This window comes from Tripterygium wilfordii, chromosome 16 (genome assembly GCF_013401445.1).
Source record: "Tripterygium wilfordii isolate XIE 37 chromosome 16, ASM1340144v1, whole genome shotgun sequence".
NCBI lineage: Eukaryota > Viridiplantae > Streptophyta > Magnoliopsida > Celastrales > Celastraceae > Tripterygium > Tripterygium wilfordii.
Window position 1 is genome coordinate 9,541,163 of NC_052247.1, and position 140,571 is coordinate 9,681,733.

General features: G+C 37.1%; 15 protein-coding genes, 1 non-coding gene and 1 pseudogene across 37 annotated transcripts; 10 read left to right on the top strand and 7 right to left on the bottom strand.

Moving 5' to 3' along the window:
• The first annotated feature begins 745 nt into the window (after positions 1-745).
• On the top strand, positions 746-9,295 carry LOC119981020 (peroxisomal acyl-coenzyme A oxidase 1). The gene is made up of 14 exons (XM_038823964.1): positions 746-1,078; positions 1,644-1,752; positions 1,875-1,936; positions 2,158-2,367; positions 2,607-2,694; positions 2,773-2,935; positions 3,559-3,757; positions 4,562-4,759; positions 5,326-5,457; positions 6,706-6,826; positions 7,244-7,354; positions 7,922-7,991; positions 8,482-8,665; positions 8,759-9,295. The coding sequence occupies exons 1-14, from the start codon at positions 938-940 to the stop codon at positions 8,966-8,968; spliced, it is 1,998 nt and encodes a 665-aa protein (XP_038679892.1). The 5' UTR covers positions 746-937; the 3' UTR covers positions 8,969-9,295.
• Positions 9,296-9,430: 135 nt separating this feature from the next.
• Positions 9,431-10,972, top strand: LOC119981021. Its single transcript, XM_038823965.1, has 2 exons — positions 9,431-10,541; positions 10,637-10,972. The coding sequence occupies exons 1-2, from the start codon at positions 9,856-9,858 to the stop codon at positions 10,842-10,844; spliced, it is 894 nt and encodes a 297-aa protein (XP_038679893.1). The 5' UTR covers positions 9,431-9,855; the 3' UTR covers positions 10,845-10,972.
• A 6,526-nt stretch (positions 10,973-17,498) lies between these two features.
• Positions 17,499-18,631, top strand: LOC119981178 (ethylene-responsive transcription factor ERF039). Its single transcript, XM_038824229.1, has one exon. It carries the CDS (start codon positions 17,627-17,629, stop codon positions 18,248-18,250), a length of 624 nt encoding a protein of 207 aa, XP_038680157.1. The 5' UTR covers positions 17,499-17,626; the 3' UTR covers positions 18,251-18,631.
• A 9,935-nt stretch (positions 18,632-28,566) lies between these two features.
• LOC119980313 lies at positions 28,567-30,044 on the bottom strand (annotated as a pseudogene).
• A 986-nt stretch (positions 30,045-31,030) lies between these two features.
• Positions 31,031-44,367, bottom strand: LOC119980312 (DNA mismatch repair protein MSH4). 5 transcript variants are annotated; one of them, XM_038822968.1, is made up of 25 exons: positions 44,174-44,367; positions 43,078-43,281; positions 42,943-42,978; positions 42,729-42,841; positions 40,068-40,113; positions 39,321-39,367; positions 39,024-39,131; positions 38,689-38,764; positions 38,105-38,177; positions 37,841-37,986; positions 37,668-37,753; positions 36,938-37,077; positions 36,685-36,824; positions 36,535-36,585; positions 35,967-36,030; positions 35,183-35,326; positions 35,028-35,095; positions 34,856-34,914; positions 34,642-34,646; positions 34,490-34,572; positions 33,752-33,804; positions 33,577-33,675; positions 32,903-33,017; positions 32,705-32,827; positions 31,031-31,400 (listed from the first exon to the last, which is right to left on the bottom strand). In XM_038822968.1, exons 1-25 carry the CDS (start codon positions 44,237-44,239, stop codon positions 31,236-31,238), a joined length of 2,310 nt encoding a protein of 769 aa, XP_038678896.1. In that variant the 5' UTR covers positions 44,240-44,367; the 3' UTR covers positions 31,031-31,235. The 5 variants fall into 5 exon arrangements, with proteins under 5 accessions (XP_038678896.1, XP_038678895.1, XP_038678894.1 ...); XM_038822967.1 differs by having other exon boundaries at positions 34,490-34,646; positions 38,105-38,132; XM_038822966.1 differs by having other exon boundaries at positions 34,490-34,646; positions 37,668-37,744.
• TRNAP-AGG lies at positions 31,032-31,103 on the top strand. Its single transcript has one exon. It is a non-coding gene; the product is annotated as a tRNA-Pro (tRNA).
• A 4,331-nt stretch (positions 44,368-48,698) lies between the features above and the next one.
• LOC119980519 (phosphatidylserine decarboxylase proenzyme 1, mitochondrial) lies at positions 48,699-57,637 on the top strand. The gene is made up of 12 exons (XM_038823246.1): positions 48,699-48,927; positions 48,999-49,087; positions 50,441-50,494; positions 50,597-50,662; positions 52,436-52,496; positions 52,660-52,769; positions 52,885-53,138; positions 54,318-54,424; positions 55,501-55,568; positions 56,378-56,455; positions 56,783-56,905; positions 57,287-57,637. The coding sequence occupies exons 1-12, from the start codon at positions 48,714-48,716 to the stop codon at positions 57,443-57,445; spliced, it is 1,383 nt and encodes a 460-aa protein (XP_038679174.1). The 5' UTR covers positions 48,699-48,713; the 3' UTR covers positions 57,446-57,637.
• Positions 57,638-59,334: 1,697 nt separating this feature from the next.
• On the top strand, positions 59,335-75,308 carry LOC119980319. 12 transcript variants are annotated; one of them, XR_005463851.1, is made up of 17 exons: positions 59,339-59,709; positions 60,515-62,240; positions 62,329-62,862; positions 63,398-63,547; positions 64,729-65,123; positions 65,711-66,177; positions 66,335-66,387; positions 66,465-66,569; positions 66,648-68,386; positions 68,703-68,811; positions 69,710-69,890; positions 72,234-72,301; positions 72,391-72,506; positions 72,619-73,509; positions 74,276-74,353; positions 74,686-74,773; positions 74,853-74,905. XR_005463851.1 is itself a non-coding variant. In XM_038822983.1 (17 exons), exons 2-17 carry the CDS (start codon positions 60,524-60,526, stop codon positions 74,867-74,869), a joined length of 6,534 nt encoding a protein of 2,177 aa, XP_038678911.1. In that variant the 5' UTR covers positions 59,341-59,709; positions 60,515-60,523; the 3' UTR covers positions 74,870-75,308. The 12 variants fall into 12 exon arrangements, 10 of the variants coding, with proteins under 10 accessions (XP_038678912.1, XP_038678911.1, XP_038678907.1 ...); XM_038822983.1 differs by lacking the exon at positions 74,276-74,353 and having other exon boundaries at positions 59,341-59,709; positions 66,648-67,304; positions 67,401-68,386; positions 74,853-75,308; XM_038822979.1 differs by lacking the exon at positions 74,276-74,353 and having other exon boundaries at positions 59,341-59,535; positions 59,620-59,709; positions 60,509-62,240; positions 74,853-75,308.
• Positions 75,309-76,375: 1,067 nt separating this feature from the next.
• Positions 76,376-78,419, bottom strand: LOC119980831 (putative pentatricopeptide repeat-containing protein At5g47460). The gene has a single exon (XM_038823627.1). The coding sequence runs from the start codon at positions 78,372-78,374 to the stop codon at positions 76,560-76,562; it is 1,815 nt and encodes a 604-aa protein (XP_038679555.1). The 5' UTR covers positions 78,375-78,419; the 3' UTR covers positions 76,376-76,559.
• Positions 78,420-80,778: 2,359 nt separating this feature from the next.
• On the top strand, positions 80,779-84,640 carry LOC119981395 (phosphatidylinositol/phosphatidylcholine transfer protein SFH11). Its single transcript, XM_038824485.1, has 11 exons — positions 80,779-81,660; positions 81,825-81,924; positions 82,455-82,727; positions 82,805-82,882; positions 82,998-83,099; positions 83,219-83,268; positions 83,428-83,536; positions 83,667-83,732; positions 84,095-84,202; positions 84,293-84,334; positions 84,431-84,640. The coding sequence occupies exons 1-11, from the start codon at positions 81,278-81,280 to the stop codon at positions 84,476-84,478; spliced, it is 1,359 nt and encodes a 452-aa protein (XP_038680413.1). The 5' UTR covers positions 80,779-81,277; the 3' UTR covers positions 84,479-84,640.
• Positions 84,641-87,663: 3,023 nt separating this feature from the next.
• LOC119980345 (50S ribosomal protein L25) lies at positions 87,664-91,092 on the bottom strand. Of its 2 annotated transcripts, none has more exons than XM_038823010.1 (4): positions 90,935-91,092; positions 89,779-90,773; positions 88,946-89,075; positions 87,664-88,141 (listed from the first exon to the last, which is right to left on the bottom strand). In XM_038823010.1, exons 2-4 carry the CDS (start codon positions 90,259-90,261, stop codon positions 87,918-87,920), a joined length of 837 nt encoding a protein of 278 aa, XP_038678938.1. In that variant the 5' UTR covers positions 90,262-90,773; positions 90,935-91,092; the 3' UTR covers positions 87,664-87,917. The 2 variants fall into 2 exon arrangements, with proteins under 2 accessions (XP_038678938.1, XP_038678939.1); XM_038823011.1 differs by having other exon boundaries at positions 89,779-90,251; positions 90,935-91,087.
• A 1,625-nt stretch (positions 91,093-92,717) lies between these two features.
• Positions 92,718-99,412, bottom strand: LOC119980394. 2 transcript variants are annotated; one of them, XM_038823076.1, is made up of 16 exons: positions 99,253-99,412; positions 98,928-99,099; positions 98,756-98,807; positions 98,619-98,658; positions 98,106-98,159; positions 97,496-97,608; positions 97,307-97,372; positions 97,066-97,208; positions 96,772-96,832; positions 96,596-96,657; positions 95,815-95,919; positions 95,076-95,151; positions 93,778-93,890; positions 93,231-93,290; positions 93,030-93,138; positions 92,718-92,963 (listed from the first exon to the last, which is right to left on the bottom strand). In XM_038823076.1, exons 1-15 carry the CDS (start codon positions 99,338-99,340, stop codon positions 93,033-93,035), a joined length of 1,311 nt encoding a protein of 436 aa, XP_038679004.1. In that variant the 5' UTR covers positions 99,341-99,412; the 3' UTR covers positions 92,718-92,963; positions 93,030-93,032. The 2 variants fall into 2 exon arrangements, with proteins under 2 accessions (XP_038679004.1, XP_038679003.1); XM_038823075.1 differs by having other exon boundaries at positions 92,718-92,951; positions 99,253-99,411.
• A 3,653-nt stretch (positions 99,413-103,065) lies between these two features.
• LOC119980605 (L-lactate dehydrogenase B-like) lies at positions 103,066-104,521 on the top strand. Its single transcript, XM_038823373.1, has 2 exons — positions 103,066-103,748; positions 103,847-104,521. Exons 1-2 carry the CDS (start codon positions 103,140-103,142, stop codon positions 104,288-104,290), a joined length of 1,053 nt encoding a protein of 350 aa, XP_038679301.1. The 5' UTR covers positions 103,066-103,139; the 3' UTR covers positions 104,291-104,521.
• A 2,139-nt stretch (positions 104,522-106,660) lies between these two features.
• On the top strand, positions 106,661-108,106 carry LOC119980522 (L-lactate dehydrogenase B-like). The gene is made up of 2 exons (XM_038823250.1): positions 106,661-107,336; positions 107,435-108,106. The coding sequence occupies exons 1-2, from the start codon at positions 106,728-106,730 to the stop codon at positions 107,876-107,878; spliced, it is 1,053 nt and encodes a 350-aa protein (XP_038679178.1). The 5' UTR covers positions 106,661-106,727; the 3' UTR covers positions 107,879-108,106.
• Positions 108,107-108,330: 224 nt separating this feature from the next.
• On the bottom strand, positions 108,331-116,428 carry LOC119980523 (NADH dehydrogenase [ubiquinone] 1 beta subcomplex subunit 8, mitochondrial-like). The gene is made up of 4 exons (XM_038823251.1): positions 116,262-116,428; positions 116,061-116,150; positions 115,841-115,936; positions 108,331-108,644 (listed from the first exon to the last, which is right to left on the bottom strand). Exons 1-4 carry the CDS (start codon positions 116,397-116,399, stop codon positions 108,588-108,590), a joined length of 381 nt encoding a protein of 126 aa, XP_038679179.1. The 5' UTR covers positions 116,400-116,428; the 3' UTR covers positions 108,331-108,587.
• Positions 116,429-116,618: 190 nt separating this feature from the next.
• Positions 116,619-118,677, top strand: LOC119980773 (putative lipid-binding protein AIR1). The gene is made up of 4 exons (XM_038823568.1): positions 116,619-116,679; positions 116,801-116,866; positions 117,877-117,950; positions 118,324-118,677. Exons 1-4 carry the CDS (start codon positions 116,619-116,621, stop codon positions 118,675-118,677), a joined length of 555 nt encoding a protein of 184 aa, XP_038679496.1.
• Positions 118,678-119,932: 1,255 nt separating this feature from the next.
• On the bottom strand, positions 119,933-129,779 carry LOC119981468 (oxysterol-binding protein-related protein 2A-like). Of its 5 annotated transcripts, none has more exons than XM_038824595.1 (12): positions 129,629-129,779; positions 128,905-129,397; positions 127,028-127,384; positions 125,734-125,830; positions 124,876-125,297; positions 123,351-123,506; positions 122,289-122,456; positions 122,052-122,192; positions 121,668-121,898; positions 121,450-121,569; positions 120,656-120,847; positions 119,933-120,226 (listed from the first exon to the last, which is right to left on the bottom strand). In XM_038824595.1, exons 2-11 carry the CDS (start codon positions 129,319-129,321, stop codon positions 120,668-120,670), a joined length of 2,289 nt encoding a protein of 762 aa, XP_038680523.1. In that variant the 5' UTR covers positions 129,322-129,397; positions 129,629-129,779; the 3' UTR covers positions 119,933-120,226; positions 120,656-120,667. The 5 variants fall into 5 exon arrangements, with proteins under 5 accessions (XP_038680523.1, XP_038680522.1, XP_038680524.1 ...); XM_038824594.1 differs by having other exon boundaries at positions 129,554-129,673; XM_038824596.1 differs by lacking the exon at positions 129,629-129,779 and having other exon boundaries at positions 121,450-121,563; positions 128,905-129,321.
• Between the last annotated feature and the right edge of the window lie 10,792 nt (positions 129,780-140,571).

Consider the following 140,571-nt stretch of genomic DNA (forward strand, 5'->3'; position numbering starts at 1 on the left):
CTGCAGTACGTAACTTTCTTGCCATTGTGACGATTTTTGTGATGTTTGAAAGAAGACTCTAAGACCCAAAGAATTGTGAAGGTATCGAAGAAGACGAACAATATCCAGGGACGAATAAAAGTCTAGTTCCACCAGGTATGACTTGTTCTTAATTGAGAAGATATGGAAGATGAAAGACCGTTGCCAGAGAGATTCAAGTACTCAAGCTTCGAAAGGGTTCCAATGCCCGAAGGAATCAACCCAAGTAAGAGACCCAAATGACGTGAAAAATCAAGAACTCGAAAGGCCCAAATCCTCGTCCTTCGAAATTTGATATTCCCAAATGATGCATAGGATTATGTAATTTCTTTAAATGAAAATGAGTACATATCTAACTCGACAACCTCTATCCTCATTAATAATTTTTTTCCAATTGTCCTTAACTTCTTATTGGAATAAGCCAACCCAGCTATAGAAAAACGGCAAATTGGTTGGCATGTAACAGGATCCACACCCAAAGAGTGTGGGTTCGATTCCTAACCCCTCTCCCGACCCTAGATATCAAAAAAAACTCCTTATTGGAATAATTTTTTTTTACCTATTCTGGTCTTATTTGTAATTGCTTTAAATTATTTTTGAGTGTGAAAAAGGAAAATACCCAAATACATATATCAAAAACTAAAGGGGAAAGTCAATCACTAGGGCGTTACATAATTGGCAGCTACAAGTGGCGAGCTTATCTCTATCTATCATCAATAAATTATAGGACCATTTTTTAGTTTTTACTTCCTTTTCTGTTTGTCCTCGAAGAGACTCAAGAGAGCGAGCGGCGATAAAACTAACGTGGGCACCCCTCACAAAGATCAGCACGCAGACAAGCAAACACAACTACCACACTTGTTTCTCTCGATCTATATTTGAAGCGGATATCGAGTTCGATTCGGTCGATTCTTCGACAATGGATGGCGTTGTGGATCACCTGGCAGATGAGAGGAATAAGGCGCAATTTGATGTGGAGGAGATGAAGATCGTATGGGCTGGCTCACGCCACGTCTTCGAACTCTCCGATCGTATAGCTCGTCTTGTTGCCAGCGATCCGGTGATTGTCTCTCCCTCTGTTGTGTCAATTGTTTATGTTTGGTTGTGTGGTTGAGAAAATGAAATTCGAAGATTCCTGTAATTCAGATAGTTTGATTTTGATTTATTACCAATACAGCTGATTATAGCACTTTGGTTCCCGGGGATAACCTAGAAATTGGACTAAATTATGAATCAACTAGTTAGTTTTATCAATCAATTAATTTGCTTTAAATTGAATATACAAATTTTGGGGCTGCTTCGCTGTGATTCAACTAAGTAGTTATATGAATACCTTTTCCGTGTATTGCAGCAAGGAGTAGATGTGATTAATCAAAATATCAATTAGTGAATTAGTGATATTTTCTTGGTGACAACGTTACAAATTCTTCAGGTCTAGTCTGTAGTAATATAATGGTAAGGTCTTATAAATAATCATGTTTGTGCATACTGGTTTTAGGAATATTTTTGAATAGAGCACTTGAAAGCCACATTCTTTCCTGCTTTTTTTTTTTTTTTTTTTTTTGTTGAGATTTTTAGTTTTCTGGGTGGTTTTTTCACTTGTTTCTATTATGTTTTGTCTTCAGGTATTTAGAAAAGATAACAGAGCTACTCTAAGCAGGAAGGACTTGTTTAAAAACACTCTTAGAAAAGCAGCTCATGCTTGGAAAAGGATCATTGAGCTTCGTCTTTCTGGTCAGCATTAAACTGGATTCTAATGTCACATTTCTACCTTTAGTGCTTTGCAATGGTTTTATTTGTATGATTGAATTAACTAATATATCTTTTTGACGTGACTGAAATTTCTGTTATTACAGAAGAGGAGGCTTCTAAATTAAGATTTTATGTTGATGAAGCTGCTTTTACGGATCTTCATTGGGTAAGCTTGTTTACATGCTTTTCATTTTGGGTGTAGCTTGTTCATTTCAACCAAAGACTGCTGAAACATGTATGGGAAAATTATTATATCTTTTGAACTTATTTATTACTGTAGATGTAAAAATTTGTCAAAAGACTTTCTTGTAGGTGTGTGATGTGAAATAATTTATGGCGAGGCTTCTCACTTTTGATGTTCTTACAAAATTTGTAATTTCATGATAGGGAATGTTTGTGCCAGCTATCAAGGGGCAAGCTACTGAGGAGCAGCAGCAGAAGTGGCTGCCATTGGCATATAAGATGCAAATAATTGGTTGCTATGCACAAACTGAGCTTGGTCATGGCTCCAATGTTCAAGGGCTTGAAACCACTGCAACGTTTGATCCCCAGACTGATGAATTTGACATTCATAGTCCTACCTTGACTTCTTCTAAAGTAAGCAAATGAATCAACCGGCATTTACGTGATAACAGCAATTGTTAACCTCAGCTTTATATATAAATTCTTGGCAAAGGCCTTTGCTCATGTTATACCATATGCTACATGCTACATCCAGAATCTCGGACAGGGGATCTCATATTTGTGGTTATCTGCATTCACTTATATCTTGTCATTCTCTTGTGCTTCCTTGATGTACTCTCATAAGTGTCATTTTTTCTTTTACTTGTCCATAGTGGTGGCCTGGTGGTCTGGGTAAAGTTTCCACACATGCTGTTGTTTATGCACGCCTTATAACTGATGGTCAAGAACATGGAGTCCATGGTAATTGCAAATTTATTTTTTAAACTCCTTGATGGATAATGGTTAATCTAGTTTTGATTACTAAAAACACCATTTCAGGTTTCATTGTCCAGCTACGGAGCTTGGATGATCACTTACCTCTTCCGGGCATAACAATTGGCGATATTGGTATGAAATTTGGAAATGGGGCTTATAACACTATGGATAATGGCGTTTTAAGATTTGATCATGTTCGTATCCCAAGGGATCAAATGTTGATGCGGTTTGTTCCTCCCTCTCTATCTCTATATATATATATATAAATATAATATATATATCAATGTGACTATATCTTAGCATCTAGTCCCCTGTCTTAAAAGTTTTTCCCAATATTGTAACTATAAATTTTTAGTGCCATGATTATTGCATTATATGCAGTATCTACAAAATTACCAGCATAGGTAATTGTGCCACCAATCATTGGTTATGGAAGGTGGTAATTATGTTTTTTTTTTTTGGGGGGGGGGGGAAGGATCTCAATATCGACGGGTAGCAAAACAAAGAGGGCTGAGGGAGTGCTAATTTTGAAATTACCCTAACCTGAGTAACTGCTTTTGGCAAAGTTGCTGAGTAGATAACTAGATACTCTAGTGACTGCTTCTTTTGGATTAGACTTGATTGATAGTTAACAGGGTCTTGCGACTATTGATTACTTTCAATTTTATTGTAGATTTTAAAGCTCCTTGATTCTTTACTTTGTGATCAGAACCTCCATCTTGACTAACCCTAGTGCAAGCAGAGGAAAAAAAATGTGGAGTGCATTCTTATATTTCATTGCTAAATCTTACTCCAATTGTCATCCAATGCGTCAGCTAAATCTTATGTCTATTTTCAATATTTTCCCAGGGTTTTGCAGGTGACAAGGAATGGAAAATGTGTACGATCCAATGTCCCACGTCAGTTGATCTATGGTACCATGGTGTTTGTGCGTCAAACAATTGTGTCTGATGCTTCCTGTGCTTTGTCTCGTGCTGTTTGCATTGCTACGAGATACAGTGCTGTTCGTAGACAATTTGGTTCACAGAATGGTGGTGTTGAGACCCAGGTATGGCAAAACCAGTTCTTGAAACAGTTGGCGTAAAATTCATCTACATGATATTTTTCTGCATAATATCCAAAAGTTCCTTGTCAATTAAACATTGTTGGCAACCCAACATGTAGTCTTTCATCGAAAATGTTTACTCTAGTTTGGATGCTCTAAGCCGGATGATGGTGTTTGGAAAAGTTTTAGTGAATCTTAAGATCATATTGCAATTTGGAGATCATACAGCTGTCATTTCAGATTGTATGGTTCGTATATCTTATGTTAAATAGAGCTATATAGGCAGTGTCTTTGTCGGTTACAATTGGACATGTAGTATGATGGGATTTACATCTTTGTGAATGAGTTAATAGATTTGTGTGGCATGAGCCGGAGAGGTATGCTGAGTTAGGACACTGAGAGAATCGAATCTTCTGAGTTATTGAAGGGTTGGACTACTTAAATGAGTCATGAAAAACCCTTTTTTAGTGGTGTTGTAATTCCTCATGTCTCGTTAATTAGGCTCTTTTTTGTGCATATGGAATACCTCACATTTAGGAAGAAGGTTTGTGAGCTTTCACTGGCATTTTGTTTTCTCAACAAAATTTTTATTAATGTTTCTGGGCTATTTCCAACAAAATTGGTAACTAACAAAGATGTAAATTACAAACTAAAAAAAAAAAGTAGTTTTGAGAAGTATGTCAAAAATTTTTGCTCTTGTTGCTGGTTAATTTTCAGAGTACTTGGTTTATTTTTCTCCTCTAGATGTTTTTTCCTTAGGAAAGCCGAAAGCATATCTAATTTTTTGTTCAATCTATTTTGTAATAGGTGATTGACTACAAAACTCAGCAGAATAGACTATTCCCTTTGCTCGCTGCTGCCTACGCTTTCAGGTTTGTTGGTGAGTGGTTGAAATGGCTATATACGGATGTGACTCAAAGACTGCAAGCCAATGACTTCTCAACATTGCCCGAAGCTCATGCATGTACAGCGGGTTTGAAATCCTTGACCACTACTTTCACTGCTGTATGTGTCTCTGTCTTAACTTTACACCTTAGAATAAATAAATAACTTCCTATTTCCGATTTGAATCTTTCTCTTGCCCTCTGGAAAATGTAATTATCACCAAGCTGAGTTTGATTGGAATAGCGATAAAATGGTTCTGATCACAAATTGGGTTCAAACACTGCACATGCTGGGTTAACCAAATCTGTTGGTCCACTATTTGAACTTCATCTCATATAGAATGCTACCCTAAGAATGGTTACTAACAGTAATCAACAGCATCATGAAAGGATGCATTTCTTTTGAAGTAATCATTGAAATTGGGTTATAATTATGAATTTAGGGATGTTCGGTTACAGAAATGTTTTGACAATTGTATTTTGTTAGCAATAGCACTCTTGTGAACATGAACATGATTGTTTAAGCTTCATGCAAAGCTGTATGGTTTATGCCAATGCGATGCATTTTCTTGTAGATTTGTTTACATTTAGTTTAGTGTCTTTTTAAAAGAAAAATTCTTTGAGAACTTAATTCATCATCCCTTTCTTTTAGGATGCTTTCTTGACTGCAGTTCAATTGCGCTGCAGGATGCAATTGAAGAATGTCGAAAATTATGTGGTGGCCATGGTTACCTGTGTAGTAGTGGGCTTCCTGAGTTGTTTGCAGTTTATGTGCCAGCCTGTACGTATGAAGGAGACAATGTTGTGCTGCTTTTACAGGTTTGTGATCATGTAGAGTCATCATTCCTTTTGTTGTAGGTAAATTCATCGTTCATAAATGTAATAGCTTTCATTTTGTTAGTTCATTTTATATGATAAACATTCTCACTTATAGCTTTCTCCTAGGTGTAATTATGGACCATTTGATAGAATCAATGTGCTCTACAGATGATGCTCTTTGTTCCTAAGCGAGATCTTCCTTTGTGTTAGTGCAGGATGCCAATGGTGTATGTGCCTGATTGGGATAATAGATGATTATTCTTTACATGCTATTGGAAACTTTTCAACTCTTCCTTGCAATTCCTTAAATGATATTTGAAACCAAGTCTGGGCTAATATAATATTTGCACTGTGCTCCTTAAACGTGCAAATTTGCATCTTGGCCTATTTTGATGTCATCTAGATGTCCTAATTCAATGATGGATTCTGTTGGTCTTATGGGTTCTGATATGAAAAATTGAGTCATTTGAGGTCAGTTTGCTTTTGGCTGAGTTTTCACTCCCGTATAACACTGGCTTGGTCATATTATAATGCCTGAGACCTTTACTGATGTTGAGTCATCTTAGTGGAAAGTCTCCAGGACCTGATGTAATTAGATAGAATCATAAAATTGACTATGGATGACTAAAAACTAAAAAGTGCTCCAGCTCTTAGACACTTCATCCTAAACTATAGAAAGTTGCATGAATGGACATCTTGAAAGAATTTGAGGGGTTCACCAGGGGAAAAAAAGCATCAGAAGTTGTCTTTGGTAATTTCACATTGTCATTTTGTGTGAGGGCTGTAACATCTCTTTTGATGGTTATGCCTGTGGTGCTGAATTGACAGACAACATGGTAATATATGAATGTCTGACTTCACCTAACTGTGCAGTTTTCGGGTCTGCACCGTTTTGTTTATAATGGCTTTGAGCAGTAAAAAGGAAAAAATCTACTGTGCACAAGGCTCCAGCAATGGGCGGGGTTGGGGGAAGGCTAGATGTACGCAAACCTTACCCTCCAAATAATATGTGGAGAGGCTTTGGGCAGTGCACCTGTTTAATGGGAGAGGACATGGATTATGATCGGTTTGAATTAAGGGCTGCATATTTGATGGAGGTTTTTGTTGATCTTTTGCATGATGCCTGTGCATGTGCAGGGGTTAATTGATTCATTCTGTTCTAAATACCAGATTGACTTGGGTGGCCATCAGCAACCACCAGTTAATTGTTTTGAACTGATGCTGATATGCAACTGAATAATATTGTAGGTGGCGAGGTTTCTCATGAAGACTGTTTCCCAGTTGGGGTCTGAAAAGAAGCCCGTTGGGACAACGGCTTATATGGGACGGGTAGAACACTTGATGCAATGTCGCTGCAGTGTGCAGAAGGGTACTATTTTTTTTATCACTTGACGTTTTTACTTCCGTCTTCCTTTTCCAAAGATTTAATTTAATATTTCATGGCTCATCCAGCCATCTTGTGTCAATTGATTGTGGATGAAAAAAAAGTATTTCCACTCAACAGTTTACTTTAAAGATATTAATGCTTGTTAACTTCTGCTATTTGGTCTCGCTGTTTTCTCAAGAATCTAAGGAAAGATCACAACCTAATTCTACACACCCATCTCATGTTGGCACTAATGTGAGAAAATACTTGTGCATGTACATGTTAGTGACTTAGTAACAGCTGGTCCTTAATGGTTGGTTTGCTACTGTATCCAAGCACCCTTCCCATGAGGAAAGAACACATAGAAAATTGGATATATATTTTACTGATCATATATCTATATCTTCAAACTTCTTGTAGCTGAGGATTGGTTAAATCCTAATACAATACTAGAGGCTTTTGAAGCGAGGACTGCCAGGATGTCTGTTGCCGTTGCACAAAAACTTGCACAGTTTGCAAATCCAGAAGAGGGTATGTCATGCCTTGCTAACCTTTTGATATATTTGTAGTTTCATATATTGGTATTTTTCTTCCATTGGATATATTCTGAGAAAATTTTAAGGATGTTTGAGCAACAAATTGTTAGTTTTATTTGGCACATTTTCTGGGCATTATTATTTCTTGTTTTGATGAGGTAAATACGGACTAGCATTCGAATAATCATTAGTTTAGTAACCGTAAACCGTAAACCCTTATCCAATTATTTGGAGTCTGCTGCATGAATAAATAAACGACATTACATGGAGTCCACTTCAGGATTCTCTACTGCTATTAGATTTTGTCTGCGAAGGCGCAAATACAATTTAAGCTAATCCTATCTTGTACTTGCTTCTTTTGTAAATTCATTTGTTGTAAATTTTTATTAGTCTGTTACTGCGTGTTTTGGTGCCAAAGTTTGGTCTATTTTGCTATTCTATTAAGTCTAAAAATACACTCGTTGCTGATCCTATCTTGTGCATTTCCTTTTTAGTCAATTTTACTCATATGTTACTGCTTACCTTGGTCAACAGTTATTGATAGATTCACCCTTTTTTCCAGGTTTTTTGGAACTCTCACCTAATTTGGTTGAGGCTTCGGTCGCTCATTGCCAATTAATCGTTGTCTCCAAGTAAGCTCCGTATACTTTTTCTTTGCTGTTGAAACTATTCAAGTCCTTTTAATAATTCATATGCATCTCTTAGTTTGCCCATCCTATGCGTAACTATGATACAATGCAAAATCCTGTAAGCAGCTATGTTTCCACCTATGAGCCGTAGGGCCAATGTGCCTTTGCAGATGGCTCTAACCTTGAGCTGCTTTGTGATCACTTAACATTTTTTCCTTTTCTGTTAATGTAAGAGTAATTTATTGAGCTATCACTGTCAACCGAGACGGTTGCCCAGAAAAGGGCATTACAGCAGAGAGACATCAATACTTTATGGAGTTATCACTTTTACATATATCTGAATTTGAAAAGTAAAATTTCAGCAAGTAAAACCAGTGGTCAATAGCTTGCTTTTTCAGTGAAATGGCTGAAATGTTTTGGAATGTCAGCTGGTCTGTTTTTATTTGTTCCCCATCTTCTTAGTTAACTATTCAGGATATTATTTCTGTTGCAGATTCATTGAAAAATTGCAGCAGGACATACCGGGGAAGGGAGTGAAAGAGCTTTTGGGGATGCTGTGCAATATTTATGCTTTGAATATTCTTCACAAACATCTGGGTGATTTTCTATCTACTGGTTCCATTACTCCCAAGCAAGGTTCGCTTGCAAATGATCAGCTTAGATCATTATATTCCCAGGTTTGTCCCAAGAGCTTTGTTCTAATAACTCTCATTCTTGTTTTCAAAAAGCCTCTGTCATCTGATTTTTCATTCAATTTGATGGTTTCTTAGGTCCGTCCAAATGCAATTGCACTTGTCGATGCATTTAATTACACTGATCACTACCTTGGCTCTGTTCTTGGGCGATATGACGGAAATGTTTATCCTAAACTTTACGAGGAAGCGTGGAAAGATCCTCTGAATGACTCTGTTGTACCTGATGGCTACCATGAATATATTCGGCCGTTGCTGAAGAACCAACTCCGTAATGCAAGGCTCTGAAATGCAGGCCGATGCTGTTTGGTTCTGATTACTTAAATTTGTTGAGTATTTTGTTAAATAAAGTGCTAGGAAGGCGATCCCCCTGACTGGGCGTGTCGTGATTGAATGACGCTACTAGCAATTACCTTCACATAAAAGTGTTCCATTCTGATTAGGGTCTGGGGATTCTGAGGGTTGGAATATTTCTCTCAGCATAAATGTGATTGAACATGGAACTCGTCTTTAACATTTTCTCTATTTTGTTACGTCAGTATCCTTTCTATCCTGTACAGTGTCAATCTATCCATGGAGATAGTGCTGGCTATACATGAAGATTATCCTTGGTTATTCGGTCGGTTTTTGATCGATTCTTACCAAATATTTTTTGAAAATAACCGATCAATTGATTGAACTATGCATGCAGATCAGCGGAGTTCATGCTGATTTTTGAAGGTTATTCGGACGGAGTTCATGCAGATTATTGACGGTTATTCGGTCGGTTTTTTATTGATTCTTACTAAATATTAACCGATCGTTCAATCGATTAACCGTTGATTTTTTCGGTAATTTCTTACGGCCTATGTTTTAGGGGGGAACAAGTAATTATTGGCAAAGTCACCCTAGTCCTTAGAAATATTTAAGTAGTAAATTATTATCAATCTTGCTTTGGGACTTTTTTCTTTTTTTGCTTTTTTCTTCTCTCTTAAATTTTTCTTGATTTTAGAGAATACGGGTATGCATAGTAATTTCAGGCAAGTGAGAATTGATAATTCTAGGTCAACATACAGCATACTAATGGACTCCTCACTTTTCATCGATAACCATTACCATTAAATCCAACATTACTTGCTGCTAAATCCATTTGTTTCCCAAAGAGTCAAATTCACAACCCCAAAGAGTCACTTATTATGCCTTTACATTTACCATCCAAAACCCTTAAATCATTTTTCATATTTTGCTCTCCATGCTCAAAAAAGATGGCAGGAGTGGGAAGACTGGTCGATCTACTACTCTTCTACACACTTGAAAGAGTCCTCTTCAACAGAATGGTATGTTCAATGTCCAAGACTCCCCAACTTGTCAAAAGAAGTATAGCTCTATGGCTTATGCTAGGAGAAATTGGTCACCATGACTTAATCAGGACGATACATTCCTACGATAACAACGCCATCGATATTCTCTTCGACGAGGCATTATGCTGCTTGGAGTGCATACAACCAGATGCAACTGAACCAACTGAAGCAGAAGATGATGCACGTCTTTTTATTACACTATTCGACGAGCCGGTGAATAGGAGATTCTTTTATTACAACAAGGAGTTCATGTACAAGAGATATGAACACATCATGGAGACAGTTTGTGAAAAAATATTTGGCCAAAATGCTGCCATTGAGGTTGACGAGTCAGGTGCTTGGCCTGTACTTGCTAGACAATTTGGAGAGGAATATTCTAGCACAAATCAATATTCCAATTTGAATCCTAATGCGCCAGAATTCAATCCTGGACAGACCCCAGAAGATAGCAGGACAATGTTCTTGACATTTTCAAAGGGTCATCCTCTAAGCCGCCAAGAGATTGTTCAGTTCTTTACCTCGTACGTTAAGAACATAAAATTGATTTTAAGGTTCTTGTTTTACTGTTTTTTTTTTATCATGAATTGTTGGTCTTTGGTGTTATTTTGTTTGGCAGGAATTGGGGAGGAGTGGTGCAAGATGTTGTGATTGAACAGAGTAGAACAGGAAGAGATCCACAGTTTGGGAGGATTGTGTTCAAGAGTTCATTGGTGATACCTTTGGTTCTAAATGGTCAAACAAAAGCCAAGTTCTTGGTGAATGGTAAGCATCTCTGGGTTCGGATTTACGTGCCTCGTCTTCGGAGAGGAAGGAAGACTTGGTGATAGAGAGAGAGAGTATCCATCTTGGTATTGTTTCTTGTTTGAGTTACTGGTAGTGGCCAGGACAACGTTGCCTGCTCTACATATTTTGCATGAAACTCAACCTTACAGCGCCTTAACATGAAATTAGAGTTCAATGATGTTTCAGAAATTGAACTTCAAAAAAGCTCAACAAACTGATAATAATTTGGCCCAATACATCTCATTTAGGCCCAATCAAACCCAAGTTTGACTCACAATCTCTTTATGTGACTGTTTAATGGCCCATTAGGCCTCATGATTTTCTACTTTTGCAAGGCTAATTTCAAATTCTACAAGAAATAGTATAAAGTGATTCAACGTGAGAGGGCTGTTAAAAAAAAAAACAATCAGAAATATGATATGTTACTATAAAAATATGATTTAATTCTAACAATTAGTTAGGTATTTATGTTGGGTATTGATCAAAAATTAAATGTGAAAAGAAATGTGGGCCAAATGAGGCTTAAGTGCATGTGATGGCTAGTTGACAAATTGGCTATTGTGGTTGGAACTTGGCTTTAAGTGTTGGCATCTGAAACACATGGAGGAAGCGTAAGACAATTTAGCTAGCAAGACTTTCTTGCAAAGATTTGGACGGTTTGGTTTTGCATGGATTGAATGAATGTTTTTCATAAGTTGTACAAATAGGTGTTCGTTTGGTGATGTAAAGTGTGGCACAAAGACACAGAACAACAAGTACCTAAAAGAGTGAGCGGGACCGCCACGATGGAGAAGGTGGCAGTGGTGTAACTGTCACCGGATCTGGAGTGGCGCCGATGCTCTAGTCTTGAGGGAGATGTTGTCCTGAGGTGGTGCAGCTGTCACCGAGTAGAGTCCATGTGGTGGTGGAGTTATCACCTGGAGGAGTTCTTGTGGTGGAGTTGGAGTTGTTACCGGAATAGTGTGAGGTGTAAGATTGTGAGAGATTCCAAGATCTAGAGTCTTAGAGTATGAGTTGAGTATGAATTATGATAATCTCTTGGGTTCTTGGCAAGGATGTCATTGGGGACAGGCGACATGGGCCGTCACCCAGACCAATATTTTTGAAAAATTATTAGTGTTATAGTAGCCCTAAACTCATTTAAGTAACATACGACATTTAGTTTTTTAACGAGGACCCCTTTTTTAGAGTTTGTCCAGGGCCTTCGGAGACTTAGGTACACCACTGGTTATTGGGTGCTCTTGGGTTTCTTTGTAGAGATGTCATTTAAAATATGGTTGTACAAATTTACCATATAGTGAAAGTTTCTCTGGTTGTCTCTTACGACATCCGTGGTTTTTCTCCGATCTTTAGGAGTTTTCACGTAAATTCTTGTGTTGTGATTGTGTCTTTCTTCTCCATTTTAAATTCTCGTTGGTTTATGATATTACTGCAAAGGAGGATCCTGGAGAATTTTTCTCATCAATTTATCGGGCATTATATATATTTTTAAATTTTGGATGGCTTAATATAACATATTGTTGATGTGCCTAATATGACATTGAATTCTAATCTTTGGATTTGGAGGATCGTAAATTTAGTCCTGTACATTCAATCCAGTCAATTATGTTAGTTACTGTAATTGATATCTCTCAACTAGTTTACCAAAACGACAAATGGTACCGAAGTGTAATCTCTAGATTTCTTCCATCTGTCACGGATCTTCGACCATCGTTGTTTCTGGTGTGTTCCAGCGACATATATTTGGTTTACAGTGATGAGACTCTCATATCTGAAGGAGATCGATATCTCTTATTGAAAGAAAAGTCAAGATCCTTGATTTAGAAGCATGGTGTTGTTTGTTTAATGTTTTTTTGTTCAGTCCATGTAACCCAGTGTAGTCCGGTGGAGTACGGTGTCACTCGCCTGTTGTCCGATGTAATACGGTGTTGTCTAGGAGTGTCCAAGGAGAGCCTTTGTTTGTATTTTTCTTTTTTAGTTCTTCTATAATCCATATTTATGATAACTCGAGGGCCTTAAGACCTCAAATTCTCTTATCCTTTGAATGATGAATACAATCCGATCCATAACCTTTAAAAAAAAAAAGTTTACCAAAACCATTCAAATATAATCAATTATGGAAAAAAGATGTATTTTGCAATATTTTATTTGATTTCACCGCATAATATTCTTTGTAACAAAAATGGGAGGAACATCTCCCTTGTTTGGCAGCAAGAGTTATTTCTGTTACCAAAGTTGCATTAATGCATGAATCTATTGTTAAACCTGATCTATTCATACAATGTTTTAATCATCAACCCTTCCACTATAAAAACCCCTTGATTTTCTGAAACTCTCTCACAGCCCAAGTAGTCATCACAATCGGCTATGCATTCTCTTTGGAAGCCTAAGTTTTTTTCTTTTATCAAGCCACTTCTCTACTATCTTACAAGCGTATTACTCAAATTTAGTTGCCTCAATCATCAAATTAATTTTGCATCGAATCAGTGATTTACCAGAATTTCCAATATACTATAAGAGTATAGATGAATCGTTGCGGTTGTAAAGGCATACAAATTCCACTACCTTGTTTGCTTTATGGTTAAGGAGTGAGTTTATCCTTATAAATAAGACTTTAGTCTCCACATCTTTCGATGTGGGACAACACCCACTCGGATAATTGTCTCTACACCCAGAGTATCAATCAGAAACGAAGGCGGCTTTTGGCAACAAAAAGAAGGGAAGACGAGAGACCAAATTAGTACCATTGCAATTATTTCGAGTGTATAATTTTTTATTTTTTATTTTTCATTTTCAGAACAATCCTCCAGTAACAACTTTTGTTAGTATCACAATTTGAATAATACTTTCATTGTTTTCTTACTTGAGTTTCATTAGCACACATCATGATAAAAATATGACATTATTTTTTTTTTAAAAAACCATAGAGAATTATGTTTGCGGTTGAAATCGAAATTTAGGCACACGTATACCTAATCAAGCCGATTGTCAACCAAATCAACTCTCGTTAATTTGTCTAGCTTATATAACTTAAATATGACATTAATTTACAACTATTTACATCACCATATAAAATTTCGGTATAATATTAAGGCACTGTTTGGAAGTAAGATATCTATTTATCATTTTCTTTTATGGGCCCATATCTATACAAGTGGGCCGGGGTTGCAATGCCAAAATAGGGCACATAATCAAAGAAATATGGGCTTGTGAGTATTAATAAACAAAATTGTCTGAACATGCCCAATCATTGTATATATGGAAATGTGCCAAGGTCCCATTTTTTTAAAAAAATGATTTAGAAGAATCTTTAAATTTTATATTTATTTTGGAAGATTTGAAGGATCCGATAGGATGAGAATCTCAACAATTTTTGTCTTTTCTACCATTTTCGAATTGACAAAACCAGGCTAGCTATTATATTGACAACACAACTTGTCCACATTGTGAACACAGTAACCCCTGGCTTTACCCGCGAGTTTTAACGTGGAGGAACCTAAGGAAGTTCGTATCGTGTTTACACCTGTCAAATGTATCGTTTTTAGTTTGAAGGTAACGCATCTGATCAAAAATAAAGTGTTTGGCTGAGATGTGTGTTATGGTATCACCGCGGTGAGTTCGAAACTGAAGTTGCAAAGACTTATTTTCACTCTCAGTGCAAAGCGGTTGACCATAGTTCAGCTTCAGAACACAAAAAATTTCCAATTTTTTCCTCAATTAATTGTATTATTTTATGAAAAAAATAGAGATAAGTTCATTAGTTAAAATTTTTTTCCAATAAGGATAATCAAATAAGTTTTTTCACATAAAATTTAAAACAGTATTCCATAAAGGACCATAAAACATAAACATTTGCTTTATTGATGGAAATACCCTCATTTCCTCCATTTGATACTCAAATCGAATCCCCCTCCTCTGGTGACTATTCCTGCCAGTCAAAGGGTACGGATGGTGCATCTAAGTCTGGGGAACACTCTCGTGGTGATTGTCTGCGGTGATATCTCTGGCGGACGGATCAAGTTATTTTCTTCACGGGTGACCGTGATTTAAGGTCAATTTTCAGTGGAATCAGCAACTGACGATGACAAATGATGGTTGGGGGGTTGGTCGTGGTGCTCTGATGCTTCTCTTTCCTGGGTCGTCGGCCTTGATCGGTGGCCAGACAACGGTAGTCCACTCTATCCCATGGGATCTACAGATATGTTATCTATCTCGACCTATTGATGTTACATATGTTGATATTATGGGTCTGTTTGACGCACAATTTTGACGGTAGCATATATTGTAGCATATATAGTAGATAATAAATGAATGTAATAAATGGTAGTAGATATGAGCCCCGTTTGGAGAAGCTTTTTTTGCAGCATTTATACTACTTGCTAGTATAAATGCTCCAAGCCATCCAAACACCTTTTTTCATGCACGTAAGTCGAGACAATTTCAGTAGCATTTCTACTACTTTTTACAATGCTCCAAATTTGTAGCATTTGCATGGTTCTTTACTATTTTGTCCCCATTAAATATTCATATTTCCATTCTAACCCTGAGTTTGTCAAATAAATAAATAAATAATCAATTAATTAACCATGAGCTTATTAAATAAATAAAATAAAATAAATTAAATTGATAATTGATTAATTAATTTATAATTTATTATTACTTTAATTAATTTAAATTCATTATATTAATTTTATGAATTAATTTGTATGTTTGGAAATAACGTATACAACTAAAATATATGCTACCCCTGCACGTAATTTATCCAATATACTACACAACACAAATGTTAACAGTAAAAGTTCAACCAAACACCTATCCAGCATTCAAGCAGCATATCTGCTACTAAAATTGTCCAGCATTTCTGATATCACCATTTCTGCTGGCATATCTGCTACTTTACAAATGTTCTACCAAACTAGCCCATGGTTCCTGAAATATTGGTCAACCGATTCAAAATATATGTTTTATTATATTTGTTTTGACCTGTTTATATATGACCTATTGATATGTCACAAGAATTTCATTTATATGGGTACAATAATGAAGAATGATAAATTGAACGAACAGATAAGAAATTAAACAGATATAATATCAACATATTCAAAATAGATATAATATCAGCATATCTAAAACAAATATAATATCAACATATTTGGTTTCAAATACATCTATTTCTCTCTAGATCAAACGTCCTGCTTGAAGATTTGTCTCTGTTGCAAGCGAAAGAAGAAGAAGAAGCCCAGATCTCTACTGCAAGCAGAAGAAGAAGAAGAAGCACCGATCTATGTCGTAGGCAAGGAAGAAAAGAGAAGAAGCATCGATCAAGGTAGAAGAGAAAAGAAGCAGCAAAGGAAGAAGAGAGAAGAAGAAGCTTGTTTTACAATATTGAAATGGTATTTTTATAAGTTTGTAACTTTTGTATTTATTTCTAAACTTTTTTGACACGTCTTTATTGGAACAAACCTCTCCCATTTTGTCATTATGTGTATATCTCCCTTATTTTCTTTATATTTTCACAAAAATTAAGATGAACATTATTTACACCCCGTTTTTTACTAAGTACACCACATTAATCCTTTCAAAACACATTAGAGTGAGGTGTACTTAGTAAAAAAGATGCAAATAACGTTCATCAAAATTAATTGAGAACAGTGAAAATATTTAATTTTGCTCTCACATCGCATGCACCTGTATTTTTAGTAATGCATCGAAGAATTTTTGCACCACAACTCACCTCATTTAACAACAATTTCGAAGCTTGCCTCATTATCACCTCATCATTGAAAGTCAAAACACAACGCACTAAAACACATCGCATTCCAAATTTTGGAACCCATATATTGTTCCTTCCGATCCCATTCAACCGATTTTGATCGTCAAGGAGCCGTCCAACACATAACCTGACAACACATGGTAAACCCTCAAAATGTATGTGGCTTTGAATAGGCAATGTCAAATGCAAGAATAGCAAAAAAAAGATCACTAGATTTTCGATACTAAACACCAAAATAGCATTAAGTGGTATCCAGTGGAAGGGACCTAATTGAGCTGTCGCATGGAATGAAAAACATGATTTTCAAGCTCTTGGACCCATTAAATAATTAATCCCTCAACTACACCAATGCCAAAATCTTTATATCAAAAAAGAGCACATGTAAAATGGATAAAGTAAAAATAATAATAATAAGATCGCCAATCATTCACAATAATGCTCCTCCTCTTTGGTAGACATGATAAAACTCTGTCCGATGCGAATGATCGAATTTGTTCAATCCGAATTAAATCAAGTTTAGACATAAGTTATATGTCCAAAATCCGGATCCAAACACAAATTTTTTTTATCTGATTTAAAACTAAGTTTGGATAAAAACACATATATCTTATCTGATTTATTTTTCTGGACCCTCATCCGGATTAGATTGTTGTATGATTTATTTGTCCGGATTTAAACTAATCTTGATTTGATCAAATAAATACATTCGAAATTCAATCCGGGTTAGGATCTGACCATGTAGATATTTCATACTGTTGTCCAGCACAGAACTAACCCGAAACAGATATTTTGTCAGCCATAGAAGCCTCGTGCCCAATGGCAATTGGCAAGAGACTTTGAGAGATAATGCCAAAGCCAAAGAATACAGTACTACTTGTTAACACACCATAACTCCACGTCTTTGGCTCCTTTCGGACCCCCCGCCCCACACAGTCCCACGACTCCCACCCCTTATTGCACTTCTTTTGTCTCCACTTATATAATGTAATAACACAAGAAAGGAGAAGAATAAGGGCACCTCTCCCCCCTCTGCCCCAAACCTCCCCTGCCATGGAAAAACCTCATATCACTTTCAATTGTGCTTCCAATTTAGCAGAATCCGAGGATCAAAAGAAGGGAAAGGTAGAGGGAGAAATCAAAGACAGCGAAAATGACGGGAAGCATCCGATGTATCGGGGAGTCCGGAGACGTCAGTGGGGGAAATGGGTGTCTGAGATTAGAGAACCAAGGAAGAAATCAAGAATTTGGCTCGGAACATTTCCTACGGCTGAAATGGCGGCTCGAGCTCACGACGTAGCGGCTCTGGCTATCAAGGGTCGTTCGGCTTACCTCAATTTCCCGGAACTAGCTCAGGAGCTTCCACGTCCGGCTAGCGTCTCTAGGAAGGATATCCAAGCCGCCGCCACCAAAGCCGCCTCGCTGAATTTCAAGATAAGCCTTGAAGCCGAAGCTGAAGCCGAGCTGATCATGGCTCCTCAGTCCCCTGCCTCTACTACTGCTTCTGATCATGATCATGATCATGACACACAAGAATTGTTAAGCTCAAATGACGATGCATTCATCGACTTGCCGGATCTCTTCAGTGAACAAATTAAGGTCTTTTGGGGCGCACAGCCATGGCAATTAGCAGAAGCCGAGCTGGATTATGCAGAATCTCAGTACTATCACTATTAGAAAAGCTGGCTCATAATATAATACCTTAATTAGTTTTTTTTTTTTCTGTATATTTGGACCAAATAAATGAGTGTGGGTATTGATTTAGGCCAAGGGTGTGTGGTTATACCATTTCTCACCCCAACTTGCACCTTGTGGAAGTAACAAGGGTGTATCCAACCTACCATCTATAGTGATAAGGACATAATGTCAATGTATATGTATATGTATATGTATATGTATACGTGTATGTATATGTGTATGTATACGTGTATGTATATGTGTATGCTACAAGAACCTGTTAGAATCATATGGTTTATAGTCTATTTAAGAATCATTGTTTAATAATGAGCAATATAGCTATATGTATATATAGCTAAAAATTGTATTTTTTTGGACCCATTTGATTTAATTGCAATGATAAATCCATTGGTGACGATAGCTTATATATGTATACTCCTTTATTAAAAATAAATTATTTATTCTAGAATAGTAGAATGTCCATGTTCTACAACAAATGCTGAGGTTGCATAAAATGAAACACCTAAATTGGGGAATCTTTTTATTTCTTTACTCAATTAAAGAACTTACAAGATATAAAAATATAAAGTGGCATATTATTTTGCCAACGCACCCACAAAACGAATGTAATTTGACTTGTGGCTGGTCGAGGGGTTATGCAAGATTTTTTTGACTGATAATCCATCAACCCAACATGTCCATCGGACTGGAGAGACCGCTCTACACTAACGACAAGAGAGATCAAGAAGAAACTCGTGTCAGAAATAACGTGGAAACTGCTAAGCATGAAAGTTGAACTTACGACCTTTCATATTTGTAAGGAGTTGTCACAATTAAATTCATCATCCCAACCAATGCTTCTTTATTGTTCAGCAAGATTGCCAACCTTTCAAAAATAAAATTCTCGTGTCCCCAATTTACCATATATATATATATATATATATATTTTATTTTATTTTTTTTTTTGAGGTTCAATAGAATTATATATTCGTATAAAAAATGTTAGAGATCCCAGTAAAAAGCATCTCAATCATCCCAGTAATGGATTTTGTCCCTTGATTCATGTAAATGTAGGGGCCCATAAAATCTGGTGATTGAACCAAAAAGTGACACATCCACTACTGGGATGACTGAGAGCCCCATCACTTCTGTATCCGTATTCTAATTCTGTCCCAAATCTCTAGATACAAGAGATGTGGCCGCTTAATGGAGGTGCTCGGGAACTGCTGTAGCTAAAACTACAGCAACCCTGTTGTAAATCAATTTTAGACTTTTTTTTTTTTAACAAAAAATTATGAATGTACAGTATGATCAGTGTCAAGAATCTAGCAATATATTCTTTTTTCCAAACAAAAATCAAATCAGTATACTTTTCACATTCAACTTTTCCAGAATGTCCTAATGCTGTATATATAAAAATCTCACACAGTAGTCCTGGCCAATAGCAGGAAGACTAATATATCTAATCATGTCTAATTAATCAACCTTTCCAACCATAACGAAATTACTACTACAAGTCTACAAGTGAAGCTTACAGGAAGCTCAAACATAATCATATTATTCTAGTCAAGTCAATCTTTGTAAGATAGTGATCACACACCAGGTAGTTAACATATAGTTTTCACGTTTAAATATATATATATATATATATATAAAATGTTCTGGACCATGCACCTGGGAGTGTAATTGGTGTTTTGTGGAGAGCCATTGCTGTCTACTCCTACTTTTCTTTTTTAAATAAAGCAAGAGCTCATTTGAAATTGAACACTAATGGATCCTATGGAGAAGTGATCAAATTAGCTTAATTGGATGAATTACTAATCAATTGACCTATATATGTTTTGGATCAATACGATTGGATGACCAAATTGTGATGGAGGAGGAAATGACATGGGTGAGAATGACTTAATGGTATCCCATGTTGAAAATTTTGGCTTAACTATGATCAGAAATTAAAACTTATTTATTAATATTATGATCAGAAATTAAGGGTAGGATTTGGGAATACCCTTCAGATAAAGGGTATAGTTGTCATCCCCAAGTTTGATGTATTAATTATTAGTTTGATTAAATGAAAGACTAATTGATGGAGTGTGCGAAGCGAACTAAGATAAATTCACGATTGTAATACAGTTTCTATTGGTTCAATCCACCAATTAAAGATTGAACAAAAATGGGATTAGAGAAGAATCTATGTTTTTATTAATTCAATAAAAAAAAATTGCTCGTTAATGAGAGTTTACAACATTAAATAGTAGAAGTTCAAACAAAACCTAGAGAAAATCTTAATTGCAATAGAAGAATATAAAAGAAATTCCAAAAAAATGTTAGCCTTCCTTGAGGAAGGACAATTGGCCATATTTCTCCAAAAGACCTGGCCTTCCTCAAGTGACCCTATCACATTCCTCAAGGAAGGGCAATCTGCTTTCAGCATCCAATCTTCCTCTAGTGTCTGCTCTAGGAAGAGCAATACTCTAGTCATGCTACATCAACCTTCCCTTGTTGGAGAAAACTTGACCTCAAGTTTTAAAGAGTTGTAGTAGTAAAAATATTGTCGAGAATAATATCATTGATACAAAAAACATGTCTCCGACCAATACCGCCTTGAACTCTCAATTGCAATTATCAATTACCAGGAGACTGAAGGATTCTTGACCTTGCTAAACCAATTGAACATGACAAAATCAACATATTTTACAGGCACCACAACATGGTTAAAATTTGTTACTTGAATAACACTAGATTTCACCTCTATTATTTCTTCATCGATCTCTTCTTGAAGCATCAAATCTTCTTCATCAGAATAATCATCGAATATTGGCAGCAAATATCTCACCTTGCTTAAGCTTGCCACTTCTTGTTCCTCTTCAACAAAAATTGGTGTCAACGGTGCAAGAAACCCTCCCTCGATCTCCAAATAACTGTCATAGATTGATAATCCTGCCTCCCACTGCCTTAGACCACGATTCCTAGCGTGACCACTTCTATTTATGCCCTCAACGCTAAAAGGATTGCCGGATTCATCATCATACTCAACCTCATATGCCTCATACAGAATCGATGGTGGATTTTGGTGGAGATGTAGCTCGGTCTCAAGCTGTTGCGCAAACAACTCCAACTGTCTTATAAATCGACCTTCCAATCTTTGTTCCAACTGCTAGAAAGCATTGATCCAAATCTACATCCTCCCTAGCATACACCTCCTCCAAAGTCGCGTGCTGACAGCTTGTCTCTTTCGCGACATGACTAGAAATGTACAAAGCTCCGATACCAATTAATGGAGTGTGCGATGTGAACTAAGGAAAATTCACGATTGTAACACATCTTCTACTGATTTAATTCGCCGAGAACTTAACGAAAGTAGAAGTAGAGAAGAATCTATGTTTTTTTTTAAAAAAAATTCAATCAAAAGCTATTCTCTAATGAGAGTTTATAACCTTAAATAGTAGAAGTTCAAACAAACTCAAGAAAAAATTTTAATTGCAATTAAAAAGTCCAAAAAGACTTGGCCTTCCTCGAGCTCTCCTATCGCATTCCTCGAGGAAGGACAATCTGCCTTCAGCGTCTAATCCTTCTCCAGTGTCTACTCCACTGCATCACGGCGAGATGCAGAGGAGTCAAAAGAGAACGTCCCAATTGCAAGGAAAAATATATTGGCATTTTTTGAAGCCACGTCTCTTTCTTTTGAGTTGGATAAGCCAGTTTTTCCCGTAAAATGATGATGGTGATTATTCATCATTTATTATTGTATCCAGGTCCCGATGCAACGAGTCGTGGTTAGAAAATGCTCTAACCAAATTTTCATTTTGATTAATATATATTCATATATTTGGATAAAGTCTTATACTGACTGATGACCTACCACAACCCTCTTCTTTTATTTGGGCTTAGGACCTTCTGTAATTGCAGACAGAGTTAATGATGATGATGAATTTTTGATTAACCCCAAAATAATGATTATATTATTGTATGCTTTTGATGTATGAAGGTCCTAAGAAGGATTCGCATCATCATAGAGCGACTTGAGTCATGACTATGGACTCGGCTAGTTGGTTTTATCTTGATTAGGATGGACAAGAAATATGTAGTCAAATCCCTTTTTGTTACGTGTGATTATTTGCTTGCTAAATCCAAATTATTCTCATTTGTTTACTAAATAATTGCCACCATCAAGCACCACTTGCCATGGTTTGTCCCCCCCAATACCATAAAAGGAATATCCTATCCCTCATTATGAGATCCTAAAAACGCAAACAAATATTGATTTTCTTATACTAATTAAACATTTCAAGTCTACAAAATCCCCCTACTTTATTATAATTTGAATTTATTATTTAGATCTTGATCCCACTTAATTTGTTCATTACCCGGTATAGAATCTTGTATATATATGCGCGTACAATATTATATTGCAAAATATTTCTAAGCTAAATAAAATATCAAATCATAATTATGGAATAATTAATCGGTCCATGCTATAGGGAACAGATAGAGATAACCTAGCTTTAATTCCTAGTGGTTGAGTAGGGTCATTGTTGAGAGACAGCAAGTAGTTGGGATAAAAGCTACATTCATGTGTGTGTCTGTGTGTGTATATATATATATATATAATTTTATTAATAATAATTATATCTAACAATTACATGATACCAGCTATTTGGCAGCAGGGTGAAAGTGGTGACCAGCTAGTTTAATCCACTTTAATTTATCGAAACTGCTATATATTCCATTTGCGCCCTGGCAATGTCAAATATTCTTTGGTAAAGAAAAGTTAACCAATGATATCAAGACAAGAATTAAAGTTTTATTTGCATTTTTTCTTTAGTTTTTAGAAAAGTTGGAATTTTTTAAAAAATAATAATGAAAAATATTGTAGAGGAAAAAAGAAAAACATGCCCCCCCCCCCCCCCCCCCCCCACAAAAGGCACAAATATTCCAAACTTCTAGAATAAGCTAGAATCTAAAACTATTAGATGCTGATGCAATACAATGTATTATGTATTTTAACATGAAGAAGACAGCAGGAGTAGAGTGTAGGATCAAGTGTCATGGGATGTGTTTGGTGGGACGTTTTCTGGCGGGTCCTCTTTCACAACTTAAATTTTTTTTTTCACATTCTTATCGTTAGCGTTGAAAATGAACACAATCACCCCTACCAAACAATCACATGTCTTTATTTCATCTTAAAAGTTACTTGCGTCATCCCAAACCCTCGTGAATATCATGTCTTGATTTCAATATATTTTGTGGCATATAAATAGGTTTTGGTTACAGATCAAAACCGTGGGCCATTCACTGGTTTAGTTAAAAAGAAAGAATCCAATCATCACCATCAGACACCATGTTTTAAGAGGCTTGGGATGTGACCATTTTTTCAAAAGGCCACAATTAACGCATCATGGGCTTTTTGTGTTAGTCTAGTTTATTCTTTGGGTGAAGGGGTGTACATTAAGGATAGAGAGCAAATATCCAGAGATTTGTGCCACTAAAAAAATTGGCTGCTAGGTGGATGTATAGATAGCACAATAGTATTTGTAATATTATATTTAGACCGTTATATGCTCATAAGAAAGTTCAACCCAAATAAGTTGTAGAGATATCGTTCGATTTTATCTCAAGACTCATTCGGTTTTATCCTTAAAAGAGTACTTTACAATTGAGATGAGTCAAGTCTTAACTTATAAAAATACTTTGTTTTCGATGTGGGACATTTCACCTTGACAATGCCTTATTTATCAGTTCCATGGTAACATAGGCTAACATGCCAAATAAAAAGTCTGATGCTATATATCCGTGTGTTTTGGTGGCCGGGGTGGAATAGCCAGTGGAGTTGCGGGTCCGCTCCACCAAATGAGCTTGATTCGCCCTGCTGCCAACAAAGAAGCTCCAAAATTGAAGCTTATTTGCAGGGTTCCACCTTTTTTTTAAAAAAAAATACGGAGCACACTGATTGATTGTAAGATTTTTAGAGCATCCACAATGAGTTTGGTATGGAACACTTCAAAGCTATCTTTTTGGATAAGTATACCACTAGTAGTTCACAATGGGAACAAAATGACACTTAAAAAACATATAACAATTTTATCTATACTTCATATTTGGAGAGGCTCTAATGTAATGAATAATAATTTTTGGAGGACCCTCTCAACCAATTAATTGATGCCACATCATCCTTTATCTTTTTTTTTTTTTATCTCTCTTGCAGGATCCATTGAACATTTGTAGTGTTTGCTCAAAAGTATCTATCGTGAATATATTAGAGTGTAGCATTTCATGGTGATAAATATCGAGGGATCTTGAGCCATCACTGTGGATGCTTAACAACTGGTTAGGAAGTGTCCCCTACACTAGTGCAAAGCCAACTGCCGAGGAGGCGAGGAATAGGCGAATAGGGTACAGTGGCAGTGAGATAATAGCGTTGTGGTTGTGACATTTGTGTTCCATGATAAGCTAGCCATCATGATCGATCAATCTTGTCGCCTTGTCGAGCTCTACCTATTCGTACGTTCAGCCAGCATGAGCCCCATAAAAGTAATAGGACCACGTTGTATACCACAAGGTCCACAACTTCCAGCTGGTGCATGCTTTTAGGGTACTGGTCCTACTGGACCACGTAAGACATATGTGGAGTGGAGGGAGATCATTATTGGCATGCTTTGAAAAGATACGTGGCGTAGTCCTCTAAACAGTGTCCAACTTTAAGGAGCACGAGGAAAATAAGTAAATAACTCTTACGTATGACCACAAAAATTAAGAATTGTATTCCAACGAAAAAGACAACTTAAAAAAAATTTTAGGAAAATGACAAAATCTAGCAAGTTATCAAAATACCATCCTTCCTTCTTCTTATTTGTTTATTCTTTTTCCTCCTTCTTCTTTGCGCCACTATATCGAAAGTTGATCATTCTGCCATCATTTCCGACAAATGAACAACCGAAATGAAGCTCTAGGTCATCTCGATCAAAGCCCAGTCATCGTCGACAGTCAATTATCACTTGAGTCTCCAAGAAAGCTTCGTGAAATCACGACCATCGTTTGAAAAAGAGCTCGATCCGGCCCATACGACCAACGCCGACGACCATCAACACCCCCAATCAATTCCACGGACCAAGGCACATCACCTCTGAGGTTTTATTGCTTTTTCTAACTCCTTTTTTCCTTTTGAAATCTGATCTGAATCTGCAGATATTATATCTGTTATGAATTTGTTACGATATGTTATCTGTTTCGGAACTTCAAATAGATGACATTTCATTAAAGGCATATAATATTTTAACAAGACAGATAACATTATGACATATATCAAATTAATCAAAACAGGTAACAAATCACTTGCAGTTTGCAGATCCCAAATCAGAATTAAAAAACCACGAAAATCTCTTTATAAACTTTCAAAAATAATGATGTGATAACAGATCGAAGGAAAACAACAAGATCTACAAGTCCCTTGATGATTATGAGTAGATCTAGTTCTAGTTTGAATACAACAAAAATCGGGATGAAAAATCACAAAAAAAATGTCATAGAACTCTCAAATAAGACACGAGAACGGAGACGAAGCTTCTAGTAGAGATTGGAGATGAATCATATGCAGGAGGCATATGTCATATTTGAGGATGAAGATGAGAGTATTTTATATAATAAAACCATATATTTTAATTTTTTTTCATTTTTAGAATATTAGTTCAAACTACATGGACTTTATAGAATAAGACTTTTAACAGTGTCCTTCCTTCTTAGAACAAAACTCTTTAATGAGGGATTAATATTTAATTTTCCCTATTTTTTCCTCAGTTATTATCAGAAATTCACACCTTTATATATGCCAATAATATTGTCTGTTTTGGATTATATGATTCTCGTAAATACGTTGGGTTCCTTAGCCTAGGTACTACAAGTAGAAACCAAGTCAGTCCAGCTACTATGTATCAAAACCCAACTCATTAACTTATGAAAAAGAACTTATTAGTTGTGAGGTGTGGGCCCATATATACCATTCGATTGCATAAGTTTCAACCGATGTGGAATATATGATTTTTAACAGTTAGTTGGCAATCGACTGGGTTAGGCATATGTGTGTCAAGGCTCGATTCCAACAGTAAACATAATTCTCTGTGGTATTTCAAAGAAAAAATAGTTGTCTCAAATATTGAAATGGACGCACATGATTTCGTATGAATCATGTGAGACGATCTCACATGGATCATGTGTGTTTGTCTCAATATTTGAGATTGTCGGGAAAAAAAAAGAACACAGAGAGATTCTTCACATTTTTGGGAAAATAATTAAATAACGGACAATTGGCAGTAAGAGCACTTTGGACAACTTAATTGTAAAAAGGTCATGGACATTTTTTTTTTTTGAGTACAAGTACAAGTACAAACACAATATACGACACACCACCAGATCAAGCCTATGAAAGTACAGGTGTCAACAGGCCCCACGCAAGAGGCACAAATCAAGCCCACGCAGGGGCAAACTATCAAGCCCAAGTAGGGGCAGACGAAGCCCACACACCTCCTTGTAAATATTCGGAGGAGGTGAGACTAGAACCCATGACCTCAGTCAGGGACATGCAAAGTCATTGCCACTCAACCAATGGCTCATTTGCAGGTCATGGACATTTTTAAAATTGTAAAAAAGTGCAATTTAAGGGTAATTTGGTCATCTGACTTAAGATATTTTTTAGTTTATACCTACAATACCCTTCTTCTTCTTCTCCTCCCTCCAACTATCCAACTTTAGTGTGTTCTCTCTTTCTCTCCTTCTTCTCTACTAAAAGTTATCTCCTTCTTTCTCTCCTCCTCCTCCTCCTCCTTCTTCTTCTTCTTCTTCTGGTTCTCGATCTGAATTTGTTTTTCGTTGCCTTCTTCTCCGTTTTTGGCCGAGTTTCTCCTCTCTTCATCGCCTTTTTCGTCGTTGCTCGATCTGGATTGCGTCGAGTTGCTCTGCTTCGTTTTTGACAGATCTGGACTATGCTTCGTTGTTCAATCTGGGTTGTGCTTCGTTTTTGACAGATCTGGAGTATGATTCGTTTTTTACAGAGATGTACCACTATAGTATCACCAACACTAAAAAACCACTAAAATGATACAATTAAACCAGTATGCATACTTCATCTTCCTAATTACTTTTCCTTTCTTGATTTTCTTTTCTTGGTTACCTCTCTTGTTCGTTCTGGAAAAACATTTACAAGTGTAGAGATGTATCACTATAGTATCACGAATACCAAAAATTCATTAAAATGATACAATTGAACCAGTATGCATACTTCTTCTTCCTAATTACTTTTCCTTTCTTGGTTTTCTTTTCTTGGTTTGTACATCTCTTGCTCGTTTTGAAAAAACATTTACAGTTGCAGAGATGTATCACTATAGTATCACCAACACAAAAAATCCACTAAAATGACATAATTGAACCAGAAAGACATGTAATGCAATCAAATTTACATTCTAACATTTGTATCATCATTTTATGAGCAAAAGATATAAATTAAACACTAAATTGGATCTTCTATTTAAAAGTATCATTATTGTATCACAGTTCGTGGAGAGAGAATCAAATTTGATGTTATTTTGGTAAAAGATGATTCCCAGTGTACTTTTTTAAAAGGATGTTTTAGTGATTGGACTTTTTTATAATTAAGTATAATCTAGTGTACCGGTCTCCGAAAGTCCCATTAAATAAGCATATGTAATTGATTTTTGTTTTGACTGGGCCAGAAATTATGAACCTCACTTAAATGGGTTAGAAGCTAAGAACGGCGGTCACGAGGCCCATGGTTTTAGCAAAGTTGCTCGCTCATTATCGTGTAGAAATAGATTGGGTCCTTGGGATAAGCAAAGCCCAGCTTTCAAGGGCAATACTAATATGGGACTTGGATCAACTTCGTGGCCCATACTTTACCAGGTGGTTATACTAGCCCAATGGGATGGGGGCTGGAATTAGTCCAGCCAATTCCACCAAATCACCACCATTCAATGCATGATTGTATTGGATTTGACAACACCACACCTCACCATTCAATAGTGCAGATTTGGTGGAATTGATGGAATAATTCCAGTCAATCTTTTTCCGTTGTTTAAATGAGAGTAACTATGAGAAGATGGAGGACTGAGCAAGATCAGATCAATTTCGCAGCCCAGCTAGCGACACTCAACGAGAAGATGGAGGAGAATGCGAATCGGTTGAAAATCGAAAAAGCCACGATGAGGGGCAGAGAGCACGACAATGAGAGCGAAAAATCTCGCACAACATAGTAGCACCTTAAAAACAGAACCATCGTCCATCATCAGATGTAACAGACTCCTTTTACGTGCTGCGGAACTTTAGTGATGTTTTAACATATAGCAATGGCAATTATCAAAAATCAACATATTGCCATGGCACTGACAGATTTAAGACTGCAAGATTGGACAAAACACTGCGAAGAACAAGTCCCAAGAATTTAAAAATAATGAAATAATAGATTCAATTTAAAATTCAAGAGACTTGTTAACTTTTTTTTGAATGACCAAAAATATGAATGACAACTACCCAATCTTACGGACAAAATCCAACAGGTAATAATAAACAAACACCAAGGAGTACTGTCAATAGCCTCAGCGATAGCGACGAAGTGATAGGGTGTTGTTTCGTTTCCAGGTTGCCCTGCGAGATGGGCGACCTTTGTGGTGGGTATGTCCCTTTCCGCGTAGACCCCTGTATTTTTTCCCTGCAGAAGTAAGGCCACGAAACTCCCTATGCTTGTGAACAGGATTGCAGAGCCAATTGATCCTTGGATCATTACGGATGGCATTGTGTGCAACATCAACCAGTATAACTTCATAATACTTGTATGTAGAATCCTAGATAGAGGAAATATAACACATTAGTAAATCTTTAAAATACAAAAAAGAATGCTAGTGACAACTGACAACATGAAAAGAAGAATGCAGCCATAACTAGTCGACAAACCTCATTGATCCAGTAAGAATTGAGAACCCTAAGACCTCCCAACTTCCTACCAGCACGCTCCTCTGCAACTGACCTCTTACTGCGCTGAAACTTCAGTTGGGTAACACCCTGATTTGTTGGCTTTCCATACACGATACCCTTAGGAACAGGCCTCTTCCGACCACCACGCCTTACACGCACACGATAAATCACATATCCCTGGAAAAAAATTGACCCATAACATAATGCACGCTGTAATATCTGTTCATGCTGATCACAAGTGCACAAGTTAAACTCAGTTTCCACTTGTACATGAAGTGCTAATTTACACTTCTCTCAACTAGAAAACAACCGAGAATAGACAATAAAATATCGTTAAACCTGTTAAGCAGCTCTTCTGTCACCGCATAGACTACGTTATTTATGCATTTACAATAAACGAGAATATATGCCCTAATAAGTAGACAATTGAAATACAACAGTAACAATCCATTAGTTACCATGCAGATGCTTAATAATTACAAAATCTCTAGCATCACTCTAAATCAGCATGACATGGTAAAGTATAGAAGCCATCAAAAGGCATGGACGCATAACAAAAAATATGCATGATAAGTTGACAAGTCATTGTAGGTATTTACACTATTAACAAAATCAGCCAACAGCATAGATATAATGCTTACCTGCTTGGCCTTGTAACCCAAGCGCCGAGCCTTATCAGGGCGTGTAGGCCTCGTGACACGAACAATAGATGGTATTGGCGGTACTCCCAGCACCTTACCCGCTGCGTGAACCCCATCACATCGGATTGCTTCTTCCTCCATAGCCCCGAAAGGTACTTGTAAGCCCCTAAATACATCCAAGTATCCAACACATTATACAAAATCTCAGCTTCACATATAATGCTTCAAATATTACTAAGTGGCAGTTTCAGTGCCTAGACTAATTCCAAATTGGCATTTCCAGCCTAATAATCGTTCTTCCTTTTCCACAGAACAAAATGATATGGACAACAATATGAGTCACCCACTAGGAAAAGATCAAGTCTGTTTTAAACTCGTTTTGAGGCAAGAGAAACACCACAAGATTATGAAATAAGTCAATGAGACAAATATTAAAAATATGGCAACTCTTGTTCTCTATCACCAAAAATACAGCATCATAACCTTCATCAATTTTGAATTTTTTAGTTTACCCAGCTATAAAAAAACAAAAACAAAAACAAAAATCTATGTAGTATTTCCTCTAAAAATATTATACAAAAAGGCTGATATGAATGCTAAAACCAATCTATAATAGAGATTCTACACCAAATGACCTAAGGTTTTGAACAGAAATTCACAAACAGGTGCCTTAAACTAAGAGAACCAGAAATCCAACGATACTACAGAAACATCAATCAACTGTAGCCCAGATTCTTTATTTTCAACAGGAATCGAAAATAACAGTATCAAGCGGATAACAGAGTGATGTAAGTACCCATCAGGCGGTCGGCTCTAAACTTCTGAAATGGTGATTGGTGAGGAAAAGAGCGTTTCTTCAAAAAAACCCTAGTCAGTTTATAAAAGTTGAATGGGACTAGCGATTGAGATCTGGACGATCTTGACCGTCCATTCTCACTCTACAATACAGCTCTGAAGTCCCAAGTCCTTAACCAGTTAAAATTACACCTCTTCAAACCGGCACCGTTTAGTTGTTATATGCGTTAGCTGAAAAGCCTACTCCCCGACCAATTGGAAAGCCCACTGCCTAATAGCCAAACATTAAGGGAAAATTTGACCATGAAGGTCTTTTTGAAGTAAAACGATTTGTTTCTTTTACTCGATGTTACAAGCACTGCAAACAAGGGCATTTAGTCTAGTGGTATGATTCTCGCTTAGGGTGCGAGAGGTCCCGAGTTCAATTCTCGGAATGCCCCAATCTCAGACTACTTTTAGCTGATATATATATATATATTTTAAGTTTTATATGGCTTTGTGGGACACAGAGACATTCCTGATGAAGAGTCATCGATTACCATCAAGAACATTATCATAAGTCGGCAGTAAACTTAAAGCCTATTATTTAAGTAGCTCTCCTTTAGATTCTGCAATGCTTCTCGAATTGAGCCCTTGTCTTGGCTGGAATACTTTAGGCACATTAGCTGCTGAGCAACACGGTACACCGTCTGGATCTGCTCATATTGCTGACAGTTTACCTCCATTCTTTTCAGTTCCTGGAAACCACATAACTTTGGAATATAAGTAGTCAATTCATGAAACCATGCATATTCTCAAACGGGTTCTTCCCTAGGTAACAAAAAAGTTAAATAATGCATTGCTCGTTGCCTTAATAATCCGCATCTCACCAAAGAACTGGATGACTAAGTGTTCCATATCTCGACATAATTACAAATCACAACGGAACTGAAAACTGGACTTCTATGAGAGATGCATAGGATTCTTAAGGATGAGTAAAATCCGCATCTCACCAAAGAACTGGATGACTAAGTGTTCCATATCTCGACATAATTACAAATCACAACGGAACTGAAAACTGGACTTCTATGAGAGATGCATAGGATTCTTAAGGATGAGTAAAGATTCGTTGAGAGTGCACCAGGCAAATGCGCAAGGAGAAAGAAAGGGGAAAACAAATGGAGAACAGAATGATCAAAGGAGGAAAAGTTGAAATAAGAAGGCGCCACAGAGGAATGGTATACCTGAGGCCCTGGTATCAATGCCTACTATTGAGTGCCATGTAAGTCAGTTATGTGAAATAAGGCACTTCACAGCATGTCATTCAATCATAGCAAGAAAAACATAATTTGAAACAGATCTCTGGTTCTAATCCATGATAAGCAACCAATTACTTCAAGCTTAGCTAATAGAGAGAGTGTTTTGTCAAATAATTTATTTCATTAGTTTAAAAACTTCAGGAGCATCTTATGAGACTGAGCATAAGAGAAGCTCAGTGAAGACGAGAGCACCCATCAGTTCCAAGGTCTGGACAAAGGTAACCACTTTAGATGAACAGCAAAGGGTGCCACCAGCTGGGCATTCTTAAGTCTGCAAAGTCACTAATAATCATTTTGAAAAGTTTTAGAACAAATGAGTTCCAGAGATTTTACAGGTGATCAGGTTTTCAGAAGAAATCCTCTAATTTGGCTCTTTGAATGATGATTTATGACCCTTTGGTAAAACCAAAGAACATGATCCCACTATCCATAATATGACTTATAGGACCTTTATATGGATACCTTGATGTTAATCGACAATGAATCAATGGTCTTTCATATATATAGTAATTCCTATGCAAATTCTGTTTTTTTCCAGTTATCGTCATATCTAATAGAAATTTCTGTTACATGTCACTGAACTAAAGAAGAAGGGACGAAGTTTGTTGTTGTTCTTCACCATGTGTTCATCTGGTAGTCTTAACTTCTCACTTCATGCAAGTAGGCACCCAAATAGAGAACATGGAAAACTAAGCAAATGCAGCTAACATTAAATTGAAGAATCATAGGGAGAAAAAAAACACCTTTTCAATTATCCTTGCTGTGATACTTTTGGCCTTTTCTGTCACAGAGTGAGGTAATCCTGCCACTTCTGCTAACAGAAGACCGTAGTGCGGTATATGTCTCGGTCCATCCTTGAGTTGAAACTAAGAAAATCAAAGTTTAAGTGATCATACCAGTATAGTAGTACAGATAGAGTGAAATAAATTCAGAACTACCACCTTGAAATCTAAGCGGTTGTTATGCAAGTCAACATGAAAATGAAGAGTCTTCACATTGGGGTAGATTGTTGCTAGTTCTGATAGGTTCTCCATGTGAGTGGCAAATATAGTATATCTGGACAAAATTACGAGAGGCAAGCTTGTGAAATCATCAATAGGTCCATTCATGCAGCTCTCATGAGAGAAAACTTGCGAAAGCATTAACATGACAAATCCAAGGTCAAAGATGAAGAGGGACTCTTGCAGACAAGGTTCTATCTTCACGTTTCCAGTTACTGAACTCGAAAAATTAAAGGAATAGTATTTTTTTACGTCTGATATTTGTCACATTTACTGATCTGTTTACATCCTAAAGTCAGAAGCATAGAATATGTGGGCACTAGGTTACAACGTGGACCACATGCATAAAAAGACTAGGATTTTTCAAATATTCATTTTTACCAGGCAAGTACCACCTATCCAATCTTGAAGTTCAATACCAGAAACAAAGGATTGCATATGCAAAGTTGAGAATCTCAGAGGTAGCCATAAGTTGATTGCATTAACTAACATTCCAGTAAATTATCTATCAACTGATCAACATAACTAAAATTTAGTTTTATCTGTGGCAAGAGTCTGTTTTAATGTGCTATTGAGAAAAGACATGACAATGAGAAAGTTTGGCTAGTGATTACGCTTTGAGTGATAACAGATACTCGCAGCAGCTCCAAGAAATTGCAAATCCATCGGAAGAAGAAGTAGCTCTCCCAAGTTCATCCATAACAATCAAACTCCTGTAAGCAATGAAATGTATGCTCATAGAATAATTTTCTTATTGAATGGCACCAGAAGGATCAAATTGTACACCACCTTTGGGAGGCATTCTGCATGACAAAAGCTGTCTCTCTCATCTCTGTCATAAACTGTAACACCCAAAAAAATGGATCAACAATGTGAGAAATGAGTAAAAGTTAGCTGGGGTGTTCCTCAGAATCTACACATCACAACAGTGGCAACCAAAGTCGCTGAAAAATAGACAGGGGTGTCCTCATCCAGATCAATAAGTGAAGGCAAAAGAACTAGTCTATGGTTATAGGCTCAGTTTATCAACTTGGACCATAGTCGCTAACAAGTAGATCAATTGAATTAATGGGCACTATCGTCATACAACAGATTAACAGTGTTCGTAATATTGCGACCAAGTATATAGATAAGACTAGTTAATGCCAGTCCTTCAGGAAAAGAAGCCTAGTTTTCAGCTTCTCTAGTATGACTGAGAGTATCCAAAGATAAAATGCATCTAATACTAAAAAAAAGAGTTACTAGGCTGTGAAAATGATCTTGGAAATTTGTGTAAGATTCTGGAGAGCAACATTTACGAATACTACTCTGTCGATGCAAACATTTTCAGAGTTCAAACCTCCAGTAAAGATGTTAATGTTATCAAGTTGTATCCTGAATGATAAATACAATGCCGGTTTACTTTTAGTTTAATAAGGTATGAGATGCTTAGCCTCTAAGTAGTTAATATATGCTCATATAATTGTTAGATATATTCCACCAGAGTAAATATGGATAGATTGCGATGCCCAAGTTTCAAAATTGTACCGTACTGGAATTTGACTCGAGATTATCAACTGTACCCATCCTTGTAAATATGCGATCGACTATTCTTATTGTTGAGAACCGAGCTGGAACATAAGATCCAATTTGAGCAAGGATGACTACAAGACAAACTTGCTGAAGATAAGTGCTTTTACCACTCCTGCATACAGAAGAAGAAAAAAAGATAGTTAAACTCAAGTAAGGCTACCCTGTATCCACAGTCCACACTCTTGAATAGTCATGCTCTCTAGCAATTGATGTCAAACAGAGCAGCAAACTAGCACAAGAAAGAAATCAAAGAAAAATACACATTGCATGACAAGAATTCGCTGTCATGCCAGCAGAAACCTTAAGAAGAGCACTTCTTACATGTTCGGGCCCATGACAATCAACATGTTTGATGCTTCCGAGAGAAAGATATTGTTAGGCTGTAAGAAAAGATCAACTATTCACTCCCTGATGAAGGTGTTCCAAAAAAATTGCATAAGATTTACATAAGTAATATGAAAGAACAAATCATGAGAGGAAAAGTAGAACATACGACAAACTCATTGTGTATGCTTTCAAGGATCGGGTGCCTCCCAGCATCTATTGCCAATGGCCCATCATCTACCAGCAATATAAATGTCCATACATAGGTACAAGTGTAAAATGAAAGTCAAAAGGATATGTACCAGAATATACAAACCTACATACTTGTAAACTCTGGTCTAGTATAACGGTCCACCGGCTTGGTCGAAATTATATGAGCAAATGAATTAACAATCATATCTAAAAGGCATAAAACCTCTGCAAGAAGTGTGAGTGCAGAAACATCCTCTCTAATGGCATCTAATAGTTCTGCAGATCAAGAAAAATATATCAGCAACAAATGAAGAACTACATCACCTAAATATTATACGAATATGTAAGACTAGTATACACCCACCTCTACTAGCTTATGACACACGGAGACGCCAATTAAAATATAGAACGATAAAATAACTTCCCTGGTATCATCAGCCCAAAAATGAGAAGTTCATGGTCATCCAGATAATGTTATTAATATATCATCAATTTCAGCACAATGAAAGAGTAGTGCTATTAGGTTAGCCATATCAAGGTAGTAAATAAAGATGAAAGGTTGCAGATTCCAGAGAGTTTACGGAATGTAAACAATTTTATGGCAAAGTTACATTAATGCTTTAAAATTTAAAAATTAATGATTCTCTGGCCAGAACCAACAGTCAGAAACTCCTTACTTCTAGCACTCACTAACAACTACGGCCAATCCTATTATCCTCAAATGGTTGGCAGCCAATTACAAAAATGACCTTCTCCCCATGTGTCAACTTAAAAAAGGAATACTGTCCAACTTTGAGAAATTTAGCTATTCAGTAAATCTGACAGGTAAATAAAGCCCTACATCAAGAAATGAACAAGTAATTTAATATCCTAAACTATCAACACTGAATTATACTTATCAATAACCTATTACAACCTTCCAGACAAACTTCAGTCCTTACATAGCACTCCGCAGCTGCAGACTTATTTCTTACATTCAGCTGCATGGAAAGAGAAGAATGAAATCAAGTCAATCAAGTGGTTTTTATCGTAAAAGAAAGCTGTAAACAAGTGATAGGGGAAAACACTAATTACATAAACAAACATAGTGCTAGAAATCAAAATTTAGATTAATAATTTTTCCCGCATAATGCATCCTTTCTTTTCGTTTTTTGGGTTCTAGGGGTGGGTGGGAATTATATGTCACTAATAGTATCATTCTCACATATCAGTGGGCAGAACATAAGACAGCTGAAGATCACCACAAACTCAATTTAGAAACTGCTTTATACCAATCAAATTCCAGATCATGATACAAATTCACAAACAATTGAAGGCAAAATACATCAGCCCTATTTGCAATTGCAAGTAGAGCAAGGAAGGGCAAAGTGATTCATGAAACGGTATAATCAACTTCAGAATTTCAAGACAGATTAAGTAAATTTCACATCAGGTCCATAGGCATTAAAATACCAAAAAATGATTCAAATGATGACAATACTTACGGAAGCAAGTTCTAAAGTTGAGCAATGTACATTGTTCCCATGCTTCAAAACCTATAACATTTATGTTTCAAAAGATGGCAAGGTCAGCAATAGTCACCGCGGAGATCTTCGTCATAGATAAGGAACAACAAACGAGAAATTATTCACAACCTGAATAAACTTGCTAGGAAGCTTTCCTTGAATGTCTTTCTGTGGAATGCTAAAATAAAAACCTTGCCTATTGTTAAATGGGAGTTTCAGATTTGGCAGCTTAAATTCTTCATGGTACTTGTTTGCGAGATTATGTATAGCTGTCAATTTCATTTAAAAGCGGTTCTGAGGTCGCACAAACATTCTTTAAGGAAGACGATGCTGATGAGGAAGAAAGATTAAAGGTATTCAACTAAGGGGCCATCAGAAAGACCTTCGCTGGTATCACAAAATGTTCTCCGTGCAATATCAAGTAGTCCATCAATTCCAGCCCTGAGAGCGAAACACTGTTGTGTTCTAGCAACAAAAGGAACACGTGCATGAAGCACATCTTCATCAATGAAATCTCCAATCCTAAAAGGGGGGTTGAAGCTTCTTCAGAAGATCACTTAGTTATACTTACCCAAGTAGTAACAACAATCAACATGGTATTAACTGGATATTGGATCAGGGCAAAGTACAAGTTGTAATATACCAAAGAAATATTGAGAAATAAAAAAATTTCCATGTTACAACTACTATTAGTGTTAAATATATTCTTCTGCATCATTAGAAACACCATCAACCTTGAGTTTGGTTGTACTACTCAGCAATCTAGCACATCATATTTTCTCATGCCCATCCATTTAAATGATGTCCTTCTCAATTTTGTTTTTCTAACAAGAACATGAGACATCATCAACTCAAAAATATTTTAAGGATAATAGAGGACATTGATAAAGTGCACTTTACAGTCTTTACTACGGCCGTAAGATTTTGCTTTTGTAAATGGGAAGTTCATATAGTTAAATGTCTCACTCCACATTTCAAGAGTTTGCCAGGATATCGAATGCTATTACTGTTATATGGTTTTTTGCAGGGAAAATTTCAGCTCATAATAATTTAGGGTCAAGTGACTCTAGACAATAGACAGATTCATCTGCACTTAATTGTCAGGCCCATACCTCTTCCTAATAGAAGCATATGTTTCATTCTGGCATACTTTCTTGTAAACATTTGCAAGAAGAAAACATTTTGCATCCTTGAGCACCTGAAACTTTTAATAGTCAGTCATTCTCAGGATATTTTTTGAGGTTAGAAAAACTTACATGGCATACAGCAAAGCCAACAAAATCACCTTTGAAAGCAAAGGTAAGGCATCTAAAGCAGTTTTCAGTAAAATTATGCTTGATATCAACACTTGGCTCTTTCTCGCATAATCAGCACCCACAACCTCACTTGTTACTCTCTTTGGCTTGAAGCAGAAGTGACAAAGTACCCTATCTGAACATGCATGGACCCATTCAATTTCGTTTACTAAGAACCAAAAAGGACATCTAGAGGACTGCCAAGAAAAATCTAGCCTTTCTATTGAAACTTCTAAGCTTTCCACTATCCTTACCAGTCTCTTTAGGAAACTTGCGCAGAACCTGAGAGAGGCCAAAGAATAACTGTTCATTGCTCATCAATTCATCCTGAAAATTGAATAATGAACGAGAAATAACATAGATAGGCAACATTATTGAATAACGCATCTTCAGAATATAGAAAGTTAAAAGAACCAAGCATGGCCGCAAATTGTACAAAATTAAAATGAATTATCTTTGAGAGTGCAAATTTCATCCTTGGCTCCTTGCATGCTTAGCAGTGATTTGGGCATGAGAATTTAAATAATCTAACCTAAAATGTATAATACATTGATTTACACTGTTATGCCATCTTCTGCCATGTATTATATAGACCTTTCATTTATCTGCGTAGGATAAACAACCACAAATGTGATTGCAAAGATAGATGTACACAATCTTGCTTTTGACTAGGCAAAGTTTTGCTGGAGTGCAGATAATTCCCATTTTGTGCCAGTGAAAACATATGATGCTCGCAACAAAAAAATGGGAGAACAAAAAAGGGATGGTCTTCGTAAATGGATCTAAAAATTAACATTGCTCCACCAGAGAAATATGAAAAACCAAACTATCCACTTACCAGGCAGTCGAGACGAGTATTGATAGTTTCGATATCTTTTAAAGGCTGCAACAGATTGGCACGAAGAAGTCTAGTCCTGGAGAAGAGAGCTCATAATTGATGTTAGCTTTTAAAAATTTCTGATTGTGAAATTCCTCTTCCATGCATAAGCTTAATTATGCATTTCCCCACCCCCCAAAAAAAAGGAAAAGGAAAAGGAACCACTAAGAGACAAATTGTAGGGCTATGTCAGAAGCCAAGGAAAGCTCACGCTCAAAGTGATTATTGTAAACAGCCAGAACGTAGTTGAAGATGTGACATTCTTCATCAGTCCAGCAATGAGATAATCAACCTACCCTCCAATGGTTTTTGTTGTCTTGAGCATATGGAACAGACTTCTTTTCTTGTTGGTTGTACCCCACAGGGTAGGATGTAGTGGCTCTATAATTTCCAAGTTTTGGACACTGTCATCAAATTTCAACATTAAAATTCTCACTAAAGGCTTTGAAAAGCTATATCAAATTTTAAGTGTCTTTCTTTAGAACTATTCTCAGAAAGATATATGATTTTGCATATATATAATGAAAGTCAGATATATTCAATATACAATACTACAAATATGCAATGACAGAACGAAAAGAGACGAGTGTCACCTTGTAGCATCAATATTCATGTGATCAAATGATCCATTGAAAGTAACCTGAAAGGAGCCAAAAGTTCTATGGATGAAGAAAAAAAACCATCTTAGAACAAGAGACAGAGCAAACACAAAATGGTATCGCCTTTTATGGACAGAAGTATATATATAAATTATAAAACATTTGAAGAGCTTATTTGTTAAGAATAAAATTTCTTCTGCCACTATCAAATATGAGGTGGATAATTTAAAGTGTAGTGCATATGAATTGTCACCAAGAAATTCACTGCGAAATTTGGGAGTATGACACAAAAGAGCTGACACAAGTAACAGTAACAATTAGAATGTTCATAAAGATTAGAGTTACACTGTTACATAGGCAGGGTGGCACAAAAGAAGTTCATGAGTGAGATCCCAATACACTTAAAGACTCTGTAGTCAAAGTAATCTGTGATTGAGAATGCCATTTCTCGAGCATGGAAGACTATAGAGTAAAAGAAATGCAGAAAAATGATATACAATCTTGATGTTCTTACACATGGTTGTTCGATCAGAAGAATAAGTGTATCAAATCTTGAAGATTCAAAAACATAGGGCACAGGAAAACAATTAAAGAAACAGAAAAAATTTGTAATGGCTCAAGCTTGGGTTAGTGCCAAATCTACAATGGTAAAATCTCATAAAAATGACTAAGAGCCACAAATAGTTGTTCATGATAACTTCTTAAATTTCATCACAGGAACATGTATCATAGACCACATACCAACAGTGAATTATTCGTAACAATCACCCCTTTCTCTGCTTCAGTCCTGAGTAAAGCAGTTAATGAATCAAGTATTAAAAAAATACTGCAAGAACATAAGCTTGCAACATTGAGCAAACATCAGATGTTATTAACAAACAGTAGTCATGATCTTCTGAATTTGTAATTTAGAGATAAAAGGCATTATAACCTGACAAAAGAGCAAGGTTAGCTACTTAAAATCCATATACATCGTGACCTTTGGCTCCCTCAAGGTCCATTCAACCCAAAGAGTTAACTTGTTGGGTTTGGGGTATTTCACAACATTTATATACATATATATATATATTCTAAGACTCCCCTCACATGTGAGCTGTGCAATCCAATGGTCCAACACGTGCACAACAAACGATACCCAACACTAGGGCTACTCTCGCAAAGGCCCTCACTTGGGGCAACAGCAAACGCACACAAAGGCCCACAATTGGGGCAACAATGCAAATGGGGGTTTAATTGCGAAAGCTAAGGTTTGAACCCAAGACCTCCCGCTCCAATACCATGTCTACAATTTGGACCTTGGGGGAGCTCACATTATATTGACCTAAAATTGAGCTTACAAGGCAAGTGGATGGGTGACCCATTCCTTCTCACAAACCCATGGTTTGTGAGTTGGGTCCAAACACTTGCCTTATAAGGCACTCAGCATCTCCATTTTTTTTTCCAATGTGGAACTTCTTGTGTGGGTTCCAACAATAAGCAAACTGTAATACTACAAAAAACTCCTTCCAGCTTGTATATTTCAGCCTTGTTTCTGATATACATACGATGAGTAGAAGAAAATTTCTCTCACTTGTCTCTAGAGTCTAGTCTACCAGTGAAATACCTACAATTTTAGTTATATTTGATATAACCATGGTCTTTATCTACTTTGACCCGTTATTTTACATTTATCATGTTCATTACATGTTTAACTATACATGAAATAAGGGTAAAATTCTCAAATTCTTAATAAGCTGTGAATCTTATATGGCTCCCACGGAATGCTCAATTTTTTCAGTGAAAGATCCATACACCATAATCAGACGCTATCTAAATTTAACATGTAACAACACAGTGACATTAAGAAATTCAAGGGTTCAGAACAAAAAAAAAAATTGAGGGCATACAATGACATAAAGATATTGAAGGCTATAAGTCTAACTATCAGACAAATGTTTTGCATTTGTTCAGGCTGCATAGAAGGTGATGGTTGTTAAAGAAATAGTTAGATGGTAAAAGTTCATATCTCAAATAGCATTTCTTCACTTCTTCCGATGGCGAAAATCAAAGACTCCGATCACATCCTAAAACCGAATATATCCCAAAAGCTTGAGCCAATAATCTATATTATTATTACTCCAATATTGAAACACTACATTATATATTAGATACTAAATATTGTTTTATGGAGCTCATGGAGTAGAAACGAGTAGTCACAGTGAAACATACTATTTCAACCCATTATGAATGCATCTGGGGTGTTATGGGACCGAAGAATTCCCTTATTAAAGTTGAAGGGAAAATTCTATAAGTCAGCTATTCGCCCTGCAATGATGTATGGTTTCGAGTGTTGGGCTATCAAGAGACAACATATCCAAAAAATGCATGTGGCAGAAATGCGAATGCTTCGTTGGATGTGTGGTCACACTAGGAAAGATAGGATAAGAAATGAGATTATTAAATCTAAGGTAGTAGCACCTATTGAAGATAAGTTATGAGAAAATTGGTTAAGATGGTATGGACATGTCCAACGTAGAGATAGCGGTGCGGCAGTGAGAAGGAATGAGAGAATTTTTATAGGAGAGAGTAGGAGGCAGTGAGGTAGACCTAAAAAGACATGGCTTGAAGTTATAAGAAATGATATGAAATTTAATAGGAGTGGATGAATGTATGATCCATGATAGAAATGAATGGAGAAAACAAATACATGTGGTGGATTTCCAATGATGTTCTCATAGACTAGTGTAGCCGACCCCAAACTTTTGGGATAAAGACTCGGATGATGATGATGACGACCATTTACAGTCCACAATGCTTGACCTACAGACTCAGGAGAGATTAGACTATGAAACATAGCAATCCCAACGATGCAGCCTATGTTTGTTACTTCGTAAATTAGACTGCTTAGTCAATTCCTTCAAGCAAACTTCTATAGGAATCAAATTATTAGAGGCTTAGATTTTGGATAATCAACTAATTGTATCCCTATTAGTCTATTACTAGCTTAGTTCTTAACTTGCTTCCGTCTAAGCATTCTTGAACTATCAGTGCATTAGACTCTAGATAGATGGATTACCATAATTCTAAGCACTAACAAATATAAATGAATATCTACCCCGGCTTCTTCTTAACAGAATACCAATTCTCAATCAGAAAACATATTTTGGTTTAACAATCTTGAGAACTATGTCCAATCATTAATAATATTTCTTTTGGTCCTTGAACTAAACAGGGAAGTGACTATTTGCAGCTTATTATCTTATACCACATGCAATTTGTTCTTGACAAAAAACTCTAACCAGATTGAACCTAATGTCAATTGGGCATCAATATGCTACACTAAAAAAATCTAAGATCAAATGAACTTGCATTTAAAATGTTTTTGCTCCATGCAAATTTTTAAAAGCTCGAGTCTGAAATTACCACTTAATGGTGGCTGCAGCAGCCGCCAAGCAGAGATAATACTGCTTGTAGTAAGTATCCAAACCAAGCGCTGAAGGCTCTTTTGCAGCTAGATTTTTAATCAGCACGGCACCCTAAAGCATTTGATGACAACATCATTCCCAACAATGAGATAATTGTGCCACAACACAATTTATAGAAACAGTTAACAAAGATGAAATGAATCCAGCATAACCTTGGTGTCATCAAAGCAGCCTCGGGTCATAACAACCTGCATAAGCATTTAAATTTTTCATTCTACTGGTGAATTAAAGAGTTAGACCCAAACATGCAGACCATCATTCAATGAGGCAGGCATGCATAGAGTCACCTTCTTGACAGAAGCATAAAATCTATCCACCAACTCAGAAACACCAACCATACCATCAGGTGCCAGTTTGTTAGGAGAAACGATGATAACCATGGGATCATAAAAATGCAGCAAAGTTTTTGTATTCTGATATGAGCTGCTTGTTTCAATGTATTGGGAAAGATGCACTGAAGCCGACCTCAAGTCAAACGCTGCCATTCCAACCTGTCCACAAAGTTGGTGCCAGTCAGACAATACAAAAACCACTAATCCAGAGTGATTTCTTTCAACCAGCAGAACCAGGTTCCTTAAAAAAATGTAAACAACTCTCATGCACAAGACTCCACGGTAGGCAGCATCGGGGACAAGCAAGATGTACAGAGCCTTCCCCCGCATAATATTAGGAGAGCCTTCCTTGTCCACAGTAAATATTCAGAATCGATAAGTACAATTTATTTTGCGTCCAACTAAATTATTCTCTAAAGTCATCAACTGAGAAAACACATGGTATCATCTTTGTATGATTCATGGATTTGGAATTAGAACCACTCCTCTTAGACAAGAAAATGTTACACTATCAGATCATCTATAGAGACTAGAGTTGTATTGCACCCTGGAACAAACGTCTGAAACCTAATCAGTACTAGTTAGTTCTACTTCAGTATCAAATTCCCATATCATCTCCATACAATCCCTCAACACAAGAATCCAAGGCTTATAATCGGCTCATTGATCATACATCAAGTTATTTTACTAGCAGTACCACCTAGAATATGCATTGAACCAGAGAGGAAACTGAAGCCATCTTAATTTCAGATCGTGATTTTTTGTACCGTCAAATTGATTGCAATCGAAGCAAGAGATTCACTTAAGCAGACTTCGCTTCAGATTCTAGGTTCTTCAAATAAATTCAAGATAAGTAATAGCAGCAAAAGCTTGTAAACTTGCTTAATTTCATATAAACAGAACGCCGAAAACCACAACTTCGGTTTTTAGTTCAGACTGGAAATATTAATTCCAAAACGAACCAAGTTAGTGACAAATCCATGAATTCTTCTCTGATTTCGAACTAGTTGTCCGTCATTTTCTCAGGAATCATATAGATGTAATGGATTACCTCTTTGGCTCTGTTCTCGATGAGACCGATCACGATGCTTGATCTCTCCCCTCCCTGTTCTTCCATTTTTGGGTTTCAATATTTTCAAACGAGCACCAATGCTTCATCTATTTAAGAATTTATAGGAGTGGCTATTTTTTTTTGTGTCAGGGGAGGGAACTGATGCTATTGCTAAGTTGATCGCGCCAGCAAGCCGCTTAAAATGGGCGACGCAGCTTAAAAATTATAATGCGTCATGCGTCCAATGAAAAATAATATTTTTGATGGCATGTTGATCATATCTTAGTATTGAAAAATGATAATGTATGTCTTTAAACACTAGATAAGGATAAAAAAGATATATTGAAATTTTAAAAAAGATATTTATTTTAAGTTTAAAAAATTAGATCTCAGAGTATTTATCACACATGGCATATTACGATATGTTATAGTGAATCATTAGTAAATGCACTTTGGACATACTGTGATATGTTGTCGTCTATGTTAATCTAAGAAATAATTGATTAACATGGACTCAAGTGATTCTTGACGACAAAAATTTGTCAATTGAGCCATTGAAAATGAACTGAACTCATAATGGATGACCACATGGACTGAACTCCACGCATAATGGACCCTGCTTATAAATTCAACACTTGCCATCAACGAGCATCACCTACTTGACTTTTCATGTCCTAGCCAATTCTTTGCTAAATAATGGACGACCACATGGACTTAAGTGATTCAGATGAAGAAGACATGCTTGAGTCATTTGTTCTGCTGGATATTGCTAAACAAGAAGAGCGTCGTCTTAGTATAACTCCTATGCATACTTCATCATTTTTTGGCTGTGAGTATGTCTTCAAATTATTAAATGGATCATCTACTGTTTGCTACCAAGTCTTTTGCATAGATAATGTTTCTTTCATGCACTTATGTGAGGAGCTAAGGTCGTATAATCTTTTGGACAATTCGAGGTGTGTATCTAGAAGAAAAGGTAGCTATATTCTTTTGTATAATTTGACATAATGTTCGACATAGAATTGCAAGTGATAAATTCCAACATTCAGCAGAGATATCACGTCTTTTTCGTAAAACTTTGAAAGTTGTTTGTATATACAGGAGGGAACTCATCAAACAAGGGTCAACCGAACTCTCAAATCAATACAAGCAAAACACAAAATATTATCCATAGTTCGAGGTAAACCCCAAATCATCATTGTTGCAATTAATATAGTTGGTTCTTCTCTGCTTATTTTGTTCACTTTGGACTTTTTTGTTTACAGAAAGTGCATTGTGACCATTGATGGCACGCATATGAGTGCATAGGCTCCGATTAGAAAATTAACTGCTTGTAGAGGAAGAAAATCAATTGCAACATCGAATGTCATGTGCGCCTGAACTTTAATATGATATTTACCTTCGTTTATGAGCGGGATGGGAAGGCACAATAAATGACTCTAGAGTCTTTCTAGATACAACAATAAGACCAAAAAATAATTTCCCATTTCCATTTGGAAGTATCAGTATAAATTCTAATCAATTGTCTGTTAGATTTATTATAATTATATCTTTCTACATACACTTAGGGTGCGTTTGGTAGACAATTTTGATAATAGCATATATTGCAAATAATATATGGTAGTAATAAATGATAGCATATATGGTTCATGAAATACTGGTAGGTGTTTGGTTGTACTTTTGTTTGTAGCATATTGGTGTTAAAATTGTTGTGGCAAATTACGTGCAGGGGTATCATACATTTAAGTTGTAAGAGATTAAAATAAATATGAAATAGTTTATAATAATAATAATAAATATTTAAATTAATTAACCAGATCTACGCCTGATATCTCTCCATCTTCAATCGCATCACCATCATCTTTGCACCTCATTTTCTTTACAATTTTTAATTGACGTGGTGGAGATCTGGTCATTGTTCATGGTACATCAAAATCCACTCTCCGTCGTTTCGATTGCAGTCAGATGTGTGGTATGAACGACGACCTCTCATTCTCCCCATCGTTTCGAGTGAAGGTGGAAGACGGTGGTGCTTCTTCTACGGGTGAGTCGATTGAGAAGTCTTTCCTCCCTCATGGTCAGCGCCGAGATTGTGTTCAAGGAGGAAGAGAGAGAATGTTAGAGAGAAGTTGATGGTATTTAGGGTAGCATAATGAAAAATTGAGGGTAGTTTTGTAAGAAAATGTGAAATGTTAAGAAATGGTCACAAAATTGTTCATTTTAGAACAATTTGGAAATGACCATATTATTGTCTTGGAATATGGGCCCCCAAATGGCCGTTTGGTAGAGCATAGACATATATTGTTTAAAGACCATAAATTGTTGCCCAAAATAGTCCACCAAACGGGGGAGGGGGGCCTTAAGCCAAAAAATTTCAACATGCACACCAATATTATCTTTGTTGATGTCAGATACCTTTGCACCGTCGACTTCTTACCATCGTATAGAGGGGGTCAATATCATATACAAGATTACCATGGTCGAGGTAGAGGATCGTGTACTCGCTTTGAATTGTTAAACTATCGGTACTCATCAATGAGAGTGGTGATTGAAAAATGTTTTGAGATTTAAAGGCTTGCTTCCCAATTTTAAAATTGATGCCCCATACCTGCCAACTCAACAAAAACTTATAATAGTTGCTTGCTGTGCAATTTATAATTTCCTACGCAAACAAACACAACAAGATTTACTTTTTGATACATGAGACAATATACATCCTTTCGATATCCAACCCTCAACTTCAATGGCGCGGGTAAGTTCTAGCAGCAATAATAATATGGTCGATTTGATTGATCAAGGAGTTGCTGCCATGCTTGGATATCGTGACTATGTAGCTAATTTGATGTGGTTAGATCATTGTAACACAACAAATATTTAGTCTACTTGATTTTAATAAAGCACCCTCGATGTTAATGTTTAACTCTATGATCATGTTTTTTTAAACTATTAATGGATTGCTATATAATTATAGTATATATTGTTTGTGTTTTGTGCTTTAACAAACCATCCATCCAAACGAAATTTTTGTTTTTATTTTTTCCAAAACAACATCTGTCAAATGAATTGTTTTAGAAATCAGTTTTTGAATAACACAAACTAAATGAATTTTTTAACAGTTTTTTATTTCTTAAAACTCTTTTCCAAAATCTAAACTCAAAATCATTTTTAGAAACTAAAAAATACAAGGAATTTCCAAACAAATCCTAAACATTAAACTAAATAGACATAGAAAAAGTAACTAAAGTGAAACTGGGCCAAAGTACAATACAATGGCATAACTCGGGTCCAACTTTCAATGAAGTCCAATAGACATGAGACCCAATACTTCAAGTGAGATATAAACGGGGCTAGAACATTAGGAGATAAAGAAACTCGCAATAGAAGGCATCGATTCCATCAAAAGACCATGAGACAAAGCCGAAAGAGAGCTCGAAGGGTACCAAGCTTCACAATCGAAGAATGCTAACAATATTGATCATTGATTCGTTGTTCTGTAATTTCTTGTGATTTTCGATTTATTCCTTGGATTTACCTCTCATGTATTAAAATTTCTTATCAATTGTTTTTATATTGATTTTTACTTTGCTGCTTGCCTGGTAAGTCAAATTCTTAGGGCAATTTGTGGAGAGGGAATGTGAGGATCGACAATGCAAAAAACGTCTTCACCTTCGTTATGAAGATTAGGGGTGTAAATGAATTAAGTCGAGCCGACTTTAGTCATGTTCATTTATCAAGAAAATTAGTAAGCTCAAGCCGAGTTGAGCTTTAAACATCTTGTTCGTGCTTGTTTGTTAAGACAATTAACGAACTCGAGCTTATTGACCAACGCTTAATGAGCTTATTAGTAAGGTTATTTCAAACTAATTAACTAGGTCATTTGTAATTTGTTTGTGATATTCAAGCTTGTTATCAGTTATACTACTTATTAATTATACAAAAATCATTAATAGATAATTTAATTTGGTCATGAATATATAGCCAAGCCTCGCCATGAATGCATAATAAAAATATTTTTATAACACAATTTGCTCACGAATACTAAACGAGTAGTTTACGGATGCCAAATGAATAGAGTTCGTTTATAAAAACCTCTTATGAAAGAACTACATAAACAAACTTTTATCGTGTTGGAACGAGAATTGTTTCTCAAAAGTCATTTACATCCCCAAACAAAGATGGTAGAGAATGATTAGGTGTTGCTGTCCATTTTTTGCAAACCATTTTTCTCTATTTAGCCAAAAAAATACTAATTAATATTCACATAAATTCTACCCTATCTTTTAAGTGTTTTTAAAAGTGAAATGACAAGTGAAATCTACTGTTTTGGGGTACCATATGTTTCAAATCAATGGTGAGATTGAAATACGTAAGTTAATATAATTTATGGGTGTCCGCATAAGAGAATTCTTATTAATATTCAATAACAACTAGCGGTTTTTTAAAAAAAAAAAATTATGAAAACGTTACAACGGCTAGTTTTTATTTTCACGTTTAATTATAATCATAATTACGGCTATACCTTAAACGGACCCCGGCACCAATGTGTCTTCAACAAAACCCTAGCATCACCGGTACTAGATCTGTGCGAGTCGGAAGCATGAAATTTCGGAGTATGGTCCCGATGTTCCCTCACTATTCACGACTCGGCCGTCGACTTTATCACCGTCAGTTCAACCGTTCGTTTATCAAGAAGCTTACATCGACTTCTCGAACGGGGGCTTCGTTCACCGGCGGTGGTGGCGGCGATTCCCAAGGTCGGGTGGTTTTTTTTGAATATTTCTTCTATTTACTAGTATGTGGAACTAAATTATTTTTTGTTCCTCAGGTAATACTTTCTTGATATCTGGTGCTACTGCGGCTACTCTGCTTATGCTTGGTGCTCTTCATGCTCGTAGGATTTATGAAGACAAGAAGGTAATTGAGCTCCTAATACTTCAATTGGACCAAAGCAATTATCATTAACTTTGTGTTTTATATGAAAGAATGAAGAACCGGTTCTTAGTGAGAAAAATGGGTAAGGGCATTTTATGTTCCACAGATGATGTCAGTTCTGATATTTCCTTTCCTTTGAGTGCCTCAAGACAAAAATTCAAATTGGATGTCATAGTTAAATTTGAGTTATTAATTTGTGATTTGGTTAGGACCTAGGTCAACAGTTAGACTGAGGTTACTTGTGAGGCAAAATTAACTAGGGAAGAACCAGTTCTCAGTGAAGTTATTTCATTATAGGAACACTTTTTTTGGTAAGGCTATGGAAGAAATTTACATTAGACGGATGCTGTCAGTTCCAAAACCAGTTCTGATAATCTCCATGTTCTTTTGAGTGTCATAAGTTGAAAATTCAAATTGGATCTTGATATTTGAATTTGAGTTATTAATTGGTGATCTGGTTTGACCTAGATCATATGTTAAATACATTTAGAGTGAGGTTAGTTGTGAAAGCAAAATTAACTAGGCACGTAAAATTGTAGCAACCTTACTACATTAACAGAAATTGGATTTCTTTTTTTTTTTTGTTGGATGCTGCAAAGACAGAGTAGCAAAAAACTTAGAACCTAAGATAGATTCTTATTTGTCATGTTGAAATATTTATTTCTTCCTTCCTCCATGTCCAGTATATGAGTTATATATGATTGCTTGGAATTGTGGCTATGAAAATGGTATATAAGCAGCTGCATCTGTTTGGGTATCTGTGGGAAGGGTGGATGGATGACAGGGCACAGCTAGCAGTATTATATTCATAATTTGTTACCTTTATCTGTCTATCTGGACGGTTGTATTGCTTGTGAGGGGCTGGAAATTGAGTGCTATATATGCCTTTCTGCTGTGTATTTTTTCATCGTGCACCTTTTGATACATAATAGGATGCCATATATGCTGGGCATGTGGTATGACGTATTCAGAGAATACAGATCACTCATTCGTTAATGTATTTTATTTTGATGCCCTTGTAAAAAGTTTTGAACACAGAGTGATCTTGGTGGCATTTCAATTCCCAGAAACACTTCTTGCGTGAATAATTACTTGAATCTATAATACTTTCTGTTATGTTATGGTCTGGTAAATTTTTATGTTTATGGTCATCATCATCGTCAGCATTTCCATCGTCATCATTGCCATCATCATCATCATATTTATTATTACAATTATTGTAATTTCATCATCACAGTTGTTACTATATAGTATTACTACTAGTATTACTATCATTGAATTAATTTTGAAGAAATTATGGTGGTATGTTTTACATGTTTCCTGGGTTGGTGTTAGGTTGAAGAGGCTCGTGAAAAAGGAATTGAAATTGAGTTTCAACCTGATGTAAAAGTAAGCTGTTTGTCATATTAATGGTTTAAATGTTTTTCTTCCATGTTTTGCACGTTATATTACTTTTTCTAACGTAAATTCTGTTTACCTTGCTAATGTCAGGCCTCATTTATGAGATTGTTACCTTTACGCTCCATTTCTAGAATTTGGGGTTCCTTGACTAGTGTGGTAAGTAATTTTCCACTCGCTGTACTATAGTTTTCTGATGAAGCTGCACTATAGTTTTTAACCTTATATTTTTTAAAAATCATCTTTTTATCTCTGTGTGTGTATGATGTTGAAATCTAGTGGTTGGCCTGGGGGCAGGGTTGGCCTATATTGGAAAATCTGTTTTTCTTGAATTGCTTGTAACAAATAAAACCCATGAAGGATTGCTATTGTTTCAGTACTTCGTTTTGGTGATAGTTCTAGCCTTCTAGGTTTTAATGATGTTTCATAACTACTACTCGAACAGTCAAACTTAGTGGCATATCATTGGAGATATTGTAGTTTGAGACATGAAGGGAGGCATCAACATCATCAGCCAGAAGCTAGTCCAAATTCCCCTTAGTTTTGGCTTCGACCAGGAAAGCAATCTTAACGCGTTGCAGAACTTATTGAATATAGCGACAGGTTATCAAATTTCTATTCAGTGGTTTGTATTAATGGACTTCAGGTTAAGAGGCATTGCTGCGACAATAATTCAGTCTAGTTTATCCTTACCTGGTTCTAGTTGGAACTTATTTTGTTATTTGGAATCTCGCAACAGGTCAACAAATTTCTAATCAGTGGTGTATATTCATGGATTGAGGTTAAGAGGATTTTCTGCAATCAATAGTTCAGTAGGGTTTAGGTTCACTATATTACCTAATATTTTCCTTACCTTTTTCCTTCAGGAACACATTGGCTATATTCATAATCAGTCCTAATAACAACTGGTTTCAGATATAATGCTCCTAGGCATTAATATTATGAACATACCATTGATTTCAAAACTGTTAACAGCTGTTGATGGTACCTAAATTAGTTTAGGAGCTCAGGAGGGCTGCTTCCTTCTTCATCATGCTACAAATCAGGCTCCAATCTTTGTTAATCTGATGGACTTGCTTTTATTATTGTTGATGTAGATGGTGGACCAACATCTTTTGGCTATTAACAGTTTCCAATACATCCTATTTAGAAGTCTTTGATTGAATCTTCAGTTTCCAAGTTTAAAGAGCCACTTATATAACTACCAAACAGTTGGAACATGGGCTACAATTAATTGTGGCTCTTCAAGTAGTAAAAATAATTCTGTGCGCATGTCCTACAAGGGGGATTTCGTAACAGGTGACCTAATCTTGAGGGGTACCAGTAGTGAGGTACTTGAAATGTCATGCAACTAAATATTACCTTCCACTTCAAGAACTGATAAGTCATAGAATGATGGATTCTTGAAGTAAAATATTTGGTCTGTTTTTCAGATTCTACCCATTTATAGCACTTCAGACATCTAAATTTGCAACTAATGGAGGGATAAATCTTTGATACCATTGCTCATGTGCTAGTGACTTGATTATGCTAGTCCAGAACCTTTTTCGTTTTTGGTGATGTCTGTAAACTTCTCGTGCTAAATTGATTACCTAGTAATTCTAACAACTTGAAGATCATGCAAAAAGTGTACTCAAAGCATTTGTTGAATGTGTTTTGCATCCTTTTCTTCAAGTCTGTGCTTCCTTAGGTGTACTGGGGTTCTTGTGTGCAAGTGGCTACAGTTAATTGTATGTGACTGCAGATTGCTTTCTCTCTTTTGGCACTTCGGTTAAATGTCCAAGCACTTGTTTTTGTGTACTGAATAGGTTTCCCATTCAAATAGTGTACTGAATAAGTTTTCTTAATTAGGTATTTTTGAATATTATCATAGCATGCTTCTTTCTTTCTTCCTTTTTTTTGGACTTTTTCTGCTAATTAACATGTTTTTAGGACCTTCCTGTTTGGCTGCGACCATATGTTTATAGGGCATGGGCTCGGGCGTTCCATTCAAGTATGATTGCTACTCCTATCCTGTGACATATTTTGCCATTCAATTAATTGATACTGTCTTTCTGCTGTGATTGTTTTATTTTTACAAGAAACTATGAATAATTTGCACATTGTTAGCTTGAAGTGGTGAACACAATAAAGACAAAAATCTGTTTGCTTTTCAGACTTAGAAGAAGTTGCTCGGCCTTTAGATGAATATGTGTCTTTACGAGAGTTCTTTGCTCATGACCTGAAGGAAGGTTCCAGGCCTGTTGACCCTGATCCACGTTGTCTGGTAACTGGGTAACTGGTAACAAGCATATTTTCCTCCTCATTTTCATAATAGCTTAGTTGGATGTGTTTGACTATTCTTATGTTATCTTTACGGCTATGTTTTGATCTGTTTATAGGCCAGTCCCGTCGATGGTACTATTGTAAGATTTGGGGAGTTGAATGGAACTGGGGCCATGATTGAGCAAGTCAAAGGCTTCTCATATTCTGTTTATTCTCTTCTTGGTTCTAGCTCTTTGCTTCCCATGGTAACTGAAGGGAATATGCATGAAGAAAATAGTGACCAGGATAGTACCTTTAGGGAGAACAAAAAGAAGTCCTGGTGGAGAATATCATTGGCTTTGCCCAAAGTCCGAGACAGTGCATCAGCATGGTGATTACTGTTCCACATATCAAATATTCATTTGCACTTATACTTATTTTTTACACGCAACTATTGATTTTTAGATGACCCTGAAATCCATTACATATTTCCCATCAATCTTCCTTAGACTTAGGATATCCCATTCTCTTCCATAATCCCACAGAATCTTTTAGCCACAAGAACAAAAATTAAGTGAAGTTTTATGTCCTTGGATATTGGGTTATTGAGATGAGATTTCTTGCAGTTTTGGTTTAACATAAGGATCTCACAATTATACTGAGCAATGGTGTACCAGGATCAAGTGGTGGGTAGATCTTGTCTACTGTAGTTTGCTGTTCATTGTTCCACCAGATTTTTTATGTGATGTTCAGTCATTACCCTGAAAAGAATTTGCAGACAGCGTGCCTTTGTCACTGAAAGAACATCAACCATTTTAAATCTCAGTATCTCCTAATGCATGTTCATATACCTTTGTTAGTGTGTATGTAATGATCTTCAAGGGCGTGAATAGCTTTTGTGTGTGACTATGTATGTTGTATAGATTATAGAGTTAAATCTGTGTAGCAAAATTTGATTAAAATTGAAAAGGGCTGTGTAACGTTTTCAGGAAGGCAAAAAGCCGTTGCATGTTTCCTTTTTTCTTCCCCTTTATCATTGTAGAATCTTACAAGCAAACATGTGACCCAGTGGTAGAGTTGCAGGGGTGCATCCTAGAGGTCACAAATTAAATTCCTAGAAACACCTCTCCACATATTATGTGGATGTAAGGTTTGCGTACATCTATATGTCCCCAACCTTGCACGAGAGTGTTTACCTTTAACCAATCATTGTAGAATTTCTTTAATCTTTTTGTAAATCTTTTTGCTCTTTTAACAGTATTTATAATCTTTTCCCCCCATCTCTCAATCTGCTTTCACTTTTTACATTGAGTGATCTTAATTAGTCTTGGAACATGGAATTTTGGATGATCTTGTGACTGCATGTAATAATTGATTCTGCCCCTTTTAATGTGCTAAAAGTTGATACTTGATTTGAAATGCTTAGAGAGGTACAGGTTTTTCAGCAGTGTCTAGATTTTTGCCTTTTTGGTTAGACTATGTTTTCATCTTTATGGCCGATAATTGACTTATCTGCTAATCATCTTAATCTTACTTATATGGTATTTATTTCATCAAAATCTCATTGCAGTCCAATGAAAGGGCTCTATTACTGTGTAATATACTTAAGACCTGGAGACTATCATCGTATACACTCACCAGTTGATTGGAACATTCTTGTTCGCCGCCATTTTGCAGGTATTTTTTATTTCTTGGGTGGGCACTATGAGCTTCATTGTCTTATGATTTGATCTAGATGGTTCTCTGACTCTGTCGTGTGCTCCTATCCTCTGAATTTACTTGTTCCTGATCACTGCCAATTGCTGCTGGTCACTTATAAAGAATGAAACTGGAAAGACACTTATTGTTAAAGAGAAGGAAACTTACATAAAACTAGTGCAATGCTTGCAGTGTGATGATGGGAAATAAGAATAAAGTTCAAGGCACCTTCATTTTTGTCATATTTGGTGATATCCGTCTTTGAATTTGCTGCACTAGAATGAAAAGGAAAGGATGATTTGTTTGTTGTGATTTCTACTGCTTTCTTTGTTTTATGAAGCCACTTACTACATCACTATCTTTACATTTCCTTTCGACATGACTTTTGTGGTATTGAACCTGCTTGAAAAGGAGCCAGTTTGTTATTGATTATAAAGGTTAAAGAAATAGAGTTACGCCGATAGATGGATCAGACAATACGATAGAATCTGGCGGAATTGTGCCTTGTGTAATCCCGATAAAGGCAACTGTAACAATGACTAATAGGGAAAGTGACCGCCTGCACATATTTTTGTGTGGCCCCAGGAGAGGTTTTGTAGTAGCCACTGTGGAGCAAGCCACCTCTCGTTGGGGGGGGGGGGTATGTGGGCAGTCGAGATTATGGAATCCATATGTTTGGGTACGATCGTCAATTAACTCACACAGTTAAGCTACTGGACAGTGGCATAATTCAGAACCAAGTGGAAAGCATGTAAAGTACACCTGTGTGTTGCAAGAGCGTGCGATCATTTTTACTCTGAGAATTGGTTGGACACTATTTGCTTATCTATCCATGTAATTACAATCAGCACTCAGCAGTCTGATGAATTTTCCAGTGTTTTTTGTTCCAGCTATCCCAAATGCTGAGATGGATGCACACGATTTCATATGGATCATGTGGGGCTCATGATTTCACATGGATCATGTGCGTCAATCTCAACATTGGGGATAGCTGGGACAAAAAGCACTGAGATCCTTAGCATGTTTGAATTACAGTTCTATCATTTGTTTTGCAGGGCGTCTATTTCCCGTGAATGAACGTGCTACCAGAACAATCAGAAATCTCTATATCGAGAATGAAAGAGTAAATCTAATCTGTCTATAGTTCTTATTCCCATTATAGTTTCTATTATTCTATAATTTTTGTAAAAAAAATTCTATTACCTTAAAATTCCTATCACAGGAAGACATTTTAAATATTAGATTTTCAATTGTTGTTAACATGTAGTTAATTTAAACCCTAAATCCATCATAAATCCAAGACCTAAACCCTAACACCCTAAAATCTTCAAAAGTAAGACATGAAATTATGAATCAGGGAGCAGTAACCATGCACAACTAATAGATATTATGGACAAAGATTTCCTATTAATAATTACAACTCGAACTTCTAGGATCTTTCTATTGTGTAATTGGTGGTAGAATGTGCTTTCCTGCAAGTGATGTGTTTCCATATTTACTTTTCTTCAGAAGGCATTAAACATGGTTATGACAGGTTTAGAATAAGAAGTCAAGGGACTTTTGAGGCCTACAACAAAGTTTGGCTTCCCTTAGGTTTCCCTTACTAAACTGCTGGTGAAGCAGAATGGGCAATATTTTTCCTCTGATCTCCAAATTTCTCTGATTCTCTAGCCATTTTGATTTTACTAATAATGCATAAACGTTTAAATATGAAGTACCATGTGGAGATGATTGTGCACTTGTAATTGCTAAAAGAATATATCATCTTTAGGTCCTTCTTCCGCTTAACAGAATCGTTGTTATATAAGATGTACTTCCAAGTTATTGCTCTGTATAGTAGGTCAAAACTTATGTTTAGCTCCATATTTAATATTTCCAATATTTGTTGTGTACCAAGTTGCTGAGTTTCAACTTCTGCTCTTTGTTCACTAGGTCGTGCTTGAAGGTCTATGGCAAGAAGGTTTTATGGCAGTTGCCGCTATTGGTGCTACAAATATTGGGTCTATTGAGGTAAAGGAGTTCTTTTTATAATATAAAAACTTAAAAATTTACAAAATCAAAAGGAAATAAACTCACACTACTATCAAAAAGACAAATGAACACACTTGGGTAGTGGAGATAAACCCTAGACGGAGCACTGTTAGTCTGTTGTGTTCAAATAAATCCTAAGGTAGGGACATGGTCAACAAGTCACGTCACATGGAAGAATGCTGAGACGCAGTGTGTGATTAAGAAGATCATGGCATGGGCAAAAGTGAAAAGAAAAAATTGTCAAGGAGCTTTTCCTCAATTGATTTACTTCTTTTGTTGACTTAATTTTGAAATTTCTTGTTGCAGCTTTTCATTGAACCTCAACTTCGAACAAACCGGCCAAGGAAGAAGCTTCTGCACTCTGAACCTCCAGAAGAGCGAGTGTATGATCCTGAAGGAGTTGGTGTATCCCTTAAGAAAGGGGATGAGGTTAGAGTTTTTTCTTTCTAAGAAACTGGATTCTTAACCATGTAGTCTCTGATTAGTTTAAAACACTTAAAAGATAGGTTCCCGCAAGAGTTCAAAATTTTGATCAACAAAATCCAAAATTTTAAAGTTGCTCTACACCTGGAGTTCTGATCATAATTTGAACTTTGAATTTGGATCACATGGCATGGGTGTTGATGATGATATAGATTTTGATGTATTCTTGAACCTGTTTACACAATGTGACCTTCATGGGATCTAGAATGATTTTGGAAAGGAAAGACTATTCAATTCATATTCAGTCCTCGGTTTAACATGTGGCTGTAAGTGGTCACTCAACTTTCTTCCAAGTGCCAGGGTATAAAATTTTCCCACTTCTTTCAGGTAGCTGCTTTCAACATGGGATCAACGGTGGTGCTTGTCTTTCAAGCTCCAACATTAAAATCAATGACGAGCACAGATCCATCTGAGTTCCAGTTTTGCATCAAACAGGGGGATAGAGTTCGCGTTGGAGAAGCATTGGGTAGGTGGAATGATCCTTAGTTATATTTGTCATTCAAGATTCTTAAGACTAAAGACCCTGATGTGTATATATTTAGTTATTAACTATTTTGATTTATTTGATTGTTCCCAGTGGAGACAAAATGTGCTATTCTATGACTTTTGATCATTCCCTTTCTCTTGTTTTTCTAACCCACACGAGTTTTAAAACTTAATGAATGCACTTTTTTCCAAGTAACAAGAGACTTTACACTTATCATGCACTAATTCTAGTTTCCAATCAATTTTGGCGTTAATTGATTGAAGAAAAGTGCTTCCCATGAAACCCTTTTCTTGGCAAAGTTTCCACAGAATTGAGAATAACAGCCTATCTATTGAAGAAAAGTTCCAATTTTTTACGTTGTAATTGAGAGAAACAGAGTAAAAACCTACTTGAGCTTTGTGAGAAGCAGAGTAAAAAAGGGCACCTACTTAATCGATATTGACATTGAACACAATATTCTTCAGCCGAGGCACGACCACCTCAAGCACGTCATCCTTCATCATGGCCTTAGCCTGATCAATCTTCAAGTAACCATCGACGCGAATAGTGGTGGCATACCTCCTCTTCTTCTTCTCTTCCTCCTCGATGAGATCGTCTTCCCGGTCCTTGTCATCCGCCTCTCCTTCAACCTCCAGAAAATCAGGATGCACCAGTAACTTCATTCTTTCCTTGGAAACGCCCGGCATGTAAACCTTCACATACACGGCATGATCATCTTGCGTCACTTCATTAGCGGGGCTTATGATTTCTCCATTCAACTGCTGCTGCTGCTTTTGTATTTCTTCAGGCTTTTCCACTCTGGGGTTTAATTCGGATTCTCGCAGCTTCTCCATGGCTTCATCAGCGGCTGATTTTGCCCAGAACTCTATTTGATGGTGTGGTTTGGTAGCGGCGCAATTGCTAAGGCCATGCATGAGTTTTTTCTTCCTCAATGCCTTCTCACGCCTGGCAATAATGGAATCAAAAACCCAGAAATCTGTCACAGGCTGCTCTGCCTTCGAATCAAAAAGCCAGTAATCTGCCATGAATTCTCTTTGTAGAACGTAGAAGAAGCAAGAAGTGTGTTGTTGATCACTGAAAAGGTATGGCTACCCCCATTCTGATTGCTATATATTTATAGCAAACCACGAAGAGTACTCAATCCGGGTGAGGAAATCCGAATCTTTGAAGAACAAGGAGCTAAATAAATTTCGGGAAACAAATTAATTATAAACTCGTACGGAATGCTAAATAAAAACATACTGAAACTAATGCCAAGTATTTTGAGACTAAAATAAATCATAATATAATTAGGACACTGGACACCGAGCCACAAATTTTTTTTAAAAAATTATATCTAACGGTTTAGAATATGAAACAATTCATTTTTGATACAAAATTTTTATGAATTCATTATTTGTTGAATTTTTTTAAAAAAGTAGGGGCTACTTGTTTTTTTTAAAAATACGAAACAATTCATATTTGATACATCGATACAAAAAAGGAGCGGCTAATAGATAATGAGTTCTCACAAATGATCGATTTTTTTGAGCCTAAACGATGATGTTAGGCCTAGAAAAATAAATCTGTAAGAATTTTGATCCAAAACGAATAATATCATACTATTGTTTGGTATGGTTTATGAGCTAGTTCGAATCTGTTCAGAGTCCATCATAAGTTGGACTTTCATTGTACTTCTTCACTTGATCTAACTTTTCTTGCTGCCACGTGCCTTTTACATATCTGTCACTTTAGTTTGTAGCAGCCTCATCTTCACCGTATAAATTAAACATGATCGACGGTGCGGAGAAATCTGCGTGACGTAGATTTCAAAACTGCTGATACTATAGTTCTCTCTTTATTAACTCATCGGACGTTTCAAGGTTTGACAGATGGCAATACAATTTTCTTTGTACCCTTTGATTGAGTACCCCGCTTTCTATCACAATCACTCATTCCATCACGACAAACCCCATTTTCCCAAACAAGAAATCTTGGCAAAGCCAATACCACTGAGACTATCATCACACCTTGTCCTCTATCGAATTGATTTCTCTTCTTGTTTCAGTTACCGGAATCCTAGCGTGATTGACAGGAGGACCTAATTCCGGTTAGTTTACAGTCTACGGTGACTCGTAACTTTTATTTTGTTAAGTTGAGGTTTGTGATTTTTGAAGCGGTTGTTGTGGAGCAGTAGATGAGCTTGCGGCTGGGTTTGAGATAAAACGGCAAAGGTTTCTTCACCGGATGGAGGGAGGTAGCGTCTCTAGACTTACTTGTTCTGGTACTGTTCATTTCCTACCTTAATTAATGATAAACAAGTACGATTAGGGTTAGGGTTTTTGTGTAGAGTTTGTGCTTTGGTTTGCTTTATAATGGCAACCACTTGGGTGATAGCCTAGTGATGAATTGATCTGTAGACCACTTTGTGGATTCTGTGTTCAATTATCATTGGAAGCAAATACACTTTGTGGTTACATGTTGGGCTTTGGCCCAACTCACATTGTTGTTTGGTGGGAAACCCCTTGTGGTCACGCATTGTGTTTTGGCTCAACTTATCGCGGTAGGCGAAGAACTTTAGGGCCCATATCCGATTCTTGGCATTTGAAATTGAGATTATTTTCTCTAGTGTAAAGTTCAATTTTCATTTTCAAAATACCAAAATTTTGATATAAAATTATTAAATTAGATGTCTTGGCTATTAGGTTCTATGTGTTTAATGCTATATAGATATGTAATTTTCCAGCCATCCATGCCATAAAATAAATAGAATAAAGGGAGCAGCATTATACACAGAATGTATTACATTTTTGGTTAAATGATATGGGAGTTCCTATGTCATGCGGTAGGTGTGTCGGCGATAAATAAACTTGAAATGCTCATTTTATTGATATTAAGTATTTGGATTATAATTTCCGAGCTTGTGTTTGGTCTTCTTCAGACTTCATTTTGTGTGTGACTAGCATTTCTTTTTAGCAGTATGTAGCTGATAGTTGGAGAGAATAAAGGTTTATTTACTGTATCGATGCTATCCCTAGCTGCCTCCATTCGCCGTATATTTTCTCCCTCTTACTTATTTATAGCTGCAGGGGTATCCCATGGATTATGATGACAATGATTTTCATAGCCAGAATAATCACTTAGCTGGTGAAGGGACCACCAAATTTCCTCCGGTTTTACAGCCATGTGCTCTTCCTAAGTTTAATTTTGATGACAGTCTTCATGGACACTTAAGATTTGATAGTCTGATTGAAACAGAGGTTTTTCTTGGTATTCAGAATAACGAGGATAACCAGTGGATTGAGGAGTTCTCCAGGGGAAATAGTGGGATAGAGTTCAATACAAGCACTGCAGAGTCTTGCACTATTTCTAGGCGCAAGAATGTTTGGTCTGAGGCCACCTCCTCAGAATCTGTTGAAATGCTATTAGAATCTGTTGGGAAGGAAGAAATTATTCCCGCCCACCCTACAATTAGAGAGTTAAATGCCTGTGATGAGCTAGGCTGTTTAATAAAGCAGATGGAACCCAGTTTGAAGAAAGATAGTACCTGTCCACCTAAATCAGGGGATATTACAGATTTGTGCCCTATAGTATCACCAGATGAAATTCCAGGAAATTTCTCTGGGTTAAATCAGGATGTAGGAGTGGGGCAATTTCATGTCGAGGGTACTTCACAAAGTCATAAACCTGAATCATCTGGTGATGGGACTTCTGGTGGCCTGGAGTTTAGTCAAAAGACTGGTGTGCCAATGGCTGAGGGGGTTCAGTTTACAGATGATAAAAGTTGTTATTTCAGTTGCGTGGTAGATCCTTTGGATTTTAAATCCCTCACTAATAGGAAAGAAGACAGTTCTGTTTCAGGGGTGCCAGATAAACAAACAATCACCTCTATGGACAATTTGGTTACTAGAAATGCTGAGTTGAACAGTAAAGATGACCTACATCAAATAAATATCAGTTATTCTAGTCTAGATGATATGCAGGCAGATAGTGGTGTAGAGGGTAAGAAACAGCAGTTATTAAGCCAAGTGGCCCTAGTTAATGATCAAAATCTAAATGGAACAGTGGTTGAAAGTTGTGATTCTCACTTGGAGGATGCGCTTCTTTCAGCCTCAGTGGAAATTGCAGTGGAAGGCAACAATGTAGAAGCTAGAATGAGTAATTTGGATAAACCCTCTCATTTATTATTAAAGGGGGCTCATGACTTACCTGTGGTGGAAGGATGCAGTGAGGGTATTCAGTTGAGCACTGCTTCTCCGGCTAGAAAGTTAGAAGATGTGGTCTTGTTGAAAGACTCAGTGATTGATGATCAATCTCAAGTAAGTACCTCTGATGTATCACCAATGACCTCTGAAGGTTATAGTAATTTTGAAGGGCATGAAGTTGAGGGCAGCAAAACCAATACTGGAATTGGTACCAATTCAGAGCCAAAGATGGAATCTGTTGCTATGTTAACATGTGGACAGGATGACACAGTCAACAAGGAGGATTTCCTGGAGACTAGTTCCCAGTTGGATGACAAGAACTTGGTCAGTCAACCTGAGGCCTCTTTGTTGTCCGTGGATGGACATAAAGCTTCAAATAATGATGGAAATGGAGACCACAGAGAGGTTGATGTCTGCGAATGTCATGAAAATGATTCCGTTGATAAAGAGGAGAGAGTGGGGTTTAATCCTGATCATGTTATTATGGAGTCTGAAGTTGCTGGATCATCTATTGTTGATAAGGGCGTTGTTTCCTTATCTTCAGCTGAAGAAAAAAATGAATTGGCAGTTGCAGAAATACAACCCAATGCTACTGTTGGAAAAGAATTAGGTATGCCATTAACTCTGGATCATATGACATGAAGTTTACTGTGTGTGCTCATTGTTTAGTCGTTTTTGTTTTTCCCTTCTCTTTGCAGCATCTTATATTACCTTGGAAAATGCTAGCTCGGCATATTGTGGCGCAACATATGATATTCCAACACCTTTAGGAGATGGCTGTACAACAGAGGCCATTACTGATCCCCAAGAGGTTCAACAAACAACTTCACCTGCAGTGACAAGTAGTCATACAAATAAAGAGGAAAGTGAAACCAAAATTTCGATGGAAGCAACCAATTTGGAGTCATCCTCTGAAGTTAAAAGAGAAGTTTGTCCCATTTCTGCCTCTGAAAAAGGTGCATCTTATGACACTGCTGGACAGTTTTCATGCAAGGCAGTTGATTATCCTCTGTCAGACGTGGATGGTTGTAATACTGATAACCAAATTGGGTCCCAAACAGCAGTAACCAACAAATGTGACCTGGAGTGCATAGCGGCAACTGAAATAAGTTCTGTTATCAGCGATTCAACTATAGGGAAGAGTGATAGTGCAGAAGCACTAGTTACCTCTGAAAAGCATGGGGAAGTGATCGTAAAAGAACATAATAGAAAGGAAATAGCAGGAGCTTCAGGTGAATTCATAATCTTGATAGAGATTATTATTTCCTTTTTGATAGCACTTATGCAAACGAATCTCATATGCATTTTTGAAAGCTTTTTTATGTATTATCATAAGCAAAAGTTAAAAGTTACTGTTAGCATTATGGGGTTTATCTATCTCATTAAATGGGTGTTTTGTTCAAATTCTGTTTTTATAATCTGTTTTGGCTGTGGGATATATTTGATAGACCATGCTTCATTTAAGAACTTTTTTTTGGTAACTCAACCTGCATGCGAGTATGCGACCAATTCTTTGGTCTTGATCTTTCTGCTCTTCGTGAATTGTCACTTATTGCACATTTACTAATGGTTTTACCTGTTATTTGACTTATTTCTTACTAGCTTTTGTGATGTTCCTTTACCTCCTTTGCAAGCGGTTCTTTCATTATAACTTGATTTGGCCTTACTTCCTCGTGTCGGTAATCCATTAGATTGATATCACCATGGTTTAACACTTTTTTTCAGACTCGGTGTCAACATTCACCATTGTTTAACCTTTTTTTTTAGACTCAGTGTCAACATTAAACAAAGAGAGGAATCTTATATCCCTAGAGGAGGGCATACCTGACACTAGCCAAGAAGTTCCGAAAGGACATGAAGCTGTCTTCGCAGCTGCCGAAACAAGTTCTGGGGACATTGTTGTGACGATGACAGATGGTGAGAAATTTAACTGATGTGAAAAAAAGAAAGCAAATTTGTTTCTTTGTTTTGATTACTGATACACTTATATGGGTTCGTATCAAAGTACACAAGAAGATTACTAGTTTTCAACAAATGTGGAAAAAGGGGAATAAATTTTCAGAAAGAAGTGTGAATTATTTAAAAGCTTTGAAATGATATCATATACTTGGACTTGAGTTGATGTGGATATCCAACACTGTAAGCTCTCCAAAAAAATTGAGATGTCACGTCAATAGTCAACCTTGTGCATGCTTATTAGCTTTGATGTTGGTTGCTATCGAGTCACACTGATATTGGCTTTGACGAATCCCCGTATCCCTTATCCGTATCATAGTCTTAGCACCAAGTTGACATAGTTTCACCTGTGTTGGTTATGTTTTATTTATACGAGAAGGGTGCAAGTTTTATGCATGGAGGGATTGTGTTCACAAGGAGACGCATGGTGAATGCATTTGAATTTTTCACTTGTTGGGAGTTAAAATAGGTCATCCTAATGAATTTGATTGTTCCTCAAAGCATGAGTGTTTTCCTCAAATTAGTGTTGTTGCCTTGTTGGTGCAAACATAAAATTGACATTAGAGGGAATCAAGTATTATTATTGCAAAACATCTTTTTTTTTATTGCCTGCATTTTTTGTGAATGTGCTATTTTAGCCCCATGAGCCATAATGTGGGTGGTAACACGACGTGGGCCTGATGTTGGATGTGTTTTCAAAAGCACTATGCAATGTTTAGAGGTTTTTGATATCTCGGAGCTTTCGTCTCAAATCGTAGTAGCTGGATTTTGGCAGAATTAGATGCCTAAACTCTAAAGTTTCCCTCATAGTTGTTGATTAGAGGGTTTGGATGCAGTATCCATGATATGTATTACATTTTAGCTCTCGTGCTGCATTACGATCTTCCCCCCCCCCTTTTCTTTTTCTTTCTGTATTTGCATTTTATTGAAAGACACGTCAGGAATGAGGATAAATTTTGGAAACAGCGTTTTTCCTACATTTTTTCTTTGTCGAAAGGGAGTCAGAATGAGTTCACGCCATTTGAATCATGGTGTCAGGGCAGGTTTATGGACTTTTGGATTATGTTACTAAAAGGAGTTTCTGGTTCCTGCCTGTTAGCATGGCTTATGTTTCTATTCTCATAACTATATTTGATGTACAGAATATCCATTAAAGATCATTGCGAGTTCTTCTACTCCTTCACCATTTAAATCTCAAGCTAAGCTCAATGCAGTAGGGAGTGGAAGCAATTCTAGAGATGTTGATAAATTGACTTCCAGTGCCCCTGCTGCTGCTGTATCTATGGAGCTTTCTCAGAGAGAAACTGGACAGGAGCGAGTCGCTAGATCCATCAACCAATATGTTTCGGTGTCTCAGATAATTAAGGGTGATACCAGCCAGGTTTTGTCTGTTCCTCAGGGGGAAAAGGGAAATGATGTCTCCAAGGGTGATAGTAGCATTACATTTGAGGTCAGTTCTTTGGCAGATTTGTCCCGTGCAGAATCTGGCGAGAAGTTGCATCGCCCTTCCATCAAGCGAGCCAAGAAAATAACCCCAGTAAGTTTTTCTTGTCGTTGTCCACTCTTCAGTTTCGTCCACTCCTCAATCCCATTCAAGTTGTCTGTAAAACCTTGATGCTTGGTGTTCCATAATTCTTCTTTTAAAGGATGTTTCATACTTCACTATTTGTCTATTTAATTCAAGAACAAAGCCAGTTATTAACTTCTCAGAACTACCCGTACTAATGTGCTGACTTTTTGAAAAATGTAAATTGTCAACATAAGCAATATAAATAGGACGGAGGATTATTGGTTTTTAGTTATAATTTCCTTGTGAAGGTTGTTGCTTTATTTTTGACCTTTTATCCCGGATATATGGGGATTTCGTGTTGAGATGGCTTTTAGTTTACAATGAAGATTAGTGTTTGAAGGCCATAACTGGGTTTTCTTTGAGAATGTGAACTGTCTACCTGATTTTAGGATTGGGAAGAAAGGAGCTTTAATTATATATTTCTTTTGTTGATTTCCTTACAGAAAGATCTTTCTTTAGATTTTTGTTTGAATTATAGTATTTACTGGCATGAAATTTGGTATAGCAGTTTCCATTATGAATCTGTTTAAATTTATTATTTGTTTTCCTAAAAGATTGTAGAGGGATCTCCTTCGACTTCTGCTAGGGTCCAATCAGATCCTCGGTTTACTCAAGTTGTTACCCAGGCAAATTTGAAGGTACCTGATGGTTCTAAAGGTACTCCACGCCGAACCAGGCGAGCATCTGGTGAAACCACAGGAAAAGAAAATGCTAGAAAGGGAAGTTCTTCTAAAGAAACAACCCCTGTGAGACAATTAGGAAAGGGAGAAAAAGCAAGCAATGCTTCAGTGACGTCATCAGGGATTCATCAGCTTCCACAATCTGATGAGATACAACATTATGGGCATGTGGATAGCATTGGCAGTGGTATAAAACCATTTTCTATTGCTACTACGGCTTCTTGTTTGCTGGATCGGAATTCTTCAGCTTCAGTTTCTGCATCTGTTGTGTTTCATCAACCATTCACAGACTTACAACAAGTGCAACTGCGCGCTCAAATATTTGTCTACGGAGCATTGATGTGAGTTCTTTAGTTTATTCATATTTCCAGTTTCTACTGTTATCAAACTCGTTTTGCATCAATAGTACTGGGACTGAATCAGTTCCGTTCCTATGAATGAAGTGCTTATGAAAGTAGTTGATTGTTAATGTCTTCCATTTTGAAATCACTTATGCAGTCAAGGAACAGTTCCGGATGAAGCATATATGATATCGGCATATGGAGGACCAGGTTAGATGCTGATAAGTTGTTGCCTTTTTACTTGAATTTACAAAATGTAGTCAATTTTTCACATTATGTGGCCATAGATGGTGGGAAGAGCATTTGGGAGAATGCTTGGCATGCATTCATAGAGAGGCTTCATGGTCAAAAATCTCATCTCAACCCTGAGACACCGTTGCAATCACGTTCAGGTATGTATTTCAATTTTATCTTGTATTTTATAATGTAGATTTGCGTTTAGTTTATAACTTTGTATTGGGAAACTACAGCTGCTAGAGCTCTTGATATAGCTATTAAGCAAAATGCGCTTCAAACTTCTGTTGGTCCAGCCAACAGTCAGGGTACTCCAATGATTTTCAACACCACCATCCCTCACCCTTCCCCGCTATGGAGTATTCCCACACCTGGTGATGCACTGCAAACAAGTGGCTTACCGAGGGGTGGAATCTTGGATTATCAGCAGACACTTTCTCCATTGCAACCTCATCAAACTCCGCATATGAGGAATATTGCTGGATCCTATTCTGCTTGGATATCTCAGTCCCCATTCACATTGGTTGCTTCTCCACTGAACTCTGCATTTGACACCAGTGTTCGTCCTCCAGTATTGCCTATCACAGAGGCAATTCAGTTGGCTTCTTCAAGAGAGTCATCATTGCTACAATCCTCAGGTGTTGAGCATCTTTCATCTGGTCCTATTGTACAGAATGTGACATCAGCAAGCGTTTTTCCTGGCATTTCTACGCTGCTTGATGGGAAAAAGGTGGCAGGATCATCAGGACTGCAATCCACTGGACCAAAGTCTAGAAAAAGGAGAAAGAATTTGACCCCTGAGGATATTGGCCAGAATGTATTACATTCTCAACCTGGCATGGAATCAGTCTCTGCTCCTACTGTTACCAAAAATCTGCCTACTACTGTCCACAGTACAAACCCTACTACCTTTGTTTCAAAAGTCTCTGCAGAAAAACTTATCACATCTATATCTTCTACATCCACTGATCTTCTCACGAAAGATGCAGAGCCAAGAGCATTTTTGTCAGAGGAGACCCTTGGTAAAGTTAAGGAGGCTAAGGCACAGGCAGAAGCTGCTGCTGCTCTTGCTGCTGCCGCTGTTGGTCAGAGCCAAGAGATGTGGAGTCTGTTGGTTGAACAGAGGAATTCTGGGTTGCCTCCAGATGTTGAAACTAAACTAGCTTCTGCAGCTGTTGCTATTTCAGCGGCAGCAGCGATTGCAAAGGCGGCAGCTGCTGCTGCCAATGTTGCCTCAAATGCTGCGTTGCAAGCAAAAATGATGGCTGATGAAGCATTTGTTTCCAGTGTTACAAGTAATCCTAGTCATTGTGATGCAATTTCTCTTTCAGAGACTGTGAGAGGAACAACAACTCCTGCGTCCATCTTGAAGGGCGGAAATGGTTCGAACAGCTCTAGTTCGATCCTTGTTGCTGCAAGGGAGGCGGCCAGAAGAAGGATTGAAGCTGCTTCAGCTGCCTCGAAACAAGCTGAAAATATGGATGCTATTGTAAAGGCTGCTGAGCTGGCAGCAGAAGCCGTGTCTCAAGCTGGTAAAATAGTTTCTATGGGTGATCCTTTACCTTTGAGTGAGCTTCTAGCTACTGGACCTGAGGGTTATTGGAAAGTGTCCCATGTATCTTCTGACCTGGTCATGGTATCAAATGATGGGGTTAGAGAACCATTCCATGTAGATAGCGTCACAGACCACTTAAGATTGGACCCATTAGACAAGAAAGAATACCAGAGCAGTAGCCAGGGAATATCACCTACTGTAAGAGAGACGCATGCAGAGCATCAAGGGTTATTTGGTTCTGATGCTGCTGGTGTAAAGGATCCAAAAGGGCAGAAGGGGCAGAAGACATATGATTCAGCTAAAACCATTGATGTGGTTCCTGAGTCTGAGAGTGGATCAATATCTTTGATCAACATGCAAAAAGAAGCCACTGCGGAAGCCGTAGAAAAGAAAAGCATAAAGGAGGGTTCCCATGTAGAGGTTTGTAAGCTCAGTATTAATTCGAGACTTCCACTTTATGCTATTTTCATAATTAAAATTTGTATTGCAAAAAAGATGATGTAAAATTTTTTCCATTCAAAATGAATATTTTTGGGGTTTTTTTTACTGTGTTTGTTGCAGTTGAGGATAATAGTTAAAAGATAATATTTTCTACATGAATCAAGAGTTTGGACTTTGTCATTTTTCTTGAAAATAACCTTTTGTAAAAAGAAGTTATCACCTGGTTTGAAATTTTCTTGCAATGCTGTTTGTTATGTTAATTTTTGCGTCTGACTAAGCTCTATTTTATTCATAGGTTTTCAAAGAGGGGGATGGATTTAAAGAAGCTTGGTTTTCAGCCAATGTGTTGAGCTTGAAGGATGGAAAAGCTTATGTTTGTTACACAGAACTTGCATTGGATGGAGGTACGCCATTGTCTGTTATTTTAAAGTGAGATCTGTCAGTTTAAGATTTGGAAAATCTTTCTGCTCTTTGTCTGGGGAAAGCATGTTCATTATATATGCTAGTTTGCATTTATGTGACACAGACAGCTGCATTGTTCTTTTAGTCATGTTAAAGGAAACAAAGCAAGAATTTTTATGAGGAAGGGAGAAACTGATTTTAGAATAAACACCATCCATGTCATGAATTAAAGGGAAAAAGAAACTGGCCTATTCTGAAACAACTTCAAAGCAGCCTACATATCTCTCAAAGTTTCTGTTTTTGGATATGCGAACTTCATTATCCCTGACTGCATGACTGCTTCTGATGCTTAGCCAATATAAAATGATGATAGAAAGCTGATCCAGATAAGGAAAGCACACTTTGGAACTATTAACTAAGAAGAATCGAACATACTGTTTGGACATTAAGCATATTGGACATTTCGTTCTTTTGAAGTAAATGGGTGGCTTGTGAGGAAGGCTTCTGGCACTCAGGGTCAAAACCATCGACTTTTATGCAATTGATACCCTTCAAGGGAGGCTCAATTCATCCTTGTCAATCTTGTCCCTGAAATGGTGGCAGAAGACAATTCTTTTTATTGAATCATTGATTAATTTGGAGATTTTCCTTTCCCATACGTTGGGCATAACTTGTGCCTTTTGATGATTTAAGCATCTTGCTTATTGTAACCAACGGTTACTCATAAGTAACATTTTTACGTGACAACACTTATTTTGCTGGCTAGATTTCTGGGCTCCAGGTGTTTTTTGGGGTCTGGAAAGATGGGGTGCAAAATATCATGCCACATTTCTTTTGCTGATTCTGTCCAAGAGTACGAGATTCTAACCTGATGTATTTGTTCAATTTCGTTTTCGTTAGTGCCAGAGAAGCTAAAGGAGTGGGTGGCACTCAGAGGTGAAGGAGACGTTGCGCCAAAAGTACGAATTGCCCGTCCTATTACTGCTATGCCATTTGAAGGAACAAGGAAGAGACGCAGAGCGGCAATGGGGGATTACTCTTGGTCTGTTGGGGATAGAGTTGATGCATGGATGCAAGATAGGTATGTGGATGTAACTTTTTTATTTTTGTAGTTTCTCTTCAAATGCAAAAGAATTTTTATTCGGGGCCTCCAAGGAGGTGAAACTCAAAGGAGAAAGATATAATAAGAGTTACAAAGCCTAGCAAGAGAAAATTTATTTCATTAAGTGCCCAACTGGTCAATTGGGTCTAGACAGTTGTAGATCTTAGAAAATAGAACTTGCTAGAGGAGATCAAATTATCTATAAAAAGGTCTGCATCAATTTCCATTTAAAGATAGTCTTTTGTTCCTTTCCGATTAGTCAACATGTGATTATTAGTAAACTCTGAAGGACCTCCCATTTGTGTCTTTCCTCTACCAACAAAATTCCACGCAATAAATTCTGAAGCTAAATCATTTTTGACTGCCCAATTGTCAGAATGAGATCCAGATTGTGGACCACAGTCTTCTTGTCCAAGAGCAGTGTAGGAAAATATGATTGGTGGATTCTTCCTCCCCCCTTCAGTTCAGAGACTTGATGGGAGCCTACGCTATTTTTTCCTCTTCTCTACTCTATTTCCTTCCTCTTTCTTACATAGAGTACATCTATTAGTGAGCTGAAGTCCTCTCTTCTTCAAATTATCCATATTAAGGATTTTGTTCCATATAGCTTCCCAAAAAAGAGATCTTTGGAGGAATTTTAGCTTTCCAAATCCTCTCGCAGGGGTAGCCATCATTTCTCTGAATGGTGGGTTGCCTCTGTAATTCATTGTAATATGAACGCACATTGAACACACCATCACTTGAAAGGTTTCACCAGATTTTATCTTCTTCACTACCAGGCTGTTGCTCATAAATTCTTTCCCAGAATCTGATATTTCTGCAAGAAATGGAATTCCAAGAGCTTACTGAAGCTGCTGCTTGATGATCATTTACTGAAACTTCTTTGAGAACAGCTGAGTTATACAAGTCTGGAAATTAATTTTCAAGAGCTGTGTTGCATGCTCTTGGTATTTTCTTTGGCATGCACAGGTGAAAATACATTAACTAAGGATTTTAATAATTCGTCATTATTCCAGATAGATGAATTTATGTTAAAATACATGGGTTAATGATTGCAAATCCTGTTGTTATGGAGGGATGGTGAAATAGGTGATGACCTAAATGATATCTTCTTGTTTTTTGTAGTTAATTCGTTTTGTATCTATTTTTTATTCCTAGGCATATGAGTTTGATGCTTTGATTTTTCTTTATCAGATATTTGACGGTGTAAATGGCAATTCTTTAATTTTTCCAGGAATATATTTTTTTTCCTGTCTTGCTTTTTTATTTGCTATGTTCACTTAGGTTCGAGTACACAATACTTGGCAGATTTAAAATTATTTCTCATTTTACCAGTAAAAATAAATCTATCAATGTGTGAAAGTCATTCACTAGCAAACAAATTTTATTTTTGAGTAAAAAAAGAAATTTAGATAATTTGTAACATCCTTAGGGCCTTTGCATCTTCTCAATTGTCTTAAACCAAGGAGACGAGCTTTAAATCACTTAACTTTAAGAGGTTAAAAAGCTAACTCCTCCCTTTAAAAGGCTCCTCCAATCATTTTCCTTCATACCAAAAAGGATGGGAAGGAATTGACCTGGTAATCTTTCCTTCTCTTGATATATATGTTAATTGTTGAAGGGACTGAACCTGTCATTTTGTATGTCTACTTCTAAATCGTCTAACCTAGCTGCAACTGAATAGTAGATAATGCTGCGAGTAGTACGTCTTTTGGGAGATGGCGTCTGTTGACCAACATCTTCCCCCTCCAAAAAAATTCACCTTTGCAGGAGCAGAACACTCTCTTAAGGCCTTTGAATTGGAAAATGTGCACTTGAAGATACCTAATTGTTTGGACTTTGATTGGATGAGACTTGGCAAGCTACGCTACGTGAAGCAGCCAGTTACTGAATAACCCAACTGTGATTATTGAAGCTGGCATTTCTTGCCAACTTCTTTTTTCGACCTAGATATATTAATTGTATTCCTGTAGGTGCAATTGCTGAGGAGCTGCTTGTTAAAAGATAATAACTTGGAACTTAATGTTATTTATGCTTTAGTTATAAATTATTTCAAAGACTGGTAGGAGTTGGAGGTAACTAACTTGTTGATGCACTCTGCAATTGCTTTCAGAGTAGGGCATTCCGAGTCAGCTTAGTTACGCTGATGACTGTTGCTCCATGTTTTGATATTGAAGCACTGTTTTAACATTTTGTTTTTGAACAATCCATTTTTCTTTGAAATTACACTGGCTATATTTTTCGTAGATGTGGGAGTTCACAATTTCTATTTCTATTTTTGTTGGCTATCACTACCTTATTCAGGTTTCTTTTATTTTTCAGCTGGTGGGAAGGAGTTGTTACTGAGAAGAACAAGAAAGATGGAACTTTGTTGACTGTCCATTTTGCAGGTTATGTTTGGAAAATGGTACAGATTTTGTTAGATGATTTGAACTTGTTGTAAATTGTAATAAGAATAACTTTGCCATTGTTATTTCAGCTCAAGGAGAAACATCAGTTGTAAGAGCATGGCATCTTCGGGCTTCTCTCATTTGGAAAGATGGAGAATGGACTGAATGGTCCAATTTAGGAGAAAATGTGCTCTTTTCTCATGAGGTCTTTGCTGCTTGTTCTACTCCATTGGTTTCTCTATGACAGTTTATTGAGTAGCAGGCCATTAAAACTTTTCAAGTGCTTGTTTTTACCAACTTATTGTTTTGGTATTCAGGGTGATACGCCACAGGAAAAGCGACCAAGGATTGGGAGCCCTTCAATGGATGTCAAAGGGAAACATAAGACATCAAAGAGTGTTTCTGTTGTGGAATCTGATAAACCCGATGACACAAGGTTGCTTGATTTATCCATGAATGAGAAAATATTCACTATTGGTAAGAGCATCAGAGATGAAAAGAAACCTGATACGCTCCGCATGATACGTACTGGCTTACAGAAGGAAGGATCGAGAGTAGTTTTTGGTGTGCCTAAGCCTGGGAAGAAACGAAAATTTATGGATGTAAGCAAACAATTTGTAGCAGATCAGAGCATTAAAGTCAATGAGTCTAGTGACTCTTTTAATTTTGCGAAACACTTGAAGCCTCAGGGATTGGGATTCCGCGGGTGGAAAAATACCAATAAAATTGAACCAAAGGAAAAGCAATCGGCTGTGGCAAGGCCTAAGGTCCTCAAGTCTGGGAAACAGCAAAGTCTTCCAGGCAGAGCAGTTCCACAAAAGAACAATTCAGTGAATGCTGAAGTTTCTACTCATGGAGACGCTGTTAAAGATCATGTTGCTAAGCCCAAGGATTCTGTCACCCAGGATGAGAGTACATCAGGAAAGAATAATCTGTTGGTGTTTCAATCTCTCTCTCACCCTGACAGAGCAGGAGAGGGGCCCATATTATTTTCATCATTGCTGCCTCCATCAGATGCTCTTTCATCAAAGAAAAATTCCATTGGGAATTTAAAATCTGAAAGGGCAAACAAAGGAAAACTTGCACCTGCTGGTGGAAGATTGGGAAAAATTGAGGAAAACAAGGTTTTCAGTGGGAATTTTGTGAAGCCAACCTCTGATGTTACTGAGCCTCGTAGATCTAACCGCAGAATTCTGCCAACATCAAGAGTAAGTTTTTAAGTTAAAAGAATTAAGGTTAGAAGATGAAAATTTTTTATGCTTCTGATGTAATACCTTTTGCCTAGCATAAAGTCAATTTTATTGTGGCCATTATGTATTTCCTTGTATGTCTCTTAGCTGCATTTGCTTGTGTGTATACTCCCCTGCTTGTCTTGTGCTTTTCAGCTTTTGTAGATAAACAAATTTTCTTTTCAAGTCTTACCTTTATTCCAATAATGAGGCCAGATATTGTGTCAAAACTAGATTGATTATTTTGTGTACCTGTGTATACATTATTGCTCACACATGGTGCTCATCTTGGGTGCAATCATTGGTTACTTTCTTCCTCCTTGATTTGTTCTTTTAATTAATACCAGTGGAATTAATACTCAATACCAGTATTGTATATATTATTTGCATAAGAACCTTGAACTTCGTGTTAGCTTTTATGCAGGGCTTGTCTTAATTTTTACTTGATACGTCAACATAAATACGTTACTAATGCCTTAAATTCTTGATCTTCTGTCATCTGGACATAATGATGCAATCCAATGGGGATGTTGTTAGTCTCATTTGGAGTACTATTGGCATTCCTTTATGTGGGACCTATAATTCTTGGTCTCTGGCATACATCTATGTTCCTGCTAAAAAACACAGCTTTGTTTTTTGGGACAAGAGAGTCGTGTGTTGTTTTCAATGAGGACAAGCACACAATAATTAAGCCAAAGTTGGCATTGATGATGCTATCAAAGATTTTTCTTTCATGTTTTATCATGAGACAAATGTGTATAAACTTTAAAAGGAACACTTGGTCACAGTGACCAAATGGAGCCTATGGTTGATTTTGGAGCAGGTGAGTATGCTTGTGTCAAGCCATTTGCTTGTTGGAAATCGTCAGTTGGTACATACCTTTCATATCCTATCTTTCCCTCCAATTCGTGTTGTGCCGTGTACCTGTTTTAGGTACATGTTCAATTATTATCTCTCTCCTCTCCACCAATAGAACTATTAACTTACCGGACGTGTTGGTGATTTCCCATGAATTTAATAGTTTTTATTGCTCCTTGTTGAAGTTTATAGAAGCATGCAACAAACTGTCATATTCTTGGGTATTTGATATTTTTGCTGTTTTATCTGTAATTATTCCGCATATAGCTTTAATTGGCTTTCCATTTTTTCTTGCAGCTATTAGAAGGATTGCAAAGCTCATCGATCATTTCTAAAATCCCTTCTGCATCACATGACAAAAGTCACAAGAGGAGTGCATCGAGAGGTGAGAAATCAAATATCTAGATTCAAAACTTGTCGCTAGACTATATTGCTGTGTGTGACATTGACTTTGATTTCAACAGGTAATAACCATGGTTGAGAAGGGATCCAGATAAAGTAATTAGTTATCGATGGTCCAGGAGTAGTTTTGTGCATACCAACGAAAGAGGTGAAAGTTATATATGGAAATTATTGTTTCCCTGGGTTTATAGTTGTGAGATGTAGTCGGTAGATATAGCTTGTAGATTATTCAGAATTATGATTTTATCTCCCTAGGTTTACCTGACAGGTGGTATATGGAAATGATTCATAATGTTTGGCTTGAAAAGCCGGTAGGTTTTGCAGATGATTATGTGCTACATGGTATGCTGGCTTCACTGATGAGGTTCGACATCTAATTTGTATTGTATTATGGAGGGAAGATGCGGTTTGGTTTGAGCAATGGAAGGAAAACCTGCTCATTTTGTGATTTGAACAATCATTAATCTGTATGTGGTCCAGAAATCCATTTAGTAATGAAACCTTTATATGTTGCTTTAGACTTGTAGAGCCACCTCGAAAATGTGTGAAAATCTAAAAGATCTAGTTGACCTGAGTTTAGGGTGGGTTCACAACTTTAAGAATTGGCGTACATTTTATTTACACCGTCTTCGTGACTGCCTTTAGTTCCATAATTATTCAACATGTGCTACTGCTTTTGGTTCCATAATTATTCAACATGTGCTACTTAGTTGCATGTGTTTGAGCATTGTTAAGAAACGTGTGTGGGGTTTCGAAAGTCATTTAGTAATGTGTGTTGCTTTAGACTTGTAGGACCACCTCGAAATAACATAAAAATCTAAAATTTACATGAGCCATCTAGTAGTAATGAAATGTGTATGTTTCTTTAGACTTAATAGGGTCACCTCAAAATAACGTAAAAATCTAGGAGATCCAAATTGACCCAAGCTTAGGAGTTTGTTCACGATAAGAATTGGCTTACATTTTATTCGGTCGTATTGGCTGCTAATACATAATTATTCAACATGTGTTACTTTATTTAGTTGCATGTATTTGAGCATTGTGATGAAATGTGTAGGGGCTCCCGAAAGGGATTGTTCGCCGTTGCTTTTGGTCGGTTTTTTTACATGAATTTAACCGGCTAAGCAGTCGGTTTTTGGGTAAGTTTTTTTAGTTCGGTTCGGTTTTTAGTGGAGAAATGTGTAAACTTTTTAAGAAAATCGACCAATCGATTTGGTTTTGGCTTGGAGTTTTTTTTTCTTTGAATAACCGGTGAACACAAACTAGTAGTGAAATGTTTAGACTTGTAGGGTCATCTCGAAATAATGTAAAAATCTAAGGGATCTAGTTGACCAGTTTAGGAATTTGTTCACAATTTTAGAGTTGGCTTACATTTTATTCATATTGTCCTCCTGGCTGCTTTTAGCGTGTCATATACATATTAATTCAACATATGCTGCTTGATTTAGTTGCATGTATTTGAGCATTGTAACGAAACATGCATGAGGTCTCGAAAGCCACCTAACAACGAAACGTGTATGTTGGTTTAGACTTGTAGGGCCACCTCGAAACAACGTAAAAGTCTAAGAGATCCAGTTGCCCTGAGTTTTGGGGAATTTAAGAATCGACTTACAATTAGTCTCTTGTGAACAAGTACACACTGGTCTGCGTGTTTAGACAATGGGTTACATAGAACATTGCTTGACAGGGCAGGTTATGCCATGGTATCTAAGGGCGTCCTCTCTAACTTCCTGCATAATTGGAAGTCTACACTGTTTATACCAGTATCATCATCTGGACAGGGATGGTTGTGAGGCTGCACTTTCCACCTCAATCCAGCTACAACCAACTTCTTTTCTCACTCCCCTCACTCTCATGAGATTTCTAATCCTATTCACATCTCCCCATTTACCATAATATGCAAAAATGTTGGAGATCATCACATAAACATGATCACTGTCACCCACCAATTCAATCACTTTTGCAGCAGCAATCTTTGCGACATTCATATCCCTACAAGTTCCACAAGCACCCAGCAATGCCTTCCAGACCTCCCCATATGACCCGAAACTCAAATCGTAGATCATTTTCAGTCCCCTCCACGCTTCCCCTCTTTGTCCCATGAGCCGAATCATAGAGCAGCAGTGCTCAACAGTTGGTTCAATCCCATATTCCTTGATCATTGATTCAAAGTACTGAATTGTCTTCGACAAGGGCACGTCACTGTTCGAACATGCTGCTATTACATTGAGGAAGGTAACCCAGTCAGGCTTTAAGTCCTTCACCATTTTCAATTTCTCGAATAGCTCAATCACTTCGACGGAATTCCCATTCTGAGCATAGCCAGAGATCATTGCGTTCCAACTAATCAAATTCTTTTCAGGCAGTGATTGAAAGATTGTTTCAGCATTCTTCAGCTGCCCACATTTGGCATACATGTCAATTAGAGCGCTCCCCACAACTAAAGATGAATCTAAACCACACTTCATCGTGCAACAATGGATCAACGTTCCCCATGTCAAAGCTGCAAGACTGGCAATACCACTTAAGATGACTGAAAACGTGTACACATCCATTTCAATGTCATTCAAATGCATAAGCATGAAAAACTCCAATGCCTCTCGTGATCGATCTCTGTTAATGTATCCTGTCACAATCGAATTCCAGGAAGATGAATTCGGGTTTGCCATGTTATATAAAATGTGAACAGCATCATTTATGTTGCCAAATTGAGAAACGCCATTGATTAGTTCATTGTACGTGATGGTGTCAGGCGTGGGCGTTTGATGTAAAAACGAGAATGCAAGTTCCAGTTCTCCATTCCTAGCAGTTGCCGCTATAACTGAATTCCAAGAAATAATGTCCTTTTCAATCAAACTGTCAAAGACCCCAATTGCCTCTTCAACACATCCACATTTTCCATACATGTCAATCAAGCAATTCCCTACAACAAGACCATCTTGCAGACCATATCTTATGATTTTGGAGTGAATTGATTCGCCAAGCTGCAACAAACTCAGTTTACCACAAGCAGCAAGAGCGGCCGTGAATGCATAAGCATCTGCACAAATATCAGACTCATCAAGCTGAAGAAACAAAAGCAACGCCTTACTAAACTGTCCAATTCGCACATACCCAGAAATCAAACAATTCCAACAAACCACACTTGGTTGGGGAATTTCAACAAACAATTTGTGAGCATCTTCCAATGACCCAAACCTTCTATAAGACCTGACCAAAGCAGAGGAGACATATTCATCGGAAGCAAACCCAGATCGAAGAATATAGCTCTGAAGCTGTTGGCCATAAGAGTACAATCCCATGTCAGTCGAAGCTCGAACTAGGTGAGTCAGCGCAAAGCCGTTTGGTTTGGTGCCAAAGTTGAGCATTTGGGTGGCCTTGTACAAGACCAGCTCTGTACTGGAGCCACCTTGCGAAAGGGCCAGAATAAGAGTGGTCCATGATTCAGAAACTTGGGTTTGAGGGATTTCGTTAACACTGTTGTTATCGACGAGAATGTTTGTACTAATGTGATTAGATAGGAGAGTAAAAGACTGCTTTCGTTTGTGTAGAGCTATTGGTGCTCTCTTAAAGCCCATTTGCATGGCTTTCGATCCCTTTTGGAACACTAACGTTCCGATAGTTCGTCGTCAGCTCTAAAAGGGATCCTTGAGCTATCATAAAATCTCAATTTCCATAGCAGTTGTCGACCTCCTGCCCTTTGCATTTCATTCAAACCAAATCTTCTACAACTTATAAAAGGAAACGAGGAAACAAATTTTGTTCTCTATAACAAAGAACCACACTAAAAGCAAAAGATCAAGAAAAGAAGTTTCATGATCAAGTAGACATAGTACATGAAAGGGACGACAGAACACCAGGTCCTATGTTTTGAGTGTGTTATGTTTTGAATTACTGAGTTGAGGTGAGCTGTGGTGAGTTTTGAAATTGTGAAATTGTAGTGAAGTGAGGTGAGTTGTAAATTTGTGATCACAAAAAGTGTTTAGCACGTCACTACAAAATATTGTGACGAGTTTAGAGTAAAATTGGATATTCTTAATTGATATTTATTTAATTTTTGATAATTTATTTTTACAAAATATAAATGAAATAATAAAATTGATTGTGAGGGAAATTGAAAAAATCTCGTTTTTTTAATACTGAAACGGTTCCTAGTTTCAGTTTCGATCTCAACGCGATACGATGATATCATAATGACCACTTGTTCAAACACTTTTTTGTTCAAACGCGATACGTTCAAGCCAAACAATGCGTTTTGACAAATGCAAACACACTACCAAATGCACCCAATGTCTTTATTAATAAACCCTAAAGAACCAAAGGCTTATATAAAGACAAGAACTAAACAAAACGGGCACCATCACTACTCACTAATACACAAAGGCTCCGTTTGGCACAGCGGAAATCTTAATTTTCAATGCTAGCGGAAATGCTGTGAAAAATATACTGACCTTTAAGCTGTGAAATATGCTGTGAGGTGTTTGGTGAACTAAAAACTGACGCTAGCGGAAAAATTGTTGAAATAAAGTACTATAATATTAATTTTTATTTTTTTATCAAAATTAATCTAATAAATATAATTCTTATTAAAATTAATTTTAAGTATTAATTTAATTAATCAAATTAAATTAAATATTTAAAATTAATTTTAAGTATTTTTTAATTAATCAAATTAATTAAACTTACATTTATTTTATTTTTTAATTAATCAAATAAATTTTGTTACATTTATTGTATTTTTAATTAATTTATACTTTTTATTAAAATATACTTATATTTAAATCATTAAATAATAAAAAATTAAAAAAAAACTGCAGCTTTTTGGCGTGGGACCCACGCCAAAAAGCTACCGCACAGCGGAAGGAGGAAGCGGATCCGCTGCCACTTCTGCTGTGCCAAACAGGAAGAAAGTGATGATGTGTCTTAAGAATAAATCATCCCCCATGTTATCAACATTGACATTCACTGCGATAATGAAGCTTGATTTGAAAGAAAATTGTAGTGGTCAAAAATAATTTGGGTTCACTAACCTCAAAACACATGAGCCCAAACCCAATACATTTAAGTTTACATTACAAATCCATAAAAGGTTAAAACACTCTGGCTCACTAACCTTGAAAACATGGGTTCAAGCCCAATACTTTCATCTAACTTTGTAGATCCATCAAGATTAGGGTCCCGCGACCCACCAACCATCCACGCCAAACGTCATGCAGCTTGACACCTATCAGACGTCATACTAGTTTACATCACACATGTTTCTCACAACAGACGTTACACCAACCGGGATCTGACATCCGCCTATAACAGAGTGCCACAGTCTGACAACTACCCGACAATTGCCCAATATTACACCAATTTGCAACTTGCCAATCGCCTGGCGCCCTTCAAATTGTCATCTGATTCCCCACTTACGAAATCAATTATCAATTGGTTTGAAGTGTGAATGACATGATAATTACATCATGACCCCCCAACTGGGAAGGTAAACATATCATTATATATTGTTACTTACTTTTCCTTTATACTGTGAGTTAAAACATGCATATATATTTTCCATAAAACAAACTTTCTTGTCACTTTTCTATGACACTTGACAAACATTCTTCCTCCGGACGCCTCATGTCTTTTAATCGCCTTCTAAACATCACCTTCACCTAATAGTTGTCTTCCAAGACGCTACTCCCCAAATAGATACTTTCATCAAATAATATCACAATACCATTAGATACATATGATCTTATAAATAACGCTTCCCTATCATAAGAAAAGACACGTACAAATAAATCTAAATACTCGAACCCAAATACTTGTCAAAATATTCAGTCCAAGTGTAATTTAACATTTTAACATGATGCCATCATGACTATGATTATCATAAAATACAGATTGATGGATGCAGTTGCACAGTAGTATGAGAAGACCATTATCATTCATCCCCAAAGGAAGCCAAATCCCTCCTACTTTCCCAAGAAAGAGAAACTAATATGGAAATGGAAATCCATTTTCCCGAGCAAAATCAGACGCTCAATCCATTGTCCATAACTAATATATTAATGGATTACCTGAAGAATTGTTGTCAAACTTCTGAAAAGCATCAAATTTCCAAAACCCAATTGCTTCCAGCCCAGTTTATGGACAGAAAACTCCATTTGAAAGTCACCCAAATATGCCCTAATTTTGAGAGGTTAGCAGCACTAGGCAGCATCTTCCTTCCTCCTTTTGTTCGTGAAGAAATCATGGATTCCTTGCCTTTCGTGATTTCTTCGAGCCCAAACGTTCTAGAGATTCAAATTCCCTCCAATAAATCAAGCATCCCTCTGTTAAATTTTACTTTTTGTCATCTCAACTTTGCCGCTCCTTGCATTGCTGCTTCTGGGTCTATTCAGTCGCAAATAAAAGAAGCACTAAACGATTTCGTTTTCGTCATTTTTATCCTGATTTTGCTTGACGTGCATGGAATTGAAGTTTGTAGGGTTAATCAGACATGTTTAGGTCAAAGAACAGCAGTATTGGGGATGTAATCATATCCAAAGGAGTTGAAGCAGAAGCGGAGAAACCATCAAGTTCCAAGGATTCTGATTTACGTACCAAAAAGAGGACTAAATCAATACATCCACCAATTGAATCCCATTTTCTTCTCCCTCAACCAAAAGAGAAAAATCCTTCTTCAGGTGTCAAGGCAATGTTATCGTATCCGCTCAAGATTCGAGACTCGTTGAAGAGAAGAGGGAGGAGCCAGAGCTTGAAATTAGTCCTTGAAGGAATTCCTGCTCAAAACGATAAACAAATTGTTGATTCTTTCCGTGAATTGCTTTTTCTTGAGGGTCAGTTACCGCCGAAGCACAATGATTATCACACCCTTCTAAGGTATGCTCTTTGGTGCCACTGCTTAATTCAGATTGTATCCTTTTCAGATATGTAGATTTTAATTGTTGTATAAGATGATGCACAAGCACAATTCAACATATTGTATGTACCTATTTGGTTCGTTGTTTATGGTGTCTTGCTGTACTTCATTTTGGTGATCTCAGATTTCTACGAATGCGGGATTTCGATCTTTCAAAATCCAAAGAAATGTTCTTAAATTACCTCAAGTGGCGTGAGGATTTTCGAGTGGATGCCATTTCTGAGGTGAAGCTCTAAACTAACCCTTTCCTTCTTTTTGGCTCAGAGTTGACAGATATTCAAAATTGATAAGTTTGGATTCTGGGACTATTTGTACAATATCTCTATGTTTTGCATTCTAGGGTGAATGAATTAGAAAGAACTACAAATATTACTTATTTTTTGTTTCTCAAATTCATTCTGAAAGTTCAGTATTATCAAACACTATTGTAATAGCACAATAAGCTCATAACTATAGACTCTTACTAAACTTTCGGTTTGTGTTACTTCCAAGCTTCATGCATCTCTTCTATGGTGATCCTGTTCTTGTTCTTTAATGTTGGGGCTTCTGATTTTCTAGATTTCATTTAGTTGAGTTATTCCCGTCACTTTTTCTTTCAAAGGGAGGCTCAATTTTCATTCACCTCACAATGTTGCCTTCCAATTTTGATTTATATTTTCCCTATTACTTATTTTTTAAGCAGTACACAGATAACATTTTCACTTGAAGTACTACATTCATCTTTAATTTCTCATTTGTTTGGAAAATATTTTAGGAATTTAATTTTGAGGAGTATGATGCGGCAAAGAAACACTATCCTCATGGATATCATGGGGTCGATAAACATGGTAGACCAGTGTACATTGAAAGGATTGGTATGGTAGTGGTAGACCAAAATGGTTTACTTGAAGTTACTACCATTGAAAGATTCATCAAGCATCATGTTGCTGAACAAGAGAAGACATTAAATTTTAGATACCCTGCTTGTTCAATTGCAGCGAAGAGTCATATAGCATCAACCACAAGCATCATAGATGTGAAAGGAGTGGTAAGCATCATGTGGTAATGACCTGATTGTGATAAAACCCGGAAAGGTGACAACTTTTTTTTTTTTTTTTTGTTCAGGGAATTTCTAATTTCTCAAAGAATGCAAGATATCTGTTCATGGAAATTCAGAGAATTGATAGCAATTACTACCCTGAGGTAAGCAAAATACCATTATCCTTTCAAGGTTTAGGACTTCCTTTTTTACGTTGAACATCGAGCTAGGCTACATCAAGAAAGCATTTTACAGTAAGAATTTGTAATTTGTACGCAGACTCTACATCGCATGTTTATCATCAATGCTGGATCTGGATTTATGATGGTGTGGAAAGTTCTCAAGGTACTCATAGATGCTCGCACATTAGCAAAGATTCGGGTAAGGATTCTGTTACATCAACGTTGATTGCATGTACCTTATCTCAGGTTGCTTTTATATAGAGTTTATTCTCAAATAGGAAAGTTATTTTCTTATTCTAACATATGACACAAAATCAGGTGCTGGGATACAATTACCTCCCTAACCTGCTCGAAGTTATTGATCCAAGGTAGCATCTTTTATGCAATTGAGTGTGTCTGCTTGAATTAGCATAAATGGTTGGTAGATGCATATTTTTTTCTGATATCAACAGTATCTATGAAGCATCAAATTTATTTACTCATTAGTGCCTCTAACTTTCTTAAAATTACTTTGATTCTCTTCATAGTAATTTGCCAACATTTTTTGGTGGAAATTGCACATGTTCTGATTATGGGGGTTGCCTGTTAAGCGACAAAGGACCCTGGAACGACCCTGAAATTATAGAACTGCTTCAGGTCAATTTCTCAAAACTGAAGGACTTTTACTTTAGTTCTTTGTTCCACATTCTAGTCGTTGGTGTTAATTGTTTTACATATTAGATCTTCTGTATGCGATTAAGCTGTGTGTGATATTTGATTATCGCAGGCAGTTTCCGCGGAAGAATTATACAATGGTGGAGAATATGGTGGTATGGCTTCAGAGGATGCCTTGGTGAGCAACATGGCAGCAACCTTAATAATTATTACTTCATTGACATCAATAAATAGTTTAACATCTTGAATACTATATGTTATGCTTCATTAATTACAAACACTTGTTGATTCATTGAACTATATGGTCCTTAAGGACAGGCTACATTTCTCTGTGCTAAAAGTGACTCTCTTTAGATTGGAATAAATGATAAAGAACCTATGAGGTGGACTTCACAAGTTTCCAACAATGGATTGATTGATGGGAATAAAACTGCAACTTGATCATTGAATGTTTCTTCATGTTGTCCTCCAATGGAGTATAATAGAACATTTAATGTTTGAATGAACTGATTGAACCCATGGTTTGATCACACTATGAAGGACATTATCCCCAAAAGAGACACTGACGGTGAACATTCAGAACATACGGATAAGCTTGCATTGCACCAGATCCAGGTACTGGAAGCTGCTCTTAAAGACACCAAAACAGTGAGTTGCTCAAAGTTTCATGCCTCTTGATTTCATCAATTTAGAATGTGATACAAGTATTTGAATTACTTCACTGTTTTTGGGTGGCAGAAAATTCAGGCACTGGAAGCTGCACTGGAGGAAGCAAAAATGGTGAGTCTCAAACAGAACTATGACTATGAAGTATTATGCTGCTGGTAAAGCAGACAGTGATCATTACTTGGGCATTCTAATTTTTCCCCTATTCAGGTATTGAAAGGATTGGGACAACCGGGGATCGCACAACAAAATCTCTAGAAGAGCTTGAAATTTGAACTTACGATGTAAAGTTTGATGCTCATTCTTTTTCATTTTTCATCCAATTCTTTTATGTACGTATGTGTTTCAAGATTTGATGACTCTTTTTATTATAATGAATGAACCAAATGGAATACTCGTGAGAGCACCGTATATGATAGTCCAAAACCAACTCCCCTTTGTGAGCTATTGTCCATTTTGGTATTACGCTCGCACGGATTTGTCCTTTAAAAAGCGTCTCTCAAATGAGAGGTTGGGTTTTTACTTAAACTAGTTGACAACCCGCGCATTGCGGTGGGACATCAGTAATTTCATAATTTTACAGATTTCCTGATTATAACGCAAAAAGATTTTACAGATTTCCTGATTATCGCGCAAAAAGATATGAAATAGGTAATGGAGAAGAAAGCGAAATCACAAATTTTATGTTCTCGACTTTCAAGTGATAAATCTCTGGTATGCCTACAAAATCGTTGTTGAAGTCCTGGCTCCTGCACCTATCTATTGGATAACCACACGCTTAGTAACAATTGCTTGCAATATCCTATATCTGGTGCATATATCTTACCAGAGATGTCTCAAACCACCTCAACAGTTGGCCACATGTGACAGAGAGCAACATAGAGGCCTAAAGACACCATTGAAGCGTTGAACCAAATGTCAGCGTGGCTTTAAGGTGATGATCAGCATTGCAAGTGTTTCAAGATTAGAAGAAGTTTGTGCTTCCTCTTTCATTGCAGCATCTTAATTGAAAGAATCGCCAGTCTTCCGTTGAAGATGGTGGGATAAACCTGCATTTGAGCAGGGGTTTACTAAAATCAGACAAACCACAAACAATGAAAAGTAACGCACCAGCACGACAAATGAACTTCAAATGCAGATTTCATAACTTTTTTTGTGGAGATGTTTATTAGCAGTTGTTAATATTCCTTTCCTCAACGATGTTTTTTTTTTTTTTTTCCATTTCCTTTGCAAAATGATTAATAACAATGAATTCAGTAGTGTATTTGGACTATAAAATGAGAATCATCTAATTAATTATATGAGTTTAGTTAGGACTAACCTGATCGACTACTGAGGCAGGTGTCAAAGAGGGAAGATCCCTGCATGAGAGAGAAAAAATGAAAACATAATGAGGTCGACTGAAGAAAGCATCCTGAAGAGACGATAGAAAGTTTTGTTGCCATTAATAACAATATATACATACACAATATTAGTAGTGGTTTAGACTTCACAGGTTTCTTGTAAGAATACCACAAAATCTTAAAAGTCTCTCTCATAGTTCATCTCCAGCACATCTTGGTCTCATCTGCAAGAAACATAATGAGTTCAAAGAGGATGGTCTTGTTGATGGAGTGGAACTTTATCCTTGCCAATATTGCCAAAAAAAAGAAAAATAAGATTCTCTTACCAGATTGTTTAATCAACAATGAAGGACTTAGGCATCTCGTGATAAAACAACAATATTATGACCTGATATAGAAGTAGACGAAAGAAGAAGAGGAAGAGAACAAAACTTCATCAAATTTGAGGACGACAAAAGAAGCAGGAGTATAAAATCAAAACTATATATCTGTTCTTACACATCACACAAGTAATGGGAGGCAAAGAAGCTAACTCTTTTGCAACAAAAGAGAGTATCATAACCACTAATATGAAACAGAATGTCATAACTTCCCACTGGTCTTACACCTCCGAGTCAAGTCCAATTACCCTCAACTACTAATAGTTTTACATGTTTCATTAGGCTGTCTAGGGGTCTTGCAGAATGCAGCATGAGAGAGGAATACCATTTGACAGCAAAAGATGGAAATTTACACAGTCAAAACATGCTACTAAATGGAAACATTTTAACTACAAATTCATCTGGAGACATACCTACATTTGAGCCTCCATACGTAAATTCTTCAAAACCAATATTCGTTTGCCCTTTCTCCATTGTATTTGCTGTTATACCACTTGTTTTCCTTGCTTGCAGATAGAGAAAGTAGTTGATGGAATTCAAAATTTGGTTTCATTTAGTGATTGGCCAAATAAGAGATAGACTGCAAAGCAAAAACAAGTATTCACTCAATTGAATAGATAGTCTTGTTGAGGAAGGCGGCAAAGAAGGTAGATCCCTGCGATAAGAGAGAAAAATGGAAATCGTAATGAAGTCGAATGAAAACGGAAGCCAAATTTATAACAAAAATGAAATCATCACCTCAAAGAGAAATCAAAATATAACAAAACGAATTGTAAAATCATCACCTGAAAGCTCAGAGTTACGTCTCTTGATTTTTGTTGGAAGATTGGTCGAGAAGCGATGGCCAGAGAAGAAAAAGAGATGGGGAAGGAGAGAAGAGAATGCACCTGAAATCTACGAAACAACCCAGATAAATGAATCAAAATGAGGATAGATCTTTGTCCAAAGAAGCTTTGCAAAAAGGCAGATACATGAATCTAAGATGGATGATAGATTTTTGTCTTATTCATTCACTGGCACACCTGTATGACCCAAGGGAGATCGACGTCATTTTTGATCCACAACTACAGCACAACACGAAGGCCACTCGCGAGAGTAAAAAAAACGACCGCGACTCGCCACGAAATCACGTCTAAACTTACAATTTTAGTGATAGTAATAGATAGATAGATAGATAGATACCACATCACTTCACATCATCCCCTAGCGAATCTATGTGGGACTTTTCGTACTTTTTAACATTTCCTCGCTTGTGGGTTGAGCAATGCAAAGCTGAACGAGAGACTGAAATGGAATGGGTTTTCCCTCACTCGGGGGTTGGTAAGACCCCTAAAGTAACCCAAACAAGATTGGGAAGGTCCTACAATCAAAATGACTTCTTTACCGTGAAATAATTTGAGATTCAATCATAAAAATAAGGGTTAGTGAAGTGGAAGGAAAATGAAGAAAACAATCAAATTTCCATTGATTGCGTCAGCAATGTCTTAGCGACTTTTCAATCAACAAGTTCATCTCTCTTGAATTGACTGGTAACAACTATCATTTCTAGAGTTTAATCTTCTCATTTCAATACTACAGGTAACATCAATTGTCCTTTTTTTTACAATGACGCTACTTGCAATAGCGTCATCAAGCCCCCTCAATTTATTTTCTTGGATCCACCACTGGTGTGGGGCGCGTGTGTGTGAAGAACAAAGTATCTAGCATTTTCTGAAAACAATTTAACCAAACAAAAACATTCGAGTCTCTGTCTTTATCATAACACATGAAGAAAATATAAAACAGGACAGAACAAAAGGGATTCTCTTTGATAATTGAGAAAAATGAAAGAAAAGAAGTCACTCCAACATTACATAGAGAGCTGTTCTTCGCTGCTATGACATTGCTACAACAATTCATCGGCCCCCAAGATTTATCTCTAACAAAACCTAACCGTAATTAAATTTATCTCTAACAAAACCTGACCGTAATTGTTTATTTAGACTTCTTTTGCTGGTCAGAAACCCTCCCTCCCATGATCTTACAAATAGGCTCATCTTCCGGTCGAATAAGCTTTAAAGCAGGATGAACCTTGAGGTCTTTTGCTAAAAACTTCTGGCCAACATCCAGTTCACTTAAATCCACATCAATATAGGGAGGGATGATATCAGCTGGGCAAAGAAACTTGACAGTCCGCTTAATAACGTTCAAATAAGAACCTGTCAAGTTTAACTCACATCCGTAGATTAGGAAGGAAAAAAAAAAGAACAAAAAACAAAAAACAACAACATTACAATGCCTATATAGGAAGAAAACATGAGAATAATTCTTGTATGCTTACATGATGCCAACTATGGCACCAAGAAAATATTCCACAAAGAGAACATTCAAACTTTGTCTGATAAATAACTTCAGAAAAATGACTCCTGTGCTATATAACCAAGCATATCCCATAGAGTACACATGTAAGACTATGATTCCATTGACTACTGTTTTGCTTATAAAACATCAATGACTCTAGAAATCAATTCATTGAATACTGTGTTTTTAAGTTGAGAAATAAAAATTTGTACAAAATCCTCTTTCTCCATGGATTCCGGGGTGGTCGTTGTAAATATATTTTTTTAATGCAAAATATGTTCAGGTGTCACATTTGCTAGGGCAGATATCAATTGCACCAGCATTTTTGCCTTATCAATAATTCTTTTGCCATTCGATATATATACAATCACATGCATATCATGAGGGAAAACAATCAATTCAAGAGAAAAAAGACAACATCAGTGGCATATAAAAGCTACGCTTATCCAACAGATGGTTAATTACTTGCCCAAAAAAGAACTGTACAAAAGCATACTTTCATATGCCAAAACCCAGCAGCACAACCCACTATTTTCTTTTCATCAAAAGGGAACATAAAAAATGAGATTAAAAAAAAAATCTAGGAAAATTGAGAGAAATTAAATCAATCCATGGAAGAGGAACATCAAAGCAAATGTTTCAGCTATTTAACTTTTGCTTACCTTTCCTAAGTCCAGGGGACACATCTTCTCCTCTATACACAAGAGGAACATCAACCTTCAACAATGCATGGGAAGGTGCCCTAATAAAGGTAACATTGAGTGGAGCATCTGTGCCAGCATGCAGATGAAGCTGCGACAGTATCAGAAAAAAATGTCACGAGACAAAACATTCATCAAAGAAGCTAAAACAACTGCTGTAAACACTAAGGCTTATTGGGTCAAGCCTGCAATAAATAAATAAATAGCAAAATCCTATAAACATTAGTATTATTATCAAGATGTTTTAAACTTTGGTAAGTTATTCAACTAAAAGCATAGGTTCTCACTTCTCCCTAAACATCAAATTTTTTAGTCAATTTATTATCCTAAAATATCTCCCAGCACATAAACATTTCTATTCAAGATCACGAACAAACTTATTATACAATCAGAAAATCAAGAACTGAGGTCATTCTTCATCATGCATCCCTTCCGCAACATTACAATTAGGAACAAGATAATTTATCAACTACCTGGCAGTCATTTCAGTTTCCATATCCAAAATTTGAAGGACCAAAACTGTAGTGTCTTTTATCAATTACTTGATTACTCCGTCTTACTCAAGCTCACTTAAGGAACTACCAACATAAACTCAAAATCCCAGAAAAGGCATTAGCTTCCCTTCCACAACATTGTGACTAGCAACCATATAATTTATCAACGAAATAACTACTACAAAGAATCCATTAGCAATAGTCTCTATTAACTAATAAATGGGAACCAAACCATCAACAATTTAACAGCATACAAGGAATTCGAACAATCAATCAATCAATCAAAAAGAAAATAATTACCAATCTGGGCAGGACCCTAATTTTCTCAATGACCTCATCGGAAGCCAACTCTGGCCGCACCTCAAGATCAAATAGGCGCGAGAGAAAGAAGGAACGACCTAGATGATTCACGAGCTTTCTTATCTGATTGGTTTTTACGGAGATTAAGCGCTTATTGCCGCCATGCTGGCCGTCCTCCTGCTCAAAGACGATGCTGGGGACGCGCCCTGCCTTCCGCTCTTTGGATGATATGTTGGAGCCAGAGGCAGCCCGAGGGACGGCGAGGATGGTCTCTGCATACTTAGGATCGGGCTTGGGGAAGTCCTCTAGGTAAGTGAGTCGGACCTGGGTATTATCCTGAGCTACAGATGGAGTTTCTTCGACAAGAGCAGCGGCAGCGGAGGATTGTGAAAAGAAGCGGAGGCGGGGGATTCTGGTGTGGGTAGCCCGCATGAGGTTCAACATAGTGAGGTGGAGAGGAGGGATGCTTGAACCTGCAAACATAAGTAATAATACACTTGATGTAAAAACACAAAAGAAGACAAACTTGCAATATGCATATGTTCTTGGGAAGGAAAAAAAACGGGGCAAATAGTTATTTGAATTGAAACAAGTCTACCAGAAGCCAAAAAAAAAAAAAAAAAAAAAAAAGCACATCCAACAGAGAGGCAGCAGCCAAACATGTATAAGCAACATTTCAATATTTACAACGCGGGCAGACAGAGAAAATAAAGACAATTCCCATAATTTTTTTCTCCTCTCCGTTTCCCAAGCAACCAATGAAGAACTCTTCTTGTCCTCTGCAGTTCTCCATCAACCTCCGATGCCCTTTCGAACCTGTAGCAACCCCTCCCAGTATCCACCCATTTCTAAGAACTCCCTATACATTCAAACCATATATATATTCAAAACTCGTCGCTCTCACTCCCCCAGTTCACTCAGACGAACATCAAAACTGCCGCAACTTTCAAATTTGGGAATCACATAGCATCAATCTCATTCAACTCTTCGAATCACTAGAACCGCGAATTGTAACCATCCAGGAGCCAAAAAGAGAGTCAATTTGAGAAGAAGCCAAACAAAAAATGCATCAGAAGAAGAACACTACAAGATGCCAAATACCGTTTTTAGTAAAAGAATGCAACAGTCTGGCCACAAAAAGGAAAAGAGAGAGGACCTGAATACCGGCGGGTAGGACGGGCAACCTTATCTGTCAAGCCCAAGCAGTTTTGTGAATTCTGAAGATCGACGTCGTCGCGAGAAAGACGAGGTCGGGCTTTAGGGTTTTATTGCCGATTCTCAAGTCTCAACCAATTGGATTTGGGGGTGGGGTATTAGGAGCTCACTCTTAAAAAAAACCCAAAATCAATGGGAATCAGGGTGTGGAGGCCCTCGTCCGGCCCATTTAGTTGCTGGCTAATTGGGCCCTGTTTTAAGGGTAAAAAAAATAATCATAGTCTGTGTGCGGCTGCGCAAGAAAACTAACTTCTGCACATCCAGCGTTCAGCAACTACCTGTTGCCATCTCTGTAAAAAGTTATGCCCCTTTTTAGTTCCTTCAACATTCTTAGTTACCAATTCATTCCTCTTAACAGATGGCTAATGTACCCAGCGACAGTTACATCCAATCCATTTCTAACCACTATAACACACCAAGAGCTCTTGCATGTAAGAAATTTCCTTCCAAGTCATGATGAAAATAATAGAATACACCCAATTAAAACTTGAAAGAAATTTGAAAAAACAGAAACATTGATTAACCAATGCCCTAGTTACACACCACAGTGTGTTTTCTCTCTTATATAAATTAAAAGAGAGTATTAATGCTAGACCCTATTTTAGAGGATTTGGTTGACATCAAAATTCAAGGGTGTTTGCACCGAAAGTCGAAGCATGGGATCCTAAAGACCCTGATGAGGGAAGAATGTTGACGGCAGTGGGGGGACTGAAAAGGGTAATGGGTTGGAGATAAATGCGATAAGGACATGAGAGTTAAAATGTAGGTTTGGATACACCAATGTGTGTGACAAAACAACAACAAAATGACCAGAGACTCTCTGAAGACAAACCTAAGAACAGCTTGTTTAATACCAATGGTATGTCTCTGTCCCCATAAGGCAACTCCCCATCCCTTGCTCTCACTATGTTCCAAACCCCATTAACTTCCTCGCACGTGCAATACTAGCAGAGCTGCCATTGTTGTTGTTCATTTTTCTTTTAGTTTAAAAAAAAAAAAAAAAGAGAGAGATTCAAAGAGACATTGATCGAGCTCGAGAAAACATGGACATGGAGGGTAAATTCGGACCCGTAATCAGCGGTAGTAAGTGCTTAAAGCCTGTCACTATGGGAAAAACGAGGACCAACAACTACCGAAAGTAGAAGAGATTGGAGGGTGAAATTGTGCATTTTATATGTGTTACGAGATGCGTGCGCGTGGGTGGGTGAACATCAAATGGAGGAAAGTTAAAGGTGGCGAAATTCCCAAACAAAAATATTACCACCCACTTAATCTTGATGATTAGCGCATTCATGGAAGACATGATTTGAATTGGCTTGTCATCAACCACTTATTAGTCAGAAATGGCAGGCAACGATAGTGCACCACTTTAAACATGGATGTGACGAGGTACGGGCCATCGGCCTTCCGACGGCGGCACAATACGGTGAGTGCACAATGGATTGGCTACGGAGCTAAAGTACATGATGATCCCAGGGTCGTGGAGGCCGTTAAATTGTTTTACTGTACCTATCTGGAGCGGCAGGAAGCAGTGCTTTATTTACAAGTCACTCCTCTGTCTTCACTCCCGATAGAATCTCCATGGGAAACCCGTGCGAAGATGATATCTTCCGCAAAACTTCTTCCAGCTTCCAGAGTCTTCATCTCCTTCATGCCCTAGAGATGACCGTTAATACAACGGTCGTAATTCAAACATAGGTCCTAACATGGGCTGTACAAGTAAATGAAAAAGAGAATATGTTCAAACTTCTCAAATTTTGTTTCCCAAAAGTTCACAGTTCACACTACCAACTTCAAAAACATGAACAGAAGTAAAAAACGAATACTGGCCAGGTGAATTCTGAGGCATCCTAACATCCTTAAGTCACAAATTCTAGATCTCAGTCATTTTAACTGGCAGATAAAATCGAACATGTGTGTTTGCAGCTTCAGCAGGGTGTTGGTCGGGTTAAGCCCATCTGCAACAGTTTCTGCAAGGTCTCACTATGTGAACCCCAAAATAAGGCAAAAACAAATAGTTGGTGGCTATCAGTTACCCATCAGAAGATAAAGTCACTAATTTTAGCATGCTTGTGATTCTCCAGGCTTCTATTGATGACATGCGCTTTGTCTTCGATATCTGCATTTAAACAATTCATCCTGTGCCTGTAGAAATAGAAAGATCAAAGCAAAATCATAGGGGTAATAGGGCATGGAAAAGGCACAGAAAAATGTATGGTTCTAGACGTCACTATTACCACTCAAAATGATCATCGCAGCAGATAGAACCCCTGATTATTGCAAGTCCACCTACATTCCTGCAATCAGTGAAAACAAGTGAACTTTAATTCCTTGTTATAACTTAGAAGGATAAGGTTGAATGTCACTACAATTTTAGAAGGATAAGGCCTGGCCTCTTAAACAACTTAATTATAAATAGAAGTGCCAATGATACCTAGAAACGTAGTTTCAATACAGAGATTCTCAGTAAGAAAAGAAAAACACAAGTGGCTAATGTTCCGCCATCTAAGAAAAGCTTCATTCATGTAAGTGCAAATCTAAAAAATATCCAAGACCACGATCAATATATACTCCGCCATCTAAGAAAAGCTCCATTCATGTAAGTGGAAATCTAAAAAAATATCCAAGACCACGTTGAATATGTACTCTCAGATGAATAACAACAGCAAAGGCTCTTACCTCAATCCAGGAAAAATTAATACTGCTAAAATTCGCTTCAGAAAATAATTTAGCATAGTGTCTCAATCAAAGGGAAGATTGTTCATAAGAAGATAGATTACATACCAACTTGCAGTGTACATGTCATAGAACTTATCAAAGGCTTTATCAAAACAGTAGTGGCAAGCCAAAAGATCGTTGATATCAGTCACCTTGCAGGTTGATTTACAGCATTTCACCTACATTGTTTGACATGGTTAGCCCATGATATAAGATAAATAGAACTTGAAGTTACAAGAGATTCCAAAGCACATGATCAATTACTCAATTCATTGTGGCACATACACAAGCGTACACATAAGCATATATTCCTCCATGGCCACCAATGCTATCATTTCGAGATAAATGTTTTTTCTTTTTAAAAGTATTCCATCTATTTTAAAAATGGCTTACTATTTCCATGAAAGAGCAGGAAGATTAAAAAAGACAAAAATTAATACACATCAAATTTCTTCAGGCAGAGACCAAAGTCTATCAGCTCTATCTCCATTAATGCACTATACTGAGACTTCTTACGCCCAAATTGTTTGGCACAACTGCACAAGGCATTGATGATGATGATGACAACGTATAATTCTTATGGTGGCCAAGGAGAATCTGACTTCAAAGATTCTCTAGAGAAAACAGAGTGAACTTGATAGAGTCGCGTCCATACACGCTCAGCACCCAAGACCCAACCGATACCCACCCATATGGGCCAGCTGTACTGATGCAGACCAGAGGGCTGAAGACTTGGCGCTGGATGCCTATAATCCTGGGTATTCTTAGACTAAACAGGTTATAGAAGATTGCCACTTTGAGTTCCATCTCAAATCCACGAAGAAGTAAAGTAGTCTTGTTTGAAGAAGCTTCCGCGGTATCATGTACCCAAGGCCTCCCAGCCCATACTAGAAAACCTTGGGTACTAAGGGAGGCCCATACCTCCCCCTATAAACAACACCTTAGCTCCCACATCTTCCGATGTGGGACAATCCTATCAGAACTCCAAACATGTTATGCTTCTTCCACATTGCAACATATTAGCTTCCAAAGTGACTAGGTCTCCAGTTAACAGAATATTCAGATGAGTCAAGCACTTCAGATTGTTTCATCAAGCAGGTCCACAATGAAGGGTGAAGTTTTTTTTAGGAATGAATTAAAAAAATGTGTGACAATCCAAACAGCTAATATTTTTTTATCTTTAAACTCGAATACTATTAATCCGAAGAATTGAAACATTTTAAATTTTCAAATACTAAATAACAGATCAACAGTAATGCACAATCTAAATTATAAAGGAAGCAGTTTGGTGCACACAGAACAGACTATGCACCCTTTTTCTTTTTTCTAAGTCATAAATAAAGATGAGGCAAAGCAAGTCCCACCAGGCGCTTTAGTTTATGAGAGTAGTACTGTTGATGGGATGGATGTCCTCTGATGTGCTCATATAGATGACCTGCACTGAAATTTAAGTTATGTGAGAAAAAAAAAAGGACAACGACATAAACAAGTTCGTTAATCAGAGCAAAGAAACAGCTATAAATAATAGATAAGACATTCTTCATGACCACCGCAATCCTTGCACTAACACCAACATGATTCGTTATGGCAGAGACTATAACTTACATAAGCATAAAGTTTATTTGCTAATAAAAGCACAGACGCAAATATTGACCCTTTAATATTTGCTAACACTTGCAAACATACAATTTTACCAGCACGATATAATGTATACATTTCATTACAATATAACCATTCTTATTTCTTCCTAGAACCATAGTGCAAGTAAATGAAAGAGCAATAAAACCATTATTCTTCTCTTACTTATCACATATTGGATGTTTGTAACAAGAAGTCACATATAGCAAAATTTTGCAATATATTATGAAATACATAACAAGTCCGATCAAAAATTGATTATTAGTGACAAACCTAACTCTTAATAATACTGAATGCCAGCTTTACTAGTCTGCGACATTTCCCGAGGAACATATATTTGTATGCTTATTTTGGCACATCATAACAAGTAAATTCCAACATATCCTAACCACAAAATGAGAGAATAACAACTAGAATTATGCGATTAGACAACTGGGATATTTTCCTGAATGACCTACAGCCTACCTATCACAAAGGATTGTACTACAGTCCAGGCATGTTGCCAAACTGAATGAGCTACGGCATGCATTGCAATTTGCACTCAGAGATTTCCTGCTTATCTGGTGGCATCTACATACACATAGAACATGAAGCAAGGGTTATGAGTTACTTCTGAATCACATCATGAAATCTCAATCATCAAAAAAAACTTTATTCAAACCATTATTGGATCTCAACAAAATTCGCATTCGGTAATTCCAAGAGCAAACTAGAAAATAAAGAATCAACATAAAGTATCTATATCATTTGAATTATTAAATCTCAATGTCCAACATCTAATAGTCAGCAGAGAATTATATAGGGCAATCAGGCACCACTCAAAAACTGAGTGCAAAGCATAAACTCAAAAGCAAATTTTGTGATATTTTTTGGATTTTAAGTATGGAGCTGGTTTATCAAGACACCCAAAAAACCCCATTATTTTGGAAAGGAAATAATTCGGACCAGCAGTCGACCAATATTCCTCTGCCTTAATTCATTGACCAGCTTGGTTCATGTGGTCATCCTTATGAGAATATGAGGTAATTAGTAATACCAACTTTCAAAAAATTGGTTAAGACCGAAACAGCAAGGTGTAAATTACTAACCTAAAAGGCAAAAAAAGAGAAAGTTGCGAGGCATAACTTAAAAACCAACTTTTTGGAGGATGTATACTAAGCAAAAAGAGCCAAAGAGCAATAAAAACATACTATAAACTCATAGAAAAAAAATACACATGGGAGTAAATATAAATCGAAAGACAAACCTTCTATAGAGTCCAAGAAGATCTTTAGATATAGGATTGGGCTTTTTTATCTCCATGTCAACCTACATGTAGAAGGTAACTTAATAAGTTTACTAATAGCTTAGCACATAACATGCAATCACAAGATGAAACAAAGCAGATTTATTATTAACACGGGGTGAAGAGTAACAACAAACCTGGTTAGATGTCATGGCCGTACAATCTTCAGCAAGATGCCCAGGCCTCTGACATTTCCAACTACATTGGCAAGTACATAAGCAAGACGACGGATAGTGATAAAAAAAGAAAAAAGAAAAGGGTATTGCTTTCTAAATATATTGGTGTCTTTTACAATTGCTTTTAGTTTTAGTCAAATTAGGAAGTTTCATATTTAACTCTAATAATAAGAGTTCAGTAGCAGAAACGAAACTGAAACTCGGAAAATTTAGCCTCATCAATGATCCATAACCAATAGAGTTGACAAAACTTACCATTCATAAGTGCAAAGTCTAGACCTCTTCTTTGACCAGCGGTGGCGTTCATAATCCCAAGTATCCACTCCGAGATCAGGCATTGGTATGGCACTTTCAAGTCCAGATGAGATGACACCTGGCCTTGGGTTGCTTGAGGGCCCCTGGGAAAATTCAGATGACAGAATTTCATATCATTGAATAAAGTGAGAACTAGATGTATTTTAATTTCAGAATATGTAGGCGTAAAATGCAAAATGACCTCAGCGAGTTTAAGACTTTGCAAAAGCTCATCTTTGCACTCGAGACTGCAGATATTGTCATCCGTCTATCAGAATTAATGCAAATAGCAAACAAGTTTAGGAAATTGAAATAGGGGAAAGCAAAATATTGGGACGAAAAAAGAAAAGGAATAGCCATGGCTGAAGAGACAAATCATCACAAAACGCACCTGATCACATATATATTCTCCATATTTACCACATATTACACAAACAGGTTCTCCGGGATCAGGAAGCCTTTGCTCACTTCTAAGCTTAACTTGATCAACTTTATCAATGTGACCTAAAAAATGCCGCAAATGAATAAAAATGAAGGCAATTATCACAAGGTCATTACTTAATTATCAAAACCTTCCAATGGATGGAAAAGTTCCCATCCATTACATGAGAGAGAGTCAGACCATGGCACTAATTAATTGGAATAAAAATTAGAAGATGCAACAAGTCATTTATAACTATGGCACTAAACTGACGACTAGCAGATAGTGATCCAAACATAAGACAGCAACTGAAAGATTATGCTTCTAAGATTTTGAAACGCTTTAAAAGACATCAATAGCGAATTCCAAAATAATTATATCGAAGCTCCGAAAGCTTGTGTGACGAGGCCTACAAGTACAAACACCCCCCCCCCCCTCCCAAACATGGATGAATAAACATGCTAAGCTCAAGCGCCTTCAGAGGCAATATGTTGACATCAAATTAAAGAAAAGAAAAACAACCTGATGGCATTATATTATGTTACCTTCAAAATAAAAAGTCAGAGATCCAAATACAAACCAGAATTTGATATCTGCTGCTTTTCTTCACATTCTAAAGAAGACGACCCATCACCTGAGATTTAAGAAACATAACTTAAAGGTTAACAAGACCGGAAATCCAGTAGTAGAGTTCAATTCCAAAACATACAAATCAAGCAACGATGTCAAAGAAGATAGAACCTTTAAAAAATATATAAATATGAGTTGCGTAAGTAAAAAAGCAGCCATAAAAATATGTGAGGAAAAATAGAAAGTGGGATGTTGAAGAACAAGTATAACAAATTCCAATTCTCCACGACATTATGGCTTAGCTCTTCGACAAAACAAAACAAAAAGATACAGCAATTTGTTTACTTGAAGTACAGCTACCAGCATCATTTTTCTCTGATGCAAAAGAAATTCAGTACAACATCAAACATCAATTGAAATTAAGCAGATATTTCATCCCAACAAACCTAGTAAAGTAATCATTATGGGCTCCAACCATTATGCCAAAGGAAAATTTGGTAACGTGCAAAAAAGAATAGCTTACTGTCATAGTCCACCAAATTTAAGCCACAACTGGAAGTTGTCTGCCATAAAACAGTATCCACTTATCAAGATTAAGATGACATGAATAATTATAAAATCAAAATTCACATAAACCGAACCAAAACAATTATATATTACCAGAACATCTGCAGTTAGCTCGTCGTAAGGCTGTGAAGAACTAACTTCTTTCCTGCATATGCCAAATTGACGCAGAACCAAAACTTCCAACACTTAATAACCAGAAATTTTACAAAACTAATCCTATAGAATATAGGTACAAAAGAAAATCGGAACTAAAAGTACACTATACCTTCGCCGTTCAATGTAATCACGATGAGACATAGGTCCATCGTTCTCTTCCACTTCATGGCTCTGATTAGTCGCTGGTCTTGGCTCCCGACGGCGTTTTATGGAAGAATTCTTGTGGCTGCCAGGAGCTAGCTCTTCCGTTAGAGGCGCACTTCCGGTGGCGACGTTGTAAGCTATAATTAAGAATAAATGAAGATGTCAAACAGAGACTCTATGGCAAATCAACAGCATATGATGATTCTTCAATCAAATTCGTGTCCCTATTCGCTCCCTCAGCACCCGCAGCGACCAAGCGGATCATTAGGGTTTAGAAAGGAAGAGTATACCTTTGAGGTTGCGAAGAACAGAGGAGATACTGAAGTCCTTCTTGTAAGAGAGAGAAGGATTCTTGTAGAAATTGGTCCTCGTCCCCATTCTGTCTGTGTCACCTAGAAGCGCAACAAACGAAGCTCAAATCATCCGAGGAAATTTTATATACAGACAGTTTTTGCTAATTTCAGACCTACCATAATAGATCTTTAATTATTAGTATTCATAAGTCTTCCTTTTTTAGGTAATCTTTTAACTAAAAATACATTTTCTCAAATTTTTATTTATTGGCCCGCACTTTCATACAAATTTTTATGCAAACTCATGTATATTAAAATGAATTTGAATTTACAAAATTTTAGGTCATTTCAATCAGATAACCCGTGAGTCTTTCTCTAACTGTTCCAAAAAAATTTAATTTAATCTCAAGCACTCACAAACCACAAAAGGCAACTTCTTTAAGCCAATACAAATCCACTATAAATATGGCATACTTTGTGCAAAATCTTACTGAAAGAAATGAGCGGAATATAAATTATTTTATTTTAATAGCAAATATTGCATACAAGTTGAAAGGCAAGTCCATATAAAATATTGTATTAATCATGCTTGAATGTGTCCCATTGAATCATGATAAAAGGCATTAGAGCATGCATAAATATATCATACATATATGTATGTATATATATCATAAATATATCATACCTATATGTATATACTTGTATGTATGTATATATATATCATAAATATATCATACGTGTATGTGCATGTATATGTATACATTAAAAATGGATTACAATTCTATTTTATAAACCAAACACCTTAATAGGATTATCTTGTAATGACATTACCATAATTCAATTATTTGTAATGGGAATCCTATTACCATTACAATACAACAAACAAAACGGGCCCTAAGAGGATTCCAAAGTCTTTGAATCATAAAGGAAAATAGAATATTGAATTTATCCATTCATTTCGATGCCCTGCTGTCTTCTTTTCTTTTCTTTTTCGTTTCTGTGTTATATATCTGCTGCCCTATAAAAAAAAAAAAAGATGCGCACTCGGATAGTGGCTCTACAACAAATTCTAACAATACAATTGATTTCTCAACTATGAGCCTGTGATGCTTTGGGCTGTCCTAAGAGTAGCATCCAACTAGTCAAAGTGGGGCTAAGGAAGAAAGATACAGAAGAATCTCTTAATCTGCGATATGCACTACTATAGTCTCCAATTTGCATGCAAACCATTTATTCCAATGTAAACTGAACAATTAAATTTGCTACGGATGAAACGTTCTACGGAGCCTAAACTAACAAGTTAGACATTTAAGGGAAAAAAACAAGTACAACAATCTCCTTTGACGATTTGGAGTTGCTAAACTCTTTTCATGGACAAAGTTTTCAATTTTTTTTCTATTCCAAATGAAACAGTCTTTTGGCATCATTTTGGTGCAAAATATTCAATGAACCACCCACATAATTCTTTCAGCAACATAGGTTGAACGGCTCTCCAACTGATCAGATAAATTCTCACAGGCAATCAGACTTTCCAATAAGCCTACCTAATTTTTACGTCTAGTTGAGCCATGGAGACGCATTGCTCCTTAGAAAGTGCCTAAATATGACTCTTTAGGACGCCAGTTTCTTTCTATCCAAATAAAACAGCATACTAATAAAGGAATTGAGTCCACCAGTTTTCCTTGTTCCCTTGATTTGCAATTGAAATTCTAGGAATTTACGGGGCATTTGGTTGGTGTCTTGAGGGGTGAATGAGGGTGGAATTAAGATATTCTCTTGTTTAGTTATTTTTTGAGGGTAGAATCACAAACTCATTTGTGGTGAGCGTGGATATTCTCCACAAGGGTTAATGAGTTTTAATGTATTAAAAACTCTTTTATCCTTATTATAAAACATTACTATGCTCACCCCCACACTCTCTTCATACTCACTTCACACTCATCTCATGCTCGTCTCACACAATTATGAACCAAATGCTCCGTTAATTTCTCTTCAATGGTTGTTCACAATTTGTAGACACATACCCAAAATAAAAAAAAAAAAATTGAACACAGCTTTTGATTAATTCCATTTCATGGAAGTTTAGTAATGGCTTTCCAAATCTTGGAAGTCTACCAATAAGTTTGCTCAGCCATTTTTTTTCCTTGGGGGGAGGGGGTTTCCGAACATTGCACTAGATTAAGGACAGGTGAGCTTTTTGGAGGTGAGGTGTTTGTATGAAAGAAACTTGATTGAAAATAAAGGAAGGTTAAAAAAACACCTAGTTTGAGAGGGTTTTTCCCTCATTTCACCTTCCCATTTGTCTCCCAAATAAGGTTACCTCATCAAAAAAATCTAACCTCACTACCAAAAGCACCTCTAAACCTTCTTCCCAAGCAATCCCTAAATAAATACTCAAAATATCCAGTACATTCGAAATTGAAATAAAGAGAGAGCTAATAATCAAAATTTTCCATTAGTAAAAAATCCGTCTTGTATTTTGAGAGATAAATCATTTTAATGTTTTGTTTAAGAAACGAAAGCATTATGGGCATCTAAATGTTGAGTAAACCATTTGAACATGCTAGCTAATGCCAAGAAAATCCTAATTGTGATAATTTTAACTACTGGAGCAAAAATCTCATTGTAATCAAAACTTCACTTTGGTTAAAAGCACTAAATCCCATTTATTATTAGCTTTTAGGGCTGGTATTTCTAGATCCATAGCAGACTCGCAGTACACCAATCTTTATTTTTTAATGGCTTCAGCATAATATTTTGGTTCTTGGTGCACTGAAATTGGTGTAATGAAATGTTCATGTGATGCATCATGCATGTGAATGCAAAATGTTCATAATCTGTTAAATATGCCGGAGTTTTTCTTTTTCTGCTAAGTCTATCTCTCTCTGTATGTAAGTTATCAGTTGTTGTGGGATTTTGTTCAGTAGGTTTATTTGGAACATATGTGCTAGGTAAATCATGTTGTGTGTTGTTCTGGAAAGGGAACTCAGTTTCATAGAAACTGACATCCCTAGATATAAAATTCTCGACTTTTTAAATCAAATAACTTATAAGTTATAACCCCTAGTTCCTAAACGATAATCTAAGAATACATATGTTTTAGCCTTAGGTTGAAATTTAAAGCTTAATGATTTGTTATTTGTAATCAACAGGTTCTCTGTAAATGATCTCATATCGAGACTTTTTATGTAAAACTCTACTTGGTAATCTATTTATTAGAAAAACTGTTGCGTGTATACAAAAAGACCATAAGCTCTCAAGTACTCATTTACTACAGAATGTTCAATTTAAGTCATAACAGTGTTCTTAGAGCGCATTCGTCACCGTAACCCTAACAAAACAGATAGTTGGAGAAGCTTCTAATTGTAAATGATGAATCTATCAACAACATACGTCCATAACGTATTTCTTGTTTAAGCGTTGTTTCATAAATTCTACATCTTTTTTTCCTGTTGCCTTTGCGGTTGATTTGTATACTCTCAACTTTCTAAGACTTTACGGAGGAAGAGCAAGAAAATTCCATTCCAGCCCACAGAATTACCGAGCGCGGCCCTTGTATTCCAAGAAACGTGCTGTACGGATTTCCTTGACGTGAGCCGCGAATCAATCGCAAGAAAATTCAAAATTCAACGCTCATGGCGGCTCCCATGAGTGCGAAGACTGACTATAAACGGAAAAGTCATCTACAGAAACTTCACCATTGAAAACCGACATCCCTGCTTCCTCTCCACGCACCAGGATTCATTTTTTCTTTTTCTTTATTCCCAGTATTACATATATCTATATATCTATATATATATATATCATCAACACTCATGGCTTCTCTCATAACACCGACACACAGCTCCAAAATATCTTTCTTCTTCTTCAAGTATTAGAACACAATGCAGAAGAGTGGTTCGTCTTCCGTACTGGGTCCGGGCGGGCTAGACCTATCCCAGGCCTTCTTCAAGCCTGTTCAGAACACTGCCCCACCCTCTCCCACCAAGCGCCAAACCAAGATCTCCGTCATTGGCACCGGCAACGTCGGCATGGCCATCGCTCAGACCATACTCACTCAAGATCTCGCCGATGAACTCGCTTTGGTTGATGCTATTCCCGATAAGCTCCGTGGCGAGATGCTCGACCTCCAGCACGCCGCCGCCTTCCTCCCCCGCACCAACATCCGCGCATCCGTGGACTACTCCGTTACCGTGGGATCCGATCTATGCATCATCACTGCCGGTGCCCGCCAGAACCCCGGTGAATCTAGGTTGAGCTTGCTGCAGAGGAATGTCTCTCTGTTCTCCAAGATAATACCTCCGCTTGCAAAGCACTCTCCCCATGCCATCCTCATGGTTGTTTCTAATCCGGTCGATGTGCTTACGTACGTCGCATGGAAGTTGTCCGGGTTCCCGGTAAATCGGGTCATCGGTACGGGCACGAATCTCGATTCGTCCCGATTTAGGTTCCTGATCGCTGATCATCTCGACGTCAACGCCCAGGATGTACAGGTCAATTTAATATCTCTTTTAGTCCAGGAATTCTTTGTGCCTTGAAGCATGAGAATTTCCTTGCTAATTTCTGCTGGTGGTTGTAAAAACTATTGCAGGCCTACATTGTCGGGGAACACGGAGACAGTTCAGTGGCACTATGGTCTAGCATTAGTGTTGGTGGAGTGCCAATCTTGAGCTTTCTGGAGAAGCAGCAAATCGCTTATGAGAAGGAGACATTGGAGAAAATTCACAAAGAAGTCATCAACAGTGCTTATGAAGTGATTAGTCTTAAAAACTACACGTCCTGGGCAATTGGGTACTCAGCTGCTAGCCTGGCGCGATCAATACTCAGAGATCAAAGGAAAATCCACCCAGTTTCAGTCCTTGCAAAAGGATTTTATGGAATTGATGGTGGTGATGTGTTTCTGAGCTTGCCTGCTCAGCTAGGTAGGGGTGGTGTTCTTGGGGTCACCAATATTCACTTGAACGAGGAGGAGGCTCAACGTCTGCGAGACTCAGCCAAGGCCATCCTGGAAGTGCAAAGCCAATTGGGCCTTTGAGAAATCTAAACCCTAACCCTTTACATATTGAAAATCGCATAATCATGTCTAATACATTTAATTGATACGACTCTGTTTCAATATTAGTCAAAGAATGTTGGTCGATTAATTCTGTTTTTAGTTTACTTTCAATAATGGAGTGCCACGTGTGCATCTTGTTAGTATAATAAGAGGCGGTTATCATTTGTACGGGGTTATGAAATGAAATATGATGAATTACCTTTTCTGTTAGTCATTGTCCTTGTTTTCTCTGTGTTCTTCTGTATTCCATAAACCACCATTGCAAGGCCTAAGTCGAAGGTACGTATCAATTGGTATCCATAGAATCATGTCTAATACATTTTTGGAGATTCAAATATTTTAAAGGTAAAATAGTGACTCAAAGTTTGATCGAATATATGTTTTTGACATCAATGTGTTCGATGTCAGTGTGTTCGGATAATCATAACTCACTTGTTTGAGTTTTGATTGAGAAGATTTTTATGGTGTTCAAAAGAATTTCGCAAAGACATCTAATTCGTTAAAATAAAAGTTCTGTATGAGTTTGCATCAAATATTAATGGTTCGGGTTGTTTTAGTCATTTTGTAGGCCCCCGGGACGGGTCGTTACAAAAAGTCTCTTGATTTTGTAAATCAAATAACTTATAACCCTTAGTTCCTAAATGATAACCTAAGAATACACATGCTTTAGCCTTACGTTGAAATTTAGAGATTAATGGTCTGTTATCTTTGGCTATACAATAACAACCAATTACCCTAAGACAGTGGTGTAGCTAATGAAAGACGAACAATGCTAGAGACTCCAAAATATGATCCCCAAAAGTCCTCCAAATTTATGTGGCATTAAAATATTCATTGATGAAAAACGCATTTGTAGGACCCATTTCACATCCAACACTCCACATTAAATGGGGATCTTTTGAGGGTCACTTTTTAAGAGTCTCAAGCATTATCAATGAAAGACCAAGATGGGCACGTGCCCTCCTCAACTTTTTAATTTTAAAAAAAATATATATTACAGTAGATGGATGAAACCGTCAAAACACAAATTGCCCCCCTCAAAAGAGGGATGCCTAAAATTAATGAGGGATGATGGATGAAATTCTTTTTTGGATCAAGTTTTGTCATGTTGTAAAAAGTATGAAATTAGTGTTCCCAATATGGATGAGTTATATCTAACTACTGGAAGGTCATGGCGTGGAGGAAACGATATGATTGATTTACACAATTATTGTGCTGAATTATTTTATATAGGGCTAGATATGCAACTTCAAGAGTTAATGATCGTTTTAGTTCAACAACTACCAAGTTACTTGGTTGTGCAGCATATTTAAGTCCCTTGGATTCTTTTTTCAGCTTTTGATAAGCAAAAACTCATTCCGCTTGCTTCTTTTTATCCTAATGATTTTTTTGTGAATGATATCACAACTTAAATGAATATATTTTTGACATGCGTTCCAACATAACAGTCAATTTTCAGGATTAAAAAGATTGGGTGATTTCCTTGAAATAATGGTTGACACAAGAAGAAGTGGTGTGTATATATATATTAATTTATGGGTTGTTGAAATTGACATTACTTCTACTAGTTGCCACAACTACTATTGAGAGGGCATTTTCTATTATGAAAATTGTGAAAAGTCGCTCGTGCAATCGCGTGGGAGATCGATTTTTGAATGATTGTTTATTTGTCTACATTGAAAGGAATGTGTTTAATGATATTAACAATGAGAGTATTATTCAACGTTTCTAAAACATGAAGAATCATCGTGACCGATTGTAATAAAGTTATTGTATTAGTTTGGTGTATTGGTGCCCCTGCAGTACTAAAATCCTGGCTACGCGCCACTGTCCTAAGACCTTTATAATCAACATGTTTCTTGTAAATGATCTCATATGGAGACTTTTTGTTAAAACTCTACTTTGTAGTCTATTCATTAGAAACTACTGCTCTCAACTTTCCAAGTCTAGGGAAGAATATTCCATTCCAGCCCACAGTATTACCGGGCGCGGCGCGGCCTTGTATTCCAAGAAACGTGGGCCGCGTATCATGGAGTCCTTTGACGTGGGCCGCGAAGCAATCGCAATAAAAACTCACACGCAGTTCAGCGCGTGAACGTTCTCCCACAGCCCTATTCTAACAACTAAACCAGTAGGGCAAGAGTCTAGGGTTTATGCCAAGGCGCGTGCTATAACTGCTCAGAGTTGTGAACATTGAACAACCGACTAAACGGAAAAGTCACCGACATTTCTTCCAGAAAGTTTCCCATTGAAACCATCGTCCCGGACAATGGTTTTCAAATTTCAATTCATCCCTCCTTCCTCTCCACGGTATTACATATATCTATACATATATATATCATCAACACTCATGGCTTCTCTCATAACACCAACATACAGCTCCAAAATCTCTTTCTTCTTCAAGTATTAGAACACAATGCAGAAGAGTGGTTCGTCTTCCGTACTGGGCCCTGGCGGGCTAGACCTATCCCAGGCCTTCTTCAAGCCCGTTCAGAACACCGCCCCACCCTCTCCCACCAAGCGCCAAACCAAGATCTCCGTCATTGGCACCGGCAACGTCGGCATGGCCATCGCTCAGACCATCCTCACACAAGATCTCGCCGATGAACTCGCTTTGGTTGATGCTATTCCCGATAAGCTCCGTGGGGAGATGCTCGACCTCCAGCACGCCGCCGCCTTCCTCCCCCGCACCAATATCCGCGCATCCGTGGACTACTCCGTTACCGTGGGATCCGATCTATGCATCATCACTGCCGGCGCCCGCCAGAACCCCGGCGAATCTAGGTTGAGCTTGCTGCAGAGGAATGTCTCTCTGTTCTCCAAGATAATTCCTCCGCTTGCAAATCACTCTCCCCATGCCATCCTCATGGTTGTTTCTAATCCGGTCGATGTGCTTACTTACGTCGCATGGAAGTTGTCCGGGTTCCCGGTAAATCGGGTCATCGGATCGGGCACGAATCTCGATTCGTCCCGATTTAGGTTCCTGATCGCTGATCATCTCGACGTCAACGCCCAGGACGTACAGGTCAATTTAATCTCTCTTTTAGTCCAGGAATTCTTTGTGCCTTGAAACATGAGAATTTCCTTGCTAATTTCTGCTGGTGGTTGTAAAAACTATTGCAGGCCTACATTGTTGGGGAACACGGAGACAGTTCAGTGGCACTATGGTCTAGCATTAGTGTTGGTGGAGTGCCAATCTTGAGCTTTCTGGAGAAGCAGCAAATCGCTTATGAGAAGGAGACACTGGAGAAAATTCACAAAGAAGTCATCAACAGTGCTTATGAAGTGATTAGTCTTAAAGGCTACACGTCCTGGGCAATTGGGTACTCAGCGGCTAACCTGGCGCGATCAATACTCAGAGACCAAAGGAAAATCCACCCAGTTTCAGTCCTTGCAAAGGGATTTCACGGAATTGATGGTGGTGATGTGTTTTTGAGCCTGCCTGCTCAGTTAGGTAGGGGTGGTGTTCTTGGGGTCACCAACATTCACTTGAATGAGGAGGAGGCTCAACGCCTGCAAGAGTCGGCCAAGACCATCCTGGAAGTGCAAAGCCAATTGGGCCTCTGAAAAAAACCTAAACTTTAAACCCTAAACCCCTACATATTTACCGAATGTTAGTAGTTAATGAAACTATGATGCCACTGTTGTTATTGTCTTTGTATTGTATTATTGCTCTAGATACATTTCCCTGATTCTCTATTTCAGGGGTTTCTGTATCAAAGCTTGAGTTGTTGTCATTTATAATGTTTCAAGTGCGGTATTATGATAAATTCTTAGATAACTTGATCACCCCCACATTCTAACGTCCATAAATACTTCAATAAAATTCCTATTACTCAACATTCAAAATGTAAACTCTCACTCACTCCCAAATCTCAATCAAGTACTCTGTGCTCCATATTCAATTCATGTCATTCAAACAAGAAGTTATTAAGAGAACAGCTCACCAATACAAATTCCAGTCTATGCTGGATAACTTTATGCAAAGTGAATGCAGCTAAAGAAAAGCATATTCTTAGTAGAATGCAAGAACTACCATACAGATAAAGAATTAATAGAGTGGGTGAAAACGTTAATTAATGTTTCATCATCAAGGCATTACAAGAAAATCATGTCAGGCTATCTGTTGCAAGATTTTGGATTCAGCAGTTTCAGCAACAGTCAAACAGTACCCATTATTTGACAATTCTATATCCCGAAAAGTTCACAGACAAACAAAAGAGATCCTCCAACAAGTGAAACAATGACAAGGGTTATGACTTGCACCATGGTCTGCTTATGGTTCTCCACCAAGCTCCACCCGTAGATTGTCATAAGGATAGACTTTTGGTGTCTGGTCAACAAAATAAGCAGAATAAAATCAACCAGAAGATTAAGCACCATGTGATCTACAGCAATAATTGTTAGAACAAGATCACAAAAACAACGCAATTCATATAACAATAATAACTAGTCATATATTCATGTTCAAAGACTAATGGAAAAAATGACTGGAAGTTGGATAAAACACCTAGTACCAACATTTAGAGAGCTTTGAAACGGTTCAAAGTTTTGCCGCCCTAATCTGTGGTCTATCATATTCATTTTTCAATGACCTGTGTCACTTTAAGAAAAGCATATACAGGAAAAAAAAAATCCCATGTGGAGGATTATTATTTGACTCCACATAACTATCATGAGCAATTGAGCTTCACTAACGAAGGCTAAGACAACAAATACATAAACCAAAAGAAGGATGTGGACAACTTCATAAACAAAAGCGACTGTGCATACACTAATAAAATTAAGTTATAGATTTCCCCTTTGTTGTCATGCTTTCTCTCTTGAAGGAGGACTCCCCCCCCCCCAACAACCTTCCCCACCTGCCAACCCCTCCTTTTTTTTTTTATAGGAATAAGTAAGAAGTTAAAGTTTGAGAGTCGGGTATTTGGGTTACAATCAAGTATCAAGAAAGTACATTTTGCAAGTAGGCAGCATGTTCAAGGCTTTGGTTAAATTCTTAGTGTGCAAGTCGTACCACAATTTTGGCACTTGTTTCATAAGATCACCCCTGACTCACTCAGCTAATATGAAAGATGGCAATTTCACACATATATTTACTAATGCTTCAGCCACATTTTCACTCTCATACATAGAGATTTGTGTAAAAAATGCTAATGTTTCATTTGTATCTGGTACTATTTGGTTACAGGGTTAGTGTGCAAGTTATCAAAATTGTTTATCAACGCTTCAGCTTCATTTTTAATCTACAACAACGTGATTTGAGTAAAAGGTTCTTGTGTCATGAATCATGATCCACCTCTTGAGTTAAGCATCAACACACAGACCTTACCAATAATAACGTCACAAATTCCCATCTCATGTTAATAATAATAACAATAAACAGAATATGACTTATCCAAAGAAAAAAAAAGTCTCAAAGTATATTGGTGACATACCGACATTTCATTTCTCAAAGCAAACAATATATTTTCTCAAGAAATCAAGTGGATGCCTTTGTTAAGAGGGGGAGGAATGTGACATTCTACTTATATTAGACAATAATTTTAGACATCTGAAATATATCCTCCCTGCCATGGGAGCTTTGCATTTGGAGACCATCAGAGTAACGACTCTTTGAGCTTATCTATTATAGGATAATATGTATGTGGTCTTTGCATTAGTATAATGAAATTTGATCACCCTAACTTAAGACATATTAGTTTGCCACCAGTGCTAGGTAAAGCAGATTATCAACAAACTGCAGAATCGTGACAAGTTGTAACCAGCAATTCAGTACAGCATTCCACCCCAACATGATGATATTTAAGTCTCCCAGCTATTTAAGTTTTCACAATATTGTCAAAAAAAAAATCATGCGAGATATTGCTACTTGCTGTTACTATTCTTTGAAGCAATTATAGCAGGCTAAGTTTTTTTTTTTTTTTTTTATAAGTATGATAGGCATTTGAATATTAAATTTTTTTATTCAATTACCTGCAGTGTCAAAATGAAAAAAAAAATCAATCTAATTCTACAATACACATTTCCCATCCAAAATAACAAAGATAGGCAGACACTTGCACTCTACTCAAGCTCCTTTTGACTTCTGGAATACCTGATAAAAGAAGTGCATCGAAACTAATGTTCTTCTGTGGGTCAAAATGTTTCAGGGAAACTTCTTTTCCAATGCCTCTTGGTCAGTCTGTTTTTTTACAATATTAATAACTTGCATTTTTGATCCAATCAAAATCATAAACGTAACTGCTTGAGCTTCTATCCACACTTATTTTTCGATTGATTAACACATGGAAATAAATTGTTCCAAAAGCAACACACTAATCCCATTCAAAAGAACTTTTTAGACTCGGCCAAGCTATGTAATCACATTTTTCACCCCAAATTCTATGTTCTTCAATCAATTACTTCAATGAGACAATAGTACCTGATGTAAATTTAACCCTCAAACTTGTTGATTCCGTAGAATACCAAGTAATTAGAAGGCGGCAAAGAGAATGTATCTCATCTATTCATCAACAACTACCATCCACCAACTCGAACACCACCAGAAAACCCTAGAAACGATGGGCCTAAACAACCTCCCAACTAAGGGCCAAACAACAAACCAGCCCAATAACAAAAAGCCCACAACAAAACAACAAAGATTCACAAAGTCCAGAAAAAAAACAACGCACAAATAACAACAATAAAAGCAAACTACAGCTGCTGCATGTCGTGCTTCTCCATGAAGCAGATGGCCTTCTGATCCACATCATCCCCTCCAGGAAAGGAGAAATTCGCCCTCGAATCAACATCCTCATCAGACAAATCACCAAGATAAGGAATCAAATGCCGCACATTAAACACATCACTCGTGCGAATATGGCTCGGTAACTTGATCTTATAGGCATTAGGATTGATTTTTGCGATGACTTCAAGGGGACCAATTTTCCGCGAAGACAGCTTGTTGTAGTCACCAGGAGAGAAACGATCTTTGGTCAAGATCACCCAAACGAAATCTCCCACCTCGAATTCAAGATGACGCCGCTTTTTGTCAGCGGTTAATTTGTACTTGGAGGTGGATTCCATTAGACGCTGCTGAGTGATCTGGTGAGTTTGTTGCAGCTGAGTAACAAAGTCAGCAGCCTTACCATGTATTCTACCCAGATCAGGATTAGGAATAAGATCCACGGGCGTGCGTGGGGAGTGTCCATAAACAACATGAAAAGGACTAAATCCTGTGCTACGATTGAGAGAATGATTAAATGCAAACTCAGCGTGGCATAAGCGCTGATCCCATGATTTGAGGTTATCTCCAACCAAGCTTCTCAACAGATTACCCAATGATCGGTTAACCACCTCTGTTTGCCCGTCGGTTTGGGGATGGTATGCACTACTGAATCTGAGTTCTGTCTTGGTGAGTTTCCACAAACTTCTCCAAAAGTGAGATAGAAAACGCGTATCCCTATCCGACACAATAGTGAGAGGAAGACCGTGAAGACGGTAAACATCGCTGAAGTATAAATCAGCAACTCTACTGGCATCCGTGGTCTTTCGGCAAGGTATAAAATGAGCCATTTTGGAAAATCTATCCACCACGACATAAATGGAGTCATGGCCGCGTTGAGTGCGCGGGAGACCCAAAACAAAGTCCATGCTAACGTCCGTCCATGGCTGGGACGGGATCGGCAGAGGCATATACAACCCTGCATTGGTGGCTGAACCCTTAGACGTCTGGCAGATATGGCACCCCTCCACAAAGCGCGAAATCTCACGTCGCATGCTAGGCCAAAAAAAAGTAGCAGCTACAGCAGCAAAGCTTTTGGTTTGTCCCATGTGACTTCCATTATGAGTTTCTTGAATTATCTTCAAACGCAAACTGGAATCAGGGATACAGAGTTGATTTCCCCGAAAAATAAAGCTATCTTGAAGGTGGAATTCCGAAGGTTCCTTAGCTGCAATAATATCCAGAACATTAGAGAAATAAGGGTCAGCAAGATATAATTCAGGAATGCTGTCAAAACCCAACACTTGCGGCCGCAAGACAGTAAGGAGGGATGTCCTACGACTCAGTGCATCAGCCACGCGATTCAAAGATCCTGCAGTATGTTTCACTGTGAATGTAAACCGCTGGAGGAAATTTGCCCAAACTGCATGTCGTGAGGAGAGTTTAGACTGGCTGTTGATATGTTTTAGAGCCTCATGATCCGAGTACAGGACAAACTCATCATGAATAAGGTAACAGTACCAATGCTGCAAAGCTCGAATAATAGCATAAAACTCAACGTCATAGACGCTGTAATTGAGCTTAGCCCCAGATAATTTCTCACTAAAAAATGCGACTGGTCTTGAGTTTTGGCTCAAGACAGCCCCTATTCCTACCTTTGAGGCATCACAGTGGAGTTCAAAGGGTTGCGTAAAATTTGGTAGGGCAAGAACTGGAGCACTGGTCAGGATATTTTTTACCTTCTCAAATGCTACGGTAGCCGCCTCCGACCATGAAAATCGTGTGCCTTTCATACAATCAGTTATGGGAGCCATCAGGGAACTGAAATTAGCAATAAATCGTCGATAAAACGACGCCAACCCATGAAAACTTCGAACTTCAAACAAAGTCTTTGGTACGGGCCAAGCTCGAATTGCCATAATCTTATCTTCATCCACTGCAATACCCTCCGCTGAAATAATATACCCAAGAAAGAGTACCCTGCCTACCATAAAAGAGCACTTCCCAATTCCTCCAAATAGTTTCTCTTTTTGCAACACTGTCAACACTTCCCTTAGATGCTGAAGATGAAGTTCTGGATTGGCACTATATATTAGAATATCGTCGAAATAAACGACGACAAACTTGCCAATGAACGGTCTCAAAACCTGATTCATAAATCTCATAAAGGTGCTTGGGGCGTTAGAGAGGCCAAATGGCATCACCAGCCACTCATAAAGACCTTCCCGAGTCTTGAAGGCCGTCTTCCACTCATCCCCTGGCCGTATACGGATTTGATGATACCCGCTTTTAAGGTCTAATTTACTGAAAACAGTGGCCCCCGTGAGCTGGTCCAAAAGGTCATCCAGTCTGGGAATCGGAAATCGATACCTGGTGGTGATCTTGTTGATAGCCCTACTGTCAACACACATCCGCCAAGTCCCATCCTTTTTCGGGGTTAACAACGCTGGAACCGCGCAAGGGCTGAGGCTCTCACGAATATGCCCTTTTTCCAACAAGTCTTCAACTTGGCTGCGGAGTTCTTCGTGCTCTTTCGGACTCATCCGGTAATGAGGACGATTAGGAAGAACACTCCCAGGAGCTAAGTCTATCCGATGTTGGATATCTCTTAACGGTGGAAGGCCTGGAGGTAAATGTTCTGGAAATACATCCTGGAACTCTAGCAATAACTTCCGCACTGTTTCAGGAATTTTTGTGCCCATCAGAACCGCTTTCCTTACCAACATGTAACCCACCCCTGTTTCAGATAACTCTTTCTCAAACAAGCTCAATGACAATAAGTTTGGGCTCACTGCCAAAGCTGTAAGTTCCTTCAGTCCCTGTTCTTGACTAGGAATGAGTACAATTTTACTGGATTCAAACATAAAACTGTACGTGTTCTGTCGTCCGTCGTGTATCACATGGCGATCGAATTGCCACGGTCTTCCCAGCAATAAATGGCACGCATCCATACTCACCACGTCACACCAAACTTGCTCTCTATACTTCAACCCCACTGAGAAACACACTAAACATCTTTTAGAGACTTTCACTTCCACCCCTTTCTGAATCCAAGACAATCGGTAAGGTCGAGGATGATTTTCCACTTTTAAGTCTAACTTCTTTACCACTTCTTCAGCCACCACATTTTCACAACTGCCTGAATCAATAATGAAGCGGCATACCTTATTCTCGATAGTGCAAGTGGACTGGAATACGGCTCCCCTTAACCAGCTCTCCCCATCCACCACACGTGGAGTATAACACGACCTCCTGACCACCAAAGATGTACCCTGATCCCCATAAACTAACTCCTCCTTCATATCACCCTCCTCCTCCCGCTCATGTTCGCCTTCTGCTTCCAGCTCAACTTGACACTCGTCCCCAACCTCAACCACTAATGCTTTACCTCCCCGATCGCTTTTACGGCACTCAAAAGCTCTGTGCCCAGGTTCTCCACACTTGAAACACTTCAGTCCAGTATTGGGTGTTTTATTCAGAGTATTTTGGGAGGATGGTTTTACCAAATTGGGGACTTCAGATTTCACTCCAGCACTATTATTTTGACCTCTCCCGACACTCTCTCCACTCCAAAAGGTGTCACCTCCCTTTCGGCTCAACCTGAGTTCCAATTGTTTGGCACGTTGATGTGCCTCAGCAACAGTGAACACGTCAAACATATTCAAAATATCTTGAAACTGGACTCGCATTCCCCCAATATACCGAGAGACCAACTGCTCTTCAGTCTCCGACAAGTCATTCCGGGCTACCAATTGATAAAACTCAGTAGTGTAATCATCCACTCCTCGCATCCCCATCCGTAAGTTCTGAAGCTGCTGATATAAAGTACGGATATAATTGTGAGGGAGGAATGTCGCCTTCATGTATTTCTTCATCTTGTCCCACGATTCAACTTTCCCCTTCCCTTGTCTTGCTCGAGTCAATTTGTTTTGTTGCCACCAAGCGGCAGCTCGGCCCCGTAGCCTTGTGGCTACCAGTGAGACTCGCTTGTTCAAAGGCACCTCCTTGAACTCAAGTACCTCTTCCACAGCGTAGAGCCAATCTATAAACTCTTCTGCTCTTAATCCCCTGAAAATTCAGGAATATCTACCCGAAGTCCAGCATCCCAACGATTAGCATTAGCTGGTCTATTATGGCCTCCCAGATTTCTTTCCGGTTGTACGGCAGCAAATGGATTATCAAGATCCTCTTCAGAACCATCAGTCAATGTTTCTTCCAACTCTGGTGTCCGGCCCATCCGCAGTTCTTGTAACACAATGGTAACCCCCACCATCTGTTGTGTCAATGTTGCCACCTGTTCCGCCAAACGATCAACATTTCCCCGATGGCTGGTCTCCCCTTCAACTGCATCTTTATTACCGCGTCTTCTGGGTGGCATCTTACTGAGAACGAACCTGGCTTCGATACCAACTGATGTAAATTTAACCCTCAAACTTGTTGATTCCGTAGAATACCAAGTAATTAGAAGGCGGCAGAGAGAATGTATCTCATCTATTCATCAACAACTACCATCCACCAACTCGAACACCACCAGAAAACCCTAGAAACGATGGGCCTAAACAACCTCCCAACTAAGGGCCAAACAACAAACCAGCCCAATAACAAAAAGCCCACAACAAAACAACAAAGATTCACAAAGTCCAGAAAAAAAACAACGCACAAATAACAACAATAAAAGCAAACTACAGCTGCTGCATGTCGTGCTTCTCCATGAAGCAGATGGCCTTCTGATCCACATCAGTACCTCAAACAAAATCAATAGTTCGAAATTTTAAACAAATGAAATTGAAAGGGAAAAAACAACAACTAGAATGTGAACTTACAAATGGTATCTTTGAGGCTTTATCGTTCCACACGGCTAACAGTCCCAAACTGGCAAAGAACCCTAAACCTCCACACAACCAAGCCAATGCCTCGTACTGCAATTTTTCCCGGAGGAATTGGAGCAAAAACGAAACCATAATTAGACTTCCAAGAATTTCCTTCAAAATAAGACCATAATCTGATTTCGAAAGAATTTCCGAAACTTCATAGAACTAATACCTTTCCAACGGTATCTCCAGCAATGCGATCAATACAAGGCTCGGGGAATGGGGTCCCGTTGTCCCAAACTAGCTCGTCATTCACCGGAAGCTGAAACTCCCAAACAAGCGAATCGTTTTTCGGATCAGAAGTTATTGCTTCAAGCAGTTCCAGGAAAAGAAGAAACTAATTTTAATTTCAGTGTTTAAACGATACACTTACGGGCTTGTCAGGGACGATGTGTTTGCCGACGGGAAGGCCCATGCCGGAGCGGAGGCGAAGGGAGGAAGCAATTGAGCGGCCGACGATGGCGTTACCGCCCATGATCCGCGACGCTGCGTTGCTTAATCTACCTGCCATCGTTTCCCTCTTTTCTCTATAATCAATATTATGCCGATGAAGTTTAATTGATATCAATGTCAATCGAACTTTGAAGAATCGACGTCGTTTTGCTTTGAATAATGGGCTCCGGAGCACAATGGTTTACCTCATCATGGGCTGAGTTTACATACTTCATTTCTTTTTGGATTTGAGGCTGAATCTTTGGGAACAAACATTTGTCAAGCCCAGGTCCAGCCCATGAATGGATCCAACCCAGAAGTTTACATGGACTGTAATGCATTTTCAATGGATTTGGTAGGTAATAATGTCATCTTAATTATTGTGACTCGCTTGTGAAATTATAAAATACAGGGGAGGATTAAGATATACACAATACGGTCTGACATATCATTATGATCACATGATCTGCATGCATGCAGTGGGAGGGGCTCCCATTTTTGCTATAGTTGTAGCTACAATTATTCCCAAAACCATGTTAAATCATGGTTTGATTTGTTTAAAAATGATATATTAGAGTTTAAGAGTTAGGAACTAGTGTTTAGGGTTTAAGATTTAGAGTTTGGTTTTTAGGGTTTACAATTTAGGAGAACAACTGGGCGATAGCCTAATTGGTTGTCTCTCCAGACTTAAGGATTAAAGGTGCTTGAGGTTAAGAGTTCAAAACTAGTTGAGATATTTTCTAGGGACTCCCTGGTTCTACGGGCCTTATAGCCCACTTTTGGGGGGCATCGGCTCTTACCCGGAAGGGCTTCGTCCCGGTCTAAGTGTTTGTCGTCGTAGTGTGAGTTGTGATAGTCAAACTCAAATTTAAAACTAACTCAGGGGTCACAAAGTGGCTGTTGGGCTGGGGCCTACCCAGCTACTAAAAAAAAGTTAATTCATATTTAAAACTAACTCAGGGGTCACAAAGTGGCCGTTGGGTTGGGGCCTACCCAGCTACAAAAAAAAATTAATTCATAATTTAAGATAGTTTTGGGAGATTGTAGCAAAAAATTGGAGCTCCCCCATCCCAATCGGCATATTACAAACAAGTTAAATTTCCAATTTCTTACCCTTTTAACCTAAATTTATCTAATTTTTTAGTTAGAAAATTCACAACACAAACAAAAAAATCAATAGTGAATGCTTTGGCCTGAGCCTGCACGACTTTGTTCTTATGGGCCGCCACCTGTGGTACTTAAGTACAGAAAATGCATTGACTGTGCGAGAGAGAGTTGATATTGCTTATAAACCCCTTGGTTGGGTTGTGTCAATCCAATGTGAGATTTTTAATATTGACACTCTCTTGCATTAGTGGACTGAACATCGTCGGACGACCGCTTAATGATGCCATACTCCACCAGTCTATGTCGGGTCCAAAGACTCAATAGAAAAATCAACACACAAATTATAACTAGGATTTACTGCAAGAATCTTGACTTCTCCTTCAATAAGAGAGGTCATATCCCTCAAATATGAAAATCTCATCACCATAAAATTGAATATATGTTGTCAGAACACACCAAAAACGCCAATGATCAAAGATTCGTTACGGATGAGGGAGATCTAGAGCTAGAGAAGAAAAATCCTGTAAAATCTTTATTCAACATAAAAACATTAAAAAAAATAAATTAAACGAAAGACATTAAACCCATGGAGGAGGAGGAGGGAAGGAGGAGAAGATTTGGATCTCTCCTCCTCCCCAATCAGTTGTGAAGATGAGATGAGAGTTGACAGATTTTTTTTAGAGAAAGGGAGATACGTTTAGAGAGAACACTATTAACGTCTAAAAATTTGACAACTCAAACATGGTGCGCTGTTCTAAAATTTATAATTTCCTGCATGGGTCTCGTTCTAAAATAAATTTTAAAGGCAAATCTTCACCTATAAAACCCCAATCTAACTCCGACATACATTTCCATCACAAAGCTTCCCTCTCATCTCACAAATAATTTATATTTAGTCTTGGAAAAATGGCTTCAACGCTTTTGCATCAGTTGCTCTACTTCTTCTCTCATTCAATCTCCTATTCTTCACATTGGTCAGCTCTAGCAGTAACACCCACATATGCCCTAGAAGTGTTCTGGACCTGAAGGTTTGTGCTAATGTTCTCAACTGGGTGAACGTAAAGGTCGGAGACTCGAGCCCTTGTTGTAAGCTTATTGACAACCTGGTTGATCTTGATGCTGCTGTTTGTCTCTGCACTGCACTTAAAGCCAGCGTGTTGGGAGCCAAACTAGACATCCCGGTTTCATTTAAATTGCTGCTCAATGACTGCAACAAGAAGGTTCCAGTTGATTTCAAGTGCGAAATATGAAGAAAAATCATCTATGCGCGGATGGCTGGATGCTCTCAGTTGAATAAATCTTGTTTTGTTGCGCCATTTGATATTAATCTGTGTTGGTTTTCATGTATTGCGTTTAGTTTGATTGATTTATTCTTTCCTGTGTTTTGGTTATATGTTCCCTGCTCAGTATTTCAGATGTATGAATAACGGTAGTTCTACATAGCCATAATATTTCCATCTATAATGGTCAATGACTAGGTGGCATTCCACTTAGGCAAATCCACATGGCATTCCCTAAAATCACTCTTATCTCTCTTGGGATTTCAATTCTCTCTCCTATCTCTCTCCCTCTCCACGAGATGCTCCCCCACAGGATCAAAATAGGGTTTCTTCCTCCGACGATCATTTTGGTCAGAGCTTGGCTGAAAATGGTAGCCCTCTGTTCGGTGAGTCGCTTGGTACCAACGATGTGAAGAACCGTCATCGAAAACGGTCGGATCGAGCTAGTTTTTCCGACGATACCCAAAACTTCATGACGTGATTCTGGTTGACTGAGCGGTCGTTGGAGGCTAAGATCGGTTAGGTTCCACTCCTTGTCAACTGGGGGTTCTTTTGAAGGTAGTGGCGATCGGATGACGAAAGTGTCATATTTGACCATGGGGGAGCTGCTAATGATGTATATCGCTTGTTCTTCTTTTGTGCACACATATTTCAGTATGGCAAAGTAGATTCTACAACAAATTTCCTCTATAAAGGCCTTATTAAAATCATCAGTGGATAATTACACTGTCAATGTAATAAGTCACTAGTGATTAAACATTGCATTGCTTGATTATTTAACTCAGCAATAGCTTATTACACTGTCAATATAATTAATTATAATGTCAATATAATAAGTCATTGGTGCTTCCTTCCTCTTTTTCCATATCTCAAACGTAAAATCTGCATTTTTTTGTGCTTCCTTGGTTGTTAAAAGTTCACCTATTTCCAATCAGGAGTGAATCAAAACCAAGTTTAAATCTCTTTATTGACAAATGAACTTAAATGAACCTCGCAAAACTTAAAACGAATCGCTGCTCCATTTTTGCTTGCGGATGTTGCAGCAGAGGGAAAAAATAGAGAGAAGAAAGTGAGGAGAGAGAAGAAAGAGAAAGGAGCGAAGAAAGATATATGAAACACCCAAATCTCCAAGACTCCAATTAGAGCACAGACCAACGGGCACACATCATTTCACCCAAGCCAATTGAAATTAAAGAGACCTGAACACCACACCAACAGGCATGTCTTGATGAAGGCAGCAATAAATTTTCTTTTCTATTTATTCTTACCAAGAAAAAACAAATAAATACCATGATTATATTGTCAAGGCATAAATGCCAGGGGTAGAAGGGAGAAAGAGACCAATAAAAACAATATTACAGCAAGATTTGCGCTAAAGCTATGATTCATCAATAACCTGAGGCCAAAAATTTTACGATTCGATCGTCACTCGTGCCAAAGTAATCATCATCCTGCTAGAATCTTGGCAATGCAAAGGACAGGCCTCTTGGATGCAGGTCTTGCTCTTCCAGTCCACCAACTGCATTAAAATGGCAAGAGATAATCAGGTCCAGAAGGACCAAAACACCAGGTACAAATGGTGGTATTTGGTTGTCAAAACATATAATCAGTAGCCAACACTACCGAGTAAAGTACAACTTTCAAAGCAGGAAGGAGTGGGAAGGTTTCACACTATCTTTATAAACTAGGTCCCCAGCATTACCAGAAAGCTGCATTGTGTAACCTGGCAGCAAATATCAGATGTACTCAGAACATGCTGGATGCGCCCCATAGCATCCATGCGACCTAACCTACTATAATACATTGCACATCCAATGGGAAACCTATAACAAATTATTTTGCTGCTTCTAGTAATGTGAAAGCCATAAATTATCGTAATGGGAGCAGCATTATGGTGTGAATACTCGGAATTTAAGGTTGCCAAGGTAGTTTCAGAGGGAGAACTTACCTAAATGAAAAACTAAGAGCCTTTAGCAGATTCTGTAAGGTCTTCACTTAATTCACCAAATATATCTGGACATCCATCCCAATTCCCCTGCTCTCGGGATTCCCAATATCCCCCCACATAGCGAAATGGTCCTGTCTCACCTTCTCTCTGGAACCATCTAGGCTTCCATCCATTTTCTTGTAATTTCCTTGACTGCATAATGGATGAGAAGCATACGATGAAGATAAGGAAAAAATATATATATACACAAACTATGGGGCATGATTTTAAAATCAGGCCCTTGCTAGAGGCAACTACTTCTCTTGTAGTAGTTGAAATTTTCAAAAAATTGTGATTAATAGGTGTTCAAAAATATATTGCATGCAATCAAATCTCGAAGAATACGCTTCAGTTGATAAACAAGTTGTCTGCATCTAGTTTTTGTTATATGCCCCAACTCTAAACAGTCAAGAGGTTGGACATAGATGTCACAGTAACAATCAGTCCTCATCCTGTGCTATCCGCAAATCCTTTTCTTGTGATCAATTCTCAGTTCAATAAATCATTACCAAATCTCACAACCAGCTTATCATATTTACTCTCTCACGATTGCATTCTATTTTATGGATTTTCCAACTACAATTTAGTTTTTCCTTTTTTTTTGTCCAAATTGGCAGCTATGTAATTAGTTTATCAGCCTGGACAATATCTTCCCATTGTCCGTTAGGCTGTATTCTCTCTTTTATTGATTGAATACTTTTCTACCCAAAAAATAAGAAGAAAAAAACACAGGAACATAAAGGGGTGAAACATACAATCCTTTGCCTCATCTCCAACCGTTGTTTCTCTGCATTTGCCTTCTCGTATTCTCCGTTCTCCAGATGCCGCTGGTCTGGTCTAAGCCTGGAATCTGTGGGTGGGAGCTTCTCCTTAATCCGTTATCAAATACCCAGGATCAGATAAAACAATTAGAAATGCAAAAGATGGAACAGAAACTGCATATGTAAATGTTGATTCAGTATATCATCTCTACCTGCAGTCCTGGTGTCAGTTCATTTAAAGTGATCGCAAATGATGTTAAGTTGTATCGGGTGAGATTAGGAGGTGGTTTAGTACTTTTCCAAAGCAAGGAGGCACCATAAGAGGGATTGAAATCTTTTGGCTTGGCTGTCTCATCACCTTTATTATAATACATGCTGTCATTCCATTTTCCAAACAATGAGGCAACTTTTTTGCCCATTATATCTTCAACGAACCCATTAACCTATGATGATGCAAGTGGAACAAATTTTTAGAATAATAAAATAGTATCTGTTAGAATACGTTTAATCAGATTCAGGTGTACCCTAACATGTGCAAAGGAAGTGAATTGCAAAAGATGCAATTTGATCAAGCTAATAGAAATTCGACATCAAACCTGATGAGGATTTCGATCAAGAATAGTTGGCTCTTTAAACTTGAGTTTACATGAATATTGGCCATTGCCGCGTATGTCCATCATCCCATGGTGATCACAATATATTTTTCCCAAAATAAGGTTAAAGATTTTTGTTGTAACCTGCGGTAGAGAAGAAGTTTTCAATCATTTGTAACACAATAAGTATGAAGGCATAAGATTATATCTCAAAGAGCATAAAAGAACAGCAGACCAGACCTTGCTCCACTGGAATATTTCACCATCATCAAACTCTAGCGTCAAAACTCCAACTGGATCAAGCTGAATTGATCTGCCCCAAAATTTTGTGCGGATATTGCTGTCACCCCAGAACTTCCACCCTTTACCTTCACATTGACAAGCGATAAGCGTTGGGTGATGACTGACCTGTTTCAGATTGAAACATCATTGAAATATACATGGACCAGAAAAAAATATAGTAGCTGATACAATTCATATTTTCAGGAAGTAACCATCATTTATTCACTGAGAATCTGTGCCTTATTATTCTGCATCGCGTACCCATGCCCTCTTTGCCCAGTCCAAATCTCACAAAAGATCCCATTACAAACCTTTCCTTAAGTTTGGAAAGAAGAAAATAGTATTTTTTCCAACTTCCAAAGTACTGATTATTCTTTCTTTGTGTCTCAGATATTCACATTTTGTGAAAGATCTTGATCGAAACTAACAAGGAGATTAAATTGCCTTACTCTTATTAACTGATATCAGAAAACAATGTCATGATAAATCTCCATTTAAGAAACTGGGCTAGCTATTTCTTTACAAAATTGTGATCAATCTCATTTGTGGCAATTATGCCAAGATCAACTCCAACATTTTCAATACTTCTCTGATAATTCTTCAGTCTAACTTCTATCTTTCTCGCTAAAGGGAACTTTAAACTACTCTGCAATTCTATTCAGAATTCAAACCTCTTATCCTAACTTCCTTTCTTTCTCATAAAAAAAATAGTTCAAAGAGTCGATGAGCAAAAAACCTACTGGAAGATGATCATGAGATAATCTTTTTCCTTTCCATAACTATAAAGATTACTTGATGAATTTGAATCCAATTCATTCTCTTCTCAATCCTTTTCAACTCCATCTATAACAAATTCTTAAATAGTACAGGAAGCATTGCTTTTCATGACTGAAATATAAAAAACTTGTGTCATCCCAGCTAAATTATAAACTGAATCAACTCAAAGTTCAGCGCTGTTTCAGCATGTCTCTTTTCACCATTTGTTATATGAATCTGAAAGATTATTTCTTAAATGCTTACCTTCTCAGAGAAGAAGCGAACACCTTTGTCAGGATAGTCTGCTTCATAAGTTTCCCCAAGCAAAGGATTGAAGGGTTTACAATGCCGACCTTCAGAGGAAGCATACCCAGAAACTGCGAAAGCAGCAACGTTTAGTATTCGCATGAGACTGTCCCCCTGTACAACAAAAAAAGGCCACAAGGCAATGAAAATTAGTTGATCTAGGAACAAATGTCATGTGATGCTCACGAAACATTTTATGCACCAACATGTCAAGGAGTACAAAAATAATACATGTCTTAAAATTTATGTCATAATTGCAGCAGCACCAACTTTGCATTTTATAAACAAATTGGTTAATGGACATACATTGGCAGCCTTCATCATCCTCAAACCTATAAATCCTTAAAGCAGAAATACGTGATGCACTATCTTGCTTTTGTAATACAGACTCCCAAGAAAATGACTAATTATTGAGACAAATTAAACTTTAGAGCCATAATGGCCATCCAATTTATTAAAGCCAAATTTAAGTGATTGGATGCAAACGCTATAGCAATTTGTATGCCAAGAGCTACAGCAATAACTTCAACACTCTTAAGAACCAAGCAATACAAAAGGCCATGCTGTCTATCAGACATTAGCTTTACCCAGACCATAGACAAAACGTATGTTCAAGACACAATTCAGAAGAGTATCAAAATATTTCCCTATCTATGACTAATTATTGAGACAAATTAAAATTTAGAGCCATAATGGCCATCCAATTTATTAAAGCCAAATTTAAGTGATTGGATGCAAACACTATAGCAATTTGTATGCCAAGCGCTACAGCAATAACTTCAACACTCTCAAGAACAACCAAGCAATGCAAAAGGCCATGCTGTCTAACTGACATTAGCTTTACCCAGGCCATAGACAAAAGGTATGTTCAAGACACAATTCAGAAGAGTATCAAAATATTTCTCCATCTATGAAACAGCAAGCTCAACACATAAATTGCTATACAGTACAAATGAGCAGGCTTGCACTTCCTTTACATTGAAGCAATGATTCAGTGCATTTTATCAAAAATACTGGTCAGTAAAAATAAGAAATATGATTGTTTTTTCCCCATAAATTAAACAGAAAATGATATTTTAAATTAAGCCAACCTTTGATTTTCTCATACTCCGTTATGTATCAATATAAATTGTTTTAAAAAATGTTTTATCAATCCAAGAAAACGCTATATTTCCAAGTGAAACAAAATGGTTCCAATCAATAGCCACCAGATACATGCCCATAAAAAGGTAATTTTAGTAGCACTCATATGCATTCAACCAATCACAAGTTCAAAATACCACAAAAAAACTAATTGAACAGGCCTACTACTTCAAGAGAGTAACAAAAGAAGGCAACGGACAATAGGCAGAAAAAATAATGTTTCAACCACGTGGACCTCATAGATGTGCATTATGTCCTAACCACAGAAATTGCAGGTTCATGACACAAATACACAAATGCAGCACAGAAAAGGTAAAGAGCCTGTGTGCATCAAACATACTGCTTTTCCAAACTCATATGCTCGATCCAAAAGATATGAGTACTCCATGTCCTCGAAGCATTTTTGAAGGGAAGATATTGGTTCATTAAAGTAAACAGGAAGACAAACTCGTGTCAGATCCTTTCCCACGTTGTCTTTTATCAAAGACCAAAGACTGACTCCTTTCTCTTTCTCAGCGGGGTCAGGAAGCCTTTTCCGCCTTTCCATGTGCAAACAATCATAATTACTTACTTCCTTCACTGAATGCATCTTCTCCACATTACCAAAACGGCATTCAGCTTCGTCAAATCCTGTAAAGGAGCTAGGACTACTAGTGGGTTCAGTAAAATGTTCTTTTGTGTCATAGAAGGAAACTTCATCTTTAACTGATGCCTCAAGCTCTTGTTTCTCAATTTCATCAGATGATTCAGTTGTGCTACATACTAAGATAAAAACAAAAAAAATTGGAAGAATGAGAACACTGTGAAGAAGCCACAGAATAAATGCTATGTATCTACACAGAGAGAAAAAAATCACTAGTACCGAATTTATAACTTTTTTCTCGAGCAGAACTAAAAACCTATGTAAAGCAGTAGAGTTAAATTCCAAGTTTAGCTATATGAAAATAGAAAGTCAGAAAGAGAATTTTTTTCTAAACAAGAAGCATCCAATTCTAAACCGGACAACCAAAGGCCTCCCTTATGTTGTCATGGATAGCATATCCATGTGTCGCGTGCATTCAAAAGTGTAATGATAGACAGACCAAGAAAGCTGTATATACTCAGAGTCGTGTTGTAAGGAATTAAATATTATTAATTATGAAAGAAAAATATCATTTATTCAAAATAGTGCCAAAGTTACATGTATGCTTGTACGTACCACTATACTTTCCATGCCCTAGAGCAGAAAATTCATGCTTTGTCAATTGATATTCGCAATCTTGAATCCCAGAGGTTTCCACTTCAATATTTGTTGCCTGCTTATGCAAAAAGTCAAAACCAGATGCAACCAAATTTGGCAACAGTAAGAAAAAAAACGATATTTATCAGGGTAAAAGCTTGGAAGCACATTTACATAGCAGGATTTAACAGCAGAAAAATCAAAGGCCTAGAAGGCTTGTAAGAGAGTCTACTTGTGACTGAATCAGATCACCATGGTAAAAGCTTACACTTATGATCTCCTTTAAGTGGATTCATATTTTACCCCATTCAAGGAGATTGAAATAACGACAAAGAGGTTTGTTAAGGACGGCGCACTATAGGAGATGCCAGTAAAATCGGAACTCCAACTTAAAGAAATCAAGTTATTGGTCAGAGAAGCGAAGCCAAACTGTCAAACCATGAACCTCCCAATTCGATTTTCAAGATGCCATACAATAAGGAGCTTGACTGTATCAAGCTATTCCGAAAAAAGATAGTAAAACTTAAATGTGAACAAAAATTGATGCATTTGTATAAGAATGCCGTTAAACTTCTGAAATTTCAAAAACAACATTCTGAAAAAGGAAATGACAAGAAGCACTAGCAAAGCATAATAGAAATATTATTCATACATATCTGGCAAACATGATAAGGCCGATTACCATCAGAGCTCGTAAAACATATCAGAGTTGTGTGCTTCTGATCAGTGAAGTGGTTCTTATGTTTATAAAACATGGATATTCCTTCCATGGGCTTTTCATTGTAAGATGTATAATGATTAATGAATTTAATACCACTTGGCCCACTAAAAAGTAAAAACAGTAGAATGCTTATAATAATTTGAGCATGCAGGAAGAGAAATAAAGTTAAGACATTCAGGCAGCAAGTGACATTGCTGCTATATGTGGAAAAAAATTACATGAAAACTAGAAAGTTCATATTGATAGAACATCAAAGAATAGACTTGATATGAGTAAACAAAGATTAATAACAAAACAACAAGGAAAATACTAAATGGTATGGTAAGTAGAGATATAAGGTTTTACTAGGTTGAGCTCCATATATATTCAACCGCACAGTTATGAAAATAATCAAATATAATGGCCACCCACTACACCAATCCATACTTTGAGAACATAAAGGGTTGTTTCAAGCTTTTGAAGTGAAATGTCAAAGCAATAAGACTCTATCTAATCAATAGCTCTAGATGAAAATAAATTGCATTGACAAAGCATGCTGATCATTTAAGTTACCTCTAGTTGCCTGATTGTATCTACCAAATTGGACCGTTCTTCACAGAGAATACTAAGCTGCCCTTGTAATTCAGAGAACTCAGACAGCATGATCTGCTCACAATCCTTCACAAGGTTCTCATTGATTCCATCTTCAAGTAAGCGCTTTTTAAGTTTTTCTGTAGATATAGATAAATCCGTTGACACAAGGGAGAGATTATTCAATGACCTCAACGGAATGAGGCTCCTAGTGGAAGCAAGAGCTTGTATCCAAGCTTCCCGATCTCTTCTTGAATCAGTCCTTAGATGAAGGGTCTTAGTAGCTGTGAATATGTAGAATCGCCGATCGTCTGATTTGCTCTCACGAAATGAAGCTATCTACAAGAATGATGACAACCGTATCAATAATGCAATACCTATAATAGTCTATCATATGGTTCAACATTGTTCAATTTGAACACTAGCCATAGATAGCAAACTAGGGAAACAAACATCAAAGTAAATCTCCTGATGTAAACATTACTGAATTCCTTAAGAGAAGCCAATATAAGCAGATATAGAGCTGATATGGACCAGTAGAAGCGTACCACATTCACTCGTTAAATGGCAGACAGTGCATATCAACAAAGGTTTAACTATTTTCCAATTTTGGTCGCAAAATAATCCATGCGACCATACCCTTTTGCAACTTCGAGAAACAAACGCTTACTTAAACCAAGCCAAAAACTGTAAGCTCCTAATGACACCAAAATTACCTGGCAACGAACACGTGAAATTCCAGGAGTCGAAACCAAACCAGAGTAAATATCAACGGTTACTAACACAACAATAACCTCCAAATTACTTCCGTCTACAGAGAGCAGGGTGAGCAGGAACAAGACAATCCAGATCCAGAAGCAAATAAATAATTAAAAAATATGCATAAATATTCAAGAGATGCTATGCTCAAATGTTTTCCCTTTTTGATAAAATCTTCTGAATGAAAATGAAACCCACAGTATTTTAAAAACAAAAAATTACCCAGTCTAAGCCAATCCCTATCCACCGCAGCAAGTCAATATCCAAACAACAAAGAAAAACCCACTTGGACATATTCAGAAGCGGGACTCCATCCCCACCGTTCGATCACCGCACTATGACAATTTTCCTTTTTCCTGAAAAAACTTCTCGGCTTCTCACTTAACAGCTAAAATTCAAAATGATTATTTAAAAGATAATATACTTCACCGTAAAGAGAGGAAAAAAATGACAGCTAAACCAAACAATAAACCCTTCCCAGTAAAGCAAACGGAAAGGGGTCTGACGAGTGAGTTTTGATTGGAGGATGCGAATTTTGAGAAGAAAAGAAATGAAGAACCAATGATGTAAAGATCGTTTCAGAGCTAGAAATCCATTCACCCAATCCCAATTGTGATCCCACGATGAGTAGGACACGACCAGAGCCTCAATACCTTCTAGGCCTACAGGCTACCCATATCCCTCAAAACCACCTGCTGATGTGACCCAACCTACACTAACAATCAGTAGGACTGAATACCTGAGTATAAAGTGAAACAGGAAATTGAAATTGCAGAAAGAACGATGAGAGAGAAACAGCACCTTTTTGGTTTTTAGCAGATCACGAGTAATCATGGAAGGCAATGCCAGAAACCTGTGTGGTTCGAGGAAGAAAAAGGGGACTAAATTTGCTCAGATAGGGAAGACCTTTTCAGATATCAAAGTCCTTTTCAGTCCCCCCCAAAAAATGACAGAATTGGTAAAAACTTCGATTAAGTTTTTTTGAATCAAATTTTTTCCATTCACAGAAACCTTTTCAGCAATAGCGCCAAAATAGATCGTACACTTGGTAAATTTCTTTCGCTGAATACGAATCAATCAAATTCAGAGCATCATAATACCTTCAAATGAACAATGCCAACCCTCTTCCGCGGCTTCCGTCGACAGCCATTGCCGTCAATTCTCGCGAGGCGATTCGTCGAGATTTCTCCGATCAACCTTATGTCATCCGTCCGAGCTAGCAGATTCAGGTTCTCCGGCCGGCGAATCTTCGAATAAGAAAGTACACCTTTCCGCAGTACGAACCACCTGGATCTCCATCCCATACCGTAATTGGTCCACTTATAGAGGACACCAGCGAAGGTGGCGTCAGATCCGGGCGAAGGCCGAACCGCATTGCCGTCAGATCCTCCCGAATCCACCAAAGAACCTGCCGGCAGAATCCTCGCCCTCGTCAAGGAAATGCTCGGCGATTGGTCTCCACTGACGGTATTATCCAGTGAGATGCAGCACAGCGGGTGCAATTCCTTAACTCGCATTTTCAATCTCTGATTACAGAAACAACTCTTTCAATTATCACTCATAAACTTTCCATCGTCGAATACCGTTGTATTTCTGCACCGAACAAAACACAGTCACATTCATGAACATGTACAGCACATACACAACAAACAAACAACACACACACACACACACACACATATATATATCAATACGTAGAGATTGAATGTAGTGCACAGAGAGAAGAGGATTTTGTCTGTGGAGGAGGACCTGAGCTCTGAAACTGAGAGAGATTCAGGAAGAGAGAGAAAGTCGAATCGATATAAATAAGAACACGGCACTTACATTTCTGTGCTTGAGGTATTGAAGGCAATGGTAATTACGACGGTAACAGAAGGGTAATTGAGTAAACCTAATAACCAGAGTTTTGAATTTGTGAAGCTTCTGCAGGTGTTGCTCAATGCTCATCAGAGGGAAGGAAGGGTATGTATCGCGAAGTATCGCGAAATATCGCGATATTGAATATTTTATGGTAAGTTGGAAGTTTGTAAAAAGAAGAGAGGGAGGGAGGCGTGTGATCTTGATATAAGCATATGGATGCATCGTAATCATGAATTATTAATTCAACAAATCGGGATTGGTTTAAATTAAAACAGATAAGATTTTTGTTTTTAGATTCGAACTCGGTTTTAAATCGGATAAAAAATTTGTATTTGAATTCGGATTTCGGACATATATATAATGGACAATGCTAGAGACTCCCAAAAGTCCTTCAAATCTATGTGACATTAAAATACATACATATAGGACCTACTTTATATCCAACACTTCACATTAAATGAGGATCTTTTGGGGTTACTTTTTGAGGGTCTCAAGTATTAATGCATTATCCATATATAATTCATATACAAACTTAGTTTAATCCAGATCGAATAAATTTGATCATCCAGACCAGATAAAGTCTTGTCACTCTAAGTTGGAAGTTTGTTAAGACATAATATATACCACATTGGTAAAGACAATCTTCCAATGGGTATATATATGTAAAGTCCACTTCTAAAGACCAACTAAGCCTTTTCATGAGCTTAAGTGACTTGGACCAAGGCTCAATTGTTGGGCTCACGAAGATTAAATCAGTAAGGGTAATCAGATATATCTATAGGAATTGGAATCGCCTTTAAAGATAATTTGGTTTATTCATGGGAATTGAAATCCCAAAATGGGAAATATAATTGGGCATATATAGAGTGTGGATTTCTAATAAAGTTTGTAAAAAGGAGAGAGAAGGAGGCGTGTGATCTTGATATATAAGCAAATGCATCGTAATCATGATTATTATCTGTCAACCACACCACACCACATTTGAAAGATTTATTTATTTCAGTTTTTTTAGGTGTCTTATGAAGTACAAGTTAAAGTAAAATTTGGTAACTTTTACTTTAATCAATTACTTTGATCAAAGAAAAACAAATTAGATCAAAGAAAAAGTCTTAGGTCCGTTTGCTCCACAATTTTATCATTAGCATATATTGTAGTATATATTATAGATAATAAATGGTTGTAATAAATGATAGCATAAATGGTTATTGAAATGTCGTTAGGTATTTGGTTACACTTTTGTTGAAACAATATAAAGTCTTAATATTGTTGTGTAAATTATATGGAGGGGCATAACTATTTAACGTTATATAATAGTAATAAAAAAATCATAAAATAAGTTATAAACACTGCATAATTAATTAAAAATAATAATAACTTTTTTTCATAAAAAAAAATTTTAAAAAAAATTGAAAAAATACCATAACTCATTCAACACTGCATAGTCTCATATATATTGATAAATATATGTCCAAATTCACATACCCTTTACGATCATATTAATACAATTAATATATTAATTGTCTACCATAGCCTTGTCTCTTTCACACCTCAACATTTGACACACCAAAACTGAAACCCCTAAAACTTATTCATTTTTTTTGGTCTTTCAACTGCTGTAGATGATACATGCAGTGATAAAGGCGTTGAAGAAGAAGATGGAATGGGGGCTGGGCTCTATTTCTCTCATGCCGCAAGGTCATAGACCCAGCCACTTCCACCATCGATGCCATTCTTCAATCAGCGGACCAGGTATTGAAAGCTGCCCTCGAGTCCATTTCTTGTCTAAATAGTGTGCACAAATCAAATTCAAGACAGAAAACTCTGATCGGCCTCATCGGAGGAGTTCGCACGGTAGGAGTTGAGAAGAGAGAGCTGTTCGCGAGGCGGGAAGGGTGGGTATTAGCGTCAATATGCTTAAAACGAAGGGTATTTCAGTAATGTGGAGATAGAATTGTCTCAAAATTGTTTAAATGGCAACAATTTCAAAATGACAATAATATTGTGTTAGAATTGTCTGGGATTTCGCACCCAAAAATTGATGTTTGGTGTGCACACACGATATATGCTACAAGAACAATAAATTGTTGTGTTATATTGTGCACCAAACGCAGCCTTAGTTTGACTAGTCTATATTTTGGGTTAATTTAATGTTTATTAATGTGATCAATGTTTTTTGGCAGGGCAGATTTTGCAGGGACTAAAATCACTAAATTGGGACTAGTCCTTGTTGAATATTATTTTCACTTTCTATCATGAATAGCTCAAAATTTAAAAATTACTATGATTATACTTTTATCGGTAAACATTTCATCCAACCACTTAGCTTGGGTGATAATTTAATTGGTAAATGTTTCTGATGCCAAACTGTATGAATTTGAGAGGTTCCGAATTCGATTTCCATTGAGAATAATAACATCGGAAAATGTCATTTAAGTACTCACTTGACAAATGTTGTACGTATAAGTCCAACTTCCATATAAGTACTTATTTTTCATAAAAGTACCTCTTTTAAAAATTAATATTTACAGACGAGGTGTGGATTTCTAATAAAGAAATACCTAGATCTAAGACACCTCCCCTCCATTTTCACCACTGTCATCGTCCGCCTCCATCTCCTCTATTGCCACCGTCGCACATCCACCATCATCTTCGTCGTTTTCTTATTCTTCTTCGTCCTCATCTTATATTAGAGATGTAACATGAAATCTAAGATCATAATTTGAGATTTGAGGTGTAATATTAGTTCAGATTTGAGATCGTACAGTTATAAGTTATTGTTTTAAAAATGTAACATTATACATTCGACTTCTTTTGTTAATCCTCTACGTTTTGAAACTGTAACATTATACAATCAAAATATTATCATTATACGACGTAGATGGGCTTTTTAATGTTAATGTTTGAAACAGTAACATCACCATGTTACTGTTTTTTTAAAAACAATAATATTAGACTAATATTTACCTACATTATAATGTTGATATATTGACATTGTGTTTCTCAAGGTCATATGCTTCAGTAACAAATATGGCAAGGGTAATATTTATTATGTTACTATTTGAAACTGTAACATAACCAAGTCTAAATGATATGGAAGAACTTGATAGATTTTTTCCAGATCCAACACTCAAGAAAATTCTGAATGAGAATTTTATACCCAACATCTGCATCTAAATGAAAGTAAGGAATAATAGAAACAACAAATCTAAAGCTTTTTAATCTTTAAATTGTGGAAAAATGGATTGAGAGAGAGAGGCGAGAAGAAAGAGAAGAATAAGAAAGAGATAGAATAAAAAAGAGATTTGTGGGAGAAAGAATAATATGGGTACGTAGATGTCAAAAATTACTTAAATGAGTATCGGCTTGGCATTGTCCCTTTATGTATTGTATACCTTATGTGGGATGATACAATTGGAAGATTACATTGAGCCTCGTAAATTTAGGGTTCCTTTTATACTTTACAAAAGTAAAAGCTAAATTCTTCTAAAATGTAGATCCATAATTGATTGAAAAATAGTAACCAGGGCTGGCCGAGTGGTTATAGCTTATGAATCAAAACTTCTAATCAAAATGATTCAAGGACAACTTTTTATATTTACATCCCATGACTTGTTATCCAAAACCTATAATTCCTCAAAAAAAAAAAAACTAAAACAATTGGTTAGTTTTATCCTTTCCTATTTGAACCACCGATAGAACAATAGTTGCCAACTAATAAAGTTGTAGTCAATTTAACAAATAGTTACATTGATAACCAAGCTTGAGAAGCCCATGCTTGCTAGTTGCTGCCCTGTAAAGGTAAAGGGGGTCTTCTCCCATACCTACAATTTCTGTTTCTAGTTGAATTTCTAGAAGCTTGATCATGCCATATATATAATTGTAAAGTATTGGTAGCTAGGTCCTTCATCTATAAACATTTAGGTATTGCTTTATTGATTAGAATCATGAGTCATGACCGGGCTATGTGGTGAAAGTTGGGTTACTTGTAGTGGAGACTACAGTATGCATGTAATTTTCTATTGTGGGTATCACAGAGTTGAACACATCTGACGATGGTGCAGGAAACTACAAGGGTTTAATTTTCATTGCAGGTACCCCGAACGGTTTGGTGAACAGGAAATTGTTTCGTTACTCTTAACTACAATATAAAGAAAAATAATTGAATTTCACAACCTTTTTCAATTCCAAAATTTTGGAATAACAACCATCATCTCACTCTTGACCGTTTCAAAGATGGAAGACTTAGAAATTTTTTTGGGTATGTATAGAACTTAATTGAGTATTGATTTTGTTAGTTTCATTTTTCACGTTGGAAACTTGTAATCCGCACCAATATAAAGTTGACTCTTATATGTCATGTAAGCGGATTAATTGTTCGAAATTGAAAATTCTACCCGATTACTAGATTGAATCAAATTCAAACACGATGTTACTCAGTTAAAAAGTATGACCATTTAATGATTGAATTAGAAAATGATCAATCTTTTAGTGACGAAAAATATACTCGACTCGTAACAATGTGAACATTTTTGTATTGTTACAAGAAAAAGTAGGGGCTTAGTTTTCTTCGCCTGAAATTTAATGAGATGACAACCAGACGACTGAGAAGAGTCTAGCGACGAAAGGTCGGTAGCCCGGCGGGGCCGGAGTTCGGTGTGTGAAGTAATATTCTGACACGTGTCGGCAAACAAGGAGAACAATTAACTGCATTCTGCATGTGGCTCGCCCTTCCCTTTCACTCCCCGCGCTTTCCGTTTTATTAAAATATTTCTCAATGTTGTCAAACTTTCACTCTCATTTCAGCGCGTTCAAATTGGCAAATTAATTTCACGTAACAGTAGTAGTTGATTGAGTTTTTATTTATTTTTTTCAATGATATTTTAATCTTGCAATTAATATTTTAAATTAGGTCTTGTTTGTTTCATGAAAAATTAATTTCTTACAAAATTTATATAATACATTTTGGAAAAAAATAGTTAGTTTTTGCAAAATATGTTTTATGAAAATAAATAAAAAAAATTAAAATTTTTGTACAAAATCATAATCATGACTTATTAATGTTTAATCTATATATATATATATATATATATATATATTTGTTTGTACCAAACGTGCCCGCTAGTCACCGATTAACACGTGTCAACATGGGATCCATCCTTGGACACTTTCCTCCCATCATCAAAGGACACGTGGAGAAGAAAGGAGGCTATATGACTGACAGCTTGTTCATTTTGTAGGAAATCTAACTTTATTTGAGTTGAAATACATGAATCTATTGTTGGAAATATGGATTTTCTGAAAAAAGCTTATCCAAAATGACTAAAATTCAAGAATTTAATGTTAAAGTCGTTTCTCTTGTCTTAAAGTGGTTGTTATCAAGGGGGAGATATTTTAGATGGATAAACTCAATGAAGTTCAGAGAAATACGAAGTTTGTAGCTCATACGTTCCTAATTTATCTTACAAACACATCTCCAACAATTGCTCGACAACATAGAGACTAGAACTGATTTCATCTTGCACTTTGAGGATCAAGCCACATTTCCATGTTCAGCAACCAGAAGCAGTCAAGAATGACAACCACCAGCCTCTTTCCATCAACAGCCAGCATAAAAGCCTACATTCTAGGGGAGTGAAACGAGTTACGTGTGCTTAGTGCTCCAACATCCTCTATGAAGAAAAACCACGAGTTGGATTCATTTTCATGATCCACACAACTTGAAAAATGTGGTGGCTACAGGAGAATTTGGTTCAGTAACTCAAGCATCCAACAAACAAACGGTTTCCCATGGTCTACCATGACAGAACATGTCAAGAATCAAGATCATGCCAAGGAAAAAGGAGATGAATACTACCATGAAAACTATAAGAAGAAGAACCAAGATTCACAAACATTTCATCAAATCACTTGGCATGGGTGATAATTTAATTTGTGTATATTTCTGAGGCCAAACTGTATGGGTTTGCGAAGTTCTGCATGCGTGTTGATGAAATGTTTATCTCTTGTATCGGTCAGAAATAGGCAATCATCTTATGCATAAAATTACAAGTCAAATTGGTGTGTAAGTTATAAGATGTTGGATTGTCCTCTTCTCCCAAATCATTTTAATAAGTCATAAGGTGATAATATAACAACTTATCATGTCATCGGGTGAAAATTTTCTATACACGCGAGCTAATGCCCCGAATCTGGGTCTATGTCAAATGTCCAAAGGATAAACTTTTATGGTATATTGTTCTCGATCTAAAAAAAGACAAAACAAAAAAAAAAGAGAGTCAAACATGAGAGTTGAGTTCATTCCTAAGTAAACATGATCTGACTTAATCAATCATGTTGATAAGTATATGTCTCGGCCCACCATGATAAGCACATTAATTATGCGTTGTGGGTGTTTCACACAATATGATTGAGACATGCAAGGAAGGATAAGTACACAGTTGATGGATAATGCATGCTGGCTCATCTCAAAAAGCTAGCTTTGTGTGTGTTGATTGCTGAATTTAGCATCCCACCCCCATCACCATGTAGTCCAAATACTTGAAAACGTTGTTGTTTTTGTTTATTCCTTAGAAGCAAAACAAGAGGAATCTCTCATATCAACATATCTTGTTGGTTAAGTCAAGAAACTGAGAATATATATATATCCATATTATTATTATTATTATCTTATTGCAACTACAGTTGGAATTAATTGAATTTGGGAGGGTGGGGGTAAAAGCAAATCAAATCAGAGATGCTGACCCCCAAAAATAAGGGTAATGGTGTCAGGTCTTTATGAGACCAAAGTTATGTTGTAACCATGTGGATGCATTAATACCAAAATTTTGAATAAGTATATATTTCAAAATTGGACACCCCACACTTCATGTTAAGATTGAGATAGTCCTCATCTTAAGTAAGGGTGACAAAACTTTGTCCGGTCTTGATAACCGAATATGTTCGAATTTAAATCAATCTGGGTTTGATCAATTAAGTATGTTCGAAATCTAATCTGAGTTAGGGTCCGAACATGTAAATATTTTGAGTACGTGCCCAAAACCGACCCAAAATCATTTTTTTTTACCACTCCTATCCCAAGACGCTTCTTCTAGAGCATCTATCTAAAAAAGACCAAAGTTGGGGTTGGTGAAGGAAGGGATCCACATGATCACGCAAAGGCGGATGTACATATAGTCAATTGCCCACCCTGACTTTGAAAAAAAAAAACAAAATAGCTATGTTAATTTTGATTTTTTTTATATTAATAGTAGTTTTGCTTTGCCTACTCTATTTTGTAGTATTTTGGATGGAGTACAATACAAATAAAGATATATATTGCTTTTTGTCTTTTGTTGTTATCTTTTCAAAGAGAAATTGGATATCAAGGGGTGGCAATTCTTTTATTGTTGATGGGTTTACAAATTGGAAGAAAAAAAAAGTTTTCAAAAATATGTTATCCAATTAATTGATTCTACCAGCCACAATTGCTAGTATAGAGAGATTATTTTATTTCTTGACGATTATCAGGATTCGAAATCGAATGGGCAACCAATGGTTAAATGTTAATTTAGTTGTGTATAGAAGAAAGATATTTTTGATACTACTCGAAATGAGATTATTATGAAACGATTTCAAAATATAAAAAATCGTTTACAACATTTATAAATCAACTTTCAATTATCACTTACCCCTATTCTATAATATTTTGATTTTTAGTGTTATTTTCCATAATTTTGAAGACATAATTGATGAATAACAAAAAAAAATAATCTGGGGGCGTTACCTTGGGCCACCACAAAATTTTGCCCACCCTGACTTTTAATCCTGCGTCCGCCCCTGTGATCACGTGTTTAAACTTTAAACCACAAGGAGTTTTGCGATTTCCCTCAATACAATAAATTTCTTTTCAAATTCACCAAGTACTTTTGGTGTTGGAACATAATCTTTCATACATTGAAATTAAGTTATTCCGTAGATGAAAGTGGCAAATGGCATGGCATGCACATATGATTTCAAAGACTTAAACCCCCAATCAAGTTGAGATTTTTTTTGGCTAAGAGGGCCATGGTTTTGGTCATCTCAATGTACCTTAATTAGGATGCATGGTCTCCCCTTACTCCCTCAGCCACTCATATTCAAAGAACTAACAATCCAACAAATAGATATCAGAGACATACTAGAGCCTATGTAATAAGTGAGAAAATTATGTGGAAGAAGGTAACAAGCAATCAAATCTTGTTCCTCAAGTAGTACACATTAAAGTGTGTGTGTGTGTGATGTGAGATGGATGAATTTGAAACAATAATAATATTCCATTTGAGAAACAACTCATTCAACCACTAACACAAAGAGAAAGAGAGAGGCCCCTCATGCACCATCTCCCCCTTAATCAACTTGTATATCATATCAATGCCAAATAATGTGTCTCACCCAGCACAACATGTGCTTGCCCATACACAATGCCAGGAAATACATATTTCAAGTGCCCACACTGTTTCTTTACCTTTCTTTCTTTCTTTCTTTATTCCAAGCTGGTTCTCATGTTTTGTGGTATATATATATATATGGAGTAGTGCAATTTCAAATTCATTTATAAATAAGTAATAGAAAATTTTATGTTACCATTTCATTCATGTACAGTACTAGCTTAAACTACAGTTTCATGTGTGTACTTATGGAACTACACTTTCATATGTGTACATATGGGCCATGTTGTTAGGTAACATTATCAATCGCCTCTCTTATCCAAATTTGATTATCATTGTAAGATAATGTCTGCTTTCTCAAATCCAAACCCGACCAATCATAAGACTTTTAGGGCTTTCAAAGATCTTTCAGGGCTCACGGTTTTAAAACTCATAAACTTATAATTTGTGCATTAGATCTTTATTTTAACGATATAAAATTTTTTCCGAATACATCTAAACACTACCCAAAACTGGCTTATACAAGCTTTAATTAAAAGACAAAAAGGAAGTAAAGTTACAAGTACTCTTGAAAAGCAAGAAAATTGATTAAAACCTATTTTGGTTTTGGTGCACATATGATTAGATTTTTTTTGTTCTTTCTTCTTCTTTTAAGCATGATTGATGATGCCCCATTTAATTTCCATCAATCATTGGAGGGTTGCTTTTTTTTTTTTTTTTTTTTCTCCTTGTATAACTGCTTGTGACTTGGAATAGATAAAGACATTTACTAATAATAATTGTAAAGTAGGATTATATATGGAATGTGATCATATGAAAAGGTGTGTAAAGTTTTGATTTGGTCTCAAATTCTAAGATTCCATTGACTAAATGAAGCCTCGGCTAGCATGCATGTTGATTGAATTACTGTGTCCTTGACTGAATTAGTACTGTCTTATTAGGGAGAAAAACAAAAACAAACAAAGCATGCGGGGCTATACATTAATTTATAATCACATTTTCAATCCCAAAAGTTGGACAAAGCATATGCACTAACCCCACTATTCAAAAATTTTAATAATTGGATTGTATCATTACAACCAATCATGTCTCAAGTCAAAGGAGCTACAATTGAGTCATCCATATCTATAGCTCCCCAAAGGCCCCAAGACCACAATATCTATCTAATCAAGGTTAACCATCAATTAAAGCATCAAAAGCAATTTTTGATATCTTCCATGATCACTAGAAGAATATTATTTTTCCCGACGAGGGTCCGCGCGTGTAATACACTGATTGCAGTGGTCATCATAGATGTTCAGTCTGTTTATCAAATTCAAAAAATTATGTGAACTCTACATTGATAAACAAACTGGACGTTTGTGATTAAAATTACAGAGAAATTATAGTGATTTCTATTGCAGGGTCCTTAACCATATATTTAGTAGGTATATTCATGTTGTTGGAGATACTTATTTGCAAAACTTACTGTCATGTAATGAATTTCAACAATGTCAGGGAATTCCAGTAATAATCATCATAGAAACATCTCAACAGTGTGTGACATACATTCATATGGTGTGGTGACATCATCACAAGGGACCCGTTGAAAATCATATCCAATGAATACATGTCATACATTACTGAGATGCTTCTGAGATAGTTTGAATGAATTTTCACTTGTCACAGGCCAAGTGAAAATCTTCCAGTTGTTATGAACAATAAAGTTAAGAAAAAAGAGTCCACGGTCAATATTTTCTGGTTGGTTGTAGGCATTCAAATTTCTCTGAATGTGACCGGAAGTAACTCATGAATCCCCCCAAACTCGCTGTCCCAATTGACTCATCATGACGTGAAAGTTGAAACCATTTTTTATTCAAACACAACTTTTAATCTTAATCCTTGGCTTCTTTTTTTTTGTTACCTTCGCTGCACGTTTCAAGTGTTGCATGGAAAGGGTGTATAAATCTAGTGTCTGATAACATGTGAAATACAAAAAAAAAAAACTTCACATCGGATTGTCATAACTGAACCAAGTGATTTATAAACAAAAATTCATTCCCTTTTACACAATTAAGGGTTTTTTTGGACTTAAGTACCATAGCCAACGGCTCAGAAGAATAAAGTCGTGCCAACATAGGATTTGAACAGACAATAGTGATTGATTTTTTTTGGTAGTGTTTTGGGTGGATTTTCTAACCTAACTTGTATAAATCAACAAAAAGCTAGATCAAAGCAGTTTGTTTACGATGCTCACAATATTGTACAATCTACCAAACCAAAGAACCTACTCTAGTACTCACTATCTACCTCAAATTCAATTACTCAAGATTCATAAAAGCATTCTTCTAGCTCTCTCATGTAAATGGTGTATAAATCTAGTGTCTGATAACATGTGAAATACGAAAAAAAAATCCCACATCAGATTGTCATAACTGAACCGAATGATTTATAAACAAGAATTCACTCCCTCTTACACAATTAAGGGTTTTTTTAGACTTAAGTACCATAGCCAACGACAGT

Excerpts from the sequence above, each read along its gene's own strand:
- LOC119980319 (XM_038822977.1), top strand. The coding sequence starts at position 60,524 with ATGGATTATGATGACAATGATTTTCATAGCCAGAATAATCACTTAGCT. Across the intron at positions 68,387-68,702 it reads AGGAGGGTTCCCATGTAGAG|GTTTTCAAAGAGGGGGATGG; the intron begins GTTTGTAAGCTC and ends TTTTATTCATAG. Across the intron at positions 69,891-72,233 it reads GATGCATGGATGCAAGATAG|CTGGTGGGAAGGAGTTGTTA; the intron begins GTATGTGGATGT and ends TTTATTTTTCAG.
- LOC119980522 (XM_038823250.1), top strand. The coding sequence starts at position 106,728 with ATGCAGAAGAGTGGTTCGTCTTCCGTACTGGGCCCTGGCGGGCTAGAC. Across the intron at positions 107,337-107,434 it reads TCAACGCCCAGGACGTACAG|GCCTACATTGTTGGGGAACA; the intron begins GTCAATTTAATC and ends AAACTATTGCAG.
- LOC119980312 (XM_038822965.1), bottom strand. The coding sequence starts at position 44,239 with ATGGAAGAACAGGGAGGGGAGAGATCAAGCATCGTGATCGGTCTCATC. Across the intron at positions 42,979-43,077 it reads TTTATGCTTCTGTCAAGAAG|GTTGTTATGACCCGAGGCTG; the intron begins GTGACTCTATGC and ends ATGCTTATGCAG. Across the intron at positions 38,178-38,688 it reads ATACTCGTCTCGACTGCCTG|GATGAATTGATGAGCAATGA; the intron begins GTAAGTGGATAG and ends TTCAATTTTCAG.
- LOC119981021 (XM_038823965.1), top strand. The coding sequence starts at position 9,856 with ATGCCTTTACATTTACCATCCAAAACCCTTAAATCATTTTTCATATTT. Across the intron at positions 10,542-10,636 it reads ATTGTTCAGTTCTTTACCTC|GAATTGGGGAGGAGTGGTGC; the intron begins GTACGTTAAGAA and ends TTTGTTTGGCAG.
- LOC119980519 (XM_038823246.1), top strand. The coding sequence starts at position 48,714 with ATGTGTCTTCAACAAAACCCTAGCATCACCGGTACTAGATCTGTGCGA. Across the intron at positions 48,928-48,998 it reads TGGTGGCGGCGATTCCCAAG|GTAATACTTTCTTGATATCT; the intron begins GTCGGGTGGTTT and ends TTTGTTCCTCAG. Across the intron at positions 49,088-50,440 it reads GGATTTATGAAGACAAGAAG|GTTGAAGAGGCTCGTGAAAA; the intron begins GTAATTGAGCTC and ends GGTTGGTGTTAG.
- LOC119980394 (XM_038823076.1), bottom strand. The coding sequence starts at position 99,340 with ATGGGGACGAGGACCAATTTCTACAAGAATCCTTCTCTCTCTTACAAG. Across the intron at positions 96,658-96,771 it reads CGGCCATGACATCTAACCAG|GTTGACATGGAGATAAAAAA; the intron begins GTTTGTTGTTAC and ends TTCTACATGTAG. Across the intron at positions 93,291-93,777 it reads GACATGTACACTGCAAGTTG|GAATGTAGGTGGACTTGCAA; the intron begins GTATGTAATCTA and ends CACTGATTGCAG.
- LOC119980831 (XM_038823627.1), bottom strand. The coding sequence starts at position 78,374 with ATGCAAATGGGCTTTAAGAGAGCACCAATAGCTCTACACAAACGAAAG.
- LOC119980523 (XM_038823251.1), bottom strand. The coding sequence starts at position 116,399 with ATGGCAGGTAGATTAAGCAACGCAGCGTCGCGGATCATGGGCGGTAAC. Across the intron at positions 116,151-116,261 it reads ACATCGTCCCTGACAAGCCC|CTTCCGGTGAATGACGAGCT; the intron begins GTAAGTGTATCG and ends TGGGAGTTTCAG. Across the intron at positions 108,645-115,840 it reads AAGCCTCAAAGATACCATTT|ACACCAAAAGTCTATCCTTA; the intron begins GTAAGTTCACAT and ends TTTGTTGACCAG.
- LOC119980773 (XM_038823568.1), top strand. The coding sequence starts at position 116,619 with ATGAATGGATCCAACCCAGAAGTTTACATGGACTGTAATGCATTTTCA. Across the intron at positions 116,680-116,800 it reads ATTTTCAATGGATTTGGTAG|TGGGAGGGGCTCCCATTTTT; the intron begins GTAATAATGTCA and ends GCATGCATGCAG. Across the intron at positions 117,951-118,323 it reads AGCTAGAGAAGAAAAATCCT|TCTTGGAAAAATGGCTTCAA; the intron begins GTAAAATCTTTA and ends ATTTATATTTAG.
- LOC119981178 (XM_038824229.1), top strand. The coding sequence starts at position 17,627 with ATGGAAAAACCTCATATCACTTTCAATTGTGCTTCCAATTTAGCAGAA.
- LOC119980605 (XM_038823373.1), top strand. The coding sequence starts at position 103,140 with ATGCAGAAGAGTGGTTCGTCTTCCGTACTGGGTCCGGGCGGGCTAGAC. Across the intron at positions 103,749-103,846 it reads TCAACGCCCAGGATGTACAG|GCCTACATTGTCGGGGAACA; the intron begins GTCAATTTAATA and ends AAACTATTGCAG.
- LOC119980345 (XM_038823010.1), bottom strand. The coding sequence starts at position 90,261 with ATGTTTGCAGGTTCAAGCATCCCTCCTCTCCACCTCACTATGTTGAAC. Across the intron at positions 89,076-89,778 it reads TTAGGGTCCTGCCCAGATTG|CTTCATCTGCATGCTGGCAC; the intron begins GTAATTATTTTC and ends ATACTGTCGCAG. Across the intron at positions 88,142-88,945 it reads GTCCCCTGGACTTAGGAAAG|GTTCTTATTTGAACGTTATT; the intron begins GTAAGCAAAAGT and ends TAAACTTGACAG.
- LOC119981395 (XM_038824485.1), top strand. The coding sequence starts at position 81,278 with ATGTTTAGGTCAAAGAACAGCAGTATTGGGGATGTAATCATATCCAAA. Across the intron at positions 81,661-81,824 it reads GATTATCACACCCTTCTAAG|ATTTCTACGAATGCGGGATT; the intron begins GTATGCTCTTTG and ends TGGTGATCTCAG. Across the intron at positions 83,100-83,218 it reads GCACATTAGCAAAGATTCGG|GTGCTGGGATACAATTACCT; the intron begins GTAAGGATTCTG and ends ACACAAAATCAG.
- LOC119981020 (XM_038823964.1), top strand. The coding sequence starts at position 938 with ATGGATGGCGTTGTGGATCACCTGGCAGATGAGAGGAATAAGGCGCAA. Across the intron at positions 1,937-2,157 it reads CTTTTACGGATCTTCATTGG|GGAATGTTTGTGCCAGCTAT; the intron begins GTAAGCTTGTTT and ends ATTTCATGATAG. Across the intron at positions 8,666-8,758 it reads TTAGATCATTATATTCCCAG|GTCCGTCCAAATGCAATTGC; the intron begins GTTTGTCCCAAG and ends ATGGTTTCTTAG.
- LOC119981468 (XM_038824595.1), bottom strand. The coding sequence starts at position 129,321 with ATGCGAGTTAAGGAATTGCACCCGCTGTGCTGCATCTCACTGGATAAT. Across the intron at positions 122,193-122,288 it reads AAATATTCCAGTGGAGCAAG|GTTACAACAAAAATCTTTAA; the intron begins GTCTGGTCTGCT and ends TCTCTACCGCAG. Across the intron at positions 121,899-122,051 it reads TTGATCGAAATCCTCATCAG|GTTAATGGGTTCGTTGAAGA; the intron begins GTTTGATGTCGA and ends GCATCATCATAG.